Source organism: Schistocerca piceifrons, chromosome X (genome assembly GCF_021461385.2).
Source record: "Schistocerca piceifrons isolate TAMUIC-IGC-003096 chromosome X, iqSchPice1.1, whole genome shotgun sequence".
NCBI classification, from domain to species: domain Eukaryota; kingdom Metazoa; phylum Arthropoda; class Insecta; order Orthoptera; family Acrididae; genus Schistocerca; species Schistocerca piceifrons.
In genome coordinates this window covers 105,632,771-105,776,949 of record NC_060149.1, presented here as the reverse complement: position 1 = coordinate 105,776,949, position 144,179 = coordinate 105,632,771, and the positions used below count along the sequence as shown (strand labels likewise).

The following is a 144,179-nucleotide window of genomic DNA, read 5'->3' as shown; positions in this document are numbered from 1 at the left end:
GCTGATGCCAGCTGTGACGTTCATAGCATTGAGTAAAACTGGGTATGCATCTTCGTCCCGTTAAGTCACGTCTCGTACTTGAGAGTGCCCCCCGAACCGTTTCCTTATAAGAGGCCCAATTGGCTTCCTTGATTTTCCACGTACTATTAGAGTAACAGATGTGCGTAGTATCGACATTGATGTTAATGTGAAACTCTATTGGGAGATGATCGGATCCCATTGAATCCTTTTTAACGCACCAATTAGATATTTCAGTAAAGCAGGGGGTGCAAAGAGTTACATCAACTGCGGAGGGTCTACGGAGAGGTGAAGTTATCATAGTAGGAGAGCCATCGTTGAGTATCACTAAGTTATTATCTTCGATAACGCTTATCAAGGTCCTGCCGTTCCTGTCTGTCACGTCTCCTCCCCACGCTACATGGTGGGCATTCACGTCTCCAGCTACGATAAAGGGAGGACGAAGCTGACTTATTAATTGTCTCCAGTCATCTTCCACGATACTGTGGTGGGGAGCGTTATACAACGAGACAACTGTAAAGGTTTTGTGAGCAGGTCGTATCTCCACAGCAACTAATTCAAGGTTGGTGACAGTTACGTGTAACGGGTGTGGTCGATGCGGCAGCGAAGTTTTTACCAGTATAGCTACGCCGCCCCACCCATCGAGACGGTCTTCCCTTACTATAGAATAATTTTGAAAGCGAACAGTTCGTTCGAATTTGAACCAAGTTTCACATAACAGAACGATATCAGGCTGACTTACGAACAGTTCTCGTTGCAAGCTTTCTCTATTAGAATTAGCCGATCTCGCATTCCATTGCAATACTTTTAAAGCCGCCATAATTTAGGGAGAGAGAGATTGAAATATGCCAGTAACGAGATGCCGGATATCGGAATTGTTCATAGCACTATTTTGTCTCATGTTTTGCATGACAATATCAATCACATTTATTATCTTATCTATAAGTTCAGCATGACCTTGAGGCCGTCGTTGATTCGGCGCTTGTGGGGTTGCTAATCTGTGAGCAGCAGGCTGGTATGGATTTTGGCTGATAGGAGTGAATGAATGTTGCATGGGATATAACAGGCTGTGGTACTGAGACCACTCACGAACGTTACTTTGGTTGTTCACTTGCGCCTGCCGCCGGGGAGGCCGGTACGCGACGTGTGTCTGATGGGGCACAGTTGCACACTGAGTTGCGTCCCAACTTCCGCGTTGTTGACTCTGCATGCTTGAGGCGGGCAGCGGCGGGAAGAGTTGTGGGTTTTGAAAGTCCGGAGAGCTCAAATTTGTTGGAGCAGGAATGATCGGAGCCGGCAAGTGATGTTGTTGAATCCCGGTGAGGGATGCATAGGTTGGCATACGAGCAATAGACAGCGCATCCCTGAAGTCAATGTTGTTGAACGTAGCTAATTCTTGAGCTCGTCGCCGTATATGGTATTCCGGGCAGGAATGGTCCGTGGATGCGTGTTGTCCCCCGCAATGAGCGCAAATAGTGACAGGTGAGACACAGGATTCAACATTATGTGGACCACTACATTTAATGCATCTCATCTGAGATCGACATTGTTTGCTGATGTGCCCGTAACGAAGACAATTAAAGCACTGCTTGACAGTTGGTACATAAAGGTCTACGGGACATCTTGTTCCGTGAATAGACACGGCTTCCGGTAAGGTTTGAGAGTCGAAGGTTAACAAACAGGTCTGCAATTTAACGATTTGGTCATTACCATATCTCTTCGTAAACCTCCGAACGCCTACCACAGGGAAGGGAGATTGTACGACTTCCAAAATCTCCGCTTCTTCAAGGTTGGTGTCTACTTTCCTGATTACTCCCAGCTGATGGACAACAAAGGAAGGATTGTAAACTTCTATATTTTTTGACTTTATACCTCCCTGGTAACTAGGAAATTAGCCTTGTCTGGGGTCTTCAGTTCCACCTTAACTTTTGTTTTTCCTGCTGAAGAGATGTTAAGGATAGAATTCTTCACTTCTGGCAAGGAAATATGCAATAATTTCCCTAGTGCCATAGAGTGCAAGCGGCCTAAGTTTTTGTCCAAACATTCCATGTAAACTACGAATGGTCCCCTATCTGTACGTTTGTAAAAGTTGAGAGACCTCGGAGTAGGTGCAGGTCTCACAGGAGGGGTGTTAGTTGCAGCATGTTGGTTAGGAGTGAGCCCAGAAGCAGTTGCTACAGGGGGTCAGCTACATTTGAATCGTCAGTTACAGGTAAGAGTTCATTAGCGTCTGCTATGAAGGTTTTGGAATTTCTTAAATCCAGACTGACCTCACTTTGTCGCTTGTTTCTCGTAGCGGAGAAGCTGGAGGAATCCTGTTCCGATAAATCCATATGCTCTTCTGCCGGCTGTATTCCAGATTCTCCCCGAACAACTGCTAACGAGTGGCTGATCACAGCCGTCGTGTTGTCCAGTGTAGTTCCTTGAGGAGCTGGTAAGGGTGCTGTATCTGGATGTAGCCGCTGGGCAGGTGGTTGTTGTTGATGTTGTCCCATAGGGGCGTCGAAGTCACCACCCCCTTCTCCATACACCCCACCACACATGGCGGGGCTTGCCGTCACCGATAGTAATGTCAGGTGTTAATGTGCCTAACAGAAAACCGTACCAAACGAAAGCTGTTACGCGCGTGCACTAGTAGGTTAACACAAGCGTCACACGGAAGAGCGATCGCGTAGCACGTCTTAACACTTCCGCGTCTGCAAGCGAACTGATTAGGAATATGTTCACATCATATTTTGTTGTTGGCTTGGTTCAAATGGCTCTGAGCATTATGGGACTTAACTGCTGTGGTCATCAGTCCCCTAGAACTTAGAACTACTTAAACCTAACTAACCTAAGGACATCACACACATCCATGCCCGAGGCAGGATTCGAACCTGCGACCGTAGCGGTCACGCGGCTCCAGACTGTAGCGCCTAGAACCGCACGGCCACTTCGGCCAGCTTTTGTTGTTGTTTAGATTACATATGTCCTTCACCTTTTTAGGGTTCCATACCTCAACCAGTAAACACGGAACCATTATTGGTTCACTTAGTTGCCCGTCGGTGCGTCTGTCGGTTTGTTTATAACGCTTTTTCTCTGGAACGGGTAGTGGTATCAAATCGAAATTTATGTCAAATACCAAGACCCAAGGTCCCTTCAAGGTATAAAATATGTAAGTTTCCAGGCCAATGCAGCGAAAAGATACGGCCATGTGTGTCACATATTTTGATGTTCCCAAACCCTCTCATCAAAACCTTCAGGCTAATTCCCGTTGACCTAGAATCATTAAATTTGACAAGAAGCAATGTTTCACAGAAAAAGTATGCAAGTAAAGGAAAAAATCTGAAGATTGTTAATTTGTAATCATATCACATAAAACAATATTTTTTGCCGTTTGTTGTCCGTTTATTAGGACCCATTTTTCTCAGGAACTGGTGCAAATACCAAGTTGAAATCTACGTCAAATACTAAGGTCTGTGGTCCCTTTGCGGTGTAAAAAAAAAACTGAAGCTTTTAAGTCAATGCAATAAAAAGATACGGTCATATGTGTCACATATTTTGATACTTGCAAACTTACTCATGATAAACAGTATATGAACTACCCATGTATTATGTCTGTACGCATCCTCATAGAGCGAGTCCTACTCGCATTGGTCCGATTTTTTTTTGTGTCCTGTGGCTGCCAATAGATATCAGCAACAAGTAGAAATTAAAACACAGTGTTATCGGTAACACACAGTTGTTACTGTAACGTCTGGATTGAATTTTCGTATAGAATGTAAGCTTTAATCTATATATTCCGACAAAGTAGTGGCATACGCCCCTTTTTGTCGCATACCATTGCTATGTTTCACTTTTCCTGAGCTGTGTTTGGTTCTTATTTGTTTGCTAAGTATGATTTTGTTGTTGTGTTGTATTTAAAATGACCTCATGAAATTTTACCGGGTCGGCCGGGGTGGCCGAGCGCTTCTAGGCGCTACAGTCTAGAACCGCGCGATCGAGTGTCTACTTATTCGCAAATAACGAAAAGATGGCAGTTGAGTTGTATCTCCCAAGGTATCCCGACAGACGGCGTAGCTCAGCCACAGTACCCACAGCAGCTTGTATCTTAGCCTTCAGTTCGTCGAGCTCAGCCACAAGTCCAAAGTAATACAGCATGTCATCTGCAACACGGGGATGTTAGGGCAACGTCTTAATTGAATTTTTGCTTAGAATTTTGCCTTTGACCTATATTATTACGGTAAAACAGTGGCTTACGCCCCTTTGTTGACGCAATAGGGGCCCGTTTGACTTGCCCTGAACTATTCTTCGTTTTTACGTGCCTGCCAGTTTTCTTCATACATTTTAAATGACCCGCAAGAACCGGTAAAATTGGCTCTGAGCACTATGGAACTTAACTTCTAAGGTCATCAGTCCCCTAGAACTTAGAACTACTTAAACCTAACTAACGTAAGGACATCACACACAACCATGCCCGAGGCAGGATTCGAACCTGCCCATCAGTGTTCAGCGTTAATTCCGGGTTTCTTATGGACGCACCCCTCCTGACGTTAAATCAATAAAGCGATGGTATGCAAAGTTTAACGAAACCGGCAGCGTTGAAGATCGTCCTCGAAGTGGCAGGCCTCGTGTGAGAGATGCAACTGTTGATCGTGTTCGGCAATCGTTTCAACGGAGTCCGTCTAAATCAACTCGTCAGGCATCACGTGAACTTCAAATACTGCAAGCAAGTGTGGCGAAGATTCTTCATGAAAGTGCAAATCTTGCAGGCCTTGCAACAGAATGATTTGCTGCAACGTACTGAATTTGCAACTGAGATTCTTAACAGGATTGATGGCGCTAACGATTACTTAAATCGCATATGCTTTACCAATTAATTCACCTTTCATGTCAGTAGAATGGTAAATAGGCGTGATGCCCGTATAGGGGGTTCAGAGTCTCCACATGCTAATGTACGGCTACAGCGAGATAGTGAAAAAGCGAATGCTTGGTGCGGCCTCATGCATAACAAGGTTTTTGGGCCATTTTTCTTCGCGGAAAAATCCATTACCGCTAACATTAACTTAGACGTTTTGCAACAGTTCATTGCCCCACAGTTAGAAGAATATCAACCATGGATACTTTTCCAGCAAGATGGAGCACCTCCCCCCCCTCCCCCACTGAGCTTTCTCCTGCTTCGACGCCATCTCGCCAGCAACTAACGTGTTCTAACAGACCGCGTCGGTGTTGTGGAGCATTTGCGCCACCTATTGGACACAACAACTAGTAACACTAACCTATGTAACGGCATCAAATGTAACTGCCGGCCGCGGTGGTCTCGCGGTTAAGGCGCTCAGTCCGGAACCGCGCGACTGCTACGGTCGCAGGTTCGAATCCTGCCTCGGGCATGGATGTGTGTGATGTCCTTAGGTTAGTTAGGTTTAAGTAGTTCTAAGTTCTAGGGGACTGATGACCACAGATATTAAGTCCCATAGTGCTCAGAGCCATTTGAACCATTTAGCCAAATGTAACTTATTATGTCAAACGGTTATTCTGTTATAAATTTATATAATGAGGGCAAGACTTTGTGCTCACCCTGTATATATAATTATTGACAAATGCAGTTTTTCTATTGATACTGTATTTTTAAGTAACAGGCAAGGGGACAACTATTTAGAACAAAAACGTTCCGTACGTTACGTGGCCTTTTAAACCGCACAAACAATTAAATTAAACTTTCCTGGCTATTGTGTCTATCGTACCGACCGACCGGGCGACGCCGTGGCAGGTGGAACTGCAATCGTCATACACAAAGACATTGAGCACACAAACATAGAGCTCCCTGAACTGGAAAAAATCGAGGCTACGGCCGTCAGAGTCAAGTTCAACGGAGCCTATACCACACTGATATCGGTATACAACAGCCCTGTAGGCATCTCAACACGCGATATCAGCACATTACTCAACATTTCACCGCGAGTAATAGTCGCTGGAGATCTGAACGCAAAACACCCAGAATGGAATTCACGCATACGAAATCCCAACGGCAAAAAACTGTGCGAACATTCGCTAGGTAGAAACTACATTATACTAGCGCCGACTGAACCGACGCACATTCCCTATCAGAGGGGACACAGGCCAGACGTGATAGACATGGCCCTCATCAAGGGCATTACAGCGACACTCAACGTCGCCGTTGAAAACGATCTGCCCTCAAACCACCAACCTGTAATACTATACATTGAGGAAACACTGCAGCACACGGAACAACGCAAGATGTTGGACTACGGGCGTGCGAATTGGACATTGTTCAAGCAAACGCTTGATAGCCACATCCCACCTATACACAAAATTAACGAAACAGGACAAATTGACGAGACAGTAGAAACCCTCACTAACGCCGTCCGGGACGCAATGGCAGGCACCATACCCGATCGCACCTCACAACAACGCAGTGCAGACCTGTCCCAGGAAATCCTGGGCCTAATCTCTATGAGGAATCGCCTCAGGAGACAATGGCAGCGCACCAGGCGTCCGTACTTCAAACGGCACATTAACAGACTACAGGGCATCATACACGATAAAATACAAACACATAGAACACAACAGTGGAATCAAAAACTCGAAGGGCTGGACACCGCACGACCTGGCGTGTGGCAGCTAGCCCGACACTTCACCAGGGAGAAAATATACACCCCAACGCTTCAAGGGCCTGACGGACCTGCATACTCAGCGAAAGAGAAAGCAGAACTAATGGCTCGAACACTCGCAGCGTCATTCACACCGAACCTGGTACCATCAGATCCAGTGTTCATACTTGCTACTGACCAAGAGGTTACACGCATTCTAGCCCAACCATCGCGCGACGACATTCGACATGCTAGCACAGCCGAAGTCTCCTGGGCTATAATGCATTCCGCTGCTAGGAAAGCCCCTGGTCATGATGGCATTCAAAACCGTGTCCTCCAGGAGTTCACGGATAAAGCAACTGAGTACCTAACACACATAACGAATGCCATACTAAAACACCAACACTTCCCCGCCTTTTGGAAGACGGCCAAGGTCCTGATGTTCAGGAAGCCGGGGAAAGACCAAAGCCTCCCACAAAATTACCGACCCATCAGCCTTCTGAGTTCGCTCAGTAAGATTGTTGAGAAGGTGATTCTCAAACGCATCACTAGGCACTGCATAACAAATGACATCCTGAGACCGGAGCAATTCGGCTTCAGGAATCACCACTCCACAACACAACAACTCCTATGGGTCGTTGAACATATAACACATGGCTTCAACATAAACAAAGCTACAGGGGCAGTGTTCCTGGACATCGAAAAGGCTTTCGACCGTCTATGGCAGAACGGCCTCATCCGCAAACTCAGCGACGCGGGATTCCCTGACGGGCTGCTGCGTCTAATACACTGATACCTCACAGACAGGAGTTTCAACACTGACGTGCAGGGAAAACAATCAACACAACACGGTATACACGCGGGAGTACCCCAGGGAAGCATCCTAGGGCCCCTACTGTTTAACCTCTACATAAACGATCTCCCAACCACACACAACACAATGATGGCAATCTACGCGGATGACACAGCCATCCTTGCGCAAGATTGGAAACCATCAAACATTACGTCACGCCTACAGACTGCGCTCAGAGTGGCCGAGCCTTGGTTGGAGAAATGGCGTGTTAGAGTAAACGTCGACAAGTGCGAAGCCGTTCTGTTCACTAGAAGACCGAAGCAACTGCGCAAACACCGCTACTGCAGACCAATAACTCTACATGCACGTCCAATACGTTTCCGTGAGAAAGTCAAATACCTCGGTGTCTGGCTGGACCGGAAATTACTCTGGGGGGACCACATACACCACGTGACCAACCGAGCTAGCGCGAGGCTCAAACAGCTCTATCCTATGCTCAACAGGCGTAGCACACTGAACAGAAGGGTGTCGAGGTCCATGTACATGACACTTATCCGACCCCTGATGACGTACGCAGTTCCTGTCTGGGGATACGCTGCGCCTACACGCCTGCGCCGTCTGCAGCTCATACAAAACAAAGTACTCAAAATCATAAGCAATGCTCCACGATACACACTCATCGCGGACCTTCACCGGGAATACCGACTTGAGACTCTCACGGAGGTAATCCACAAACTCACCACAAGACTATACAGAAACTCCAGACATTCGCAGAACCCGTTTATTCTGAATCTGGGGAACTACGACCACAACCATAGATGGAAACATAAAAGACCAAAAGACATACTTGTAAGGACATAACATCTATGGCCAAGCATACGCAAACACAACGGCACAGGCGAGTCCCTGTTAATCAGACGCCATTACTGGATATCCCGCAGGAATACACTGCCGAATAACTGGCACCACACAGGGAAGCCGTACCGTACACTGCACGCAAGCAAGCTCCACACATCCCCCACACAGTGAGATGATTTATGGCCGATCTCCCACTACTGTATAACGATCTTGATTGTTCCAGGTATGCAACAGCAGCAGCAACTGGGACACATCGCCATCGCTTGTCATGGTAATGATGCATGATACCTATACTAACAAATCCAACCTTGCATGAACTATCGCAGCTAGTAAGCCACTACTGCTCTTACTACCCATCCCACTGTCGCAGAGGTTTTTTTTCCCACGGCACGAGCCATGGCACTTTTTTACCTCTGCTCTTCAAATCGCTACCCTCACTCGCGTTTCGTCCACTATCTATCACCTGATGGACCGTGTTAATGCGTACCCTTACCCAGACGCACGGACAACATCACAGCCCAGCATCCTGTGATCCACTTACTAGACAACTAACATGTTTACGGAGATGACAGTAGAACTTTTGGTTTGGTCACCACGTTGGTGCGGGCGTGGAGGGGCCCCATCTTTTGTTTTTTTACTGGCCATGAAAATTGCTACACCACGCAGATGACGTGCTACAGACGCGAAATTTAACCGACAAGAAGAAGATGCTGTGATATGCAAATGATTAGATTTTCAGAGCATTCACACAAGGTTGGCGCCGGTGGCGACACCTACAACGTGCTGACATGAGGAAAGTTTCCAACCGATTTCTCACACACAAACAACAGTTGACCGGCGTTGCCTGATGAAACGTTGTTGTGATGCCTCATGAGAGGAGGAGAAATGCATACCATCACGTTTTCGACTTTGATAAAGGTCGGATTGTAGCCTATCGCGATTGCGGTTTATCGTATCGCGACATTGCTGCTCGCGTTGGTCGAGATCCAATGACTGTTAAGCAGAATATGGAATTGGTGGGCTCAGGAGGGTAATACGGAACGCCGTGTTGGATCCCAACGGCCTCGTATCACTAGCAGTAGAGATGACAGGCATCTTATCCGCATGGCTGCAACGAATCGTGCAGCCACGTCTCGATCCCTGAGTCAACAGATGGGGACGTTTGCAAAACAACAACCATCTGCACGAACAGTTCGACGACGTTTGTAGCAGCATGGACTATCAGCTCGGAGACCATGGCTGCGATTACCCTTGACGCTGCATCACCTGCAGGAGCGCCTGCGATGGTGTACTCAACGACGAACGTGGGTGCACAAATGGCACAACGCCATTTTTTCGGATGAATCCAGGTCCTCTTAACGGCATCATGATGGCCGCATCCGTGTTTGGCGACATCGCGGTGAACGCACATTGGAAGCGTGTATTCGTCATCGCCATACTGGCGTTATCACCCGGAGTGACGGTATGGGGTGCCATTTGTTACACGTCTCGGTCACCTCTTGTTCGCATTGACGGCACTTTGAACAGTGGACGTTACATTTCAGATGTGTTACGACCCGTGGCTCTACCCTTCATTCGATCCCTGTGAGACCCTACATTTCAGCAAGATAATGCACGACCGCATGTTGTAGGTCCTGTACGGACCTTTCTGGATACAGAAAATGTTCGACTGCTGCCCTGGCCAGCACATTCTCCAGATCTCTCACCAATTGAAACCGTCTGGTCAAAGGTGGCCGAGCAACTGGCTCGTCACCATACGCCAGTCACTACTCTTGATGAACTGTGGTATCGTGTTGAAGCTGCATGGGTAGCTGTACCTGTGCACGCCATCCAAGCTCTGTTTGACTCAATGCCCAGGCGTATTAAGGCCGTTATTACGGCCAGAGGTGGTTGTTCTGGGTACTGATTTCTCAGGATCTATGCACCCAAATTGCGTGAAAATGTAATCACATGTCAGTTCTAGTATAATATATTTGTCCAATTAATACCCGTTTATCATCTGCATTTCTTCTTGGTGTGGCAAATTTAGTGGCCAGTAGTGTATATCCTCCCCTAGTTTCTAATCGGTTCACCGATTACGGTTAATATAGGAATCTACTAAGACATTGATCACATACGCAAACAAAGTGATCAAAATGAGGTAGTTCCAGATAGTTATGAAACATACCTAACGCACAGGTTACAATCTTAACTGACGAAGGATGTTAGGAAAACTACGCTTACTTGTAGTAGTCTACGTAGGTTACAGCAGTTTTACAATTCTAGTATTGCGTAACCTGCAACAAACGGAGGGAAGGGCTCCGTTTCCCGTAATCCACATTGCAGCTGCTTCTGGAATAAATCAGTCCAGCGTCGCTTACATTTTGCTTGTAAATGGCTTCCATCGGAATCATGCGTCACTTCACTAGAAGATTAACCAGCGAGACTGCACAAGTCATTTGGAAATCTGTCCCTCGGTTCTGAATATTTACCATTCCTCCTGGGACGTCCTGTACAAAATAAACATGTATTCTGTAAGATAAAAAAAAAAAAGACTGGCCACGAAGAAGTTGTGCAAATTGATCACAACGTAATATTGATAGAGGCATCCACGAAAGATGCACAGTTGTAAATAATGGCAGCCGATGGATCAATTTGTGACGCTGCAGCGCAGTTTCACCTCGCATCTGTGTAAACAGACGACATGATGATAACAGAGCATAAAGTATTTGCGAATTTCATTCCGCGTACTCAGTTGGACAGTAACTATGCCTTGCAGACAGGAGCGTGAACAAAATAAGCAGATGTCCGCATCGGAGAGAGGGCTCGAAGAAGCCGGTTTGATTAATTGCTCGACGTCTGAACAGGAGCGATGCAACTATTCGACGAATTTCAGAAGAGTGGGTGAACCATGGCTAAACATAGCGTCAAGATGCTAGAGGGCGACCTAGAGAGACGACAAAACATGAAGACCGAGCAATCGTCAGAGAGGCAATCAGAGCCAATCATTCATCATTATCATCGATCCAACGTGCAGCTGATGCTTCAGTGACCACAAGGACCATTAATAGGCAGCCCACAGGAAGGGGGCTGAGTCCAGTTACTAATTACCGCTGTACAATAACAAGTCTGATTGCCATGGTATCAGGCACATTCGACCTGGGATGTCATGGACTGAAGTATAATTGTCTTCAGTGATGAGTCCTGTTTCGAACTGAACCCCGATGGCCAGCGAAGAGGTGTCTTGAGATGACCTGCACAATGGTTGGAAACCAAATAGATCGTCACCCGTCATACGGACCGATAACCGTGAGTCTGGAGTGCCATCTCACTTCATCGCAGGACCCATTTCGTTGTCATCTGCGGCACCCTTAAAGCACGGCAGCACATCTACGATATTCTACGCCACATTTCGTTGCCATTCATGGCAAACCATCCTGGGATTACATTTCAGCAAGGGCTTGTCATAACCTACCTTGGCCAGCATGGTCGGCGGATATCTCACTAACTGAGAACATTTGGTCCAATATGGGCAGGGCCCTCCAATAAGCTCGGGCGTTTTCCAATCTAATGCGCCAATTGGACAGAATTTGGCACAGTATCCCTCAGGAGGTCATCCAACTCTTTCAATCAATACCAAGCCGAATTAATAACTGCTTGCATAAGGGCCATATGTGGACCAACGTGTAACTGACTTGGTCAATTTGTGAAGCTGTTTCTCTTGAATAAATCACACGACTTTTCTGAAATTTTAATCATTTGTTTGTCTGTGTGTGTACATGTACGGCTACATCAGCATGACTGTTCTGAAAATTACAGTTAAGTCCCCGGTGGGAAGTTCGTCGAACCACCTTCGCTCTAATTCTCTATTATTCCACTCTCTAGCAGCACGCGGAAGAAACGAACACCTATATTTTTCGGTGCCAGTTCTAATTTTCCTTATTTTACTATGATGATCGTCTCTCCCCATGTAGGTCGGCATTCCTTTTACCTCTCATGTGGATGACCTCACGCTTTTCATTATTTATGGTTAATTGCCAATTTTTACAACATACAGATATATTCTCTAAATCGTTTTGCGCTTTGTTTTCATCTTCTGACGACTTTACTAGACGATAAACAGCAGTATCATCTGCGAACAACTCAAGACGGCTACTTAAATTTTCTCCTAAATCGTTTATATGGATACGAAACAGCAGAGGGCCTATAACACTACGTGAGGAACACCGAAATCACTTCTATTTTACTCGATGACTTTCCGTCAGTTATTAAGAACTGTGACCTCTCTGACGGGAAATCACGAATCCAGTCACATAACTGAGACGATATGCCATAAGCACGCAATTTTACTACAAGCCGCTTGTGTGGTACAGCGTCTAAACCCTTATGGGAATCTAGTAATACGGTATCAATTTGAAATCCCGTGTCAATAGCACTCAACACTTCGTGTGAGTAAAGAGCTAGTTGTGTTTCATAAGAACGATGTTTTCTAAAGCCATGTTGACTGAATGTCAATAGGCCGTTTTTTTCGACATAATTCATAATGTTCGAACACAACATGTGTTCCAAAGTCCTGCTGCACATCGACGTTAATAATATAGGCCTGTAATTTAATGGATTACTTTTTACGTTTCTTCAATATTGCTGTGACGCGTGCAGCTGTCCAGTCTTTGGGTACGGATCTTTCACCGAGCGAGCGGTTGTATATGATTCTTAAGTACTGAGCTATTGCATCAGCATACTCTGCATGGAACCAACTCATATACAATATGGACTGAGAGGTTTGCTTTTATTAAGTGATTGAAGTTGCTGCACTACTCCAGGGATATCTACTTCTAAGTTACTCATCCTGGCAGGTGTTCTTGACTGGAATCTGAAATATTTACTGAGTCTTCTTTGGCGAAGGAATTTTGGAAGGCTGTGTTTAGTTACCATGATTTAGCAGCATTGTCGTCGATAGTATTTTCACTGCTATTGCTCAGAGAAGTCTTTGATTGTGTCTTGCCGCCAGCATACTTTACAAACGACCAGAATCTGTTTCGATTTTCTGCCAGGTTTCGAGACAAAGTTTCGTTGCAGAAACTTTTATAAGTATCTCGTATTGCAGCCAGTTCTAAATTGTGAGCTTCTGAAAAACATCACCAATCTTCGGGATTTTGCGTTCGTTTGAATTTGGCATGCTTTTCCGCTGTTTCTGCAGTAATGTTCTGACCTGTTTTGTGTACCATGGGGGTCAGCGCCGTCGCTCGTTAATTTCTTTACTATAAATCTCTAACTCCTGTTGAAACTGTTTCTTAGAATTCAAGCCACAACGGCTCCACTCTTGTATTGTTAATTTGGAAAGAGTGGAGATTGTCTCTCAGGAAGGCGTCAAACTAATAAATATATTTTTCGTTTATTTTTGGTGGATGTGGGACTTACAGTGTTCAGTCTCGCTACGACAACCCTGTGTTAACTAACTCCTGCATCCGTTTTTATGCTCGTTATTAGCTCAGGTTTATTTGCTGCTAGGAGATGAAGTGTGTTTTCTCAACCGTTTACTATTCGAGTAGGCTCATGAACGAGTAATTTTCAGAGAATGCGATTTGCACAATTTCGGATGATGTTTTATGAGTACCTCCGGATTGAAACATGTATTTTCGCTAACATACCGAAGGTAAATTGAAGTCACCACCAACTATAACTGTATGAGTCAAGTATGTGTTTCAAATTAGGCTCAAGTTTACTTTGAAACTTCCAGAAATTGTATCGTCTGAGTTGGGAGGTCGGTAAAAGCATCCAGTTTTTATTTTATTCCGGTTGCCAAGAATGACCTCAGCCCATACTAACTCACAACAATTGTCTATTTTAATTTCGTTACAGGATAAATAAATTCTAACAGCAACAAACATGCCACCACCAGATGTATTTAGCCTATCCTTTCTTAACAGCGTTAGGTCCTTCGCAAAAATTTCGGCTGAACTTATCTTGGGGTTTATCCAGCTTTCAGTGCCTGTAACTATTTGTGCGTCATTGCTTTCTATTAGCTCTTGGAGCTCTGGTGTTTCCCCAACTCAGCTACGCCTGTTTACAACTGTCATACTGATGGTTCCTAGATCTACGTCTTTTATGTGTTAAGCTGCACCCTTCGAGACTGAAGCTCTTTTTGCATTTCCCCAAGACCCTCTAACCTAAAAACCACCCAGTCCACGCCACACAGACCCTGCTACCTGTCTAGCCGGCACCTGCATGTAATAGACTCCTGACCTATTTAGCGGAACCCGAAACCCCAAAACCCTATGACGCAAGTCGAGGAATCTGCAGCCTACACGGTCGCAAAACTGTCTGAGCCTTTGATTCAGACCCTCCACTTGGCTTTGGACCAAAGGATCACAGTCGGTTCAGCGCATTGGTTAGCACACTGGACTTGCATTCGGTAGGACGACGGTTCAATCCTGCGTCCGGCCATTCTTCTTTAGGTTTTCCTTGATTTTCCTAAATCACTTCAGGCAAATACCAGGATGGTTCCCTTGAAAGGGCATGCCGGTTTTCCTTCTCGACCCTTTCCTAACCCGATTGGACCAATGACCTCGCCTCTTGGTCCCCTCCCCCAAATCAACCAACTAATCATCCAACCAATGTCTTCTGATCCAAAGCGACACCAACATCATTGGTACCGATGTGAGCCACCATCTGCACTCTGTGCTCTTCATGGCATCCAGAACGACCGTTTCACTTCTGGAATGACTCCACCTGGTATGCACATGGAGTGCACATTGGCTTTCTTCTCCTCCTTGGCAGCCATATCCTAAAGGAGCCCCATAATGCGCCTAACATTGGAGATCTTAACTATCAATACTCTCACCCTCTGTGACTGCCCAGATCTTGAAGGCTGAGAGGTTTCCTTTCAAAGAGGTCAAGCGACTGCATCTGGCTGAGGGACATTGTGAGCCACAGATGCCACCTGGAACTTGTTTGTCGGACTAGCCCCACGGAGGCTTTACGTCCGACCCCCCGCCTCCCCCCACCCCCCTCACGGGAAAGTCGTTTGCTGCCTGTCACGCCCCTAGGTGACGTCGCACTCAACCACAGTTGAGAGGTCAACCTCAGTACAGTAACAAGGCTGGCCACCAGTGCAGAGTGATCGGGGGACTCATGAGTGTCTGACCAAGGTGGCACAGTGGTTAGCACACTGGACTTGCAATCGGGAAGACGATGGTTTAAACCAGCTTCCAGCCATCCTAATTTAGGTTTTCCGTGATTTCCCTAAAGTGCTTCAGGCAAGTACCGGAATAGTTCCTTTGAAAGGGCACAGCCGACTTCCTTGCCCATCCTTTCGTAATCCAATGTGACCGATGAGCTAACTGTTTGGTCTCATCCGCCAAATCAATCAACCAACCAACTCGTGGCTGGACATATGTTAGATCCCCACAGCCAGTCCTCAACAGTGATGCCCACCCACTAGAGTCACAAGCTGTATAACTGAAGCTATCACAGCCTGAAGCAGAGAGCGAAGTGTCACCAGCTCAGATCGCATCTCCACACAGCAATGACAGTGCTATCCATACTGCCGGCAGGGTGGCCGAGCGGTTCTAGGCGCTACAGTCTGGAACCGCGCGATCGCTACGGTCGCAGGTTCGAATCCTGCCTCGAGCATGGATGTGTGCGATGTCCTTAGGTTAGCTAGGTTTAAGTAGTTCTAAGTTCTAGGGGACTGATGACCTTAGAAGCTAAGTCCCATAGTGCTCAGAGCCATTTTTTGAGCTATCCATACTAAAGAAGGTGGTAAACTACACTACACAGACAAACAAACCACTGGCGACAAGCACTACCGATCTCTACTGCAGACACTGACGAAAACGTAAGAACTGTGTCTAGTAAATTAGATTAATAAGCAGATATTCAAAAACTAAACTAGCAATGCACGCAGGTGAGACTAAATTCGCTTTTGGTTAGGAACTTGTAAAATGTCGCAAAATCTGTTAGTTCCCCGTTGTAGTGTTGCTCGGCCGGCGGCTGCTGCCTGACATCACATCTAGTGATTTCCGTTCCATTTGGATAATTTCTTCTTGATGCGTCTTTTCTTTTTAACTCAGAGTACTTAATGGGTATTAAGCACATTCGTCAAAACACATAGAGAAAGTCAATAAAGATACTCTCATCTCCACTTTCCGAAATGAATGGCAGCTCTCTTCAAAGGTTGATAAATGCAAGATGATGCCTCTACCAAAGAAAAAAGTCCTGATAGCATTTGATTACAAGATTAGCAGTGAACATGGTGTGCACATCAGGTTGTGTAAGTATTTGGGGGTAACAATAACGAGCAGTATGAAAAGCGGCGATCACGTAAAAACGGAACGCGAATGGAAGACTTAAGTACGTTGGAAGCGTTCTCGGAAAGCGCAGTGCATCTCTTCAGGAAATCACGTACAAGGCGATAGCGATACCAGTTGTAGAATATAGCTCCATGGTTAGTAGTCCTTATCAAGTAAACGCAACACAGACGAACAAATTCAGAACTGCACTGCTAGAATCGGAACAGTCTGGTAGAGCGCGAACGAAAATGTAACAGAATTTCTCAAGAAACTTGACTGGGATTTCTTGGAAGGAAGACGACGGAGTTCTCGCCAATCCGTGTGCCGCAGATTTAGAAAAGCTGTACTTGGAAAAGACTGCGCGATCTTTCTGCTGCCACGACACCATATTTTCCGTGTGAAACATTAGGACCGGTAACAGAGCTTAGGACGAGTAAGGATGCATATAGATAGCCATTTTTCCCCCGCTTAATATGGTGTGGAGGATACTCCGCTACGCACTGTTCAGTGTCTTGCGGAGTACAGATGTATGTGCATACGTAGATGAATGTCGGAGAAAGTAGAGACTTGCCTTGATGGTGCGTATTCGACAAAATAAGGTCAAATATTCTTTCAATCAAAGGATTTGATTAATGGTAAGTATCTTCGTCAGTACATATGCGTACTTGGATATTGTGGATATTGATAAATTTTTGAAATCGGAACTTGATATGATATAAATATTCGCTGTACCGTAGGCCGAGATCTTGAGGATTGAAAGCTTTCCGTCGTAGCTATTGTAGTACTAAATGTGTCACAAAAGACAAGCGATGATTAACTTTGATGTTCCTTTCAGGGAGTCGTGGAGCATAGTGCTACATGTGAGTTCACTTTTACTGTACTTCTGTTCACGTAGTTGTTTGCAACTTGAATGTCGCGGTGGTGCAGTAACCGCAGGAAGAGGAGATAAATATTGCTGCACTCTCATAATCAGAGCAGACGGCTCGAGACAAAAACTGTACAATCACACTGCTGCCAAGCCACGGCGGAGGTCGAGAAAGAGTTTTCTTAAGAGAACTACCACTTTAACAAGTGCACTTGAGACCATACGTGCAAATCTATGGCGTCAGTGCAGTGCAGTGCTCCTTCCGAACTGAAAGAGGAACATCTGGTGGCGATGGGGAGGGGTAGGGGGGCTGGCATGCACCCACATACCTGTAGTGTCTAAGATCGCTAGACAAAAAATCAAATAGTCGCATTAATGAGTTTCATTACAACGAGAAACTTACAACAAAGGGCGACAGCCGGCCGGTGTGGCCGACCAGTCTATGCGCTTCAGTCCAGAACCGCGCTGCTGCTACGGTCGCAGGTTCGAATCCTGCCTCTGGTATAGATATGTGTGATGCCCTTAGGTTTAAGTAGTTCTAAGTCTAGGGCACTGATGACCTCAGATGTTAAGTCCCATAGTGCTCTGAGCCATTTGAACCATTTGAAAGGGTGACATACAAAATAGTCGATCTTCTTCAGTACAAACAATCCCAAGTCTGTGCTCTTCATAGAAGGTACAAGCGAAATGATTAGAGTTGACGCTATTATCGATGTTGCTAATCTGGAAGCTGCTATTGAACTGGCCGTCACCAGTCGGTCGCGGCGCTTATCCTATTCACATAGGGACCGCTGCTGTGTCGTTGTCGTCCTGGAGGGAAGTTCGAACACTGTGCAATTGGCTGACTTTTTCTCACAGCCTTCTCCTCTCTTCCATTCAGCCGGCCGGGGTGGCCGCGCGGTTCTAGGCGCTACAGTCTGGAACCACACGACCGCTACGGTCGCAGGTTCGAATCCTGCCTCGGGCATGGATGTGTGTGATGTCCTTAGGTTAGTTAGGTTTAAGTAGTTCTAAGTTCTAGGGGACTGATGACCTCAGAAGTTAAGTCCCATAGTGCTCAGAGCCATTTGAACCATTACTCTTCCATTCAAAACTGGCGTGCCGCTGCTGACTTTACGCCGTAACATAACTGACCTGAGGAATACTCAATCGACTAAGATCAGGAGTCTCTAAATGCAAAAACATCCTAAAGAAAAGGGGATATGTAGTGGATGACTAACACGAATGTGCGTAAATCCAAACACAACATCATCTACTCCTCTGCACACCCTTGGACGAAGCAGTTGATGTGCAAGACTTTTAAGACAATGCTGCCGAATACTGGAGAGGGAAGATTTAGTGCACAATGGACATAGAAAGTAAAAGTGATGTAAGTATTGCACAATTTAAAAATAACCATGATATTGATATCAATAATAAATATGAGCAGGTTGCTATCCACCCATTGTTTGGATTTAGGCCAGTTTCTCAGGTTTAACACGTGATTTCTTGATCAGTGTATTCTTTTTTGCGTGGTATTTTTTACAGGCAGTGGCGCCGTCAGATTTTGTACATCGCTGCGCACAAGAGCAGTGGAAACTTTTATGGTAAAAATACAAATATCGATAATACAGGAAAGCATATGCACTTTATGATTTATTGGGCTAAGCATGCACAGAAACGAGTCATGTGTGAGAAATGTTGTTCTTCCATAGTTTGCACATACGAGATGCTCCATAGATTTTTACTTGCTTTCGATAAGTGATCTACGTTCTTCTTTGCTGTGACACAGTCAATAAATATTTGTTTCCGTCGATAACATCGGGTGCAAGATTCTGACAAATTTAATTACGCTGCATATAATAATTATGATTTGTCTCTTACGTGTACTAGTATACTTCTTGTACTTATAAGGTGAAGTTCTCGTCTGATTTTATAAGAATCTCTACGGCGCCGATCACTTGTTCCATGTTACTCGTATTTGATTACTACGGTACTTGAACAAACATGAGTATGCAAGATACATACAACGCTCTTGTCTACGTTCTCAACAGGAATGTAATGCTGTGCTCGAGTGCTTTATGTCCTAAATGTGAGTCTTCGCTTATGGCTGCCTTGGGAACAACAATTTTTATCTTTTTAAGCAGTGTGCTGGTAAGCAGTTGGCTGCTGAAGTGGCCCAGAGGCATGATGCCATCTGAATGATGGAAGGGGGAGAGGGGCGAGGCATTTTTTTGCCATTTGCATGCCCTGTAGAAACGGCGTGTTTTTTTAACTGAAATTGCTACATTACATACTACCTATCTCATGGTTTAAATAATCGACGTAACACTCATGTGCAGTGATATATATCCCATCATTCAGAAGCACGTTCATAGTATACGAAGTAATTTTTTGGTTTATGAATCACGCTAGTGGGTGTTGATGGTGTTAAAAATACTTACATGTAACTGATCGCCACACTTCCTTGCTATAAGAAAACAAATCCTCATGAAACTCCAAACCATCTGGTGTCCAACATACAGAAATTTTATTTTATAATACCATTATTTCATCCAAACTATATCAGATTTGGGAGACTGGTAGACCGTTAATTCGTCTCTCTTTCAAACGGAGCATGCGAGGAGAAATACTGCTATACCTTCATTCGTAAAAACTAAAGAAAAATGAAATTAATTAAATTATGAACAAGAGAACATTCCCAGGTGTAAGTAAATAATTTTGACGGAACTTGGCGGATGTGTAGAGGGAAAAAATAATTTAATACATATTTTTTGCTTGCGTTCAATTTCATTTTCAAGTTGTAAAACACGCCCCAAAAGGTAATCTGGCATATTGGGTTTAGAGGGAATATTTTCGAAACGATGATACATAAAAAATGCTTTTCATATAAAAGTTTATATGTAATGGACGTTCTTGAAAACTGTATACTCAACATTCGTAATAAGTTAAAATTTTGCCGAATACCCCACAACCATCAATTAATTCTGATCAATAAAAACTTCTCTTATAACATAAATCAAAGAAGCTTTCAAGCATCCATGTGTAATAAAGCTGGTTTCTGAAATAACATTTCTGGAAAATAAGTGGTATACAACATGACGTCTGAGTATTTTCAACACACCTAATTAAAATATCTGGACATTCGTATTATTTTAATTATTTATTTCGCTTGCTTTATGTTTCAAATTTATATTTTACGTTTTAAATTCATTTTTTCTTTTTTGATTTTACTTTATCGTTTCTCATATGCATATTTTGTTAAGAGAAAATAACGAATAATCGTTATTATGATACAAAGTCATTACAATAACGATAACCTTCAAAAAATTCTTAAAACATACCGTTTTTTCAACCGTGCACATAAAATGAACAAAATTTCTTCACATAATATACACGACAAAGAACACGATATAAAACACAGTTCAGCAGGGTTTCAAATTGTCGTTGGTCCTCTAAAATTCGTGATTTGTATCAGGCATATTTGAGTATATTGGTAAGCCTTGAAGCCTTGGCAAAGGCAGTTGATTACGTACTAGTGACTGCAGCTTGATTATTTTGTTTCTCAACTGGAGATTTACATCATAATCATTCAGCAGAACTAGATCTGAAAAACCTTCTCACAAATATTTTCCAACAACGAAAGCCGTATACGTCCCATGGCTGTACCTGTGCCGTCGAGCCCTTTGGGAGCACCAAATGAACGAGTTCCTTGTCCCCACTACGATGCTCGAAAAGTCTAAACGGTTCTTTCACACTGACCACCTCAAGAATCTAACAATAATACAATTTTTTCTCCTCACTGGGAAAGAAAACATCTTTCAATTGTCTTTTGATTTGATCATAAGATTCTTAACAGATTTTGATGCTGGAGCTTCAGAAAGAGATTCTCGAATTATCAGCCAAAACTCGCCATTAATTTCTTTAAAAACCATGAAGAGGTGGATGGTCAGTGTGGAAAAACCATTTTGAGCATCGTGTTCACCGTCATGCATATTATGTGAACAAATTTCCTTCATTTTATGTGAATGGTGTGAAAAACATTATGTTTTAAGCATTTATTTACAGATTATCATTATTGTAATGGTTTTGTATTATAATGAGTTACTATTTTCTCTTAACAAAATACACATATGTGAAATGGTAAACTAAAAAACGAAAAAAGCATGTAAAACGTAAATTAACAATCTGAAACATTAAACAAATATAAGTACAATAAATATTTAGGATAGTAATGAATGTTTGGATATTTTCATGAGGTATGTGGAAAATACTCCGACAGCTCATTGTGTACAGCTTATTTCCCAAAAATTTTACTTCAGAAATCAGCTTCACTACACGTGAATGCATGTGACATGAAAGCTTCTTTAATTTATATTGTAACAAAAGTTTAAATTTTTCAGAGAATTAATGGTAGTGGGATATTTGCAACATTTGAAATTACTAAAACAGTTTATTATACAGTTGTCAAAGTAGTTAACTTTTATATGAAAAACAGTTGTTTGATGTGGCGCCCTTCTTGCCTGTTGCACAATGTAGCGGTGATGTGCTGCTGTAATTGACCATGGTCAATCACCAACTCTTCTTTGGGGCAACAATACCTGCGTTTTGGAACGCTCCCCATGCACGTGGAACAATGCTGTGAGCAACATCTAAGTCCTGGGCTACTCTCGCCACGCTTCGTCCATCTTCCAGTTTCCAGATAATTCTCCCCATGTGAAGTCATCCAAATGTTGTCTCCGGACCATTTTGTAACGAAAAACTCCAGCACAGAGCACCGTAACAGCTCACTGATTGACACACACTGTCTTTTCCTGTTCCTTCAGCTGCTTTGTGTGGCGGGGCCAGCCCCATTTGGCGTTCTAGTCTCGCTGACCTCACGCCATGTGACGTCCAACTTTCTGTGCAACGCTTGGAGGCCACTGGAAACATGCTCCCGCACTTCCATTCACTTCCACATAGTAGTTAACACGTTATGATACCCAGCAGGGTACCCAACAGCGCTAACGCGCTGCTTCCTGGACTCGAGTAGGCGCGCCAGCCCCCGATCGAATCCACCCGGTGGACTAACGACGAAGGCTAGTGTGCCGGTGTGGTTTTTAGGCGGTTTTCCACATCCTTCTAGGTGAATACCGGGCTGGTCCCCATGTTCCACCTCAGTTACAAGACTCGCAGACATTTGAAACACGTTCACACTATTCCATGGCTTACACTAGATGCAGACAGCTGGGGTACACTGATTCCATCCTGGGGCGTACGAGGTGGCGACAGGAAGGGCATCCGGCCACTCCTTCAAATTAACATGCCACGTCCATTTAACCTTAACAGCCAACCCCGCAAGTCGGGATTAATGCTTGGAAAGAGAGAGAGTTAACACGGTATGGTACTTTATCTACCTCATCCTTAAATTTTGAAGGACAGTGTATTCTACATCTACAGCTACATACATAATCCGCAAGCCACCATATGGTACATGGCGAATGATTCCCTGTATCACTACTAGTCATTTCGTTTCCTCTTCCACTCGCAAATTGACCGAGGGAAAAACGACTATTTGTATGCCTCCGTACGAGCCCTAATCCCTCTAATCATATCTTCATGGTCCTTACACGAAATGTACGTTGTGGCAGTAGAATCGTTCTGCAGTCATCCTCAAATGCCAGTTCTCTAATTGCTCTCAACACTGCTCCTCGAAAAGAATGTCGCCTTCTCTCCATTGATTCCCACTTGAGTTCCCAAAGCAGCTCCCTAATGCTTTCGTGTTGTTCGAACCTATTGGTAACAAATTTAGCATCCCGCCTCTGAATTACTTCTGTGTCTTTATTCAATCTGACCTTGTGCAATCGTAAAATGCGTTTTAGACTGGTACGTGCCGAGTAAAACTGTGAGGGACGGGAAAAACCCACCGTGGTACAACAACAAAGTTAGGAAACTACTGCGAAAGCAAAGAGAGCTTCACTCCAAGTTTAAACGCAGCCATAACCTCTCAGGCAAACAGAAGCTAAACGATGTCAGAGTTAGCGTACGGAGGGCTATGCGTGAAGCGTTCAGTGAATTCGAAAGTAAAATTCTATGCACCGACTTGACAGAAAATCCTAGGAAGTTCTGGTCTTACGTTAAATCAGTAAGTGGCTCGAAACAGCATATCCAGACACTCCGGGATGATGATGGCATTGAAACAGAGGATGACACGCGTAAAGCTGAAATACTAAACACCTTTTTCCAAAGCTGTTTCACAGAGGAAGACCGCACTGCAGTTCCTTCTCTAAATCCTCGCACAAACGAAAAAATGGCTGACATCGAAATAAGTGTCCAAGGAATAGAAAAGCAACTGGAATCACTCAACAGAGGAAAGTCCACTGGACCTGACGGGATACCAATTCGATTCTACACAGAGTACGCGAAAGAACTTGCCCCCCTTCTAACAGCCGTGTACCGCAAGTCTCTAGAGGAACGGAAGGTTCCAAATGATTGGAAAAGAGCACAGGTAGTCCCAGTCTTCAAGAAGGGTCGTCGAGCAGATGCGCAAAACTATAGACCTATATCTCTGACGTCGATCTGTTGTAGAATTTTAGAACAAGTTTTTTGCTCGAGTATCATGTCGTTTTTGGAAACCCAGAATCTACTATGTAGGAATCAGCATGGATTCCGGAAACAGCGATCGTGTGAAACCCAACTCGCTTTATTTGTTCATGAGACCCAGAAAATATTAGATACAGACTCCCAGGTAGATGCTATTTTTCTTGACTTCCGGAAGGCGTTCGATATAGTTCCGCACTGTCGCCTGATAAACAAAGTAAGAGCCTACGGAATATCAGACCAGCTGTGTGGCTGGATTGAAGAGTTTTTAGCAAACAGAACACAGCATGTTGTTATCAATGGAGAGACGTCTACAGACGTTAAAGTAACCTCTGGCGTGCCACAGGGGAGTGTTATGGGACCATTGCTTTTCACAATATATATAAATGACCTAGTAGATAGTGTCGGAAGTTCCATGCGGCTTTTCGCGGATGATGCTGTAGTATACAGAGAAGTTGCAGCATTAGAAAATTGTAGCGAAATGCAGGAAGATCTGCAGCGGATAGGCACTTGGTGCAGGGAGTGGCAACTGACCCTTAACATAGGCAAATGTAATGTATTGCGAATACATAGAAAGAAGGATCCTTTATTGTATGATTATATGATAGCGGAACAAACACTGGTAGCAGTTACTTCTGTAAAATATCTGGGAGTATGCGTGCGGAACGATTTGAAGTGGAATGATCATATAAAATTAATTGTTGGTAAGGTGGGTACCAGGTTGAGATTCATTGGGAGAGTCCTTAGAAAATGTAGTCCATCAACAAAGGAGATGGCTTATAAAACACTCGTTCGACCTATACTTGAGTATTGCTCATCAGTGTGGGATCCGTACCAGATCGGGTTGACGGAGGAGATAGAGAAGATCCAAAGAAGAGCGGCGCGTTTCGTCACAGGGTTATTTGGTAACCGTGATAGCGTTACGGAGATGTTTAACAAACTCAAGTGGCAGACTCTGCAAGAGAGGCGCTCTGCATCGCGGTGTAGGTTGCTCGCCAGGTTTCGAGAGGGTGCGTTTCTGGATGAGGTATCGAATATATTGCTTCCCCCTACTTATACCTCCCGAGGAGATCACGAATGTAAAATTAGAGAGATTAGAGCGCGCACGGAGGCTTTCAGGCAGTCGTTCTTCCCGCGAACCATACGCGACTGGAACAAGAAAGGGAGGTAATGACAGTGGCACGTAAAGTGCCCTCCGCCACACACCGTTGGGTGGCTTGCGGAGTATAAATGTAGATGTAGATGTAGATCCCAACCACTCGAACAGCACTCAACGATGGGTCGCATTAGTGTCCTACATGCGGCTTCCTTTACAGATGAACCATACTTTCCTAAAATTCTCCCAATAAACCAAATTCAACCACTTGCTTTCAATACTATAATCTTCACTTGCTCATTCAATTTCATACTACTTTGCAACTCTACGCCTAGATATTTAATCGCCGTGACTGTGTCAAGCAGCACTTGAACTTCATGGATTTTTTCCCTAGTTATCTGCACTGACTTATTTTTCTACATTTAGAGCTAGCTGCCATTCATCACAGCAACTAGAGATTTTGTCGAAGTCATATTGTATCCTCCTACAGTCACTCATCGACGACACCAGCAAATCATTTATTTATCTAGAAAGTTAGAGCAGTTCTATCATATTTCCCTGGGGCACTCTTGACAATAATCTTGTCTCTGATGATTTAAGTGATGTATAGTATATTCAAGCTTTTTTGACGATGTTGTTTATTCTTCAGTTACACAGTTTTTTGGTGAGTAAACTTCTACATATTTTTAAAACTAGTTACATATCGTGTGGACAGTTAAACCATACGTCCTCATATGTGCACCATCATGTATCTTGAAACAGAAGTCTTCTACCATAGAATACCTGATATTTGCAAATGAACTGAATATCTATAATGTCTTAAAAATTTTACCTGCCTTGAAATGGAAATTTGTATGAGTTGTCAATAGCTTCTATTTCAAAATGTTTTTAACTTCTAGCTAGCTTTTGTTAATACTTCTTCTTAATTTGATTACACTTGCTGATTGTCAGTGTTTAGTAGAGTAATTATGTAATACATAGATTATTAAAGAAGTACTGACAATATTTCTTTTGGACTGTAACGCTTTTAAATTTGAGTAGAATATTTGTTCCTAGGCACATGACCATGTTGTATCTTAGAACAGTTCTTGACATTTGGAAAAGTCTTACATTTCAGAAGTAATTTCCGTACTTTGGTGAAAAGACTGCAACACATATATAATGAATGCTTACATGAAAAATGGAATAAGAAAATGTATTAAACTTCTATTATAGTGCTGGGTAGACGTGAAAGTCTGAAAAATGTCCCCTCCTCTCACTGTTTCGAACGCTAGATGGAGCATATGAGTAACCGGAAAAGAGTATCAGTGTTTGCTTGCAGATATATGAGCCTATAATAGATTTGATAGTTATACGCCATGAAGAAAAGCGCTTAACGCTGTAATCGATTGCGCTGTTTTGTTTGACAACCGGAAATAGGGACCAACCAAGGACATCAAGTCTTTGTTGATTAGAGGAAACTTGGATCGAAAAATATACGCATGGAAAATAAAGGCGTTGATGATTGTTAGAATCTCCTTCCCGGTTTGTGAATAGCTCATTTGTGTCGCTGACAGTGTGTTCGATGCGTAGCTTTTGGTTGCTCTGTAACACCAGGAATTGTATTTGCGACATATATTCGCCGGCTTCTAATTTCGTCAGTAGATTTTCCAGCCAAGAAATGGCATAGTATGTATTTTTAGCTTGAGATTCACGATGAATTAGAAATTATTGCACAATATGAGGATGCTCTTTCACTAAATGTTACATTCTCACTGCAGTTTATCACATCCTTTTTTACTGATGTTTGCTTTTCAGATGTAATATGTCTTTCCCACCACAAATAAGATATTGTGTTATGTGCGATTTCAAAATATTCCGACAGTCTCATGTAGAAGAAATGTGTGTACGTTGATTCTTACAAAGAAGAAGACAACAACCAGCCACTATTAATACTGCTATTTATTTAAGTAATTTACTTAAATAAATAGCAGTATTAATTTACTTAAATAAATAGCAGTATTAATAGTGGCTGGTTGCTGTCTTCTTCTTTGTAAGAATCAACCTACATTAATTGTACACAGCCACGGTCTCACCATGTCAGTTTTAGACAAAATAGCATAGAGGAAATGTATATACGCAGCAGTGGTAAGCACCTCTTTGACAATAACTTCGTCTTAATTAGAAACTCAAAAAAGAGCCAGAGCGTCTACATCTAAAATATTCTCAGGCGATGGGCTGTCTACGACATAGAGGTGACAGTTTGACAACTTGTTCTGAAGAGCATTCTATTTCAAAGGAACCTTCTATGGAAATTTACAGGTTGTCTCAAGTGTGCTGCTGACAACAGCAAAGAATTAAGGTGATCAAAAATAGAGAAACTGATACGAAAGTGCCGAATTTCTGGTTAAATTCATTCTTCTGTTGCGTTTGTACCAGTTTAAATAGCTTCTGCGGAAACAGACTATATGTTGGAATCAACCACGGAAGCTTCTTTACCGTAAATAAACGAAAATGCACAGGTTTCATCGGTCGATTTTCCGGCTTTGGGAGAAAAAAAAATGGCTCTGAGCACTATGGGACTTAACATCTTAGGTCATCAGTCCCCTAGAACTTAGAACTAATTAAACCTAACGAACCTAAGGACATCACACACATCCATGCCCGAGGCAGATTCGAACCTGCGACCGTAGCAGTCCCGCGGTTCCGGACTGCAGCGCCTATAACTGCACGGCCACCGCGTCCGGCTTTTGGGCGAAATGTTGAAATGTGTTCCTGTATATGGAAAGATGTACAGGTATCCGAACGATGAGGCCAATCGGCCCTTGTGCCCTCTGTGCTTACTGAAACATGTCTGTCACGAAAGTAACACGTTTCTTATCTGCTGTGTTTAACCGTCTGAGCCGAAAGGTTTTAGTAACGGCTCGAATTACAGATATTTAATGCTAATGGCTTAGATTTCTAGTGCGGCCTAAGCTGAAGTGAGCTGAAGTGGCAAATTAACTATTGTCACCTGTAGAGTTCCTTGTAAACACAGGTTGGCTTCCTGAGCCATTTCAAATGAACGCGTAATGCAGATTATCCCGTCTATATCTACATCTCTACTCCGCAAGCAACATTACGGAGTGTGGCGGAGGGTTCTTCTAGTGGGACCCTCATGTTTACCCTTCCCTGTTCCAGTCGCTAATGTTGCGTAGGAAGAACGACTGCCGGTAAGCCTCTATGTAAGCCTTAATGTCTCTGATTTTCTCGTCGCGAGAGGTATGTGGGAGGAAGCAATATGTTGCCTGTCTCCTCTTGGAATGTACACGCTCGGAATTTTATCAATAAACCTCTGCGAGAGTGACAATGGCATTCTCGTAGCGCCTGTCACAGGAGTGTGTTGAGCATCTCCGTAATGCTGTCGCGCTTTCTAAACAATTTCTTCTGTTAAATTACCAAGCGATGTGGTCTCTCGCATCTGGGAGGATGGCGATTCAAGTCCTCCTCTGGCATTCTAGATTTATAATTTCCGTGATTTCCCTAAATCCTTAAGATGAATTCTGGTATGGTTCCTTAGAAAGGGCGCAAGCGATTTCCTTCCCCACTCTTTCTCAGTCTGTCTCTAATGACCACGTTGTCGACGGTATGTTAATCTCTAATCTTCCTCTCTACTTATGTTAATTCAACCTGGTGACAGTCTTAGAATAATTAGTAGTACTCAGGAATCTTACGAACGAGTTTTGTAAGCAACTCTCCTCGTGGATTAATTACATTTCTTTAGGATTCTTGCAACGAATCTCAGCTCGGCATCCGATTTTCCTAGAAGTCTTTCAATGTGCTCACTCAACTTTAAGTCGCTTCGGAAATGGGCCTACACATTTGGAGTTGTACTTGATATGGAGTCCATGCAAATTCATGATCCACGAGCGATAAAATAGGCTTGGTGACTTATGGCACTGATGAAATTTTCACCTGAACAGCTGCAAGATTGCACTCCTGCAAACAAGATGGCAATAAAAATTCACGAATTTCCAAAAAGAAAAAAAACCTTTCGGATCTGAAAAGGGGGAGGTGATAGTTAACGTTAAATCAAAAAGGGTTTTGGCACTGAACTCGAGAGCAAAAGGGAATTGTGTGAACTGCCGCCCTTTACTGGGGAATTTGTGAATGATTGTCGCAGCTGGTGGAGACGTGAGTGGTTTGTGTCGCTAAAGGCGGCGGGGAGGGGGGGGGGGGATGAAGGAGGTAGTAGTGGGTTTGTTGCCAGACGCTTCCCTTGCGACCAACGGCCTTGCTAGTGTGGCAGCATCAGTTGCTGCCGATGTCACTTTAACAGAGCTAACTGTTGCCGATGGTGTTTGTTTTGGACTCCAGAAACTGCAGTGCTGATGGGGCGGTAAAACCCTTTCGTAACTGACCCAAAAGTTTCATTTATTTCTTCACACCTCAAACAAGTGGGAAATGTGTCGTCTTCAGAACTGCACTTGGTTCAGTTCTGGCAAGAAGCTTGTCTCTGTACATAAGGATCGTCTTCGCAAGCTGAGATTTGTAGGAAGATTAAGAGAAAAAGATGCTTTTACTGGAATTAATATGAGAACAGTAACGGTCTTGGTTACTAGATTTAAAAATAAAAATAAAAAGTAAAATCATTTAATTCATTTTAACGATGGTTGTTAGCAATAACATCAAATAAGAGCGAAAACTAAAAAATATTATAACTACATATTGAAATGGAAATGAGTGTTTGGCGTCATTGGCCGGGAGACCCCTTGCGGGGCAGGTCCGGCCGCCTTGGTGCAGGTCTTATTACATTCGACGCCACATTGGGCGACCTGCGCGCCGTATAGGGATGAAATGATGATGAAAACAGCACAACACCCAGTTCCTAAGCGGAGAAAATCCCCGACCCAGCCAGGTATCGAAACCGGGGCGACGGCAATCCGTCACGCTGACCACTTTTTTTTTTGTTTTTTTAATCTTATTTTGTTCGATATTGTTCGTTGCATTTGTTCAGGGTGGACGTCCCATGACATCCGTTCAAGTTCATCGTTGATGCATTCACTCAGTTTTGTATTACAGAGTGCAGCTAACTCTTTGACCGATCACGCTGCCCTAAGGTATCACCAAAAACAAAACAGACGATGTGGCGTCGGGGATGTAAGTGATAACAGTACCACAGCTAAACAACGGTAGATTGTATGACATATGTTGGATCGATTGGTAAGTTTTAGGTTTAGCGCCCAAGAAATTGGGTCACTGCAGTATCACAACGGCCACAACGGGGCATCAGTCTATCCCTTTGGTGTTTGCAGTTATAAACTTCCTTTTATTTATTGCTGTCGTTCATATCTGCCGTTTGTGAGTAAAGAAGCAGCTGCAAGCAGAGATATGTTGGGGACTCCTAGCGTTCATCGCTCACTAACCTAGGTACCACTTTGCACAGGTATTACACTCCTGGAAATTGAAATAAGAACACCGTGAATTCATTGTCCCAGGAAGGGGAAACTTTATTGACACATTCCTGGGGTCAGATACATCACATGATCACACTGACAGAACCACAGGCACATAGACACAGGCAACAGAGCATGCACAATGTCGGCACTAGTACAGTGTATATCCACCTTTCGCAGCAATGCAGGCTGCTATTCTCCCATGGAGACGATCGTAGAGATGCTGGATGTAGTCCTGTGGAACGGCTTGCCATGCCATTTCCACCTGGCGCCTCAGTTGGACCAGCGTTCGTGCTGGACGTGCAGACCGCGTGAGACGACGCTTCATCCAGTCCCAAACATGCTCAATGGGGGACAGATCCGGAGATCTTGCTGGCCAGGGTAGTTGACTTACACCTTCCAGAGCACGTTGGGTGGCACGGGATACATGCGGACGTGCATTGTCCTGTTGGAACAGCAAGTTCCCTTGCCGGTCTAGGAATGGTAGAACGATGGGTTCGATGACGGTTTGGATGTACCGTGCACTATTCAGTGTCCCCTCGACGATCACCAGTGGTGTACGGCCAGTGTAGGAGATCGCTCCCCACACCATGATGCCGGGTGTTGGCCCTGTGTGCCTCGGTCGTATGCAGTCCTGATTGTGGCGCTCACCTGCACGGCGCCAAACACGTATACGACCATCATTGGCACCAAGGCAGAAGCGACTCTCATCGCTGAAGACGACACGTCTCCATTCGTCCCTCCATTCACGCCTGTCGCGACACCACTGGAGGCGGGCTGCACGATGTTGGGGCGTGAGCGGAAGACGGCCTAACGGTGTGCGGGACCGTAGCCCAGCTTCATGGAGACGGTTGCGAATGGTCCTCGCCGATACCCCAGGAGCAACAGTGTCCCTAATTTGCTGGGAAGTGGCGGTGCGGTCCCCTACGGCACTGCGTAGGATCCTACGGTCTTGGCGTGCATCCGTGCGTCGCTGCGGTCCGGTCCCAGGTCGACGGGCACGTGCACCTTCCGCCGACCACTGGCGACAACATCGATGTACTGTGGAGACCTCACGCCACACGTGTTGAGCAATTCGGCGGTACGTCCACCCGGCCTCCCGCATGCCCACTATACGCCCTCGCTCAAAGTCCGTCAACTGCACATACGGTTCACGTCCACGCTGTCGCGGCATGCCACCAGTGTTAAAGACTGCGATGGAGCTCCGTATGCCACGGCAAACTGGCTGACACTGACGGCGGCGGTGCACAAATGCTGCGCAGCTAGCGCCATTCGACGGCCAACACCGCGGTTCCTGGTGTGTCCGCTGTGCCGTGCATGTGATCATTGCTTGTACAGCCCTCTCGCAGTGTCCGGAGCAAGTATGGTGGGTCTGACACACCGGTGTCAATGTGTTCTTTTTTCCATTTCCAGGAGTGTATTTTTAAATAATTTCTTTATCTGTCGGCATTATTTTTGTGTTTCATTTGTTAACAGTGTGAACCCTGTTCGGGTGGAGGCCTCCCAAAGGACAACGTTTACTTCACCTATGCACTGGGTACAGGTTGTAATCTGGGTGCGTATAATGATATGCAGCTTGGTACGTACCTATGGGACTAAACTGCTGAGGTCATCAATTCCTAGGCTTACGCACTACTTAATCAAACTTAAAATAACTTACGCTAAGGACAACACACACACCTATGCCCAAGAGAGGACTCGAACCTCCGAGAGGGGGAACCGCGGTAACCGTGGCAAGGCGCCTCAGACCGTACGACTAAACCGCACGGCTGCATAATGATATATAGTGTCTCGAAACAGACTGCCGACTGTCCTCCCATATCTGCAGCAGTTGTCTGCTTAATTCCTGTATAATGTTTGATCACTGCTTTACGTTTTCCAGGTGTGTATGAAGATACATCCCTGCCTCTCTACCCATAACACATTCCGTATGTGACATCATCTCCCTCGATAGAGCAAAGTGGTGCACAGGTAAGAGACTAGAATCATATTCGGGAGGCCAGCGGCCGTCATCCAGATTTAGCTTTTATGCAGTTTCCCTAATTCGCTTGCCCGCATCTCGTGGTCGTGCGGTAGCGTTCGCGCTTCCCACGCCCGGGTTCCCGGGTTCGATTCCCGGCGGGGTCAGGGATTTTCTCTGCCTCGTGATGGTTGGGTGTTGTGTGCTGTCCTTAGGTTAGTTAGGTTTAAGTAGTTCTAAGTTCTAGGGGACTGATGACCATAGATGTTAAGTCCCATAGTGCTCAGAGCCATTTTTTGAACCCTAATTCGCTTAAGGTGGATACTGGATGGTTCCTACTAAAGGTGTGGCCGATTCCCTTCCTGATCCTTCCCCAATCCCAGCTTGTGTTCTGTCTCCAATCACTTTGTCGGCAATGGGACGTTTAAATCTAATCTTCCTCCCTGCCATCGGTCTCCTTCAGAAACATTTCTTATCTGGCATGACGCTGCATTAGATTTTATGGTGACAGGCCTTTGTAGGAGAACTGACGTGTCTTCTGCTGGCTGTTGTGCAAAGAAGTTATAGATTGGTTCTGTGGCGTGGTGGGGAGGCGATGACGCTCCTGCCCCATGGGAATGGGCCGGTAGCCACTCAGACGGCGGTTAGCATCCATCTATCTAGCTGCAGCACATGCTGGCGCCCCGCTTTGCTGACGTCTGCATTCCCCGCCGTGCTCACGGCTATGTTACGTGAGCCACAGAACCAACTTCAGTGGAGCATAATGGAATCTTGCAGAGGTAGTCTATTTTAGATGAATGACCCCACTCAGGCGGCCAAGGCGAGAGGAAAGAGACATCTCCAACGAATTGTTAGAAGGCAGCTGCTGAGCCCGAGGTGTGGCCCGCAGTCTCCTAGCAGGCGTCAAGCTCCTGCTGGAGGGGCCCAGCAGGCCCGCTGCGTTGTGATGGACGGACGTAGTGCAGGAAGACACGTGCCGTAGGGTAGTCACTAACTTCAGTGTTCGTTTGAAGGAAGTTAGGAAACGAAATGGTGGAAATATTGAGCATGTGCTGAGTTAGAACAAATCTCCATGGGCGGCTCTTCATTGTAGTATATGTTCCTTTAAGATTGTATTGACAATAAAGTTTATATTCAAAAACAAAATGGTAACACATTTTGTGCACCACCCTGTAGGTAGCCCGGCAGGCCTGTTGGGCCAGCCGCTGTGGACAAGCGGTTCTAGGCGCTTCAGTCAGGAACCGCGGTGCTGCTAAGGTTGCAGGTTCGAATCCTGCCTCAGGCATGGATGTTAGTTAGGTTTAAGTATTTCTAAGTCTAGGGGACTGATGACCTCAGATGTTAAGTCCCATAGTGCTTAGAGCACCATTTTCAAACATGTTGGTGTGGCAGGCGACTCCATTTTGTCTTCTTATCTGTCGTAAATCCTGGTGGTACTGCTATACTGCAAATGAATCTGCTAAAAAATCAACAGTTATTTATATCCGATAGCAGCGCACTTGTTTTACTAATGCACCACTTCTGGTCACGTTCTTGGCAACACCACTGGAACCCTGATGATGGAGACGTCGCGTTGCCTGCACTGTGTATTAACGATCTGCTGGCAAGTAACGCCCGTCTCACAACAATTTCACATGCTTGTTGATTTAACCCAAATGTCGACACGATGCGCTCGCCAGTCACTGGTGGCTAATGGAATGTTTCACTGCACCCGTTTCACAAATTTTCCTCTTAAACTCTTGCCAACACAGTTCAGAAATGAAGGAATAGTGCGTTATGTGGGAGAATCAGTTCACAGTGTACTTGCTTCAAACTGGATAAAAGAGAAGAAGATGTATTTTATCTGCGTTTATCTAGATGAATATTGGTTCAAGATGGTTCAAATGGCTCTGAGCAGTATGGGACTTAACATCTGAGGTCATCAGTCCCCTAGAACTTAGAACTGCTTAAACCTAACTAACCTAAGGACATCACACACATCCATGCCCGAGGCAGGATTCGAACCTGCGACCATAGTGGTCGCGCGGTTCCAGACTGAAGCGCCTAGGACCGTTCGGTCACACAGGCCGGCATGAATATAGGAAGCCCCACACAATTCTGATGACTCAAAATTGCCAAACTGCTCCCAGAGTTATCAGTTTAAGGAGAGTGCTGAAATCTTCAACGTAATACTTGGATGATGGTAAGTATAAAACCATAACTGAATTTTTAACTGTTATTATCAGAAGAATTTACTCTTGTCACAATCACTACACCTCCAAGATTTAATTTGTATATTGATCCCAAAGCCTGTGCGGCTGGTCGAGGCGGAGGTTAAAGTCCTCCCTCGGGCATGGGTGTGTGTGTTTGTCCTTAGGATAATTAGGTTAAGTAGTGTGTAAGCTTAGGGACTGATGACCTTGGCAGCTAAGTTCCATAAGATTTCACTCAAATTTTTTTGATCCCAAAGCGACATCACGCAAACGCCATTGCTAACACAGTAGAACAAGCAATATGGAACAGTTTATCTCTTCATGGCAGGATTTGGATAATCATTGTCGAATTGGTGACAATTACAATGATAACAGAGAACGTTTCCAGCCAGAAATACGTTCTGAACAGCTGCTAAGGGATTTCCAACCGTGGACTAATAGATGGAACAGATTTTATAGAAACTGGACGAGAAACGGAAACGAGTTTAGAGGAGACAATCTTTATCTCAACAACAGGCCCCAACAGTAGACAAGAGAGAGAGAGCTAGGACACCAGGAATGACGGGTGGTAGCGTGAAAGACGACGAATAGTGTGGATGTGCATGTAGAGATATTGAGGAAATTAACAATTTTGAGACATAATACTGAGGGCACAACATAGAAGTGACTATTGCATATGAAAAATAATCTAAAAGCTTTATATAACAAAGTCTTGAACATCGTGAAACAACGTGACGCAATCGATGTTCATCTTGTATGTTAACAATAGATACCGCCAAACGAAGTGTAAATAGTAAGTCATAAATCAAAAGGAAATAAACATAGGAATCTTCTTTCATTTAATTATTTTCTTATGAATCACCTTCTACAAAATGTCAACGCACTCAAACAGAGCTTGTGCTCTAGCCTACCGATTGCAACGTGTGACCGATTAGTATAAATTACTGAAGTGCATGAATTGCGTGTAATCGAACTTCTTGAAATTTTTCGTAGCAGGGAAAATATTTCTTTTAACTTCAGAAATCGCAGTTTTTACCTAATATGAAAGCCCTTTTTGCTCTTGAAATGTTTGACACGTGCAGGATAATAGTTTGTCACTGGAGGAAGCATGATTCGCGTAGTTACGGCGTTCCGAGAATTTCTGGAGAAGGCCGCTTTCTGCGACGACTGAGCTGCTAGCGGGCCGATGTCCTCCACCACAGTAGCAAAAAACGGCTTCCTTATCCCAGTCAAACCGAAAGCTTCTAAGCACAGTTAAGCATCGTGATTTACTATGCATATCATATCTATTACTATGCATATCATATCTATGAAGATTTCTGAATTTATTTTATTTCAGTTCATAATGAATTTACTAAAAATTTGATTGGATTTTCTTACTTGGAATCAAAATGGATGCAAGCTGTGAGATTATGACGTAGCACAGTGGCTACCATCTTGAAAAATGACTTATTGAGAAATGAGAATATTATAACTTGAAATAAGTGACATTAATATCAATAAAATTCTTAGCGAATACTTTATCAAAGAGTCCTTTGTTTTTATGTTTAATACTCTTATAACTTTGAAGCTGTTTTTACTGGCTTCGCTAACTTTCAGTGAAATTACGACAATATTGTATTGTCGAGATTCTGAAACGTTTGCTAACGGCCTTTTGGTCGTTTGAATTTACACGAAGTCAGTTAACCCCATTGACAAGGAAATGAGAATATAGTTTTTTGGGAATATCAGTGAAACATCCTGGATCAGAATTTTTAAATCCACGGTTTCCATTCAGAAGATGAACACATGAGAAACTGATCGTAACATCCATTTACAATCCTATCTACTCAGATTTAATACAAAAGTTCTTGCCTTAGTGAACGTAGCAACGGTAGTGTTGTAGCTGTAGATTGCAGTATGAGAAATGACTGGGCTCTTCACTTCTCCAATAAGATGGAATTAATGTATTGCTACCACGCCACTTACGGTAGCCATTTTCTTGATGTACCAAAATTGCTTCGTAGATTAACTTTGGATAATCTTGCTTTCCATTAGTTGTAATTTCCAGAGAGGACTTCAGTGCACCAGTGCCGCTGCTATACAAACTTTCTCAGCAATAACCACACTGTTAGCACTTTTTACACTCAACATCACCTGACATGACAAGCTCTACAGGAAGACAGGCTTCCTCGCCTGCGACTGTCTTCCACCTCCCTCTTTTCTGTTCTGCCCTCACGCCCTGTGCCCCAAGTAGTCTAGTAGGGTTTAACCTAAAATTAGACAAATCCGAAATAATTGCTACAAAAGGTTTTATTGTTTTAATGGCTTCGTTTGTGTCCCAGTATGACTATCCTAGGTTTTCCCCCTCGGAGGATTTGTGGAAAAGTAGTGGGGGCAAAAATGTACCCGAAAAACGGGTATTTTTTTCGGTTTTGTGATTATATCTCGTAAATCACTCACAATATCGAAAACATAGTTCAATTAAAAATTGTAGGGCATAAAATTCTCCATTTAATGAGACCATCCGCATATTTTTTGGACCACCCGTTTCCATACTAGTGCTCTTCAAAATTGGACCAATTTTACATGTTTATGAAAAATTTTCTTTTTAACCTCTGTTTTTTGGTAATAACGTTTAAACGAACCCATCTATCAATAAAGTGGTTCATACAAACCATATAGAGTAATAAATTCTGCGTTTGATGAGACCAAAAGTGAAATGGACCACCGTTTCTGTACGGCTAAGTTTGCACTTTCATTGCTATTCATGTAAGGTACTTCACATTTACAAATCTAGGTCTCTAGATCAGTTTTACGCAGAGAAATCAAAAATATCATTATCATGAGTAAAGATTGAAAAAAATTAAAAAACTGTTCAAAGTCAGGAGTAAATTCCGTGAGCACAAATTTAAGGTCAACTTTGGCAATCCCTTATTAAACGGCAAAGCCTTTTTGCACCTCGTAATTCTGTCTTTGTGTACATGTTTTGCCTGGCAAGCCAGTGTAATAATGAAAAAACTGTATCTTTTGTACTTCTTGAGTCCGCAGCTCGTGGTCGTGCGCTAGCGTTCTCGCTTTCCGCGCCCGAGTTCCCGGGTTCGATTCCCGGCGGGGTCAGGGATTTTCTCTGCCTCGTGATGACTGGGTGTTGTGTGATGTCCTTAGGTTAGTTAGGTTTAAGTAGTTCTAAGTTCTAGGGGACTGATGACCATAGATGTTAAGCCCCATAGTGCTCAGTGCCATTTGAACCGTTTTTTGTACTTCCCGAGATAATGGACCAGAAAGTTACTTTCAGAAAATCAGAACCCTACATTTGACCAAATTTGAAGGCAAATATATTTATATAGGTCACCTCTGATTTTAATCAAAAATGCACCATTTGGAAGAGCAGCTTTTGCTTTACTAGAATATTGTGCATAATGTGAGTGTGCAGTTACCAGGCGGCAGCACCCTGCCTCCGTCCACTAAGCGACACGGTTTATTGCTCTCTACTGGCGCCTGGCGCCACCCGCGGACAAAAGGAGCGGTGTGTCCCAGGTAAAAGCTTTTTCTGGCCGGGTCTCGCCAGTTCTCACGTTTCTTCCGGGGTGGACGCACGCCAAACGACGCAGTTATTTACCTATAGAGAAAGACACGCCACGCAGCGATAAGTGCCGGTGTTTCGCGAGACGGCAACGTGCGACTAGCAGCATGCCGCGACGCCAACGTGCCTCCGAGCCTCACACCCGCGCCGCGACGCGCTTTCCTCGGGCCGCCTCCGACGCATTTAGGCATCACGCATCACACATCACCTCGCCGCCCTTGTGCATCGTCATTGCTACCGTAAGTAAGATCACCATGTTTTTGCATATCAATACATACATTGCATATGACGAGTTGCGTCATCTTTCAAGTTCTATAACCGTTCAATCCATAGAGGAGCAAGGATAAACGAACATCATTCTAGTAGAGAATAAGCTGCTCTTTCTAATGGTGCAGTTTAAATTAATATCTGAGTTAACCTCTGTAAAGATATTTGCCTGCAAACTGGGTCAAGTGTAGTGTTCTGATTTTTTGGAGGCAACTTACTGGTCCATTATCTCAGGAAGTACAAAAGATACAATTTTTTCATTATTGCACTGGCTTGCCAGGCAGAACATATACACAAAGGCAGAATAACAAGGTGCAAAAAGGCTTTGCCGTTTAATAAAGTATTGCCAAAGTTGACGTTAAATTTCTTGTCATGGAATTTACCCCTGACTTTGAACAGTTTTTTAATCTTTTTTTCAGTCTTTACTCATGATAATGTTATTTTTTAGTTCTCTGGATAAAACTGATCTAGAGACCTAGATTTGTAAATGTGAAGTACCTTACATGCATAGCAATGAAAGTACAAACTTAGCGATACAGAAACGGGTGGCCCATTTCACTTTTGGTCTCATCAAACACAGAATTTATTCCTCTATATGGTTTGTATGAACCACTTTATTGATAGATGTGTTAGTTTCAACGATATTACCAAAAAACAGAGGTTAAAAAGAAAATTTTTCATGAACATGTAAAATTGGTCCAGTTTTTGAAGAACACTAGTATGGAAACAGGTGGTCCAAAAAATATGCGTATGGTCTCATTCAATGTAGAATTTCGTGCCCTACTATTTTTAATTCCACTATGTTTTCAATATTGTGAGTCATTTACGAGACATAATCACAAATCCGAAAAAAATACCGCTTTTTCGGGTACAGTTTTGCCCCCCACCACCACTTTTCCACAACTCCGCCGAGGGACTAAACCTAGGTTAGTCATACTGGGACACAAACGAAGCCATTAAAACAATAAAACGTTTTGTAGCAATTATTTCCGATTTGAATGCTAATTCTACTGGACTAAAGGTCATTCACACAACTGCGGTTTGAAATACCGTAGAGGATCCTCTTGCTTTCTATTTACATTAATAAATATTTTTATATTTTTAAATTAAGTCATGAATATTACAGTCTTTACATTCATAATAAACATTCATTATTTCACACTTAGTTTAATAAACAAATGTTATATTGTGCTCCTTATAACTTTTAGGCACATACTTCCAGCATCGGATACAACTGATACCTAGCGTATCGACTTTCAAAGTGTTTGTGTAATATAAAAATTTTAGAAATCTTTTGTCATATTTACATTGTATCGTTACAAGCTCACGCCCAGTTTTGAGGTAAGAAAGAGAATATTATACGAATGTTTAGAAGAATAATTAATCAAACGTAGATGATACATCCGAACACTCTTTCAAGATAAAAGACTATGCAATTCATTGTGCGAGATTAAATATTGAACTTCACACATTATGTCATTAACATATCATTGCAGTCAGATTACGTGATAATAACAGATATAAATGCCGTTGCGCAGACAAGCAGTGACATTGACATTTAACAGAAATAAATAGTTTAATAACTCAACTATAGTCGTATTACACTCATGAACAAGCACATGGTTAAAAATTTTTGTTGGGGATCCATCCCATAAACGGTAAGTCAATTGCAGCCCACTACTCGGGGTGACTGGTAAGAGTTGTATTCAAGCCATGTATGTCTCGCTCTGTGACGCCCGATATGTACTCAGTAGGACTGAGGTCAAGTGAACTGGAAGCCACACAAGCAGAGCTATGCCTGTGAACTGTTTCTCAAACAATTCTGACACAATTCAGAAGTGAACAGGTAGTGTTATTTGTCGGCAGGTACAGTTGGTCTGAATGGTACTGTGGGAGAAAAAATGGATACACGTGATTGGAGAGTAGACGGCGTAAAGCGATGTATCAAGAGTCCCAGTTCACTGCATGTAAACATCCCCAACAAGAAAATAACACCAACACCTGTGTCGTTGATGCGCCATTGCCAAGTGGACTGCATGGTGTCATGTGGTATTCTACGTACTCGATGTCTTGTCTCTGGTGTGAACCAGCCTGTACCGCTACTCTCTAGACCAGGTGATTTTTCTCCATGCTTCGACCGTCCAATCGCCGCCCGTGAGCCGTGGTTTAAGTGTGGCCCGGTGACCTCTGTTCCCAACAGCGATAAGGTGGATCTTGGTGATAGGGTTGCAAACTGGCTGTTTTTGTCCGCCATTGAACAGGCGAGTGATCTACTGCGTGGCATCTCCATCCTCAATTAGAATCCTCTATGATTAACGGTGACAACTGTTATCAACATGGTAGTTAAATCTGGCGGCTCCGACATTCTAATGGCACACCGCTGAAGTTGCGGCATTTGAACAACGCGTTCTTGTGCCACCTCTCGCACAGAGCGTCAGAATGAAATGCGCTTGTACCACGCGGACGGCTCGTACACTGTCTGGCAACATCCCAGCCAACTGGTACGTCAAACTGTTGCATTCGATGTGTTGGCAGGAGTGTTCCAATATTTAACGGAATAACATAAGGCACATAATACAGAAACAAGTGTCAAGTAGATTAGATATTCCCTTTTGCAAGTGGTGACCTTGTAGCCAACATTAACACTCAAAAGCCACTGATCCGAACTCATAATTTTAAAACAATCGTTTTTCGATGTTCGTCCAACAGTTTCTGAAATGTTGTTAAGTAATAAGTCTGCAGTTGAGAATTCCTATAATCCAGTAGAAGAATCTATGTATATGTTGTGAAAATGGTTGTATGTACGTACAATCCACATCTCCTCCCAAACTACCGGATCGATTTCAGTCAAACGTAGTGTACGTACCACTTACTGCTTGAAGAGAAGTACTGTGACCGTAAGAACTACCTCCCATAGTAGCGTGTGTGGGGTTCAAAACGAATTGACATAGGAGATGGACAGAGAGAGGGAGAGGAGGAAATGGACGGAAAGAGGGCGGAGGAGGAAGTATACAACGGGCAACACAATTAAAGGATCACTTTTATGAAACCGCGTCATTACCTCCCAATAGGCTCAGAGGTATGTGCAGCCGAGCTCGGCGACGTTACGAACAGCAAGGTGTGGACACATGCGAGCGAAAGAAGTTCACGTGAAGTGTAAGGTCGGTTAATGATGTCGCATTGGCACCAAATTTCACCAAAACTCTTCGCCATGCCACCGTGGACGCATCATGCGCTGGGAATGTCGTCATACGCGCTCCTGCTCAGGATTCAGTCTTCCTTTTGAAGCCTCCGCGATGGAGATGAGAACCGCGACGCCCAGCGTTGAAATCGCTGTTTTCTTATGGGTGGCCGAGGAAAACATTTCACACACACACTGCGGCTCAGAATCGACACGAAAAGGTCCAAGAGGTGGCATGAAGGGCGTCAATGAAACCACCCCTTCCCTTGAGGCGTTGATTTCCGCTCACTTCGCGGTCAAAAACGACAGCTCGTGGTGCCATGAGCAACAGGATGATGTTCTTGACAACATTCAACACTGCTGACACCCTCTGGACGATTCAACCCTCCTCTAACATCATGGTGCTGCAACCCCATCCAACGTAATCTGACCCCTTTGTAGTGTACTGAAACCGAACCTTTTGCTCTGGGGTATGCAGGGTGAACCGCTAGGGACCAATCCAAACCGTTAGACGATATCCGAAGTTACAAAGGGTGTGTGATCACTGGTGGAGTGGGAGGGGCGGGAGGTTGCGGTGGTGCGGCGTGGGGGGGGGGGGGGAGGGGAAGGTTGTAAGATTTACAAGTGCGTGAATAAACCGGCAAAGTGCTCCTCTAAACCTCCCAAGGCAAAATCCTTGCTGCCGGCCAACACCTTTGTTGAGCACTTTGAAGATGTACCCGTACAGAAAATCAGACATCCATTCAGCTGAGTGGCACTCCGCCGCTAGTCTGTCTCCTCATGGCAGGCATGGAGGATCTAAGGGGTGGTGTGTGTGTGTGACATGGACGGTGTTGCCGAACTAGGGGAGTCTTAGAGGGACACTTTTCGGTTTTATTCACTCATGGGTCAATCTTGCACACACCTGTGATCATGCCACTAGACCGTTGAAAGAGCATAAACACCCTTTGCTGCCTCGGGCCACGTTCAGATTTCGTCGGATGGTTTTTGAGCAGTCCCTAGTGGTTCAACGCCGTATACGAGAGCAAACATTATGGTCTCAGTACACTCCAAATAGGTCAATTCACGCTCAGTGGGGTTCCAGCCCCACAATGTACTTAGAGATCGGGTGAGTCACTCAGAGATGCTAGCAGCTTCGAATGTTGGCAACAACATCGTTCTGTTGGTCATCACATTCCAAACTGTCGTTTTTGACCGCAAAATGTGCGGGGATCAACGTCTCAAGGGAAGTAGAGATTACATTGACACACTTTATGCCACCTCCTGAGATCTTTTAGTGTCGATTCTTAGCTGTGGTACGTCTGAAATGATTTCCCGGCCACCCACAAGAAAATATCGTAATTTAAATGCTGGACGTCTGACCTCCATAGCATAGGCGTCAAAATAAGGGCTGAAATATGGGTAAGACAAACTTCGTATCGTGAGATACGTCCGTGGTGGCGTTGGGCGGAATCGTGATGACATTTGGTGCTTGCGTGACATCATTAACTCACTTTACACCTCTCATGAACTTCTGAGCTCTGGCCCCTTATCGCATGTCTCTAAATCTTGCTGTTTGAAACGTCAACGAGTTCTTGGGTGACGTCACAGGCGCCAAGCTTACGGAGGCACCTTTGAGCCAAATATCAAACTTTTGCACCGCAATGGGAGACACCTATAGGGCTTCAAAGAAATGACCATTTAATTGTGTTGGGCAGTGTATGTGCATTGGCAGCAAATAAAAGGAAGGGAGGTATGTAAAAATTCGACAAACTGCAGCCAGTATTTTGTTTACCTGACGTGAAAAATGTCACTGACTGGATTAATTAATCAGTGGTAAGGTCTTACGGGACCAAAATGTTGATGTCATCGGTCCCTAAACTTACACACTACCTAATCTAACTCAAAATAACTTAACGCTAAGGACGACACACACACCCATGCCCGAGGGAGGACTCGACCCTCCGACGGGGGAAGCCACGCGGATCGTGTCAAGACGCCTTAAACCGCTCGGCTATCCCGCGCGGCGCTGACTAGATTGATAAAGTCCTTCGCTGGATTGGTGTCCAGGCTGTCTGTCACAGCAGCCGCAAGATCCTGAATGTGTTAGGCTCCACGAAGTACAAGACAGATGTTTTACACAATACAGGTGTGTACAAAGTGGAATTTCATCGTGGAGAAGTGTACACTGAGGGTATAAGAGTCATGGGATAGCAATATTCACACGTACAGACGGCGGTAGAACCGCGTACACAAGGTAGAAAAAGGCGGAGCTTTCATTTTTACTTAGGAGCTACATATGAAAAAGATTTCGGATGTGATTCTGGCGGCACGACGAGAATTAACAGACTTTGATCGCGGATTAGTAGTTGGAGCTAGACACATGGGACATTTCATTTCAGAAATCGTTATGGAATTCCATACTCCGAAATCCGGAGTGCCAAGAGTGTGCCAAGAACATCAAATTTCAGTCATTACCTCTCACACGGACAATGCATTGGTCGACGGCCTTCACTTAACGATCGAGAGCAGCGGCGTTTTCATAGTGTTATCATTGCTAATAGACAAACAACACTGCATGAAATAACCACATAAATCAATGTGGGACGTACGACGAACGTATCCGTTCGGACAATGCGGCGAAATATGGCTCAAAATGGCTCTGAGCACTATGGGACTCAACTGTTGAGGTCATTAGTCCCCTAGAACTTAGAACTAGTTAAACCTAACTAACCTAAGGACATCACAAACATCCATGCCCGAGGCAGGATTCGAACCTGCAACCGTAGTGGTCTTGCGGTTCCAGACTGCAGCGCCTTTAACCGCACGGCAACTTCGGCCGGCGGCGAAATATGGTGTTAATGGGCTATGTCACCAGATGACCGACGTGTGTGCCTTTGCTAACAGCACGAGATCGCCTACAACGACTCTCCTGGCCTCGTGACCATATCGGTTGGACCCTAGACGACTAGAAAAACGTGGCATAGTCAGGTGAGCACTGATTTCAGTGTCCGCCCCCGGTAGCTGAGTGGTCAGCGCAACAGAATGTTAATGCCATGTGCCCGGGTTCGATTTCCGGCTGGGTCGGAGATTTTTCTCCGCTCAGGGACTGGGTGTTTTGTTGTCCTAATCATTATTATTTCATCCCCATCTACATCTACACCCATACTCTGCAAGCCACCTGCCGGTGTGTGGCGGACGGTACCTTGAGTACCTCTATCGGTTCTCCCTTCTATTCCAGTCTCGTATTGTTCGTGGAAAGAATGATTGTCGGTATGCCTCTGTGTGGGCTCTAATCTCTCTGATTTTATCTTCATGGTCTCTTCGCGAGATATATGTAGGAGGGAGCAATATACTGCTAGACTCCTCGGTGAAGGTATGTTCTCGAAACTTCAACAAAAGCTCGTACCGAGCTACTGAGCGTCTCTCTTGCAGAGTCTTTCACTGGAGTTTACCTGTCTTCTCCGTAACGTTTCCGTGATTACTAAATGATCCTGTAACGAAGAGCGCTGCTCTCCGTTCGACCTCCTCTCTCTCTTCTATCAACCCTATCTGGTACGGATCCCACACCGGTGAGCAGTATTCAAGCAGTGGGTGAACAAGTGTACTGTAACCTCCTTGCTTTGTTTTCGGACTGCATTTTCTTAGGATTCTTCCAATGAATCTGATTGTGACATCTGCTTTATCGACGATTAATTTTATATGGTCATTCCATTTTAAATCACTCCTAATGCCTACTCCAGATAATTTATGGAATTAACTGCTTCCAGTTGCTGACCTGCTATATCGTAGCTAAATTAAAAAGGATCTTTCTTTCTATGTATTCGCGCAAGTCGCCAAAGTGGCGTCAAATCGAAAGACTTGCACCCCGACCGGCGGTGTGGCCGTGCGGTTCTAGGCTCTCCAGTCTGGAACCACGTGACCGCTACGGTCGCAGGTTCGAATCCTGCCTCGGGCATCGATGTGTGTGATGTCCTTAGGTTAGTTAGGTTTAAGTAGTTCTAAGTTCTAGGGGACTGATGACCACAGATGTTAAGTCCCATAGTGCTCAGAGTTATTTGAACTTGCACCCGGAGAACGGTCTACCCGACGGGAGGCCCTAGTCACACGATATTTATTTACCGATTTCAGCTAGTAAGTGCTGTTGGTAGGTTCAAAATGGCTCTGAGCACTATGGGACTTAACATCTTAGGTCATCAGTCCCCTAGAACTTAGAACTACTTAAACCTAACTAACCTAAGGACATCAGACACAACCATACCCGAGGCAGGATTCGAACCTGCGACCGTAGAAGTCCCACGGTTCCGGACTGCAGCGCCTAGAACCGCACGGCCACCGCGGCCGGCGCTGTTGGTAGGGTTCGAGTGCGGTGCTGACGCCACGAAGCCGTGGACCCAAGTTGTCAACAAGACACTAAGCAAGTTTCTGGTGGCTCCGTAATATTGTATGCTGTTCAAATGGTTCAAATGGCTTTGAGCACTATGGGACTTAACATCTGAGGTCATCAGTCCCCTAGACTTTGAACTACTTAAACCTAACTAACCTAAGGACATCACACACATCCATGCCCGAGGCAGGATTCGAACCTGCGACCGTAGCAGCAGCGCGGTCCGGACTGAAGCGCCTAGAGCCGCTCTGCCACAGCGGCCGGTTTGTATGCTGTGTTAACATGGAATGGACTGGATCCTCTGGTCCAACTAAACCGATCACTGACTGGAAGTGGTTATGTTTGGCTACTTGGACCATTTGCAGCAATTCATGCACGTCATATCCCCAAAAAACGATGGAATTTTTATGGATGACAGTGCGCCTTGTCTCCGGGCTACATTTCTCGCGATTCATTTTAAGAACATTCTGGACAATTCGCAGATCGCCCGACATGAATCCCATTGAACATTTATGGGATATAACCGAGAGGTCAGTTTGTGCACAAAATCCTGCAACGTCAATACTTTCGCAATTGTGGGCGGCTATAGAGGCAGCATGGCTCAATACTTCTGCAGGGGACTTCCAACGACCAGTTGAGGCCATGCCAGGTCGAGTTGCTGCATTACACTGGGAAAAAGGAGGTCCAACACGATATTAGGAGATATCGTATGACCTTTGTCACCTCAGTGGATATTTGAGAGACCAGCAGACCGATAACAGCCTACATTCATCTGAGGTAGCACAGCAAGTCCACAGTGGCGAAACACCGGCAGGACTGTGGCAAGGAAATCTAATTTAACGAAACCTGCTTACTGACTAAGCAGGCGGGTTTGATGAACCACTAAATCAGAGAAGCCACAGAAATAATAAAGCATGCTATCAAAATGAACAGAGAGGATGGATATAGGCTTGCCTCATCCTGGCTGACAGCCCTGGGAGTCCAGCAGGCCGCCACAACAAGACGTGACATGAGCCGTATAGGCGGGTAATTAGCTAAGTCAACGAAGACCGAACGAGGGAGAATAGGGAAAAAATCTTATAGTCGCAATTTTTTGTACATTTGTAAGGAGGAGGGGGGGGGGGGGGGGAGTGTCATGAACAATGTACTAAAAATCCGCACCTGTGTGGTGTGAGTGTTGGTGTAGAAAGGGGGGGGGGAGGCTTTAAGGGTCACTTCGTAACGTTTTTCTTGAATAACTCGAAAACTGCGGCTTATAGCGAAAATATTTCCCACCACAAAATTAAAGTACATTAAATTTCCTACCATAATGCCGTATTCATTTTTTCTCTAGAACTAATACTTTCTGCGTTACAGTGGGCGCAAAAATCATGAATTATTAAAATAGTGTTTTAATGGTATAATATTAACCTCTATTGTCAAATAATGTCGGTTAAGACCAAATATTAAATGAATATACGATATCTAAGTGCGGTAGAGTCGTACGGGGGCATAAATTGTGTTCTGGGGATGTGACTGGTAGCAGTAGGAAGGAGTGGGGGTGGAGGCAAGTCGCCAGAATGAGGCCAGTTACTTCCCTCATTTTTGCGTCTCCAAAACGAAGAGCGAGCAATTGAGTCTCCACTCTCTCTACACCATTACGTCCCGCCTTGTAAATCACTGGCAACACAGTGCGTCGACACATCTGGTAGCGTTTATTTTCGGCAAAATGCGTTAATACTACATGGAGCACAGATACTAGTTTGTAATAAAACTAGACATACGAGGAGACTCTACGTAAATCTTCGCACACCGCCTTGCGTTCCTAATGGAGAAATTGATTGTTAGTCGTCCTGTACGAAAGTCAGTTCATCCACCACCAGAACTGCTTGCTCTCACAATAGACACAGAATAATCGACTACACCCCCTCCAGCATTTTCCGTAAGGTTCTCTCATCTGAATAGACAAAATAACTTCACTATGCTCATGTTGAATAGTGGAACTTTCAGCTTATTAAGTGAGTACCTATTTGCCATAATTAAGAGAGTTCTTGTATAAAATATGTTCCTATAAACAATGGCCGAGAAGTGTTTAATCTGAAGAGTGATATTGTCAGTGACCTATGCAATGTTGGTGTGAAAGGAATACATGGATAGGTATACGCCAGTTATTTGAGAAAATATGGGAAAGCTTATAGTTTCAGGAACAAAAAAACACCGTTGTTCATGCATCTTGGCAAAATGAATATAGCTAACTCAATTAAAAGAGGCTGTTTCAGAGGAACAGCGCCGGCCGTACTGGCCGAGCGATTCTAGGCGCTTAAGTCTGGAACCGCGCGACCGCTAAGGCCGCAGGTTCGAATCCTGCCTCGGGCATGGATGTGTGTGATGTCCTTAGGTTAGTTAGGTTTAAGTAGTTCTAGGTTCTATGGGACTGATGACCTCAGACGATAAGTCCCATAGTCCTCAGAGCCATTTGAACCATTTTAGAGGAACAGCCTTCAAACACTTGTAATCAGCTGAAGCAAAACTTCATTTAAAACTAGCTGAGTTGTGTGGAAACTGTTGATAATGAATATCTGTCAAACAGCAGGAAAAGTAAAAAAACGGCGACGAAAAGTTTCCAGTGTTCGATCCCTGAGTTACCATGACGCAATTACAGCTCGTACAGAGGTGAGGATGGATGAATGTAGAGACACCATCCGAAGACGTATCTGATCTGTTGGGGGTCTAAACGCTGCAGAAGCAAGGTATCACGAGGACTCCTATGTAAATATCTTTATGGGCTCAGTTCCTAAATACAGAAAAAATGGACGCCCTGAGGATGAAGGAATTAATGCCTCAATGGAGGAAATAGTCAGTCACATACAGGGGAATGACAGCTGCCAGCTGACCTTAGACGAGTTGTTGGAGCAAGTTTCGGGTACATTATCTCATACGAAGACAGTCAAAGACAGATTCCGAGAAAAATATAGAGATGCGTTGTTTTCAGCAAAATTCCCACCAGAAAAATTTACGAAGCGTCTGAATATCAGCAGGGTTTGAGTAAACTCTGGTATACTGCATTCTTAAAAGCACTAACAAAACCAAATCCAGACCTCGCCTCACTGCCCTCAACCACACGAGTTACGCACCAGTGCTATTTTAGAGCTTAGTTAGAAGTACAGTAGAGTCACGCTATTCCGAACTCCACTATTCCGAAAATCCACCTGTTCCTAACAAAGTTCAGAAAAAATACTGATTTTTTTAAACTTAAAAATAGGAGAAATTAAAAAGACGTTCGTGATAAAACGTACATTTATTATTATCACAAGAAGTTAAATAGAGACATTCATAGAGCCTAAACTTGATGAAAACGCCTGAAACCCTACTAGAATGAAAGCTGTATATTTACAGTACATTACATACAGTACATGTCGGCTCCATTTATATACATCTGTACAATCATTTTTAGCCACTGCTAAACACAAAAATAACCAAATTGCACATATATACAGGTAAGAAGTAAAGTCAGTCACTTATTTATGACGGAGAGCAGTGAATAGACTTGAAGATACAAAGTGCCGCCAGCGCCGCATGAACATAACATCATCATTTAGTGTTGATGAAGCGTGCTGTTCGACGTAGCATAAAGCATTTGCCGCATCTGTGTGTGATATGAATTCAGTTCGAGCTTTCACTTTCACCTCGCTTTCAACGGAGTCGATATGGACTGCATCATTTCTACGACGTCCTCATCTCCGTACTCCTGAGGGCCTATGTCATCAACAGGAGTCCCCTCCTCAACACAGCTTTCTTCTGTGTCTTCACAGCCAGGGATTTTTTAACTAGTCGAAGAAGGTCCACAGTTTTTCACTGGTGTAAAAGTTGTTTCAACGAATTCCAATGCAGGCCAGAGATGTTTCCATGATTTTTGTAATGCATCTTTAGTGGTGTTATCCCATGCTTCAGCCAATCAGTAAATCACTTCTTTTGTTGTAACTTTCTTAAGTTTTTGCAGGATTGTGAGTTCATTTTTATTCTCTTCAAGTAAGGCGTGAAGCAGCATTTTTCTGTATTTTTGTTCAATCGCCTGAAACACACCCTGGTCCATAATCTGAAGAAATGAACTTACATCTGGTGAACTGCTTTGATGTCTCCAAAAACAAATTTCGTTTCTTCTGGGTGTGATGGAGCACTGTCTATAGACAGCAGAGCACGATTAGGCAATTCATTTTCTCTACTGATCGCAGTCACTTTAGGGAAAGATTGGCGCTCGAACCATTCCTTGAACAAGTAGCGCTCCATCCAAGCATTTTTTTGATTCTTATAACACACAGGAAGTGAGTTGATGTTAGTGTTTTTGAACGCTCGTGGTTTCGCAAAGAAGTTTGTTTGTTGCCGAAGCGTTGCTGCAAGCTAAGACAGTGAAACGTTGTTTGTCCATTTTAAACCTTGGGCAGGTTTCTCTTCTAACGAAGCAAGAATTTTGGTAGGCAATGCCTTAAAATTCAGTCCGATTACGTCCGCGTTGCAAACTTGCTGCGGTGAGCAGTTTTGAGAACAACCAAGGTCTTTAAATTCTTTTAGGTCATTGGCAGCTGCTTCGTGTTAGCTGACAGCTCCTCCACAGCAATATTGAGCTGCCTAATTCAGTGTCTTTTATTCCAACGATCCAAAAAACCACTGCTAGCTGAAAATGATGCAGCACCATCCATGAGCTCATTGAGTTGAAGCGCCTTCTCTTTTAAAAGACCAGAAATGGGGACTCCTTTCTGTCTTTCTTGAGTGAACCACAAGAATCAGACCTCGTCAAGTTTTTCATATGAAGGCACAGACGTTTTATTTGACGCTTTTCAAGAGTCGTTTCACTTAAAGCAAAGCAAAACTGCTCACTTTTAAAACAATTTTTTTATAGTCACTAATAGTTGCTTTCCCGACAACATTTTCCAGTGATAATTTAGTAGCACCTTCTCCCTTGTCCAGTCTTTTTAACACTTCACGTTTTGGTTTTAAGGTGCACGAAGAACGACTTCGTTTACTTGCCATGTTTAATGTTTCATAGTTGACTCCAAGTGCCACGAACATAAATGAAAAAGATACAGTGACTCGGTAAAGTAACTCAAGTAACTCAACACTCACAGAACAAGACCTAACAATAAATTTGTAATAACGTGTCTGGATCGCAGGAGGGAGAGGAATATGTAGGGTGTCTGCGCCATGTGTCATCGAAGGCCACTAGCAGATGTCCCGCACTTAATTTACGGCTTAACAGGTCAATACGTTGGTATTATTCATGAAATCCGCCTATTCCGAATCCCGCTAAAACGAACAGTATTCGGTCCCATTAAGTTCGAAATAGAAGGACTCCACTGTATGTTAATTGTATTAATTATCTGTTTCTACATAACGCTTTTTACAACACGATGTTTTGTTACTTATAGTTGTTTGGTTCATTATTTACATTTAAAACAATGGCTCAATAACCCCGTACCACAGATCGAATGGGAATGGAAATGAGGGAAGGATGGACTGCTCTACTCAGTGACAACCAAACACCCAATAGCACGTGAAGCTATAATGAACAACATCTTTTACCTATGTTACATGTCCCATGGTTGTGGCACATGCCATGGTACGTCTACGAATGATGCACCGTTACTCTGTCTGCAAGATGAGGGCTATGACAATACAACTGTTGATTTTTGATATCTACTCACTCAAGTTAAGGCGTTATTTTATAATAAATAATATATATTATATGTTATTTCTAAGCTCAATGGATATTAAACGTTAATTTAATAACATTAAAGCACTATTTTTAAATAATATGCTGTTCATACATCCCATGCAACGTAGAAAATATTACTACTAGAGAAAAAAATGAATAGGACAATTTTGTGCTGGAAAAAGTTTTCGATAGAAGCCGCGGTTTTGAGATTTTCAAGAAAAACATACAAAAAGTGACATTTAAACCCCCCCCCCCCCCCCCTAGCACCCAACGCCGACACCCCCCAGGCGCGCCGGCCGTGGTGGCCGAGCTGTTCTAGGCGCTACAGTCTGGAACCGCACGACCGCTACGGTCGCAGGTTCGAATCCTGCCTAGGGCATGGATATGTGTGATGTCCTTAGGTTAGTTAGTTCTAAGTTCTAGGGGACTGATGACCTTAGACGTTAAGTCCCATACTGCTCAGAGCCATTTGAACCATTTGAACCCCAAAGGCGGGGATTTTCAGTATGAGTTCCTGACACTCTCCCCTACCTCTGCACAAAAATTTGCGACTACACGAATTTTTCCCTTCATTTTCCTTTGTTGACAACTAAACTGCCGCTGCACGGCCTGTGACCAGCAGTAGGAAAACAGGAGCCCACGTCTCATTCGCCGAAGAGCACCAATCACAAGAAACAATGCAAGAAAAAGTAGGCAACAGCAGATCCGCACGCACTCCCTCCACCATACCAACCTAGTATAATGTAGTTCCCGCTCCTTCCACCTTAAGTAACCAATCATAACAACAACCTCTTTAAAAAATGGTTCAAATGGCTCTGAGCATTATGGGACTTAACATCTGTGGTTATCAGTCCCTAGAACTTAGAACTACTTAAACCTAACCAACCTAAGGACAGCACACACATCCATGCCAGAGGCAGAATTCGAACCTGCGACCGTAGCGGTCAAACGGTTCCAGACTGAAGCGCCTAGAACCGCACGGCCACACCGGTCGCCCAACAACCTCTTCAAATTGCGACGTAACGTCATGCTCAGTGAGCAGCAATGACAAAATATTAGCGACTTCACACAGCGAAAGAACATCAGTTTTTTTCACATTATGACGCGGTATAACAATTAGAAAACTTTTATGTCAACTGGCTCTGGCAGAGAAAACCTACGAAATTATATAAAATCATTTTCCAGACATTAAGATGCCGTACGATACTCAGATCACGTATATGTCAACTGATTCTGACCGCGGAATCCTACGCAATTACATAAAATGTAAAATAGAACGTATATCGAAAAGACAGATTAGAGGCCATAGGAGGGGTAGTATTCATTGCAGTTGACTATAATATTGTCTCTATTGAGGTCGAAGCAGTGAAGTCATCTGGTCGCTTATGACAGGTATAGGTGAAACCAAGTTAACTGTTGGATGTTTTTACCGGCCACCCGATTCTGCTGTGACAGTTCTAGAGTCATTCTAAGAAAGTCTACCGTCAATAGCGCTTAAATACTTATATCATCCAAAATTGGTTAGAGACAACTTTAACCTGCCGAGTGTAGAGTGGGATGTCTATGGATTCATTGCGGGAAGGGGGCAGGGGATGTTTATAGAGAAGACAGTCATGCGAAATACTTTCGAACACGTTTCCTGAAAATTGTTTTGCGCAGCTAGCACTACAGCCCACACGCAATGGAAATATCTTATACCTTGTAGTTACAAATAGGCCGGACCTTATCGAGAATGTCGGTATAGAAACGGGGATTAGCGATTATGATGTCATTATAGCAAGGATGAGTACAAAAGTTAATAAATCAGTCAAGAAGACTAGGAGAGTGCTTCTGCTATATAGAGCTGATAATCAGTTACTAACATCTCACTTAGACAGTGAACTGGCATCACTTAGTTCCAGTAATGTGGATATAGACGAATTGTCGACAAAGTTCAAGCAGATTGTAAATCGTCATATGGAGAGTTATGCGCCTAGAAAGTGCATAAACGATGGAAAAGACCCACCATGGTTTAATTAGGTAATTCGGATTATTCATTTCTTCATATGAGGCCTCTTTCAGCCTGTGATGGTATGGGAACTCATAGAACATGTGCCCTTATCCATAAAAATGTAGCCAACTAAAATTTAAAGAGCCGTTGTATAATCTCCAGATTCGTGTTTGGTCCTCAATGTCTGGTGTCCGCATCGTAACACGATTCTTTCACCAAACTGATGATGCTAACTGGTTTTTCCCGAAACTGGCTAATCCATATGTGGATCAGCTCACAAAAGATGAACAACCGTATGGATATCTTCAGCAAGACAAAACAACACTACACTCCGCCTTGACAACCTTGTCGCGAGTGCATGAGGTGTTCAATGAGGAGAGGACAATCAGGAGAGGCAGTGCAATCTCCTGGCCATCTCAATCGCCTGATTTCTCTCCCTATGAGGTCTACCCGTAGGGCTAGCTGAAGGGAACAAATGTACTCAAAGAATCCTCACACAACGGAAGACCTACAGCAGAACACTGAAAACACTATTGCTGTCCTTCAGCCAGAGCTTCCACGTGGGCCTCACAGTTTGAAAAATTTCGGGTGCGGTGTTACATCGATGTCAACAGTGGCCATTTCCAAGATATTTTTTGATGATTATTAACAATGGTCAATCTATCACCTCCTAACAAAAACAACAACATAAAACCTGTGCACTAGTCTGTGACGTCACTGCGCGTGGTCCGAGCCGGTCGTAGCGCCGTCGGTTCGGAAACGGGAGCCGGAAATCAAAAATTCGTGAAGAAATCGATTTAAGCACTTTAATGATTTATGAGACAGCAACATTTTCTCTTTGAGCCGGTCGCTGTGGCCGAGCGGTTCTAGGCGCTTCAGCCTGGAACCACGCGACCACTACAGTCGCAGTTTCGAATCCTGCCTCGGGCATGGATGTGTGTGATGTCCTTAGGTTAGTTAGGTTTAAGTAATTCAAAGTTCTAGGGGACTGATGACCTCAGATGTTACGTCCCATAGTGCTCAGAGCCATTTGAACCATTTTCTCTTTGAAATGACACAACCGTTTTATCTGTAAGTAATTACTGATTACTTTTAAATGATTTCGAAACAAAATTATGAATGTTTATTTGCATAGCCATCTTCCGCAGCAGATGTTATGTAGCAGTTATTATTGTTTTTTCCCACCATACAACTACTGGAATTTAAGAGAAGGTTTTCACCAGACGCGTTTTGCATTTATTTACAAATTTATATTTATTGTTTTTTCTCTTCTTAAGCTTACTGCAGTTGAAAGAAGTTTTTCACCAGAAGCGTTCCGCATATTCTCCCATTTATAAATTATCTTCCGTGTGGCCATTGGTGCCTCTTCCACTGGTTTACATGTTTTAAAGTCCACTGTTTTTTCCTTCGTTGTTAGCGGAAGTTGGAGTCTGAAAAAACATGTTTACTCAAAGGCTGAGCGGGGAACAGATGAAACTATAGTTACATTTCTATGAAAACAGCTTTTGTGAGGTTTCTTAAAGTGAAGTAAGTGCAAAGATTCGCAAAGGTCACAAAAGAAATAACGAATTTCTAAATGCCGAGAAATCATGAAAGGTAAATTGCATCCCTGTTTTTCTCGACTTCAACCTCCGCTAACACCGCAGGAAAAAGCAGTCTACCTCAAAACACGTAAACAAATGGAACTGATGCCAGTAAACACAAAAGATGTTTTGTTAACATAAGTGACACGTGTCTGGCGAAAAACTTCTTTTCAGTCGAAGTAAGAGTAAAACGGGAAAAGACAATTATAATTGCAAATGCTGAAGTGAATGTTTTTCACACTTCGTATAGCCTCCCCCATTCAAATGTCCCACTTCTTCAAGGAGAGTATGTTCGTTGTTGCCGGAAAATTACAACAGACCCACTTTAAATTTTCCGTGTAATTTGCTTTCTTCTCCAAATTAACTGTATTTCAGTCGGTATCTTCAAATGTTATCATGCGCCAAATTACGGCGGTACCTTCAAATGTTATCATGCATCAAATTACGGCTTATCAATAAAAATTTCACTACTCTATCTCGAATAGTTAGGAAGGGAGAATGTTTTCTCTTTCTTAATGCTCACATTGTGAAAAATAAGATAAACAATAAGTAGACGTATCTAATTTTAATGTATGGTTTGTTTACAAATATTATTTAAAGTAAAAAATGTTCATTAAGTAGCTTCTCCATTATTGAAACACCTTTCACATTGGGGGTGGGCAAGAAATTACGTATTTGTTGCAAGTCAGTGACTGAGAAATTGTAGATTTCACAAAAACACCTGGCTGCGATTTCAGTCATAACTAGGTCAAAAGTAAGAACTATAAGTAGCATACAAGCATTATAATAATAAAGTCCTGGACACACTCTCTGATCAATCAATGGGCTGGCCCTGTCTCTGCTGAAACGCTACCGGTAACCGTAGGTAGTGGTCAAACTGGTGGTGTTGGTAACCAACAATAGAGACAAACTGTGCGTTTTCTTTACCCGACTGACACACAATGATGAGCCAAAACATAATGACTGCCTGCTTAACAGCGTTTTGATCCCACTTTGGAACGCAAAACAGGAGAGGTATAGAGCGTGATTTGAATTCAACAAGTCCTTGATACGATTCCGGATATATAAGCCATCAGATGTCTACATACACGTTGTAAGACGTGTATATTTCTATTATCTATTGTCAAATCACAATTTATGAAAGATGTTTATATTTTATTAATAGGATTAAGTAGGAATAATTAATATTTGTCATATTGGAAATAATTGTGGTAGCAGGGAATGTCTGCACCCAAGTATTGTTGACAAGAGAGACCGCAAATTGATATAATTTTAAAAAGGGCGGGAGAGACCGCGTATGGATACATTTTAAGAAAAGAGCGGGAAAGACCGTGCATTGATACATTTTGTAATGGTAGTAGGGATTGTCTGCACCAGAAAGCATTGTTGGCAGGAGAGACCGCACTTTAGCGTTCGTAGGAAGTCAGTAGTAAGCGAGATATGAAGCGAGTTGGTTGCAGGTCTGAAGCGAGAGGTTGAGAGGAGCGGTGTGCCTGCCAGCCACTAGCGATTTACAAGAGGTTATAAACGGATCTACAGACACATCAGGTAACTATTATAATAAGAGGAACTAATATTATTGAATTAATTTTTTGAGAAACTCAAGACTACTGAAGGTATGTTTGCGGATTGCTAGTTGTAAGATTATTGTAAGAAGTAAGTCCCATTTGAACGTTTGTAAAATCATTTCATTCAGAATATAATTAACTTTTGCCAGCAATGTTGCATTACTGATTATAATCCATCCCAAAAACCATCAACGTAAAACTTTGCAAAAATTTTATTGTTGTCAAGAAAAGTTTAACTATGAATTACATAACTTCAGTCAAATTAATTAAAGAATAACGTCAGCTTTTCTATTAAAGAATAATGTCAGATTTGGTAATAAATACAGCCACTTATTATGAAAGTCCACCAGCAGCTAATAGAGTATAGTAAAACAAAGTAAGTATATTCATGTCGCAGTTCGATGTAGCAGTCAGATGGCGATCCAGTAACAGTAAAAAAAAGGTAAGGAACAGTTTTGGGTTATTGCAGGTAACGAATGAGGGACATGACGACGACACATTCTATGTTTCGTCGAAATAATCAGAAAATCACTTTTAATAAGCAGTAATTAAATTTGTATGCGAAGATTGAGAAAGAGAATAAATTTCAAAGGGAAGATTTCATTTGTTATTATTAAGCAAGAGAGAGAAATCCTATGGGAAGGTTACATAGGTTAGTGTAAAAGGGAAGGTTGCGTAATAAAAGAAGTATAGAGGAGACGGGAAGGTTTCAACGTCACTAAATTTCAATAAACTACGGGCCGGTGCATTGTGAGCGGGGACCTGGCGCCCTATAGAGTCTCAGATGTGCTCCTTTGGGTTCATATCAGAAGAATTGGTGACTAATACATCTGATAGTTTTCAATATCATGTTCCTCGTACAACTAACCGTAGCACGATTCTGGCCCTGTGATCCGGATTTTCATGCAGATGGAAGGTGCCATCGTTATCGGTGAAGATATTAGTCCACAGTTGTCATGGGGTCTTCAATTACTACCACGGGTCCCATGAAAACGTAGGTTAATGTTCCCCATAGGATCTTAGTGCCCCTCACTGGCTTGCAAAAGTGACACGGTGCATGTATCGTGCAGCCACCCACCTGGATGACGGCGTATCCGGACACGTTCATCAATGCAGTGCAATAAAAAACGTGATTCATCCGACCAGATCACACTGTTCCAGTGATCCGCGGTTCAACCTCGATGAAATGGGAACAATCAGGTTTCGTCTGCTGTAGAATTCCATGTTTAGCATTTTGCGCTGAATTTTGTGCTCTGAGCCACACATGCATGCACGAGAATTGTATTATGTCGTCAAATATGCCACAAACCGCCGCTTATACAGCTTTAGATAGCGCACAAGCCTCAAACTTTCACCTACTGATGGTTTCACTGTCCCCCAACCACCTTCCATAGATTTGCATCACTGCAGCATGCGAACAACCAACCAGCTTCGCCGTTTCCAAGAAGCTCGTTCCAAGATGCCGGGCCATAATCTGCCCCTTGTCAAAATCGCTTATGTCAGTGGATTTCCCTATATTCGGCCAGTATTGTTGCTAGAATAATTCTCATTCGCCTCTTCTCCGCTTATATACTTTCCTTAACAGGTCAGGAGCCCGAAACGCCACCAGCCGGCATTCAACCCCGTGGTGGGCCATGGTCCTAATGTTTTGACTCAAAGTGTGAGTCCACGAAAATATGCGCGAAGCATATAAGACATGCAGTAGCAGGAACATAATAAGCTGACGGCCTTTAGGCATTGCAATTGTAGGTGTTGTCTAGTTGCTATTTCGTGCGCCATGACTTCGTCTGGTGCAGCAGCGGACTCCTGAGACCGGTAAGCAGGAGACGTCGTAGCAATGGTGACACAAGTAACCTCATCACCGAGGGGCGAATAGGTGTTCTTGTGAACGAAGTCGTAATCAGATTATGGCGACACTGCAAAAGTACCGCCCAGAGTTTCAGAAAGAAATTACTACACGATTACAACACATTCAGGACTCTGAAGCTGCCAATACAACGGAAAAGTTGGAGTAATGATATCACGGTTGCTCGACGCTCATACCTTGCGCCTCGAACCTGCTGTGACTTCGAGGCCAAAAGCGCTACCGATCTAGAAACAATAACAGGCAAGGCCTGCGTATATTCCGCCAATTTTGGACAAGCATCATCAGTTGCCCCCAGCAGCCAGCAACGAGGAGAGATTATTACCTCGTGAGCGAATCCCCGATAATGTTACTAATATGATAGGACTTACAGACTGACCTTCATCGTGTGCTAATGAAAATTTATAGTGCAAAGTTTCATGACATTAAGGATTATTTATTCATATATATAGTAGCAGATATATTAATAGGGATTGATCCAATGATACTCAACTGGCAAAGCAACGCGGTTTTCATGTAAATGAAAGACTGCCACCAGCCTAATTAGGCAAACTTATCCTGAGTAAACATAAGTTTGATCAAGGAAAACAACTGTAGTGTGTGACTTTACATGGGACTGAAATCTGTATTAAAACTGGACACGAAATAGTACTACAATCTAGCAAGTACTGGGAAAATAACTTGCCGTGAGCAACACGGATAAATGCTTAAACTGCTTTGGCAGCAAACTGTTTCCCACTAGCATATACTGCCTGTTTTAAATCAGATAAGTTAATGTTCGTTACAAAGTACCACTTAATAAAGGAAAAGCACAGTTAAGTTGGACATGAAGTTACTTTAGAACTTTACTCTCGAAAGACAGTAACATAAACATGATCAACAAGCTGTTTTGTTAAATAATGTGATCACTATTAGTTTACTAATACAGGATTCAAGTCTTTGCACTACGCAGAACCTATGTGAAACATGGATCCCTGTATCTGTTATGACCTTGATAAGTTGTAGTTACACCGACGAAAAAAAAACGCAGCACAAATAAGGAGATGTGCGACATAAAGGAAATTGGAAGGTGTGCTTCTGCATCGGAAATATGATGTGTATTCAAATTTCGCGCCAGTCGCATAAGAGTGGCGTTAGTACCTCCACTATGAGGATACAAATCAGGTTTGCTTTAAATACACTACTGGCCATTAAAACTGTTACACCAAGAAGAAATACAGATAATAAACGGGTATTCATTGGACAAATATATTATACTAGAACTGACATGTGATTACATTTTCACGCAGTTTGGGTGCATAGATCCTGAGAAATCAATACCCAGAACAACCACCTCTGGCTGTAATAAGGGCCTTGATACGCCTGGGCATTGAGTCAAACAGAGCTTGGATGGCGTGTACAGGTACAGCTCCCCATGCAGCTTCAACACGATACCACAGTTCATCAAGAGTAGTGGCTGGCGTATTGTGACGAGCCAGTTGCTCGGCCACCATTGACCAGACGTTTTGAGTTGGTGAGAGATCTGGAGGATGTGCTGGACAGGGCAGCAGTCGAACATTTTCTGTATCCAGAAACGCCCGTACAGGACCTGCAACATGCAGTCGTGTATTATCCTACTGAAATGTAGGGTTTCGCAGGGATAGAATAAAGGGTTGAGCCACGGGTCGTAACACATCTGAAATGTAACGTCCACTGTTCAAAGTGCCGTCAATGCGAACAAGAAGTCACCGAGTCTTGTAACCAGTAGCACCCCATACCATCACGCCGGGTATACGCCAGAATGATGATGACGAATATACGCTTTCAATGTGCGTTCTCCGCGATGTCGCCAAACACGGATGCGACTATCATGATGCTGTAAACAGAACCTGGATTCATCCGAAAAAATGACGTTTTGCCATCCGTGCACCCAGGTTCGTCGTTCAGTACACCATCGCAGGAGCTCCTGTCTGTGGTGCAGCGTCAAGGGTAACAGCAGCCAGCTGATAGTCCATGCTGCTGCAAATGTCATCAAACTGTTGGTGCAGATGGTTGTTGTCTTGCAAACGTCCCCATCTGTTGACTCAGGGATCGAGATGTGGCTGCACGTTCCGTTACAGCCATGCGGATAAGATGCCTGTCATCTCGACTGCTAGTGATACGAGGCCGTTGGGATCCAGCATGGCATTCCCTATTACCCTCCTGAACCCACCGATTCAATATTCTGCTAAGAGTCATTGGATATCGACCAACGCGAGCAGCAATGTCGCGGTACGATGAACCGCAATCGCGATAGGCTACAATCCGACCTTTATCAAAGTGGGAAACGTGATGGTACGCATTTCTCCTCCTTTCACGAGGCATCACAACAACGTTTTACCAGGCAACGCCGGTCAACTGCTGTTTGTGTATGAGAAATCGGTTGGAAGCTTTCCTCATATCAGCACGTTGTAGGTGTTGCCACCGGCGCCAACCTTGTGTGAATGCTCTGAAAAGCTAATCATTTGCATATCACAGCATCTTCTTCCTGTCGGTTAAATTTCGTGTCTGTAGCACGTCATCTTCGTGGTGTAGCAATTTTAATGGCCAGTAGTGTACACGTTGTAACGGACGCGATCGTTCGTTATCTTTGAAATTGGACATGGTGAGTTTACGTTAGTCAACAATGGCTTTAAGACAACAAAGACGCCATTATCTACACTTCACTAAGTTTGAACGAGGTCGTGTAACAGGGCTACGAGGAGTGGGATGTTCCTTCTGTGATATTGCCGAAAGACCAGGCAGGAACGCAGTCACTGTACACGATCCTCGATAGCGTCAGTCACGAGAATGTACGGACGCAAGAAGACGGGGCTCCGGACAGCCACCTGACACTACCGAGAGCGAAGACCATTGTGTTCGGCGTATGACTCTGGCGCATCGTACTGCGTCTGCAACAGCAACCTGAGCACCAGTTGGCACCCCAGTGATCTGTAGCAAATTTCTTACTTCAAGGACAGCTCCGAGCCAGACGCCCTCTAACGTGCATTCCACTGGCCCAAAACCACCTCATTTGCGACTTCAGTGATAACAAGCAAGAACTCACTGCAGGGCAGGGCGGAGATCTGTTGTGTTTTCTGATGAAAGCTGAATCTACATCGCTGCCAGTGGGGGCGTGTGTTGGTTAGAAGCAGGCCAGCTGAGCTCCTGCAACTAACCTGCCTGCGTGCTACACACATTTTACTTAAAGCTGGAATTATGGTCGGGGGTGCGGTTTCGTATGACAGCGGGAGCACTTCCGTGGTTGCCCTACACACCCTGACTGCAAAACTGTACATCAGTCCGGTGACTCGACATGTTATGCTGCCATTCATGAACAACATCCGCGGGGGGTGTTTCTCAACAGGCTAACGCTCGCCCACGTACTGCTCTTATAGCCCAACATGCTCTACCGAGTGTGGAAATGTCACTTGGCCTGCTCAGTCACTGCGACTGGCACGGAACTCCATCCCACAAACTGACAACCGGAACTTGTACAACACAATGCAAGCACGTTTGCATGATTGCATTCAACATTCAGGTGCATACACCGGGTACTAATCTACCAGCATTTCACATTTGCCATGGCTTATCTCGCACTTACATTAACCTGTGATACTACAATGCCAATCACTTAAATATGTAACCTAAACAAATGTATTCCAGAAATTTCAGTACTCTATATGAATTTCTTTTGGTGTTGTGATTTTTTCCCGTCAGAGTATTAATAAAAATATACATGTCTCTAAAATGACTAATACCCTTCGTAAGATCTCTCACTGTGAGAATTAATAAACTACTCGCACAACTTAAATTGGGGAGGACCGTGAAAATGTTCTACTAAACCAGACGCAATAATGATATTTACACAAATTAAACATAAGGATGGAAGCACTATTACATACCTGCAAAGAATAATTGAGTAGGGATTTCAGATGTAATTGTCTGCAAATATGAGACATGTCGCCCTGAAAGGCAGCATAACAGTTCGGATCTCAAGACTGATGTACAGTTTTGCAGTCAAGGTGCGTAGGTGGTTGAAAGCCTAGCTATCCGCTTTTCGAACCTGTATCATCGAAAGTGCTTCCATCATCATCCAGATGTTATTTTCTGCCACCGTTACGAATAACCGACATCCAGTGCTTACCATAAGCATACAAAGAACGCAAGTGAGCGAGAGAGCGAGAGAGAGAGAGAGAGAGAGAGAGAGAGAGAGAGAGAAGTGACAATTACTTAGACAGGCGGATGTGACATCTAAAACACTACATTCTTCGTAATTAAAGTAGATGTGGACGCCTCATGAAGAGTCACAGATATTCCTGGCAGTCAGGTTCAATAGTTAGCTATAGAACTGTAGTACAACAGTATTCACGAATGCTAAGCAAATCTTTTGGTAGCAATGAAAATTAAATATCGTAATTAGGCTTTTGTCTTTACACTCATTCTATTGAAATACTTTAACTCCGAGGTTTCCAAACATTTTTGACTTGACTGTGACCACTATGATTTCCTTGATGGTAGCACAGACCACAAGAAGAATAAGCTGTGTCCGTCTAAAAATTAACTCTAACCAAAAAGTTTAACAGATTACTTAAACTCAAAAGTTGCCTGCCTTAATAGTATTGTTATAATAGAAAATATAACATTTTTAGTAGAAAGTTAAATTCGGTTTCCATCAATGTGGTTTTTGGGCGTACATCTCCTGTGTAAGTCCGGTAATCCTGGGGCTAGCATTATTGCTTAAATCTATACGCATGTCATCACTTTTAATCGATTCGAGGACTTGTGTTTAGTTTTCAGTAAAGCAGAAATCGCTTGGTCGTCTAAATAAGTTGTGAAGAAAGGTATTAGATAGCGTAGTGCAATTGTTTTCGAACTTTCGTGTATGAAATTCGTTTTTTACACTAAAACTGTACAAGAGAATCAAATTCAAATGAGTCCTTACTGTTTCTATCATTTTGGAATTCAGTGAATTATTCCTGGATCTATTCTGCAAATTCTCCAGCGTTACTGCTGAAAGGTTTGCTAGTTAAGTCTAGCACTTCTTTTTTATACAGAATGGTCCATTGATCGTGACCGGGCCAAATATCTCACAAAATAAGCGTCAAACGAAAAAACTACAATGAACGAAACTCGTCTAGCTTGAAGGGGGAAACCAGATAGCGCTATGATTGGTCCGCTAGATAGCGCTGCCATAGGTCAAACGGATATCAACTGCGTTTTTTTAAATAGGAACCCCCATTTTTATTACATATTCGTGTAGTACGTAAAGAAATATGAATGTTTTAGTTGGACCACTTTTTTCGCTTAGTGATAGATGGCGCTGTAATAGTCACAAACATAAGGCTCACAATTTTAGACGAACAGTTGGTAACAGGTAGGTTTTTTAAATTAAAATACAGAACGTAGGTACGTTTTAACATTTTATTCCGGTTGTTCCAATGTGATACATGTACCTTTGTGAACTTATCATTTGTGAGCACGCATGCTGTTACAGCGTTATTACCTGTAAATACCACATTAATGCAATAAATGCTCAAAATGATGTCCGTCAACCTCAATGCATTTGGCAATACGTGTAATGACATTCCTCTCAACAGCGAGTAGTTCGCCTTCCGTAATGTTCGCACATGCATTGACAATGCGCTGACGCATGTTGTCAGGCGTTGTCGGTGGATCACGATAGCAAATATCCTTCAACTTTCCCCACAGAAAGAAATCCGGGGACGTCAGATCCGGTGAACGTGCAGGCCACGGTATGGTGCTTCGACGACCAATACACCTGTCATGACATATGCTGTTCAATACCGCTTCAGCCGCACACGAACTATGTGCCGGACATCCATCATGTTGGAAGTACATCGCCATTCTGTCATGCAGTGAAACATCTTGTAGTAACATCGGTAGCACATTACGTAGAAAATCAGCTTGCATTGCACCATTTAGATTGCCATCGATAAAATGGGGGCCAATTATCCATCCTCCCATAATGCCGCACCATACATTAACCCGCCAAGGTCACTGATGTTCCACTTGTCGCAGCCATCGTGGATTTCCGGTTGCCCAATAGTGCATATTATGTCGGTATACGTTACCGCTGTTGGTGAATGACGCTTCGTCGCTAAATAGAACGCGTGCAAAAAATCTGTCATCGTCCCGTAATTTCTCTTGTACCCAGTGGGAGAACTCTACACGACGTTCAAAGTCGTCGCCATGCAATTCCTGGTGCATAGAAATATGGTACGGGTGCAATCGATGTTGATGTAGCATTCTCAACACCGACGTTTTTGAGATTCCCTATTCTCGCGCAATTTGTCTGCTGCTTATGTGCGGATTAGCCGCGACAGCAGCTAAAACACCTACTTGGGCATCATCATTTGTTGCAGGTCGTGGTTGACGTTTCACATGTGGCTAAACACTTCCTGTTTCCTTAAATAACGTAACTATCCGGTGAACGGTCCGGACACTTGGATGATGTCGTCCAGGATACCGAGCAGCATACATAGCACACGCCCGTTGGGCATTTTGATCACAATAGCCATACATCAACACGATGTCGACCTATTCTGCAATTTTTTTTTTCCTTTATTGAATTTCAATTCCGCCCGAAGGGGGCGGGCTGGCAGCAGCTTAGTACGCTGCTCTACAGCCTACAGACTTTTATTCTGCAATTGGTAAACGGTCCATTTTAACACGGGTAATATATCACGAAGCAAATACCGTCCGCACTGGCGGAATGTTACGTGATACCACGTACTTATACGTTTGTGACTATTACAGCGCCATCTATCACAAAGCGAAAAAAGTGGTCCAACTAAAACATTCATATTTCTTTACGTACTACACGAATATGTAATAAAAAATGGAGGTTCCTATTTAGAAAAACGTAGTTGATATCCGTTTGACCTATGGCAGCGCCATCTAGCGGGCCAACCATAGCACCATCTGGTTTCCTCCTTCAAGCTAGACGAGTTTCGTTCTTTGTAGTTTTTTCGTTTGATGCTTATTTCGTGAGATATTTGGTCCGGTCACTATCAATGGACCACCCTGTATATGTGGTGTCTGTTCTTTCGTACTTGTCCGAAAGAAGAGACACAATTTTGATGGCGTAGTCACTGTGATGAAGGCGAAATGAATTAATGACGTTAGCTGCCTGTGGGCACAGATATAATTCAGTGAAAAAAGCTGAAAATTTGTGCCAGACCAGTAAACAGGAGACTCGGGCTCAAATACCAAAAAACTTCAAAAGTGTGTGAAATCTTATGGGACGTAACTGCTAAGGTCATCAGTCCCTAACCTTACACACTACTTAAGCTAAATCATCCCAAGGACAAACACACACACCCATGCCCGAGGGAGGACTCGAACCTCCGCCGCGACCAGCCGTACAGTCCATGACTGCAGCGCCTGAGACCACTCGGCTAATCCCGCGCGGCGCTCGAGAACCGGTCCGGCAAAAATTTTCAACTTTCCCCGTTGCTGACGGTTGCAACAGTTGTTTTATGGAATTGAACGAAGAGTCCGGAGAGACTTTACATATTACTGCAAAATACGTTGCTTAAGTCAATGGGGTATGCGTGGAACGAGTTTTAGATTTAGAACTCGTTATTGTCGAATTTATGAAGGAAAAATGTGTGCAGAATATCTGGAATGGTTTTCTGATCTCGCATTTTAAGTGGACTTCATTGCACACTGCCCACAGTAAGACATTGCAAAGTGAGAAATAACTGATTTCTGATTTTATGGGATACATTTAAAAGGAAAATCACATTGTGGAAGGGACAAATTCTGGCAAAGAACACCGTCCATTCCCCTAAGCTCTCTGACGTTAAAGAAAACGCAAGGTCTGAAGAAGTCATTCTTGCTTTGAAAGAATTACAAGGATAACTTCCTACACGTTTTGCGGACGCTGCCAATCCTATATCCGTTTTAAAGGTGTTTTCGAGACCGTTTGCCGTCTCAGTTGAAAGCGTTCTTGTGCTTGTGCAGATGTAACAGTCTAACCTGCAAGGTATGTCCCATTTTAATGACAAACGCTTCTTCGCTGAAACTATCTAAGATTTCTACGTTGCTTTCCTCAGGTAGAGCTGCTATGTCTTCGTAATAAGGTTGCAAGAGTGCTAAAATACTTCGACCGATATACTCGTGTGAAAGACCTCTTTCCCATTATGAAACTAAATAAGTCACGATGACGTGGCAACCTGTTTACGAGAAACCTGTGATGTTGTCTGCGTCACTCCGTATGGCGGCGCCTTTCGGTACCTTTCATTTGTAAGTTCAACTTATTCAAGTGTGGAAAATATCCACGATGTAAGCCGAATGCGTCCGAGATGTAGATCAGAAAATTGCTCTACTAAATCTTTCTTTTTGTCTTACCTAGAAATAACTCAACTCTCCTCTGAATTCGTATAGTTTTCCCAGCATATTACATATCTATCGACAGCCAACGAACGCCTGTGTGAAAGAGAAGGTTGGCGTTCATTTCAGTGGGCAGGTTTCTTTTCTTTTTTTTTTTTTTTGTTTGTTAAAAAAGGCGTGTATTTAAGGTGCTGCTTTTGATAAAATATACCACATTTATGGCCGATTGCTTTGTATTATAAGGCATTAAGGAAGAGTCTTGGAAGCTAACAAGTGGAAATAGATGAGACAATGCGTTTTTAAATGTCAAAGAATGCCTCTGTTTTAGTAACGTCGCTAGACGGGAGCGTGATCCTAACACAGCTGGAGCGTCATCCGCACAGAAACCGAAGAGTTTTTCCCACATAATGTTATGTCTCAATAAAGATACCGTTACTGTTTTCATGACGTCCATACCTTCTGATGTCGTTTCCAAATCCTATGAAATAATAATCCCTCTTTGTTAATGTTATCGTCGACTAAAAGCGGGACAAACACAAGTAACTGACAACAATTACAAATGCCAATCGATTCATTATACTGCAAAGCGAAGCATGCCGATTTTGTAATTCTTGAAACAAGTTGGTCCTCAGTATCGTTTGACTTTAGTACAGTTCAAGCTGTTACCGTGTTGTTGGATAGAGGTAATTCTTATAATTTTTGTTTTTTATTTCCGACCATAAAAAGTATTCGACAGCTTCGATCACTCAAAGTTTCGCGAGTATTGTATTAGACTTTTCTGATTGTGATATCGATTTCGATATGTAAGACCACGCTACTAATGTTTTCTCCGATGACGCAAATCTGGTACTGCTGGACCCGAGTTCCATTTTCTTCAGATTTTCTAATTTTCCTTCAGAGAATTCTGGTGGTGATTACATGATAGGTTGCACTTATAAAGCAATGTGGTTTAATTCTCCATTACTTTCTGTCAAAGTAAATCCGAATTTAGTGTATAAGGGGCGTCAAATGAAAACGATACAAATGTATATGCAATAAGTAAACTATTTATTATTTCAAAAGTAATCGCCATAACTTTTAATACATGCATCCCACAGTGAGACAAGATTGTCAACGCCTTCAGAAAAAAAAAAATGTTTGTAATTGCCTACGGAACGATGATTGTACCCAAGCGTGCACCTCATCGACCGAATTACTTGGAGGCCACGAATGTCTTTCTTCAGGGCGCACAAGTGAGCGCACCCACATGTTGCCAAGGTTGTTCCGACTGGGCTGCAGAAGTCACACTGGGAAGCCGTTATACCTTCTCAATACAGTTCCGAACTCTCCCCATATGATTTCCATATATTTAGAGCCCTGAAGAAATACATTCGTAGTCGTAGATTTGCTTCGGCCGAAGAGGCGCACACCTGGGTACAATCATGGTTTCATAGGCAATCGTCAATATTTTTCCAAAAAGGCGTTGACCGTTTTGTCTCACAGTGTGATAAATGTATTAACTGTTATGGTGATAACGTTTGAAATAATATACCGTTTACTTACTTTTTTCGATCTGATAATTAATTGAAACCCTCAGCTGCCGACAGGTGTTGTTGATATACCTCGATGGGGACAGCTGGAAATGTGTGCCCCGACCGGGACTCGAACTTGGGATCTCCTGCTTACATGGCAGACGCTCTATCCATCTTTTTTTTCGATATAATTCATTGCGTTTGGTTTAGGCGGACGTCACAAGACATCCGTGCAAGTTGATCGTTGATTCCATGACTCAGTTTTTTTATTACAGAGAGCACGCAGCCCTCTGACCGAGCACGCTGAGCTTCAGTGCCGGCGAGCCACCGAGGACACAGATGAATAGCGCTACTGCAGGGACTTATCCCTTGCACGCTCCCCGTGAGACCCACATTCCGAACTGTCCACAATCTACATATGTAACGTACCTAATAGATATTTTCCCATCCACTCATTATTCGCGCACACTAAGGTGACGATTCCCGTAAGAGTTCGGGCAACCTGTGCGCATTCGCACAGACGAAGATCAATGGCTGGGTAGCCTGTAATTATATATGAAGAAAAGCTGTACGGTCATCAACAGTATCTGTTCCTTCGAGAGCAGTTACTATCTTCATATATTTTTCGATCTGTTTCATTTCAATTGATTGCCGCTAATAATTATTGTCGTATTTTCTTTCAGTTCCTATTTTCTCGCTCCTGGCAGTACCACTGATATCGTCGAGTTATTGAGGTCATACAGCACAACACTGACCGGCTCGTGCCACGCTGTGACGTCGATCACTTGCCCTGCCCCCGGTCACCCATGCCAATTTAAAACGAGTAAAAGTTCGAAATATTAAATCTTTCGCGGAACGTATTTTAGCTCTTACCGACCGCTGGTGATCCGCAGAACATTTGTCGGGGACGAATGCTTTAACTACTCTCTTTTATTGATTACGTGGAGCACTTCATATCACAGAGTTAGAGAAATTATTGTTCCACGAAAGTTAATAAAGACTTTTAACACAGCAATGATTCTGTAGTTCATTAGAAATTGGATACTCAGAGACATTGCATAACTAAGAATAAGAAACTTTCTGGTCCATGCGGATAAATACAGTATTAAACTTCACTTGCAGTGAAGGTGGTTGCAGTGCTGATCTTCTGTGGTACAAGTATTACGTCTCACACATGGTCATGACGCCTGATGTGAAATTGGTCTATAAATTATCATCTAGGCGCCGAAATTTTATGATTTAGAGCTCAACAATAAATACCATAATCTAATTAACCAATATACAGCCGCATCCGAGGAATAATTAATTCAATATTGTTGCTATACGTGCCACCTTAGCACTCATTATGTTCGGAAGCTAACCACCGACTATCTTCTCTAACAAGGACTTCCTACAGTACTTCGGCCCAAACCACCTTTTTATCTTAGCGCTTACTGAGTTTCGTTGCAGAGCGGTTCCCTCCATGTTATTCATCATATGTATTCGGAGTTGAAAATATAGACAACCATCAGTTGTTTTATGTGATGAGGACATTGAAAATTTGTGCGGGACTCAGAATCGAACTCGATTTCTCGCTTGTCGCGACTGTCGCCTAACCAATAGAATCTCAGAGCACGCTTCACAGCTTGTAAGGTGCCTCGTACGTTAGGAAGACATTTTAACCAGTTTTAATAAATTATTGTCTCCCATTGATGTATTCACGATAGTTAGGAAGTACTGTAGTCTGTAGCCGACCATGAGTCGGAGAGCATTTCCCACGCTGGCTGACTAGGTGACGAAGCGACCATAGAGCTCGGCGCTGGACCGTAGCAACAAGCGTCAGCCTGGGAAATATACATGACGAGAAGTACAGCCATCTTGGCGCCAAAGTCACCGATTTTATTTATTTATATTTAATAATTAAAGTCATTTATGACAACATGAATACTAGGAGGAGCCTCTGGATGTTTAAAGCTATTTATCATAATTTTGTCTCGTTAAAATTCACACCCGTTCATTAACAAATGCATATCTTAGTAAGTACGAACGTGATCGGAAAGCCACGAACTGTGACGAAACTAGTAAGAGATACGGACTGCGCGCCAACGTCGGCAGTCGGCGTTAAGAGCTCTTCCTGTCTTGTTCGATGGTATCCGTGCTCTCGGTTGCCAGTAGTTTGTGACATGAGAGTTTCATTATTGATCTAATATGAATAAAAGTGATATTACGGCATTCTGAATGTTAATTTCGAGTAAGTAGATACCCCAAAGTTGATCGACAGCAATTTCAGATAATTAGCTTCCACCGACAGAGACATCCAATGCGCCAATGAAGAATCTGCGCGGGACGACATCTAAAGAAAATAAATCCCGAAACGTTATTAGTTTTGCGGCAATCGTAAATCCAGTCCTGCAAGGACACTGACGGTTGACGAGATCCACCAATTTTTGCAGTCATGTAACTCACAGAGTTTTCATGCGCGGCGTCACTATAAAACTCGTTAAGAGATGCGGAAATAATCAGAAGTATTTACGTCTTCACCATACGCATCTCAGACTGAGCAATGGCCACAGTGGTGGAAAAACAAAATCTTGCTACATACAAAGTCAACGAATTACAGAAGGCATGATACATACATAGCAATACAATAAAATATGCGACTTTAGAGGTCTAATACCGTCTGTCGATAGGGATATTCTCGAGAGAGCAATTAAATTTTCATCGACGTAATTCAAATTGCGACCAACCGACGCATAATGACTGCTGGAGAAAACGGGCAGCACATACACGGTAACAGCACATACCTGGTAACCTTATTTATGACGAAATGATGAACGTCTCTGTCGGTGCTGTCGCATTAGCGGAGCATGGGACGGACCACCACCAGCGAAGACGCAAGGCCGCCACCTACGCCAGCAATGCAGCTGCCGCTGCCGCCGCCTCCACCGACGACACGGACGTCCGCCGGCCGTCTCCGCCCCTGGCTCTGCCGGCCAGCCCCCCCCCCCTTCTCCCCCGCCAAACGAATACGCGCCGTTTCGACTAGCCTTGGGAAAAATTGGCCGTGTCCGCGACTGCCCAACACATATATTCACTCGCCAGTATCGGGGAGCCGTGCCGGCCGCGGTGGCCGAGCGGTTCTTGGCGGTTCAGTCCGGAACCGCGAGACTGCTATGGTCGCAGGTTTGAATCCTGCCTAGGGCATGGATGTGTGTGCTGTCCTTAGGTTAGTTAGGTTTAAGTCGTTCCAAGTTCTAGGGGAGACCTCAGATGTTAAGTCCCATAGTGCTCAGAGCCATTTTTGAGTATCGGGGAAGAGCCATCTCATTGGCTCCAGATAACCGAGGGAAACACCCAAGGTAAAATCACCGACCTGTGTGTGTCGCTAAAAGGAACGGTTAGCAGCTCGTGCGAACGCCCTCATCTGATAACTCGAGCTGCTTCTTATGACGGTTTCCCCCGCGACCGTTAAAAGAAAGAGGAGCCGAAGAGAACCAATGCGCTGCCGATATCAGAGGAAGCCGGCTTGATAAGCTACCAGTGTGTATCTGTCGAACGCGCGCGGAGCAGGCAGTGGAGGCTGTTTGAACTGAAACGTTCTAATATTATTTTTATTCCACGTCTGTGAGCTGCTGGATATACACATACAGTCTTTTCCTCTTTCTTTTTCTTTTTTACTTTTTTTTAAAAAGAAAACATTATCTCGTTGCAAAATCGCACACTACTTGTACAATTATAATAATATCATTCGATGTTGGGTGTAAAGATGTTACCACGAATCCATCTCCCATATATCGTTAGACCTCCAACACCATCCCGTCAATGACATTGTCGTCGGTGACGAATCGCAAATCAGGTAATATCGGAGTCAAGTTCAGTGTCAGATGCTTCTGAGAGAGGAGGAGGCTGTAGAAAGGATATTAATAAATCTTCTTATCGTTCTCTTCTAAGATGGTAAACGCGACATCTCGTCTGGAAAAAAAACCATGCTCGTAATCCTTGCATGTATGGGACTCTGCTGGATACTTATTCAGAAATCATACGTTAAAGATACACTTCGCAGCAGTGAATTTCTTATATCCAGGGGTCGTTCACACATCAGTTCTTCACATTTATATGTGTACTTCGTAGAGCCACGCCTCTGATTTAGAAAAAAGGATAAAGACATCCGCAATAAAATCTGATATATAGTGGTATTGTATCCCGCCTGGAAGGCGGCGCCTTGGTCTGCTCCTGTAGGAAGTGAGCAGGAGCAGGAAAAGGTAAAACACGTCGGTACTGCAAATACAGTTAAAGCACCTTTACTAGTGTATAAACATATGCAAACATATTACATAACTTTAGATGACGAGCACGCAGGTGCGACGTCGTAGACCCATCGTAACTCATGCAAAGTCTCAACAGCAAACAGCTGAAGCGATGTTTCCTGGCTGTCTGCACTTGATGAAATGGGCTGAATCTGCAGCAGCGCTCGTAGACCTCAACAGCGCCTGCTAGAGGGCGCAGTCGTCGGTGTCCGTCGTAGTGCCAGCTTAACTTGCACCTACGCTGTGGCATCGTAGCTATCGATACCACAAGTGGAATCGGTATATGCCTCTGATCGGTACTTAAATCAATGTACTCCTTCAGTCAGGGACGCTGCTTGGAGGAACTGCCGTGGTTGATTGTAACACGCTCCATCCCCCAACCTGAGACTCTGATGGATGTTTCTGTAATGCAGAATATAGCGTTATTTGTTTCCGAGCATTATCAGCAGCTTCGGCATGGAACTATTTCAAAAGATTGGCTGCTCTGGACACAGCAGCAGGTCACTGTGCATTTTAATGCAAATGGAAATGATACGTGCACAACTAACCTGATGCTCGATAACTGGATGGGTCATGAGGATGGTGCCGCTGCAGCCAGATCCTGGACTAGGTGAAAGAACATCGCCCAGCTGTGATTGTGGTGTGACAAAGCCACCTCTGGCTTCTACAATGGAGGGGAAGAACCAACATTAATAATATCCTATGTTGTTGTAAATGAGTTGAAATTTTATCATCAAAATGCGGATTTATACACAAACGGGAAAATGTTCTACGTAGATACCTGGAGTATCCTCGATGTGCTTGCCTGCCTTAATAGATGCATCAGAATGGCTCTTCATTTCAGCTGCTCTCGGTGCTGTTGTTGCTAAGTAATAAGTCTCATGCTGCGAATGAATCTCCACGTCGAGACACCCCTATATGTTGTAGGTGATAATTGCTACCATCTGCATTATTTGGTTGACGTCAAACACTAGCAGAGAAGAACGAGTCTTCACTGCCACGTGATTGTAGGAGACACATTCATACCCCGCTTCCCGCCAGTGTTCTCAGGAAAATAACACTTTTTTTTTTTTTTTTTTTTTTTGCTGACTGAATCAGGACTACGTTACATGATTATATGAGGTGATGTATTTTGCTAATTGAGAGATGGCGTACAAAACTTTACAGGTGTGCTGTAAAGTATGTTACACACATAGACATTTGATTACGTTGCCTTGCTGGTTATTCCTTGTAAGCAAATTAGTATGTTGGAGAAACATTTTTTTTCTCTCTCTCTCTCTCTCAATGCGAAAGGGATGGAATGACTGTTAGTTTGTCAGCCACGTTACAGTTGCGGTTCTGGTGTAGTCTATACAATCAAGACTGGGAGAGATGTTTGTTATTTATGGTTACTAAACTGTCAAAAGGATCACCTTTCTCAGAGATTTTTGCCAGTGTGTTAAGAATATGGAAAACAAAATCTTGTGAGAGTAAGTATGATAATGCAACGAAGAGGCTTAGCTGTCATTTTGGTGGTGATGTAGATGCCTGAAGGAAGCATTGTATCGAGCAGATATATATTAGGTGATTGAAAGCATAGCGATACGCTTTTAGAAACTACGTCACCGAAAGTTCTTCCATCATTACCCACGTGTTATTTTCTGGCACCGTTACGAAAAATCGACATCCAGTGCTTACCATAAGCATACAAAGAAGGCACGTGAGAGAGAGAGAGAGAGAGAAGTGACAAATACTAAGGCAGGTGGATGTGAGATCTAAAACACTACATTCCTGGTAATTAAAGTATATACGGATGACTAGCGAAGAATCACGCGTATTCCTGGCCGTCAGGTCCAATAGTCAATTATAGAACTGTAGTGCAATACTTTTACGAGTAATTATTTAATATGTAAATATGCATTGCAGTGGTTGGCTTACACAGTAATAGCGAAGCGACAGATATACAAAATTACTAAGATAGACTGACGTGCGGTCAACTCACCGCCATCCGGAGAATTAATGTAATTATAACTGACTTGGGTTGAAGTACGTCCTCCCCAACCGATCCGCGCCGATAAAGGGTTACGCAAAACACCAAAACAGGGATATTGACAGTAGTAGTATTATGGTGTTGGTAGTCTTCTGTGTTGTACATCCGGATGACTGTCTATTCGTCGCAACCAAATCAGTGGGAGTATGTTTGAGAATACGAAGAATAAACTACGCATCTCTAGAGGATCGGGCTGTCTTGCTGCTAACAATGTATACAGAATTACATCTTTCTGGTACGTAAAGGGCGAATTGTTTGTTGAGGAGACTTAGGTTGTTACCTATAAACACTGTAAACAAATTCATTTAGTGGGAAGTATATTCCCCACGGCCCGCGAAAGGGTTAGTTTTCGTATATGTATCCCTAATGCCTTTCCGCAACTTGTCTACTGGAAAAGCAGTACTGGATTACATATTGTTGATCATGATGTCTTTTTACTGTTGTGAATCCTAAAATCTGAATACATCTTATACTTTAAGCTGGATGTGTACATATTGTAGAAGACTGCAGTTTTAATGGATCATTCGGTAATGCCAGGATTTAATAATGCTTTATAAAACTACGTGATGTATGCCTGTAGTTTTGGCGTGCAAATCGGTCACACGAAAACAGTGATAACGGCAGCCATTCTGATGGTTAAATTCAGAGTTACGTTACCGGATGATTGAAATCATCTTGTCTGCCCACGTTATTTCCTGTAGAACTAAGACTGGGGAACTAACTTTCACAGCTATGGCTGGTAGCAACATCGTCTTCTCAGATGTGTCGCGCTTCCACTACGCAATGCTAGTGCCACTATGGTGTTACCTTCGATTGGTCTTCGAATCAATAATTATTTGTCAGTTACATAACATGATTAGGATTTTTGTGGTGTGTTACAACAAAATACGAGATTTGATCAGAAGTCTGAGACACGTATGCCGCGCGGGATTAGCCGAGTGGTCTTAGGCGCTGCAGTCATGGACTGTGCGGTTGGTCCCGGCGGAGGTTCGAATCCTCCCTCGGGCATGGGTGTGTGTGTTTGTCCTTAGGATAATTTAGGTTAAGTAGTGTGTAAGCTTAGGGACTGATGACCTTAGCAGCTAAGTCCCATAAGATTTCACACACATTTTTAAGACACCTATGAGTTTGGATTAATGGATGTGGGCTATAATTATCGCATGAGCTACTTCCATAGAAGACTATTTTACTAACAGTCCAGTGCTTAGATGCGTATAATACCGAACAAACATTAGACCCAGGTTCGTTTGGCTTTCTTTAATGTTCGTTCGAACTCTAGGTATCTTCTGAGAGGACCACTCTAACATGACATCTCTCTTCCCCAAGATATACACACAGAATACGGTATCTTGCATCTCTCACAAATGTACGGTGGCTACAAATTTCTCTCTTCAGTAGAGTTTTTAGCGAAAAAAGCGTAGTGCGATATGAGTTCACGCAATACTGAGGTGTTGATTGAAATTACTGGTGCCAACTCCAGCATTACGTCAATGTTTTCTTGGGAAAATTCTCCTACTTAGTAAACTGTGTGTTACAGCAACGAAAGATTCACTGCTACGAAGTACATCTCCAACATATGACTCTTAAACAAATTATCCAGCGGAGTCCTGTATCAGGAATGCATTATATGCAATGATTACGAGCATTTTTTTTTCCCAAAAGAGACGTCGCATTTACTGTCTTAGAACAGAAAAATAGAAAGATGTAGTAATAAATTTTACAGCATCACTCTCTCTTAGAAGCATCTGACACTGAACTTGGCTCAGATATTACTTGATTTGCGAGTCGTTATAGCAGACAAGGTGGTGTCGAAGCTCTAACGATATATGAGAGGTGAATTCGTGGTAAAATCTTTACATCCAACACTGATATTACTGTAATCAGCACACGAGGAGACTGTTTTTGCTACTAATAATGCTGTTTTTGTTAAAAAGATTGTATGGGTATATCCAGCAGCTCACAGATGTTTAATAAAAGTAGTATTAGAACGTTTTTATTCAAACAGCCTCCGCTGCCTGCTCCGCGGCCGACAGGTGCACGCCGGAAAATATATCTGTCGACAGAGAGTGCTCGATCCCTAAGATCGCATTTTTATCGTATGGCGGGATATGTATCGTGATTTATGTAAGTCGTTGAATCTGTATGCGGGAATAGTATATTTCTGCAGCGCCGTGGCCTTCGTTCAGTCTCTTGAGTGTGGTGAGGACGCATACACTTAGAATTATTTCCGCATCCATTTACGAGTCATATAGTGATGTCGCACATTAATATTCCGTGAGTTAGATGTCTGGGAACACTTGCGGGTCTCGTCAACCATCGGTGTTTTTGCAGGATTGTATTTATGAGTCTTGTAGCATCGCCGCAAAACTAACACAATTGCAGTGTTTATTTTCTTTAGATATCGTAATTATAATTGCGTGTATTCATTTCACCTGGGGGTGCTGCTTGACTGAAACTGTAATTGTCCACACTGCTTTAAAAAGCGTGGTGATTGGGGGAGGAGGAGGATGTTGTTTCTGACTGGTCCAGAGAAAAAGGCGTGGGTGTCGAAGAATGTGCTTGTCCCTTTAACTGTTAGCTGCGATTATCTGCAAAGGAGCCTACAGATTTACTATGATGAGCCTGGAGGTATCTGCGAGGTATGACTAGTTCTCCTAGGCGGTCCAGAGAGAAAGTGTCGAGGGGAGAGGGGAGTATTTAGCGCTTAAACTGTTAGCAACATTGATCTGCCAAGACGTCGGGGAGTTACGACAGGCATGTCTACGTAGTATGCTATGTCCCTGAATGACTGAGTGCCATTTGTGCTAGCCTCCAGACTTGAGATGATTCACATACATGGTGCAAATTTTTCTAACACGTTCGAGAGATGGTCTGGCTTTGTGTTGGGAAGACATGAGGAGTTCTCTTGTTCGCAACGTGGTGGCCACGATCGCACGAGGAGTTACATATCCTACCAGCATCTCACTTGACTCTTTCGACATGCGAATGCTGGGGGGGGGGAGTACTTCGTTGTCTACGTGTGTAGCAGTCTTTGATATTTCCACCGACGCATCAGGATCCGTTTGCTGTTATTACCGTAGGCTCGAGATACTGCGGCCGGAAGTGATATAGCAGCAATGTCAGCCAACAGTCCGTGAAGTATTACACGCAACTTTATCGGGCATTGCTGGGTATTAGTACAATGAGGAAGGTGGTCAAGTTAAGTATATGGCTATACAGCATCCTCGCCCCACCATCTCGCACCTAGCCCATCCAAGCAAGAAAATCCTCCTCTCCTCAGTACCAACCACAGTTGGCTGAATAGCTCGCCTAAGCACGTGTAACATTACAAACAGACCCACAGTAAATTTTCAGAAAACTATTATCTTCAGTTAATTCCAAAATGTCTTCTCTCAGCTGGATTTCCGAAATAGTCCCAAGGTTCTGGGTCGTCCCAGTAGCTTCCCGTCTTGCTTTACACAATGCAGTCTTGGACTCCACATAATTTCTAGTATTTGTAACGAAACCTAAACCTTTAGCGTAAAAATCGTATCTGGGAAATAGGCACAGTAAGTGTTAAAAAGACTGGACAAGGGAGAAAGTGCTACTAAATTATCACTGGAACATGTTATCGGGAAAGCAACTATTAGTGACTGGAAAAAAATCGCTTTAAAACTGAGCAGTTTTGTCCTGCTTCAAGTGAAATGACTCTTTCTATTGTCTCTTTGCCTGCAGTGATGCATTCGTCTTTTAATAAGCACATCTACTTCTTCAGATGGGTAAGATTGTTGCTGCTCAGCCATTATTCTGCCGGATATGGGTAACCCCAGAGTAGTGGGACTTTAACGGCAGTTGCTCGCATAGTTTGAGTGCAGAAGATATACCAGTAATGGTGGTACTTAAGGCAGTGTAAAATATAAACTATATATATCGTGAATCAAGCACTGGGTGCACCAGACTGCAAATTGTTGCTCATGTCGGCACCAATGACTCCTGCCGTCTGGGTTCAGAGGTGGCGGAGTTGGTGAAGGCGGAAAGCCTCGCTCGCGGGGTGGAATCTGAGCTATTTGTAGAGATGGGCAAACTCGTTCATCCTTGGGAACTAGTTCACCGCTTATCGTTCTTTTTTGGGAACCGTTCATTTTTACTCGTTCACCGTTCATTTGTGCTTGGTATATGGTTCTTTTATACACTTTTAGAAGTAATTTCTGTGATTCTGCAGAGCCTCTCGTTTAGCCAACCGTAGCCTTGTGTGGCTGATCGCAGGGAAATAATATAGGGTGGCGCACGGAAAACCGGCCCCGAGTACAGACTGCTCGCCAGTTACGGACGAGCAGATACAACAAACAAACAAACATGTAATAATTAGGCAGTGAAGAAATAACAAGCTAATGCAAGCAACAATTGCGAAACAATCGATGACGATGTATAGACAGCTGGAGAAGAGAACATGAAAATCTCACGCGACGCGCATGGGCTATAGCTCATGTAGTCTTGTAAACCTGTTGGTGGCTGTTTCCCAACTTAATAGACCACAAGTGTCTTGTATAAGATTCTTCGTTTCGACTTCCACTACATAGCTATGCTACGTTGTAAACAATAATCGTTTACACCCTATATATACTTCATGTTGTCCCTGAGTTCGTAGACGAAGTAGAGACTTTATGGAAGCATAAAATAAAAGGTGGTTTTCTCATACTTGCGTCACACGCTTAGTAAAAATTAGGTTTTTATGTTGCATTATTCATCTCCGGCGGTACACCGAAAGGTTGCCGCCCTTCGATAGTGCGATTCCAGCACTCATCGAAGTGCTAGGTGTTACAGGTGCCAGCCAGCCAGCCAGCCAGCCATCCAGCCCAGCGGAGCCGCCGCGGTCCTGCAGCAGCAGCAGCAGCAGCAGCGGTCCCGTTCCCGGTCCCGGCCTGCAGCAGCGGTCCCACCGGCAGCAGCCAGCCACTCCTCCTCCTGTGGCAGCAGCAGCAGCAGCAGCGGTCCAGCCAGCAGCAGCAGCAGCAGCCTCGGCCCCGTCCGCGGCAGCAGCAGCTGCGGCGTTCCTGCCACCCGCCGTCGCCGTCGCCGTCGCCGTCGCCGTCCGACCCTGGTCGTCCGACCCTGGTCTTCGTTCGTCTGCGTCTTCGTCTGTTCCCAGTTTGTGTCCTTTCCTTTTCGTGCTGTGCGTTTTTTCTCCCTGTCGTCATGTCCGCCCCCACCACCACCGCCACCACTACCACCACCGCCATCGTCTATACATCCCCTTCCGCCGCCTCCACCACTATAACTTGGTGTGCCCTAGTCACACCCCCCTCCTTCCATCCCACCTCTCCTCACTCTCCCTTCGCCCTCGCTCTTTGTCGTCCCCTCTCCCCCTTCTTCCTCTCGCTCCTCTCGTTCTGATCCTTTCCCCCCACTCCCCCAGCCTGTCACTGCAGCTCCGGCTAGGGTGGTGGCCCGTCGGGCCACTGTCCACGCCCAGCTCTCCCCGTCGCCTTCGCCATCACCGCCACCACCGTCATCATCGTCGCCGTCGCCGTCGCCGTCACCGTCACCGTCGCCTTCGCCTTCACCGTCACCGTCACCATCTCCGGCGCCGACTGCTGCGTCCACGCCGGAACCTGTCCCTTCCCACCACCTCCCCATCGCTCCCGTCCCTCATGTCACCACCCGCCCTTCTGCCGCCGTCAAACGCCCTAGTGGCACCCCCACCTCCTCCGCTCCCAAAAAGGCCCCGCCCCGACCTCCATCCCCCCTCCAGGGTGCCATGGATGTCTCCCCGCCTGGCCCTGCTCCCACCTCCACCTCCTCCTCCTCCTCCCCCCCTCCCAGTTTATACAAATATCTCCTATCCCATCCCGATCCTTCCCTTCTCGAGGCCCGGAACCTCTCCCTCCTCCTCCGCCAACATTTCCCTGGTGCCCCCATCTCTCTCCTTACTCCCAGACGGGATTCTGTTCTCATCTCCTCCCCCAGCCCAACCCTCCATACTGACATCCTCTCCCGTCTCCCCATCACCCGTTTTGGTCCTAACGCCTCCCTTACCCCTGCTCCTTCTCCATCTCCTACCCGCCAACCCCAACCCCCACGTCGCCCGCCGACCCTCACCGCCGTGATCACGCGGCTCAGTCCGTCGATCACGGAGGAGGAGGTGTTGGCGGAGCTCAAGGCCCATCCCATGCTGGAGGTGCGGGCGGTCCGCCGCATTTTCAACTCGGCCGGCCCCACCCGCCTTATGCGGGTTTTCTCTGAGGACGCCCCCTCCATTGACCGTCTCCTGAAGGAGGGTGCCCTCCTCTTCCACCAGCAGTACAAGGTCGACCCCTCCTGTTCCCCTCCTCAGTCCCTGCGCTGCCAGAGGTGTCTGCGCTATAATGCACACCCAACAGCTGAGTGCCGCGAGGCCCCCACCTGCCCGCATTGTCGGCAAGCGCACTTCCTCCGGCAGTGCCCTAACCTCCAATCCCCTCCCTCCTGTAATACCTGCAATCTCCCCCATCCCACCTACTCCCAAAAATGTAAAGCCCGACCCCCTCCAACCACTGCTGAACTCACCGTACCTGTCCGTCCTCTCGACGCCCCCACCCCCCCCTGGCAATTCCCTTCGTCCCCCCCCCCACCACTGAGGACATCATCAGGTTCCTCACCATCGTCCTCCAGAATGTTCATCCCTTTCAGCGCCCCCACACCCTCCAACAGATCTCCCTCGCCGCCCGTTCCATTTTTCACCTTAAAATGTACGCCACCTATTCCAACAACCAGGCCCATTTCACCTTCTCCCGTCTTGACACCCTCGTCTAAATCCCTGTCATGGCGCGACAGCACCATATCCTTTTCAACAATATCCGCTCCCCTCCCGCCAACAAGAACCTCTTCCTGCACACCCTTGCTACCCACCGTGTGGATGCCTTCCTCCTCAATGAAACCTTCCTCCAACCCCACCACTCCATCCACACCTCCCCTTATCTCCTCCACCGCTCCGATAATCCCCTCCCAGTTGTGCATGGCGGAGTTGCCATTGGTCACCACCGCCAGATCCCCGTTCGGCTCCAACCTCTCCTTCCTGACCCCACCGAACACCTGATCCTTAGTCTCTTCTTCCCCGGCCTTACCATTACCTGTGCCACCATCTATGTCCGCCCCAACGCCCCTCTTCCTTTCGACTTCCTCTCCCACATCGACCGTACCTTCTCCTCCTACGTGATCGCCGCCGACCTCAACATCCATAGTCGCTCCGCTGCCCAGTTACGGCGGTGGCATCGGTTCCTCTCCTCCCTTCAAGGCGACCTCATCCCCATCCCCCAGCACACCCGTCCCGAATCCAACTCCACTCCCGATGTTATTCTCTCCTCCCCCAACCTCCTTGGTCACATTACGGTGGATGTCCTGGAGCCTATTGGTAGCGACCATCTCCCTGTCCTCCTCACCGTTTCAGACGGTCGTCGCCCCCGCCCTGACCCTCGTAATGACCCTCCCCCTAAATACATCAATGACTATTCTCGTGCCAACTGGAATGCCTACCGGGATACCCTCTCCACCCAGGTCGATAGCCACCCTCTAACCTATCGCCTTCCCGATGATGTCACCCATGCCGCCTCCTTTCTCCAGCAGACCTTGTCTGAGGCTGTGGAGGCCCACGTCCCTACTGTTGCCATCCACCCCCACCGTCCAACTTTACCCCCACAGGCCGTCCTCCTCCTCTGTGAATTCCGTCGTCTCTACCGTTCCTTCCTCCGCGCGCGTGACCTGGACACACTACAATGCCACCGGCAACTCCAGCGACACATTCGTAATTTGCTCGCAGCTAAGAAACGCCGGGACTGGCGACAGACATGCACCCATTTAAATGCTACCCTCCCTATACACTCGTCCAAGTTCTGGTCCGCCTTCCGTCGCCTTACCGGAACTAAGCCCTCCCCCTACTATCCTCTTCTCCATGATGATCACCCCTTCCCTGACGCCCTTAGTAAGGCCAATCACTTTGCCTCCTACCTGTCCGATGTGTTTTCCATCCCCGATGATCCCCAGTTCGATTACTCCCTCTTCCCGGATATCCGCGATCGAACTGACACCTCTGTCCCTCCCCTCGCTCCTGGTTTCCAGTACTTGGACAGCATTGCACACGTGGACCTCAATACTCCTATCACTACACAGGATCTCATTGCTACACTCCGCACAAAACGCAACACCACTCCTGGTCACGATCGTGTCACCTACCGTCACCTTCGTGAAGCTCCTGTCTCTTTTCTCTCCACCCTGGCCAGGCTCTACAATGTAGTCCTGTCCACCGGTTACTACCCCGACCTGTGGAAAACCTCCCGTATCCTCATGTTCCTTAAACCCGGCAAACCGCCGTCCGCCGTCTCCTCCTACCATCCCATCAGCCTTACCTTGGTCTTCAGCAAGGTCCTGGAATCTATCCTCACCCAACGCATCCACCAGCATCTCCGCCAGCACCGCCTCCTTCCCGTTACCCAGTGTGGCTTTCGGCCGTCCTTCTCTTCCGACGATCTTCTCCTTCACCTCACTCATCTCCTTTCCGAACAGCTCAATTCCCGTCGCTCCGCAATCTTCCTCTCTCTTGACCTCGAACGCGCTTATGGCCGCGTATGGCATTCCGGTCTCCTCTTCAAGCTCCAAACCTTCGCCCTTCCCATTAACTACGTCCGTCTGATCGGTTCCTTCCTCTCCCGCCGTCCTTCCTATGTCACCATCCATAACACCGATTCCTACACCTTTTTCCCCTCCGCCGGTGTGCCCCAAGGCTCCGTCCTCTCCCCCCTTCTGTACCTGTTGTACACGGCGGACATGCCACCGCCGTCACCCCCCGTCCACCTTCTCCAGTTTGCCGATGACACCGCCTTCCTTGCCCTTGCCCCCACCCTGCAACGCTCCCAATGCCTTCTCCAATCCCATCTTGACCGGTTCACCGCTTGGTGCAACCAGTGGTTGCTCAAGGTCAATCCTTCCAAAACCCAGGCGATCATTGTAGGTAAAACCACCCCTTCCTTCCGCCTCCTTGATTTCTATCTCACCGTCTATGGCCGTCCCATCGCCCTCACTCCCACCCTTAAGTACCTTGGCGTCACCCTCGACCGTCGCCTCTCCTGGACTCCCCATCTCCAGACAATCCAAGCCAAGGCACGTTCCTGACTCCGTCTCCTCAAGCTCCTTTCCGGCCGTACGTGGGGTCTGGACCCCTCCACCATCCTCCACACCTATAAATCCCTCATCCGCCCTATCCTTTGTTATGCCCATCCAGCATGGATCTCCACTCCCCCTACCTTTTATAAATCCCTCCAAGTCCTTAAACGCCATGCTCTCCGCCTCGCCTATCGCATCCGTCTCCTCTCCACCACGCGGATCCTGTATGATCTCATCCCCTTCCCCCACCTCCTTTTCCTTGAAAGGATACGGATCCTGTACACCCCCCGTAAACTTGACCCTCCTCACCCGCTCGTATCCCCGATCCTCTCCCATCCCCGCCCGCTGCCGCGCCTGTATTCCCACGTCCCGCCCGGTCTCCATCTCTCCACCTTCCTTACCCTCTCCCAAGGTGGCTTCCGCCAGCTCCCTCTCCCTGATGATGCCCTCCTCCCCTCCATCTACCCCTCCTACCAACTTTGATCCTCCCGCCCTCCTCCTGTACTTACTCCTCTAGGCACCCTCCCTCCCTTCTCTCCCTTTTCCCTCCCTCCTCCTTATCTCCCCCCTCGTCCCCCGGGCCTCCCCTCCCCTGTCCCTCTCCTCCTGCCCCCGTCTCCTAAGCCATTGGCATCCTCTTTTCCTCCCCTCTCCCCCACCTCCCCCCTGCTCCCCTCTTGGCAGGTCCCCGGACTCGCACATGCTCAGTGGACATTCGCGCGCCGGAGATCACCGCCATCAGTGTATCGTGTGTGCCGTCATGTTTAGTGTTCAGTTTCGCCGTCACACTCCATTGTTCACCAGTGCCATCGTCTTCTTCGGTGTTTGTGCGTCGTGTCAACAGTTCGTAGTGTGGATTGTCATCGAGTGTGAACGGCTTCTTGTGCTTTTATGTTCATGTATCTCCTGTTTTTTTCCGCCGTTTTTCTAAGTGATGTCTCTTCTCTGTTTATCTCCTTGTACTCTCTTCGGCTGAAGAGCGGCGTATTGTGCTGCTGCCAGCCTACCTGATTGTTCAGGTGTCAAAATAACAATAAAGTAAAAAAAAAAGTTGCATTATTAAAGTTAATGCAGCAATAATAATAATTATTATTATTAAGTTCGCAGTAATAAAGTTTTGGGTTTGAAAGCTCCTTCTGAACAAATGTTTTTGAGATAATAAGAAAATACGATTTTATGGCAATCTATGTCTTTTCAAATGGAGAGGAAACACTTTTCCTACTGAGCAAAAATGACCCACAACCCACTTTTTTCCAATGAAACCAAACTAGCAGATAATGCAAACTGGAAACAACCAAACTTAAAAGTAATTAGAGCCTTCCTAAATGTAATGTTTTGTACATGAAAGATACACAAAAATCATTTTATATGAGTTTTCTTACAATAAAAATTAAGCAAATTATTTAAAGTTAGCTGCTAAATCAAGTCGATGAAACCAAAAAAATTATGAATAACAAAAAAAAACTTGCCTTGTTATAAGTATGTCTTCTGCTGTTCATCGATATAATGAAGTGAGCTGATATGCCCTTTTGTTACCTGAAAAGACGAGCCTATTACATACAACGTAATTTTTATGTAATTTACGTAACTATAAAATACTTTTTGATTACCGGTCGTGGACGCTGAATAGCAAGAACCAAGTGCAAGAACAGATTGGAACACATGTAAAATAGGCGAGCGCAGTGAACGAAACGAACAACTGGATACTGAACTAACTAGGAGCAGTCGGCAGTGGAACTGAGACAGGTGGTCATGCGAAGAACGACGGGTGTGGCGGAGGGAAACCGAAACTGAGACGAGCACGCGACCGAGGCTGGAACGAGAACTGCCGAAGTGACCGCCGCGACGGAAGTGAACTAGTGAACTATGAACCGATCGTTCCTCGTTCCCGGGAACTATAAGTAGACCGCCGCGACCGAAGTGAACTATGAACCGATCGTTCCTCGTTCCCGGGAACTGTAAGTAGACCGCCGCACCCGAAGTGAACTATGAACGGATCGTTCCTTGGAATTCGTTCCTCGGTCCTTTCGTTCATCTTGGCGAACCGTTCCTTTGCACCCGTTCGATCGCGAACTACCTATCTCTAATTATTTGTAGTATCGTTCCCAGAACCGATCGCGGTCCTCTGGTTTGGACCCGAGTGGAAGGCTTAAACCAGAAGCTCAGACAATTAGCTCAGACAATTCTGCGGAGATCTGGGGTGCAAATTTCTCGACCTCCGCTATCGGGTGGAGAAATGTAGGGTCCCCCTGAATAGGTCAGGCGTGCACGACACGCAGGAAGCGCCTACAATGGTAGAGGAGTACGTGTGGAGTGCACATGTGGTTTTTTAGGTTAGAGAATTCCCTCCCTAGGCCCGACAAGACGCCTCCTGAGACGCGACAAGGCAGTAGTAGGCAAAACGCAACAGTGAATAACAATATTAATGTGGTAATAGTAAACTGCAGGAGCGTCTATAGAAAGGTCCCAGAACTGCTCTCATTAATAGACGGTCACAATGCCCACATAGTACTTGGGACAGAAAGTTGGCTGAAACCAGATGTAAACAGTAATGAAATTCTAAACTCAGATTGGAATGTATACCGCAGAGACAGGCTGGACAGTGAAGGGGGAGGCGTGTTTATAGCGGTAAAAATGTGCAATAGTATCAAAGGAATTGACGGAGATCCGAAATGTGAAATAATTTGGGTGAAGGTCACGGTTAAAGCAGGCTCAAACATGGTAATTGGATGTCTCTATAGGCCCCCTGGCTCAGCAGCTGTTGTGGCAGAGCACCTGAAGGAAAATTTGGTAAATATTTCGAGTAGATTTCCCCACCATGTTATAGTTCTGGGTGGAGATTTTAATTTGCCGGATAAAGACTGGGAGACTCAAACGCTTATAACGGGTGGCAGGGACAAAGAATCCAGTGAAATTTTTTTAAGTGCATTATCTGAAAACTACGTTGAGCAGTTAAACAGAGAACCGACTCGTGGCGACAACATATCGGACCTTCTGGTGACGAACAGACCCGAACTATTTGAAACAGTTAACACAGAACAGGGAATCAGCGATCATAAAGCGGTTACTGCATCGGTGATTTCAGTCGTAAATAGAAATATTAAAAAAGGAAGGAAGATTTTTCTGTTTATCAAAAGTGACAAAAAGCAGATTTCAGAGTACTTGACGGCTCAACACAAAATTTTTGTCTCAAGTACAGATAGTGTTGAGAATCAGTGGATAAAGTTCAAAACCATCGTACAATATGCATTAGATGAGTATGTGCCAAGCAAGATTGTAAGAGATGGAAAAGAGCCACCGTGGTACAACAGGCGAGTTAGAACACTGCTGCGGAAGCATAGGGAACTTCACAGCAAACATAAATATAGCCAAAGCCTTGCAGACAAACAAAAATTACGCGAAGCGAAATGTAGTGAGGAGGGCTATGCGAAAGGCGCTCAATGAATTTGAAAGTAAAGTTCTATGTACTGACTTTGCAGAAAATCCTAAGAAATTTTGGTCTTATGTCAAAGCGGTAGGTGGATAAAAAGAAAATGTCCAGTCACTCTGTGACCAAAATGGTACTGAAACAGAGGATAACAGACTAAAGGCCGAAATACTAAATGTCTTTATCCAAAACTGTTTCACAGAGGAAGACTGCATTGTAGTTCCTTCTCTAGATTGTCGCACAGATGACAAAATGGTAGAGATCGAAATAGGCGACAGAGGGATAGAAAAACAATTAAAATCACTCAAAAGAGGAAAGGCCGCTGGACCTGATGGGATACCAGTTCGATTTTACACAGAGTGCGCGGAGGAACTTGCCCCCCTCCTTGCAGGGGTGTACCGTAGATCTCTAGAAGAGCATAGCGTTCCAAAGGATTGGAAAAGGTCACAGGTCATCCCCGTCTTCAAGAAGGGACGTCGAACAGATGTGCAGAACTATAGACCCATATCTCTAACGTCGATCAGTTGTAGAATTTTGGAACACGTATTATGTTCGAGTATAATGACTTTTCTGGAGACTAGAAATCTACTCTGTAGGAATCAGCATGGGTTTCGAAAAAGACGATCGTGTGAAACCCAGCACGCGCTATTCGTCCACGAGAGTCAGAGGGCCATGGACACGGGTTCCCAGGTAGATGCCGTGTTTCTTTACTTCCGCAAGGCGTTCGGTACAGTTCCCCACAGTCGTTTAATGAACAAAGTAAGAGATATGGCCTATCAGACCAATAGTGTGATTGGATTGAAGAGTGCCTACATAACAGAACGCAGCATGTCATTCTCAATGGAGAAAAGTCTTCCGAAGTAAGAGTGATTTCAGGTGTGCCGCAGGGGAGTGTCGTAAGACCGTTGCTATTCACAATATACATAAATGACATTGTGGATAACATCGGAAGTTCACTGAGGCTTTTTGCGGATGATGCTGTGGTATATCAAGAGGTTGTAACAATGGAAAATTGTACTGAAATGCAGGAGGATCTGCAGCGAATTGACGCATGGTGCAGGAAATGGCAATTGAATCCCAATGTAGACAAGTGTAATGTGCTGCGAATACATAGAAAGAAAGATCCCTTATCATTTAGCTACAATATAGCAGGTCAGCAACTGGAAGCAGTTAATTCCATAAATTATCTGGGAGTACGCATTAGGAATGATTTAAAATGGAATGATCATATAAAATTGATCGTCGGTAAAGCAGATGCCAGACTGAGATTCATTGGAAGAATCCTAAGGAAATGCAATCCGAAAACAAAGGAAGTAGGTTACAGCACACTTGTTCGCCCACTGCTTGAATACTACTCACCGGTGTGGGACCCGTAAAAGATAGGGTTGATAGAAGAGATAGAGAAGATCCAACGGAGAGCAGCACGCTTCGTTACAGGATCATTTAGTAATCGCGAAAGCGTTACGGAGATGATAGATAAACTCCAGTGGAAGACTCTGCAGGAGAGACGCTCAGTAGCTCGGTATGGGCTTTTGTTTATGTTTCGAGAACATACCTTCACCGAGGAGTCAAGTAGTATCTTGCTCCCTCCTATGTATACCTCGCGATGAGGCCACGAGGATAAAATCAGAGAGATTAAAGCCCACACAGTGGCATACCGACAATCTTTCTTTCCACGTACAATACAAGACTGGAATAAAAGGGAGAACCGATAGGTACTCAAAGTACCCTCTGCCACACACCGTCAGGTGGCTTGCGGAGTATGGATGTAGACGTAGATGTAGAAGTATTGGTAGGACGATTCTGGAATGCAGGAGAGGGTGCGGGAGATGGACACTTACAAGGGAACCTCCCCATCGCATCTCCCCCAGATTTAGTGGTAAAATTGTCCAGTGGATAGCCCGTAAAGAAGCTGAACACAGATCAAGCACGAAAACACTAACTGTGAAAAAAAGCAAAATAGAAACAGTGAACGGTACAAGCTCACGATGTGCAAGAACCATGGTGTCGTGGTTGTGTGCTCACGGTGTTGGACTGCAAAGCGGGAGATCAGTGTTCAAATCTGTCAAGAGTCTCTTTTTTTTCCACAAAATTGTGAATTTTCCGTCCAGTCATTGACATGCCTATTTTCCTTCTGTAGTCTTGGCAATTCTCATATTACACATTGGTTATAGAATATGAGTTATGTGGTAAGAATATATTACCGTCGCAAATAATTATGATAATATTGAGAGCAAGCGAGATGCTGCATAGACCTCTCAAAGAGATGAAAACAGCAAATAAATGGGTGTAAACTGTGTTCTATGTTACGACAAAGGAATTCAACAGTTAAAACTCCAAAACAGAACGCAGGAGTCATAATAAATAGTAATTGTGTAGAACAAATAGGAGGTATGTATGTCTGGTTTCATTTTTCGCTGTTACGAAACGGACGTTACAACACGACACAGGCACAAATTTGAAAATAACACGAATAGGACCCAAGTAGCTTAGGCCTAAGAAACTGTATGAAAATTAACCCCGTTGTCAAGGGCACTGCCTGACTGATGGTGAGACATTTTCTGCTGGTGAATGATTTGCATAAATCAGAAGACTCTTGTTGGAAAATGTGCAGTGCAAAACTGCTTGGCCAGAAGGCCAAGCATTTAGCCCGCGTTTGCTACTGTCTGCGAATGCTCTGCTTTCACAATGAATTTATCATTATGTGCCTTCTTCAATCATTATTGTTTTGAGTTGACAATCAATCTGAGGCCACCATTCGAACATAGATTTATGTGTGATAATTAGAATAAACATATAGTCAAAGTTAAACTATCTGTTGTAGCTGACATTATTGCTTTTCTTCAGTGAACTTTATTTGTTTGTTACTTATTTAATTATTTCATAATTGCCTTTGTTAATCAGTGTGCTTCATGAGTGATCAATGCTTCTATGAAGGTTTAAAAGAATAGTGTGTGATCGAATTCGTTTTGAATACATGAGCCACACTAAGAAATCTAAGGCAGTATACTTGCTCTATACTGATTAGTTAGCAACTAGTTGGGACTGACAGGGATCAATTTACTTTTTATTGCTGCCAGAGCTCCAGTGAAGTTACATGCGTTTTACCAGCCTCAACAGGCGACGCCGATTATTTGTTCGACAAAACAGATAATATTTTTTTCTTAAAAATCTATGGCCCACGAACTGGACTAGATCACCCTCGCAGTATACAGGGTGAGTTACATAAGACGAAACACCCCTTTCATTTCATGAACGGTTACATATATTGAAATGAAGTATTCGGTAAGAGCATCGAGGGGCACGTATAACTTCGCTTCGTTAATGTTTTCAGCACTGGTATCAACTGAGACATTGAAGTAAGTACTAAGTACGTCTTTCTTTTTAATGGAACCGCATACTTTTTATAGTTGCATTCGATAGCTCTTGAGAAGAAAAAGTGATATAGCGATTGTAATGTTGACGTTGAAACCTGTCGTAAAAAAATCGAGAACTGTACTAGAGTGTGAGAGCACGGCGGCCGGAAACGGCATTTGCAGTACAACCACTGCCAAGCTGGCGTCTCGGACCGGGCTACGCAATTGTATACCGTAAGGTAGGCCTGTGCTACGAGAATAACACTTTATTTCCCCCTGAACCAACTTACGACCTAGAAGCAAGTTCACCTACAAATGATGTAAATGAAAATACGACATAGGCTAGAATCTAGCGTCTCACAAAGGATTTAGGAAACCTATTTCACGTTTATGTATCCTCTTAGATTTACGTAACTTGAAACGGAGAAATCATCTGCTCTTCTTCAAAAATAGAGAGATCTTATACGCTGCAAAAAGCAACAACTGTATTAAATATCTTAACTGTTAGAAGAAAGATGTGACATTTTTTGCTGCGCTTGGCTGTGTACTTCTTATAAGGGCAACTCCCCATCGCATATCCCTCAAACTTAGTGGTAAAATGGCCCAGTGGATAACCCGTCAACAACTGAACCCAGATCAAGTATGAAAACAGGAAGGAGGTGTACTGAACTGTGAAAAAAGAAGCAAAATAGAAACAGCGAACAGTCCAAGCTCAACAAGTGCAACATCGAGCGAACTATTATAATTAAGGCGTCGTTGTTGGGTGCTCATGGTGCTGGACTGCAAAACGGAAGAACAGTACTCTAATCTTCCTCGTGCCCGATTTATTTTCACAAAATTTTGAACTTTCCGTACGTTCATTGAAGTGTCTGCTCCCTTCTGTACTCATAGCAACTGTCATACTATACATAGGTTATAGAATATGAGTCATGTGGCAGTAACATACAGGGTTATTCTAAATGATGGACTCATTTTTAAAACTTTGTATTTATTCAAGAACAAATCCAAAATTAACAAGCTTTATACCAACAAAAAGAGGAAGTTTCAAAGCTTTTTACATAATTTTTTATATCAGTTTCATAAATTTAATAATTTGTAATAATTTCTAATTAATTAGCAATGGTGAATACGGATTTTCCAAACCCCATATGCAAACATTGTGTCTGTTGACATTTCCGCTAAGGTGGAACGTCGTTTCATTGCTAAAAAGTACATGCTGTAGCAATGCGTCATCCTTCATCTTTGCTAGCACATAACCACAAAATGCGAGACGCTTCTCTTTGTCATTGGGGTTGAGAGCCTGCACAAGTTGTAATCGGTAGGGCTTGTACAGCAAGCGCTGTCTGAGAACTTTCCATACAGTTGATTGGGGTTCCCAAGTTGTGGACTGCACATAATACTTTCTTGAATACGTCGGACATCATCCTCTGACACGCGGTTGGCCTGTGCTATTTCCTTTGCACACACTCCCAGTCTGTTCAAATTACTAACAGCTAATGCTTTTGCGAGTTAATGGTTGTATACCGAATTTGGTATGAAATGCCCGCTGCACTGCTATTTGCGACTCACTTATCGCGAACTCAAGAACGCAGAAAGCCTTTTGCTCCACAGTCGCCATCTCACGCAGAAGTTGCAACTGACAGTGAAGCGGAATACGGCCCTTAATGCCGCGCGAACTCTACCGGCCGCTTCTGAAACCATCATTGCCTGCCCGCCGCCGCCCGCCAAAAACTTTGAAAGCTAAAGCTCCCCTTTTCATTCCTATAAAGGTTGCTCATTTTGGATTTGTGCTTGAATACATACGAATTTTTGAAAATGCATCCATCATTTAGAATAACCCTGTATTACCGTCGCAAGTAAATGCGATGGATAGTGAGAGCAGGCGAGATGCCGCATAGATCACTCCCAGAAATGAAAACAGAAAATAAACGGGTGTGAACTACGTTACAACAAAGGAATTCATGAGTCAAAACTTCCAATACGGAGCGCAGGAGTTATGTGGTACTTGTGTAGGAAAAATAGCAGGTACATACGTCTGGGGGTCCCTCCCTTACACCTCGCTGCTGTAAACGGATGTTGCACCACGATACAGATCCTAAATTGAATGCAGCGAACAGACACGTCAATGACTGGAAGTACAGTTCTTAATTTTGTTAAAATAAAATGGGGCCGAGGGAGATTTGAACAAGATCTCCCTCTACGCATCCTCACACGGTGTCCACAGAACCATGACGCCTTGATTATCACAATTCAAAAATGGTTCAAATGGCTCTGAGCACTATGGGACTCAACTGCTGAGGTCATTTGTCCCCTAGAACTTAGAACTAGTTAAACCGAACTAACCTAAGGACATCACAAACATCCATGCCCGAGGCAGGATTCGAACCTGCGACCGTAGCGGTCTTGCGGTTCCAGACTGCAGCGCCTTTAACCGCACGGCCACTTCGGCCGGCTATCACAATTCGCTCGGTGTCGCAAACGTTGAGCTTGGACCGTTCACTGTTTCTATTTTGCTTTTTTCCCACAGTTCAATACACCTTATTCCTGTTTTCATGCTTGATCTGTGATCAGTTTTTGACAGGCTATCCATCGGGCCACCTTACCACTAAATCTGAGGGGGTGCGATGGGGAGTTTCCCTCATTGGAGGTAAGGTACATGCTGTCAGACAACTGTCTCTGCCTACACTCCTCTAAATTATATCATATGGGATACATTCGTTGAACTAAGCATTTTTTTAAAAAATACTTTGGAGACCACCTGTACACCGTAAAATAAATATCTTTTCTTAACGAAAGCGCGTAATGATAGTGTTACCAGATACGTGCAATACACGCTGTCGACTTATTTGACATCGCAATGCAATTTCGTACACACGTAAATGAAATATACAATTTACTAACAATGATTTGGTAACTACCCAAATCACATAACATAAATTTTGTCTTCCAAAACAATAATTTTATCCTTTATTTACCGAGCGAGATGGCGCAGTTCTTAGTACACAGGACTCGCATTCGGGAGGACGACGGTTCAAATCCGCGTCCAGCCATCCAGATTTTGGTTTCCTGTGGTTTCCCTAAATCGCTGCAAGCACATTCCAAGATGGTTCCTTTGAAGCGGCACGGTCGATTTCCCTCTCCATCCTTGACACATTCCGAGCTTCTGCTCCGTCTCTAATGACCCTGATGTTGACGTCATGTTAAACCCAGTCCTCATTCCTTCCTTGCTTTATTTAAGTATGTGTTCAAAGTGTTGAGCGTGGACTGTTCACAAGAACGATGAACACATGTAATTACAGTGGATGTTATGGTAGAGTATGCACTGGCGATTCGACGACACATATCGTCTGGCGTAGTTGGGGCTTCGTCATAGACTGCTTCTTTGAGTGCTCCACAAAGCAAGAAATCAAGAGGAGTCAAATCGCGGGACGTCGCAGGCCATTTGACAACAGAATTTCGTCCTATCCAGCGTCGAGGAAAGTTCTCATTCAGTATTTGCGTTGCAACACGGGACGAGTGAGCTGGACAATCGTCGTGCTGACGCCACATGCAATGTCGAATATCCAGTGGTACCTCGTCTAGAAGAACCGGCAGAATGTTCGTCAGAAAGTGTGCGTACGAATGCCCATTTAGAAAGCCTGAGATGAGGTAAGGTCCCTCAATGCAATTTCCTATGATGCCACACCATATGTTTACGCTCCGCAGCCGTTGATGTTGCACCAGACGAACCCAGTGTGGATTTTCGGTTGCCCAGTAATGCATGTTATGCAAAGTTAGAGTAGCGTGGTTGGCAAACTTTGCTTCATTGGTAAAAAGCACACGTTGGGAAAACGTAGGTTCCGTCTCTCAGTTGCTGAAGAACAAACAGACAAAATTCTGTACGACGTTCTAAATCGCGGTCGTCAAATGCCTGATGTAGTGACAGATGATAGGGATGGAAATTCCGTCGATGCAGGATGCGAACGACACTCGTCTGACTGATTCCACATTCCTTGGCAGTATGTCTCGTACCACTGTGCGGATTCATTGACGTCGTAGCCAGAATAGCTTCTTCGTGTTCTCTGTAAGTTCAAGTCTTATTTCTCGACCTCTTTTTGATGTGCAAGCAGCCATTCCGCACTTGCGTCTTAATAATTCGTGCAACTGCCTGCCGAGTCGGATATTGGCGATCCGGATAGTACCGGTGTACTCTCTTCTTCATGACATTTCTTTTACGTTCACCATATAAAAGTAGTATATCCAACTTCTCCTCATCGGTGTATATATCTGAACGCAACAAATGCTGAAGCAGAAATGAGCGGCCTGCAACGCAGACAAGTAAATAGGCAAATGTGTTGATATTCTTACACAGCGTACAGCGAGAGTTCTGCTGGACAGTGTTTACACCGCTAAAGCCGATTCCGGCCACCGTACTCTTAAATTCTAGACACTTCTCGAATTTTTACGTCAAAATTAGCAACGCTATATCACTAAATCACTATAAATTTTTTCTAAACAGCTATCGAATGCAGTAAAAAAAAGTGCTTGCTTCGATATCTCCGTTGATACCAGCGCTAAAAACGTTAACCAAACAAAAAACTACGTGCGCCTCGACGCTCTAAAATCTGCCGAAAACCACGTTTCGATATGTGTAACCGTTCATGAAATAAAAGGTGTGTCACGTCTTACGTGACTCACCCTGCATATATGTGTAAATATATTTATGGTAGTAATAAAATGTCTGAAACGCTTGTAGAGATGTTGCAGGGCAGGCTGTACTGAGACATTAATGCTACGAAACAAAAGTCGATACGTTGCTCGATTTCCGAATTGTTTAGCATGGAAATTAGCCAGTCGGGGTGTCGCGAGCTCACATTCAAAATGCGTGCTAGGAGCCATGTTGCACAACAAGAGCTTTGTTTGGTCGATTGAAACTTGTAGACCTGATTGGCTAACTTTAATGTTAAATAACTCAGAAATGGCCCAACGTATCGATTTTTTTCCTTGACATTTATGTCTCAGTACAACGTCCGTCACATTACACAGAATGCATTATTGTACTACATATAAACTTTCCACTAAGAGACAAAGTCATTACAAACAAACAGTACATAGCAAATAAAGAACAAAATATATTAAGAAAATAAAGGAAATATGAGTAATTGCAAATGGTAGTTCTTTCGTTTGCTACATAAATACAAAGGTTTGTATATAAACATGTGTCAAGAAAAGGTTTAATGAAGAGAGTGACAGAAATACAAGTTGCTTCAAAATGGAAGACTGACTAGTGAGAAAAGCGATACTGCTGATATTATTTCAAATACAAAACTAAAGACATAGGAACCGTAGGAACCTGCATTAAGATACAAAAAATAATTAAAAACTCTGCTTTTGGAAGACTAAATTAAATCACAGAGTCCAAATGCAATATGCCTGAAACCTGTAATACAGAATCGTTGTGAAAACAGACTGCTACAAAACGTTAGACCCATTTTACTTGGGTGCTGCATAAAACTAGATGTGGGAGCAAAACCCAAATTTCTGTAATAGCAAAACTGTTGTAGGGAGAGCTGAACTGATCATTACTGCAATTTTACAAAACACTTCTAGTTCAGTCACATCGTCACTTGGGATGTAAATACTGATGGATTATATATGTAATTTCAATAGTTTATATAATATATATACTTTCTTACAAAACCTGTGAATACCACAGCACCTGTACTTGACATCATCCACTTTCCCATCCCATGCTAACCCTTTCCAATTCTCCAAACAGAAGGAAAGAATTCCTGAGTCCTTTAAATACCATTAACATACACTGCAGCAAAAAATCCTATGATCGTGCAGTAATGTGCGTGCAAAATAGCACCAAAATGTATTAACATTTGTCATCAGACACACAAACAAATGCTATACATAAATAAATTATCTCTTCCCGAACACACAAGAACAAAGAAAAACTAACTTAACTTGGAATGTCTGTGAATTCCTCTGCACTGGTCACCAATTAAAAAAAAAAATCACTGTTCTGACGTTTCCACTTTAAGTTTTTTTCTTTTCAATATTGCTTTCCTGATCACCAGTTTCTGTATCATCACCTGCACTCTTCCTTTTTAGTGAGTCTGGACTTTGTAAACTCTGGGTATAGGGTGAACATTAATAAAAAAAACCTGCAGGGACGGAGTTTTGACTGGACATGCAGGAAAGAGGGTCCTATGATCCTGTGTCCAGAAATGCATCGCTGTAGATGGCGCCGACGAATGGCAATTCCTCTGACCACATGGTTCAAATGGCTCTGAGCACTATGCGACTTAACTTCTGAGGTCATCAGTCGCCTAGAACTTAGAACTAATTAAACCTAACTAACCTAAGGACATCACACACATCCATGCCCGAGGCAGGATTCGAACCTGCGACCGTAGCGGTCGCTCGGTTCCAGACTGTAGCGCCTAGTACCGCACGGCCACTCCGGCCGGCTTCTGACCACATGCTATGTGTTACTTGTATATTTCGATTTCTGTGTTGTGTGGCCACACAGTAAGTGTATCCAAAGATAGTAAACCTTTCTTAAGGAAATGACTCGTTTAATTCTTTGTTTTTAAGAAATATTTGTGAGCCTGTGCGTTACCTATATCCTTTCTCTATAACTGAATCCGGTATGTGTAATTAAGATAAGCGGATGCGGGTTTGATAAGAGTAGCCGGTTGCTGCAGTCTGCTACTGCAGTTTTGCCAAACAGTAGTAACGTAGGAAGAAAAGCATGATTATTGTTAGGCCAGGTGTTTTGGTCAGATGAATCCAGTTAAGTAGTCAGAGGTACCCTGGTTCTCTCTGGTCCCTACCCCCTCCACATCTTAAAAGCAAGAGCTGTTGTGGTATGTCCGGCCTGGGACACACTGCGAGCGAGAGTATGTGAGAACAGGTGTGTCCTTCGGACACTCTGTGACCTGAGATATTTGAATGTACTTATTGTGATATTTCTTTTAAGTAATCTATATTTCGATATTTTGGATATTGAAGGAAATCATGTATGTTCAAATGGCTCTGAGCACTATGCGGCTTAACTTCTGAGGTCATCAGTCGCCTAGAACTTAGAACTAATTAAACCTAACTAACCTATGGACGACACACACATCCATACCAGAGGCTCATGTTTGTTACTGAATGGATAATTCCGTGAGCGTACTGACTGTTAGTATGTTTTTGTCATGAAGTAATTAGTGTATGAGTTGATTTGAAACCACGTGAAGTATAGTACAAAGGAACTTTGTTCTCATATACAACTACTAAAATGGAATCGATTTCGCTGTGTAAATACAATTGTGGAAAATGTTGGGTTGATTTTTTTTTTATTATTATTTATGTGAAGCTGAAGATTGACAGCTATGTTCAGTCACTGCTCCACATGACAGGTGATGGGAATCAAATCTATTCTGTCACTAATCTTCAATAAACACGTGCGTCTTTAGCGCCTGTGTATCATGCACAGTGTTTTCCAAACATAGGTTGATATTTCGTAGAACAAGTGAGTTCTTTCTTTGTGTGTAGAACTGGTACTTCCAGTCATCTGTTACTCAGAGTCCGTAGAAATTTAGTCCTTGTTAACCACTGAGTAATCTGATGTTGCAGAACAGAAGGACTGCCTTCACGTGTGGATTATTTTGCCTGATGTTTGTAATGTAAAGTTTAAAGTGATTATCGCTGGTCTGTACGTCCTCAGGGCTAAGCCAAGGCTTCGCTACGGAGGGTGCAGTAGGCTCGGTAATGGTTGTTAGTAATGTGGAATTACTTTCATTCATATTTCTTTGACGAATGAGCGGACGTATCATTGTGTAATTTTCTGTCCTAAACCTCATGTTCTTACGTGTATATCGATACCTTCTCCACCCACGTGGCACTGTGCAATAGCATGTATTGCCCATACATGGTTAACTACTCTGTGTGATACATTGGTATATTTATTATTTTGTGTTGAGAGTGGGGACCACGCATTTACATTGTGTTCCAGGGGGTAATTTCTTTGTACATGGTTCAGTGAGATCAACCATACTTTGGCAATAAAAGATCTAGATGGAATATTTAAGAGAGAACAAGGTCTTTGTTATGATCCTGTGCAGTCCTTATGCATTAATAAAATAACAAGACACATTTTCTGGATAAAAGTTGATGTCGTAGTCTATTTCTATTTCGTTCGAGTAAGATCAAATTTTCCGCTGCGCGTTATGAGAAATTCGTCAGGGTCATATTACGATAGCTTTTACATCGCCTCCCACATGTACATATAACACAGGAAAATTTTATATAGCTCACGGAGCCAGAATTTGGCTTTTGCTTTCGCCTCCCCATTCAAAATTATGTTTTTCTGTTACCTAGACGTGTTTTATACTGCAAATCCTGTCAGAATGTGTATCTTTTTGTCAGCATAGACATCTTTTACTTAGCTCATCCTGCAAGGATATATACCCTTTTTTATGATGATAGACATGTCCGCCCCCGGTAGCTGAGTGATACCGGCACGGTAGCTCAGCGTGTTCAGTCAGAGGGTTAGCGGCCCTCTGTAATAAAAAAAAAAAACTGAGGTAATGGATCAACGGCGAACTTAAACGGATGTCTTACGACGTCCGCCCCGAGTAGATACAACGAACGAAAACGAACGAAATGAGATAACAAAAGTGGTTAGCGCGACAGAATGTCAATCCTAAGGGCCCTGGTTCCATTCCCGGCTGGGTCGGAGATTTTCTCCGCTCAGGGAGTGGGTGTTGTGTTGTCCTAATCATCATTATTTCATCCCCATCGATGCGCAAATCGCCGAAGTAGCGTCAAATCGAAAGACTTGCACCGGGCGAACGGTCTATCCGACGGGAAGCCCTAGTCACACGACATTTCCATTTATGATAGACATCATTTAACTGGGCCAGAGATATGTTCTGTGTTTTAAACGAGGATTATGATAATGAAGCCAGGATTTTTAATTTGATGGTTCGCAATTCCTTCCTAAGTTGTCAGGGAGCACATTTTAAGGTTTGAGTGGTGACTGGCTCCTTCTCGCTTTCTGTAGTGGTGGTCAGCCAACCAAAAGTACCTGAGAAAAGTTTTAGGCCCTTTTGTCTAAATAATCTTAATTTGTAGATAGCGTTGACCACTACAGAAGGATAGCAAATCACAAATTTTTACTTATTGTGAATATACGCTTAGTATGAAGCCTACACGATAAAATATATAGGTGATTTGAGGCTGTAAAGGATGAGAAATTAAATACAAGGGATGATAAAAAAAAGTTCTCATTTGAGGGCGTTACTGCATCGTATATGCAACGTAGCGCGACTCCGATGCTGGTGTATGAGCCCGAAATGTAGGCAAGGCATTAGTGTGACATTCGTGTCTTTCCGACATGCATGCGGTATATATCGAGACGAGCTGTTGGGACGTTATTACAAAATGCACCCAAGCAGGACAAACGTGCTGTTATTCTTTTCTTAATAGCCGAAAGACAAACACCGGTAGACATCCAACGGAGAATGAAGAATGCGTATGGGGCAGCATGTCTGTGGAATACCGCATCCGGGAAAACTGCGACAAGAGATGCTGCTACTTTGTAATAACGCACTCTCTCATATCACAAGTGTCGTAACACAGAAGCTACGCCAACTCAAATGGGAGACACTCGGATACCCGCCCTATTGTCCTGATCTCTCCCCATGAGCTTATCATGTCCAGACACTCTGTGACCAAAATGGTACTGAAACAGAGGATGAAAGACTAAAGGCCGAAATACTAAATGTCTTTATCCAAAGCTGTTTCACAGAGGAAGACTGTAGTTCCTTCTCTAGATTGTCGCACAGATGACAAAATTGTAGAAATCGAAATAGATGTCAGAGGGATGGAAAAACAATTAAAATCGTTCAAAAGAGGAAAGGCCGCTGGACCTGATGGGATACCAGTTCGATTTCACACAGAGTACGCGAAAGAACTTGCCCCCCTCCTTGCAGGGGTGTACCATAGGTCTCTAGAAGAGCATAGCGTTCCAAAAGATTGGAAAAGGGCACAAGTCATCCCCGTTTTCAAGAAGGGACGTCGAACAGATGTGCAGAATATAGACGTACATCCCTAACGTCGATCAGTTGTAGAATTTTGGAACACGTATTATGTTCGAGTATAATGACTTTTCTGGAGACTAGAAATCTACTCTGTAGGAATCAGCATGGGTTTCGAAACAGACGATCGTGTGAAACCCTGCTTGCGCTATTCGTCCACGAGGCTCAGAGGGCCATGGACACGGGTTCCCAGGTAGATGCCGTGTTTCTTGACTTCCGCAAGGCGTTTGATACGGTTCCCCATCGGGCGCTGATAACCTCGCTGTTGTGCGCCCTAAAACACTAATCATCATCATCATCATCGGTTCCCCATAGTCGTTTAATGAACAAAGTAGGAGCATATGGGCTGTCAGCCCAATAGTGTGATTGTATTGAAGAGTTCCTAGATAACAGAACGCAGCATGTCATTCTCAATGGAGAGAAGTCTTCCGAAGTGATTTCAGGTGTGCAGCAGGGGAGTGTCGTAGGACCGTTGCTATTCACAATATATAGAAATGACTTTGTGGATAACATCAGAAGTTTACTGAGGCTTTTTGCGGATGATGCTGTAGTATATCGAGAGGTTGTAACAATGGAAAATTGTACTGAAATGCAGCAGGATCTGCAACGAATTGACGCATGGTGCAGGGAATGGCAATTGAATCTCAATGTAGACAAGTGTAATGTGCTGCGAATACATAGAAAGAAAGATCCCTTATCATTCAGCTACAATATAGCAGGTCAGCAACTGGAAGCAGTTAATTCCATAATTTATCTGGGAATAGGCATTCGGAATGGTCTAAAATGGAATGACCATATAAAATTGATCGTCGGTTAAGCAGATGCCAGACTGAGATTCATTGGAAGAATCCTAAGGAAATGCAGTCCGAAAACAAAGGAAGTAGGCTACAGTACATTTGTTCTGCCACTGCTTGAATACTGCTCACCGGTATGGGATCCGTACCAGATAGGGTTGATGGAAGAGATAGAGAAGATCCAATGGAGAGCTTAGTAATCGCGAAAGCGTAACGGAGATGATAGATAGACTCTAGTGGAAGACTCTGCAAGAGAGACGCTCAGTAGTTCGATACGGACTTTTGTTGAACTTTCGAGAACATACCTTCACCGAGAAGTCAAGCATTATATTGCTCCCTCCTACGTATATCTCGCGAAGAGACCATGAGGATAAAATCAGAGAGATTAGAGCCCACACAGAGGCATACCGACAATCTTTCTTTCCAGAAACAATACGAGACTGAAGTAGAAGGGAGAACCCATAGCGGTACTCAAGGTACCCTCCGCCACACACCGTCAGGTGGCTTGTGGAGTATAATGTAGATGTAGATGCCTTCGATCGCTTAAAAAAAGTGCCTTGAAGTGTCGAAGAGTCCTGTCGGACGAGGAAGTGCAGCGGGCACTTATGGACTTCTTCATGTGGCAGAACGTAGTGTTTCCCAAACGGGTATCTTCAACCAGGTGCGTCGGTGGGACGATTGCCTCAACGCCGATTTTGCCTGATTCGCATACAGATTCTGGACTGTATGGGCTTCGAACGGAAACTTTTTGATCGCCCCTTATACTTTGAGCTGCCAAATCTGGCAACAACCACGACCCAACCCCGTCTTATCATCGAGTCGGGCTGAACGTGGATGATAGATACAGACACGTCTTTTCATGCTGCTTCCAGTCTCTCGGCACCCATGACCAGATGTTTTCAGTAGGTGAGAGATCTGAAGAACCTACTGGCCGCAATAGCAGTCGAACGCTCGTTGTATCGTAGTAGGTCAGGACAGCACTGAAAACCTGCGATCTTGCGTTTCCTTGTTGAAAGGTAACGTCAGGGATCTCTTGGAGATGGGGCGCAACCACGGAGATCAGCACGACAGAAACATAACGGCTATGCTAACTTTAGATAATAACGTTGTTTAGCTACTGGCACCCCATACCGTCATACGAAGTGCTGCTACCATATAACGATTTCGAATCCAGTCTGCCACGCTCGTTCTCTTCAGCCTCTCCACACATGGATACGGCCATTCTGAGGTTGTATACAGAAACCACCGACGGGTTGCCTCTGCTGCCGCGTCAAGGGGAGCCGCAATAATGGTCGCTGTGCTGACAGTCTGTAACGCTCCAGACGTTGTCGCACTGTCTGAGTGGATACTTGTCTTGCTGCAGACGAGTCCATTTCATCACTCAAGGCCGAGGGAAGAATATGGCTCTTCCCGGGAGCTAGTCGCGTGGGGCCGTTGTGATCTTGCATGATGTGACCCCCCTGATCCCATCGATTCCATATTGGCATGCCAGTCATGGGATCCAGATCAACGAAAGTGGCAATATCGCGCAACGATTAAACGCCGTTTCGACCCAACCAGGGAACGCATCATACCAATCTGATGTTTGTTGCATGCCGCATAAATGGTGCTACAATTTAATTAGCCAGTAGTATACTTATTATTGTAAATTATTATTTTCATTGCAAAAAAATTAACTATTTTATTCATGGCTGTATTTTTCAGCAACTATAATATATATTTTTCAGAATAAAATTCAGTGGTCAATTGCTAGCACAACAGATACATATATGTGATTCAGTTAGTGTGAATTGTCAATCTATGTTTACAATAATCGCATGTAATATGTACATTTCTGGACGTACCGTGTTGACAGATGTGAAAATTACCGAACTATCAGCTTAATAAGTCACAGCTGCAAAATACTAACACGAATTCTTTACAGACGAATGGAAAAACTAGTAGAAGCCAACCTCGGGGAAGATCAGTTTGGATTCCGTAGAAACACTGGAACACGTGAGGCAATACTGACCTTACGACTTATCTTAGAAGAAAGATTAAGGAAAGGCAAACCTACGTTTCTAGCATTTGTAGACTTAGAGAAAGCTTTTGACAATGTTGACTGGAATACTCTCTTTCAAATTCTGAAGGTGGCAGGGGTAAAATACAGGGAGCGAAAGGCTATTTACAATTTGTACAGAAACCAGATGGCAGTTATAAGAATCGAGGGACATGAAAGGGAAGCAGTGGTTGGGAAGGGAGTAAGACAGGGTTGTAGCCTCTCCCCGATGTTGTTCAATCTGTATATTGAGCAAGCAGTAAAGGAAACAAAAGAAAAATTCGGGGTAGGTATTAAAATTCATGGAGAAGAAATAAAAACTTTGAGGTTCGCCGATGACATTGTAATTCTGTCAGAGACAGCAAAGGACTTGGAAGAGCAGTTGAATGGAATGGACAGTGTCTTGAAAGGAGGATATAAGATGAACATCAACAAAAGCAAAACAAGGATAATGCAATGTAGTCTAATTAAGTCGGGTGATGCTGAGGGAATTAGATTAGGAAATGAGGCACTTAAAGTAGTAAAGGAGTTTTGCTATTTGGGGAGCAAAATAACTGATGATGGTCAAAGTAGAGAGGATATAAAATGTAGGCTGGCAATGGCAAGGAAAGCGTTTCTGAAGAAGAGAAATTTGTTAACATCCAGTATTGATTTAAGTGTCAGGAAGTCATTTCTGAAAGTATTCGTATGGAGTGTAGCCATGTATGGAAGTGAAACATGGACGATAAATAGTTTGGACAAGAAGAGAATAGAAGCTTTCGAAATGTGGTGCTACAGAAGAATGCTGAAGATTAGATGGGTAGATCACATAACTAATGAGGAAGTATTGAATAGGATTGGGGAGAAGAGAAGTTTGTGGCAAAACTTGACCAGAAGAAGGGATCGGTTGGTAGGACATGTTCTGAGGCATCAAGGGATCACCAATTTAGTATTGGAGGGCAGCGTGGAGGGTAAAAATCGTAGAGGGAGACCAAGAGATGAATACACTAAGCAGATTCAGAAGGATGTAGGTTGCAGTAGGTACTGGGAGATGAAAAAGCTTGCACAGGATAGAGTGGCATAGAGAGCTGCATCAAACCAGTCTCAGGACTGAAGACCACAACAACAACACCGTGGCATTATGCTTCTATAAAAAAGATCTGCTAAACTAATACTAAGCTTCTAGAGATAACAAATTAATTTTTTGAAACCGGTAAGGCATAATGAAAATATATTTGCAACTGGTGACTGAATTTTATTCTGAAAAAAATTAACTCTTAAACGTTAGGCTCAGGGCGGGAAGGGGGGCAAGAAGGCAATTATTGTATTCCCACATAAATGTGCCACGAAAGGAAGACTTACGCGTCTTCTCCCATTCTCAAAAAGACAGTTAATTTATTTTCATTTTACAACATCCCAGTAACATTTTTCTAACAGAGACCTCCTTGATAAGTTAACGTGCAAATCAGAGCCCTAAAACTTACATCGTAACCTTCATCATATTGTCGAGCCTCCTGATCTAGTAGTAACACGCGTGCCTGGAAACCGAAAGGTAGCGGAAAAGAATTCCGACAATGATCCGATGATTCTCCAGGAACCAGTCGTGCTTCGGAATCCACGCTAAACTGAAAGTACTATTTTCGCAGAATGATGACTGGTGTCGGTCAGAGATACAAAAGATGATGAAATGGTGTCCAACTGAACGACTTGCACCAAGCCTTTGAGCCGCACGAAATTATTATCATCGTATTCAACTTCGGCTGATTGTTTGTCGTATGTACTGTCAGTTCATTGTTCGTATCTTCAGATGAGGCACCATTTGGAAGAGATGGAATAGTAAATTTTCACAACCGATAGTTGTCGGTGAAGATCGTCATTGTGCCGCTCTGCCTAGACATCGGGCGCAATTTAAGATTCATGTGTAGGCTGAAATTGTAGATCGCCTTCCAGGAGTTTTATATGTCCCGTTAGTGCGTCGTACAGATTCTGTCTACAGGGACTTCATTTAGAACGCTCTCTCTAGCACCTTTAAGTGACATTGCGATGAACTGGATGGAATCTACAATGGCAGGTGGACAGGCATGGAAGGACCAGTTTCGTGGCCTGCACGATCCGCCGTTCTCAGTCACGGTATCATCTGAACCAGTTGGGTTAGTTGGCAGACATTCCTAATGCAGAGACACATCATCTACGTCTCCTGAAAGTCTGGAAACCATTCGGCACTGTCCAAGGTTGTCTGAAAGGATACGACAGTCCATTATCTGCTGAGTTCAAATGGTTCAAATGGCTCTGAGCACTATGGGACTTAACATCTATGGTCATCAGTCCCCTAGAACTTAGAACCACTTAAACCTAACTAACCTAAGGACATCACACACATCCATGCCCGAGGCAGGATTCGAACCTGCGACCGTAGCAGTCGCGCTGTGCCGGACTGAGCGCCTAGAACCGCTACACCACCGCGGCCGGCATCTGATGAGTAAATACGCGTTCATAGAAGTGGATAAACAAACAGATTTCGTTTTGAATATTCTTAACGAGATTCTGAACGGAAAACTTTGTAAAACAGACATTCATTAATGATTAAAAACTGAAGGATTTCTACACATTTGTTTGTACAGAGTGTTTGGTGGTTTGGAGTTAACAATCCGCCCCTAACGTTTCTAAAAATGTTTCTGATTGTTGTTGTTGTCGTTGTGGTCTTCAGTCCTGATGCAGCTCTCCCTGCTATTCTATCCTGTGCAAGCTTCTTCATCTCCCAGTACCTACTGCAGCCGACATCCTTCTGAATCTGCTTAGTGTATTCAACTCTTGGTCTCCCTCTATGATTTTTACCCTCCACGCTGCCATCCATGCCTCCCTTCATGCCTCAGAACATGTCCTACCAACCGATCCCTTCCTCTAGTCAAGTTGTGCCACAAACTCCTCTTCTCCCCAATTCTATTCAATACCTCCTCATTAGTTATGTGATCTACCCATCTAATCTTCAGCATTCCTCTGTAGCACCACATTTCGAAAGCTTCTATTCTCTTCTTGTCTAAACTATTTATCGTTCATGTTTCACTTCCATACATGGCCACACTCCATACAAATACTTTCAGATGTTTTCAGACGTTTCTGATACACCCCGTATAAAAAGAATGTTTTGTGGCTTGCGACTCCGTACAAGCTGTATGTTTGTTGCCTTAGAGTTAACTGTTCAGAGTACGTTACTGTGATCAATGTGTAAACAGCTTAGGGTCGACTTTGTGTTTTTGACGATTGTGGCAGAGGAAGGAGAAAGTGGAAGAAAGTGGAACTCAGTACCAGTTAACAGCCTATATTTATCGAAAATCTCTGACTGGCGTGACTATCGTCCACGTCCGGCGGATAGATCACCAGCAGCGATGTCACATATTCAATATTCACACTGCAGAGAGGCTTGACACGTAACCCAATTTGGTGGTGGAATAGTCTCGTGTTTGGAAACGGTGCCACCCCCCCCCCCCTTTCTACCAAACAAAGACTGGTCTTGAGAATTTATGCCTCCACTAGGATTCAAACGGGCTGTGTCCAAGTAGAGCGCCGCACCACTAGCGTGCGTTAGCTTCTTCGACTGCTGAGGCATTTATTATGTGACTGAAGCAGACGTCTTTTCTGAGCTCCATTGACGACGTATATATCACATGGTTTACCTTTTTCATTACCTGAAAAGGCCATCTTCTAGGTTAAAAGTAGCAGACGATAATTTCTGGAGAAAAATATCTAGAATTCATCAGTTATGTTCCCATGCACACGGGCAAAACAATTTAAACTTTGAGAACTATTATTTTTTTATTCATCGCTGATACGTGCATTTCTTCGGTTTCTATTAGCGGCACTGGAGAATCCAACTTATTGCTCTGGAGCCCTACTGGACAGCCAGTGTTTCAGTCCCAGTGTGTTCATTGGCTCACTGCGTTACGCGACCGACACTAAGTGACGAAGAAGGTAAGCGCATAGTGAAAGTTTGGCGCTGGAGAGAATTGCGCGCGAGCGGTGGCATCGCTGAAGGTGGTGTGGCCGCGCAGAGCTGAGCGCAGCAAGCACCGCCTGCCGTATTGATTTCTGGCGTCCCCGCGGTGACTGGAGAATTCCGTGGAACCCTCCCGTGACTAACACTGCTAATTATCCCCCTCTCTCCACTCTCGCTCGTGTGCAAAGGCGCATGAATACTCTATTCCTGGCGCACATCTCACTTTCCAAAAAGGACCATTATTGCAACGTTCTCAATTCTCTACTTTATAAAGTTTCTTCATTTTCGTTCCACGAACACGAAGAGGTACAGCATTTTACGCCACAGTCAGTAGCACATAATTAGATGAACCTAATCCTTAACATACTGGTGGCATCTCAGACGACGCACTTGAGACTAAAATTTTACACTAGCATTCGATACCGTTCTTATTCATCGTGTGCACTAAAAGTCAATGCCTCCTGTATTTCCTCCAGACCCCGACGTAAGCTTCATACAGGATTTGCGGTTCGCATTACTATTTATGGATACAAATGAAGGAAGGTAAGATTGTAATACAATGACGGAAAAATTCGCAACACCAAAAATAATTAACGTAGAGTAATCAAATTTCGGCGTTACATTTATCTAGGTAAGATATTTAAGTGATCAACATTGCAAGATCACAGGTTAATATTGGTGCGAGATATTGCAAATATGAAATGCTGACGCATTAATAATCGGCGTAACCGTCAGAATGATGAATGCAAGTATGCAGACGAGCATGTATTGTGTTGTACAGGTGCCGGATGTCAGTTGGTGGGATGGAGCTCCATCCCTACTGTACTGGTCGGTCAGTACAGGGACAGTTAATGCTGTTTGTGAATGACACTGGAGTTGTCGTCCGACGATGTCCCATTGTGCTGGATAGGAGACAGATCTCGTAATTGAGCAGGCCAGAGCAACATGTCGACACTAGCAGTGCATGTTGGGCTGCAACAGCGATATGTGGTCGAGCGTTATCCTGTTGGAAAACATCCCGTGGCATGCTGTTCATGAATGTCAGCACAACAGGTCGAATAACCGCATTGACGTACAGATCTGCAGATCAGGTGTAGGTCTAGTATGTCTATCAAGTAGCCAGGTTGGTCGCAGGCCTCCTTCTAAGCAACACACGACCATCAGTGGTGTCGTGGCAGAACCAGTTTTCATCAGAAAGGACAACAGGCTCCACCCTGCCATCCAAAGAGCTCTCGCTTGACACTTCTGACATCGCACAAGGCAGTGGTTTGGGGTCAGTGGAACACCTACTACAGGGCGTCTGGCTTAACCGATTTTTAACAGTTCGTTGTGTCACTGTGGTGCCATATGCTGCTCAAATTGTTGCTGCAGATGCAGTTCCATGCACCAGAACCGTATGACGAACACGATGGTCTTCCTTCCCGGTTGCACCACGTGGCCGTCCGGAGCCTGATCTTCTTGGGACTGTACATTTTGATGACCACCGCTGCCAGCAATGATGTACAGTAGTTTTGTTCCTGCCAAGTATCGGAGAAGGAAAGTACAACCCTATTACGTGACTCGTTGAAACTCAATGAGGTATTGATAATGGCGTCTTTGTTGTTCATTGGGAGAGTGGTTGAGATTCATTGGGAGAGTCCTCAGAAAATGTAGTCCATCAACAAAGGAGGTGGCTTACAAAACTCTCGTTCGACCTATAATTGAGTATTGCTCATTAGTGTGGGATCCGTACCAGGTCGGGTTGACAGAGGAGATAGAAAAGATCCAAAGAAGAGTGGCGCGTTTCGTCACAGGGTTATTTGGTAACCGTGATAGCGTTACGGAGATGTTTAGCAAACTCAAGTGGCAGACTGTGCAAGAGAGGCGCTCTGCATCGCGGTGTAGCTTGCTGTTCATGTTTCGAGAGACTGCGTTTCTGGATGAGGTATCGAAAATATTGCTTCCCCCTACTTATACCTCCCGAGGAGATCACGAATGTAAAAAGTTAGAGAGATTCGAGCGCGCACGGAGGCTTTCCGGCAGTCATTCTTACCGCGAACCATACGCGACTGGAACAGGAAAGGGAGGTAATGACAGTGGCACGTAAAGTGCCCTCCGCCACACACCGTTGGGTGGCTTGGGGAGTATAAATGTAGATGTTAAAAGCATTCTTCACTAATATCGACACATCACGTCCAGTGTCAAAGGTAACTAACGCTCACCACATTACAGCGTATATTTAAAACAAACCTGATTCGTATACTCATAGTGGCGCTTATTGGCGCCATTCTTACCCGAAATTTGCGAAATTTGAATAGGCATCATTTTTCAGCTTTAGTAACATCCTTACCAACTTTCGTTTATGTCGCACAACTCCTTCTTGGTGTTGTGATCCTTTGTCTGTCAGTGTATTTCGCGTACCCTACATGGAAGGCGTTAGAAGAAAACCTACATTCAACATATCGCAGACGTGAGAGTCATTAAAGCAATAGAAGAGCTCTGCTGTGAAATGAATGATAAATGTAAATGCCTTGAACATGTTTAAGGAACAATTTTGGCATTAGTTTCAACGTATTTGGGAAAGACAGCGAAAACCTAAACGAGGAGATATGAGTCACATTCGTACACTTCACACGCTCAGAAATTGTTAGAGACTGAGTTCTAGTTGAATTACTGAAGGACGAGGAAGGGAATCGACCGTGCTCTCGTTGAAACAACGATCCTAAAATTATAAGAAGATGGGATAAGTTTAATGTTCCGATGACATAGCAGCCATAGAGACTTACCACAAACACAGCAAAAGAGAAAGCTCAAAAAACACACATATGAATGGTTGGACTAGCATTTGACTCCACATTTTCCGAATAAGAATCCAATGTCTTCACACTACACCACCTTGCACGGTTCTGCTTTCTGCTATGACAATAAGAACTGATAACAACATGGTCGAAGGATGAAACGCTGCAAGTAAAGCTTTAATTTCTTCGTAATACGTAAAGTAGATTTAAATGAATCCTCTGGAGACTCCTAACTTCAAACACTCTCCATACTTTTATAAACAATGGAAGTCCACATGAAAATGGGTTAGATTTATTATTTTTCTCTTTAACAGCTTAAAATTCTATCTCTCAATGTTATCAAAGAAAATAGTTGCAGTTTTCGTGTAGAAATTTTTCAGAACAATTAGTGTCGAAAACATCATTGAGATGCGAGAATGAACAACAACTGAACAAAAATTGTGGACAACAATCCTATGGTTAAGAAATCTGTGACTGACTTTGTAATCCCTGAGGATAAAAGACACGATGATGACTTCAAATATGAAGAGGGGATTTCCAAACAAAAAGAGGCAAGAATTTTGGAGAACATTATTATCTGCAAATGAATGTAAAAAAATTTGTTCTTATTTGTAAAGTACATTGGACATTCCTCACAAAGTCGATAAAATATTCCGTATGACTGAGTAGTGAAGAAAATTCTATTAAATTCATAAAAATAGCATATCAATAATATTCTTACGATAAACCAAAGCTGAGTGACGAGTTTGGCTCCTCATTCAAATTCTTTTTTAAAAAATCAGTGTTCAAAAAAGTTATAGTTCTTCGTAGTTATACTTAAATTATAAATAAGATTTCAGGTTTTTTTCCTCTTTATTAGCAATAAGAAGTTGATCGACACCAAAGAATTTTGGCATTAAATAACTTCGTTGCTTAAGGTTGTGGGTGTGGAGCTGTTTCCTTTAGTTGTTACCTCAGCATAACATGAACACAGATATTAAGAAGTATCGGAGATGAACTCTGCCTATCTTAATCCTGGGTCAACACACGGTCCCAAGCAGAATCGTAATAAACGAACAGGAAACGGGGCACATGAGTTTGTGAAAAACCCTGTCTCCTAGACAACGGAAAAGACATACTGAGGAAAACAGAAATATCCTATTATATCTGTGGAATCAGGTTAAAGACCGCGGAATAAAAGGAAATCCTAATAAAATTCCATTAAGCAGCAGCAATACCACTCACGCAATACGGGAGCACGAAGGGATAATAACACCTGGAAACGAACGCAGATTACGAGAAGAGGATTTTAAGAAGGCTGTTCGAATTAGGACAATAATCACAAGTATAGCAACAAACGAAGAGACAATTTCAGAAGAATGGCGTTTTTTATTCTACATTTTTGTACGACTTGCAAAAAACAATGGAAAAATATAAAAGCAACGTAGAAAGCTGTATTAAACAATACCGAGTTAGTGTATTTAAAATCAGTATTAATTTTATGCGTCATCGGTTCACTTATTCATTCGTAAGATCGCAAGATTTTCTTCCTACACAACTTGTGTGCAGCGCCGTCGCGAGACAAGTTTGGCTGAGAAGTGAGTACGGTGCTGGGGCACACCTGTGGCTCTACCGCAACCTTATCATTGAGAAAGTTCCTCCTCCGCGTTTGTTGAAACTGTTAGGGTTTCGCCATCTCGTTACCCGAGATCAGAGAATGATGTAAACCCTAAAGGAACTGATTAAGGTAACCACAAGCGATACGATGATCCGTAACAACGAGTAAATCGACTGAGCCTTTGGCGGCTATTATGAGTTATTGTCAGTGACACGGCTGGTGCGTTCGTTGATGTTGGAAACCTTTAAAAACCATTGATAATAAAATCTACAGTCGAATGATTCTTAAATATTTACTATTTACGTAGCACCATCGAAAAATCTGACTTAATAAAATCTGGATGCTCTCTACAAAAAATGTATGAACTGAGGCAACGATATAGTACAGTATCAACCAGAATAGTAATTTTCTCCGAATCTTTTAATCAAAAGGCAATGTTACTGAATTTTTCATGGTTCCTGAGTTACAAAATACTTAGCGTTATCTGTCGAAATTAGAAAGGAACGTAAAAAATATGAGCTAGCTGAGTATCACGTCAGAATTGTGTTTGGATACAGAACTTCCTTGCGTATAGAGTTCAACATGTTGCTCTCAAGGGAGTATACCAGAGTAGAAATTTTTTGTGCCTTTTTTTGCTTAGATATCCCTTAGAGATCCTGTTTTTGAGAGTCATTCATATAAAGTATTTCATAAATGTTAAACTATTAAAGTATGTTCAAAAATATAAACGTTAAAATACTTACTGCATGGGGGTCTGGAGCATCCGAGTGCTCGAATGAAAACGATGTATTACTGTAATAGTTGCCGAGGGAATAGTGTTCTACGTAGTTTGGAATAGTATAACAGGGGGCATCACTATCAACTAAAATACTGTTCTCAACAGGATTTCTCTTCGTAACATGATTCGTTTATGGTAAACAGTCTGAAAGCACGTGCTTAGCTCACATCTGCTTAACTTGACATTTCGCTTGTTTTTTATACGAAGTAAAACGTGAGTGTTTGAAAATGACTAACAAACGTGTTTATACCGACAGAAAAGATTCTAAACGCAATACCACTCGTGCAAACAACGTTTCTATTGGCAAGCAGAGGCTAGTTAATCATATGCCTATAATTTCGTCAGAATGAGAGTGTTTCGACATCGACAGAAAAACGCCCAAGTGCACGGTACTGGCATTACCGATTGAAGGTTTGTTCAATTTCAATATTAAAAACACAAGTTAATACTTTAAACTCTTCTTTTTACAAATGAACATTTTTCAAGTTGGCGAAAGCTGTAAATCATGGAATATACATGCAGTTACACTGTACCTTTCTGTGGCTTGCGGTTCGGCGTTTTTTCTACCATAGTACGTAGTATCTTTGTGATATATTTTAATCTAATTTTTGTGCTCTATTTTGTAACGACTTTTTTGTCGGAAAAATCGCTTTTACTTCAAATTTCCGTCATTTGGTTAAAAAGCATTTTTCAAAAATATTCATTCGTACTGCGTTACACATTATCATCAGTTTTTGAAATTTTGTTCTAAGTTGGAAATTGTGGCGTTCAGAGCTCCCATGAACCGCCGTCGGACTCTTCGCAGACCTTTCGTCGATGTTGTATAGTGTCCTCAGAGTACGTTTCTTTTGCTTAAGAAAAATACATAATACAATCTTAAGAATGTACAATAAAGAGCTAAAATCAGTTTTGTAATTAGTTTGTTATTTTATTGAAAAAAATCACGAATATCGATTCCAAAATCGAACGTCACCCTGGTTACCTTCTTAACTGAACAAAATGGTCGGCGAATGAAAGCTTTCAATACTACCAGGTCTAAGTACATAAGAGAGCATATTAGTTTCGATTCCGATATTAGTGCCCAGAAAGTATTCACCATTTAATAAAATATGACCCACGAATGAACAAAAAGGCGATCTGACTACTGTTAACGAAATGCACTGACGGAAAAAATCACAAGACCAAAAAATAGATAATGTAGTGTAATGAAATTTCGGGGATACATTTGTCTAGGTTTATTTAAGTGATTAACATTGCAATATCACAGGTTAATGTAAGTACAAAACAAGCCATTACAAATGTGAAATGCTGGCGGACTAATAATCGTTGTAACGGCCAGAATGTTGAATGCAAGCATGCAAACGAGAATGCATTGTGTTGCACAGGTGCCAGATGTCGATTTGTGGGGTGCAGCCCCATGTCTGTAACACTTCGTCAGTCAATATAGGGACGGTTTGCGAGGTGTCGGGGCTAGCAGTGTATTTAAAATTCTTCTAGAATCTTCATATGGAAATGATGCTCTAAGCCCCCCCCCCCCTTTCTAACTCCGACTTTTGCTGTTGCACATGGATTAAGAAGAAACGCGAACTGCCTGTAATCGACCCTGCAAGTGGAGTAGAAAAGAGTTTGGCACCTGCAACAATTTAATTTGATAGAAATTAATTTGATAAAGGAAATTTTCATTAACGTAGTGAGAAATGAGAGGGTTGCTCTACCGATCAACAGAATGATAGTTCTGTCCAAAATAACAATTTGATTTATTATGACTAAACTCAAAATAATAAACAAACCACATGAAACATTTACAATACGTCAAATTGGATACCCAAATAAATGCTGTGAAGGTGAAGGTGCCCATAAACTAGATTGTGACATTTATGACCAAGTGGTATGGGGAGCCAATTCCTTGCAACGCAAATCTTAAGAGAAACACCCAGCCAAGCCAACATTAATTGCTGCTACAGTAGTGAGAACTCAGACAATGAACACCCAAGAAAGAACCACGTTAGAAAAGACGGGAGCAGGCGCGCTTTGCTGAGCTCTGATTGTCACGTAGCAAAATTAGCTAATCTGCCGGTGCTGCGGACGTACATTACCAAGCTGTCTTCTTAACTGCAAGGACACGATCTGGCATACCGGAGGCGATGGCTGGTTGTTTCGATGTCCCGTCGTGGTGATGATAATGTCGCGATTATAGCCCGAAACAAACTATCCTGGTCTGGTTGTTCCAGACTAAAGATTTCCTAGCAACACAAATGCGCCTCTGAGGGAGACGAAGAAGGCTTGCTACACAATCACTGACGGTACAGTGATTGATTTTAACAAGCGAAGTCACACAGTAACTCCGATACAGTCAACTTCAGCCAAAACTGCTCAATACAGACAACATTGGCCGCTTATACGCAGAACGCTCAATTGCCAACTGTTCCGCGTGTGAAGCAATAGCAACTTTTCACCACATGCAAATAGAGAGAAAAATATTCATATCTTCTGAGTTCTCCATACTAGCCTTGTAATGACAATACTCGGCCATATTCCCTAAATCGAATTACTCAGAGTAAGATATAAACATGAGTGGGGGGAAGTCACTGTGCGCATCTAAAGGCATGCCACCTCTCAGGTTAATGCTGGTGTTGTCGTCTGATAATGCCCCATATGTGCTCGACTGGAGGCGGATCTGGTAACTGAGCAGGCCGAGACAACATTTCGACTCTCTGTGAAGCATGTTGGGCTACAGCAGCGCTATGTGGACGAGCGTTAGCCTTTGGAAAACATCCCTTGCTATGCTGTTCGTTAATGTCAGCAAAACAGATCAAATCACCAGGCTGACGCACAAATTTGCAGTCAGGTTGCGTGGAATAACCACGAGAGTACTGCTGTCATACGAAATCGCACCCCAGACCATAATTCCAGGTGTAGTTCCAGTGTGTCCAGCACGCAGGCGGGTTGGTTGCCGGCCCTCAACTAGCCTCCTTCTAACCATCACATGGTCATCACTAACACACAGGAAGAACCAGCTTTAATCAACTACCACAACAGTTCTCCACGATTATTTATTTATCTAGTTAGCGTATGGCAGTGCACATCATTTTACGCTTCTTAAAAAATGTTTAAACAAAGATATACATTAAAAACGCAATAAAACGTACAGATAATGGGCAATACAATTAAATAGAGACATCAGGATTATATATGGTCAATACAATTAAATACAAGCATCAAGATTATACGTTAAGTCTTTTCCGGCCTCTGTTGCCATCAGAAAATCACTGAACTTGTCCGTATTCTGTTAAGGGATGACCATATTTTGCGTGGCAGTTCATATCCGGGTGGTCTCTCAGTGATGCAGGGGAGGGCTTGACAATGCTCAGGGCACACCTCTCGCCAATGTTCCCTCCAGGTCCTTATTGCATCAAAGTTTATACTTTGCAATTCCTTGGCTGTTATCATTGTTGGATGTCTAGACCTAAGTCTGTTTCTTTCCAGGTCAGGCATGTCGCAGTGTATAGGGAGCTGGGCGTTGTCGAGTATCTTCCTGTATTCCCGGAGCATTCTCCCGCTTAGGTTCGCAGGTGGTTTGTGGCTTAGAATTGGCAGCCAATGTGTTGGGGTTGATCTCATGGTTCCGCTGACAACTTGCATCGTGCTATTCAGCTGCACGTCGATTTTTTTGTGTGAACACTGTTCATCCAGACCGGAGTGCAGAACTCTGCTGCCGAAGAGACCAGTCCGAGTGCCGACGTGTGTAGCGTGTCAGCCGAGGAGCCCCAAGTAGTGCCGCAGAGCTTCTGGGGAATATTATTCCTCGTCTTTAGTTTGGCTGCAGTATTTTCCAGATGTCGTTTATAAGTGAGTGCTCCGCCCAAAGTGACTCCAAGGTACTTTGGATGCTCATTAGATCGGCGCCAATTTCCCTCGAGACAAACGTCAAGTTGTTTGCTTACTAATTTATTACTAAGATGAAAACATGTAGTTTCGGTTTTTGTAGGATTTGCCTCCCATTTAAGAAAGTTTGTACTTAATGTCCCCACATCAGATGTCAAGGTTGTTTCCATGACCTGAAAGTTATTGTGTTGTGTTACCAAGACCCAATCGTTTGTGTACCCAAACTTCCTAGAAGACGTGGATGGCATATCGGCAATATATAAGCTGAAAAGTAGTGGACCCAACACGGAGCCCTGCGGTAGACCGTTGTTCAGGGTTCTTTGGACGCTTATCTGTTTTCTTGTTACTACTTGGAATGTTGTGGCAGCAAGCATGGCATCTATAAGTCTGCTAGTTCTCAAGCAAGGGATTGTTCGCATGAATTTGTACAATAGGCCATGTCTCCAGACAGTGTCATAGGCAGCAGACAAATCAATGAAAACAGCTGATGTTTTTAATTTCCTTTGGTACCCAGCCTCTATGTATGTAGTTAGTGACATCACCTGGTCTGTACAGCTGCACGCAGGGCGGAACCCGGCTTGCTCCACGGAAACTGTCTCCAGAATTTTGGTGGCAATGCGGTTATAGAGAAGTCTTTCCAGGAACTCATACACAGGGCTCAATAATGCGACTGGGTGATAGATAGCTCTTTGGTTCGTTACTCGGCTTCCCTGACTTTAGGAGAGCAACGATTTTTGATCGTTTCATTTGCTGAGGGACTCCATGATAGCTCTCGCTTGACACCACTGAAATCGGAAATGGCGGTGGTTTGGGATCAGTGGGACGCACGCTACAGGGCGTCTGGCTCAAAGCTGCCTTTGATATAACCGATTTGTAACAGTTCCTTGTATCACTGTGGTGCGATTGCTGCTGCAGATGCAGTGCTATGCACCAGAACCATACGCCGAGCAGGATGGTCCTTCCCTCTCGGTAGTGCCATGTAGCAGATTGGAGTCCGGTGTTCTAGTGATCGTACGTTCTCGTGACCACAGCTGCTAGCAATCATGTACAGTTGCTACATTCCAACCAAGTCTTTCTGCAATATCGCAAAAGCAACTTCCATCTTGACGTAGCTTTATTATACGACCTCGTTGAAACTCAGTGAGATGCTAATAATCGCGTCTTTGAAACTTCCTGGTAGTTTAAAACTGTGTGCCAGACCGAGACTCCAACTCGGGACCTTTGCCTCTCGCGGGCACGTGCTCTACCATCTGAGCTACCCAAGCACGACTCACGCACCGTCCTCACAGCTTTACTTCTGCCAGTGTCTCGTCTCCTACCTTCCAAACTTTACAGAAGCTCTCCTGCGAACCTTGCAGAACTAGCACTCCTGAAAGAAAGGATATTGCGGAGACATGGCTTAGCCACAGCCTTGGGGATGTTTCCAGAATGAGATTTTCACTCTGCAGCGGAGTGTGTGCTCATATGAAACTTCCTGGCAGATTAAAACTGTGTGAGGGCGGGTCGTGCTTGGGTAGCTCAGATAGTAGAGCACTTGCCCGCGAAAGGCAAAGGTCCTAAATTTGAGTCTCGGTCCGGCACACAGTTTTAATCTGCCAGGAAGTTTCATATCAGCGCACACTCCGCTGCAGAGTGAAAATCTCATTCTGAAATGGCGTCTTTGTCGCATTAAAGGTATTCTTGACTAAAATCAACTCATCACGTCCAATCTCAAACGTAACAAACGCTCATGACCAGTAAGGCGTGTCTTTGAAGCACGCCTGATTTGTATGCTCATAATAGCGCTAATAGCGCTAGTCTTGTGTAACTGACACGAAATTTGAATAGATGTCATCTTTCAGATGTAGAAATATGCCTACCAGCTTTCGTTTATGTTGAAACGCTTCAGGCTGTAGTTAGTCTAGTGTTTCATTCTCCTTTTTACTTTACACACTTAATACAGCGATAAGACAGGTCTCATTAATCAATAAATTTCGATGTATTTGCAAAGGAGCGTAGTATCTGTGAGAGTGTGTGATGATGATGGAGGATTTCCTTCAATTTCTCTAAATTTGAATGTGCATGTTTAATTCATTACGATAGTCATCGGAAAGTGAAAACTTGTCTCTTACAATTTCTGCTCGCCTTGGCCTGCCTTCAGCAGAAGAGGCGGCTTGCTGGACGTGTGCTGGGGAGTAGTGCCGGCCACCTGAGCCCTGCGTGCGGCTGCCTGCTGTCACATTCACTACGGCGCAGGCAGCCTACGTCTTTCACGGAATTAGCCACGCTCCGGAAAGAATACATTTGTCTGCTGAGTTCGTGGAACTTGCCTGTCCTCGCCAGTTGGCGATTACGAATGCAGACGTTTTCCCAACTGACTACCCACGCAAATGCGCAAATGGCGTTTCCCGTGTGATAACGTAGCAGTATTGTGTAGTAACCACGGGGCGCCTCCTCAGGCAAATCCTTTGTCTACTGCTGACAGGCCACTGACGCCTTGAGCATTAACATTGAGAAGATAAATTTATATAAAGTTTTTGGTGGGACGCCGGTTGACAGACGGGAACCTGGAATCTTTGGGACGGCTATGTTCCATAGGGCGACATTGACAAGTTGCCGGAAGAGAAGTTCAGATTGATCGGCGTTCGGAATCTTCCGAAGGAATCGACACCCAATCTTCCAGAACTCAATTGTTAGGAGGTTTTGTATTTGCTAAATAAAGTACACAGTTTCAGATTGATCAAAATGGCAATTTTGGAGGGCTCACATCGAGAAGGAGCAGGGGAGTAAAGTATCAGATATTACCTCGCTAGGAGCATTAGTAGAGGCTTCCTCGGCGAGAGCCATAGTAATCACTTCCTCGACGGGAGTCACAGTATACGGACTTGGTCGTCGAGAGGCACAGAGAAGGGATTCTTCAGCGCGAGACGAGAAGGCAATTCACGTGCAAATGGGCTGCGCAATGCTAGCGTCCTATCTTCCCTGCCATCTCCTTGCTAGCGTCCGATCTTGCATGCCAGCTCACCGCACCTCGTCTTGCGTAAATCATGTGAGTGTTGCACCCATGGCGTCCGAAATTCGTATGGGATGATAGGCGCATTGGCTCAGATTGATCGAGCAGTCACTGCGAGGTAACTTTTCAGCCAAGATTTGACTCTTAGGGGTGAAACCTTCCCGTCTCCTCTATATCTCTTTTCTTTTATTTTGTTACGCAACTTTCCCTTCTACAATAACCTATGAAACCTTTCCTTAGGATTTCTATCTCTTGCTTAATAATGACAAATGAAATCTTCCCTTTGAAATTTATTCTCTTTCTCAATCTTCGCATACAAATTTAATTGCTACGTATTAAAAGTGATTTTCTGATTATTTCGACGAAACATAGAATGTGTCGTCGTCGTGACCCTCAGTCGTTATCTTCAATAACGCAAAACTGTTCCTTACCTTTTTTACTGTTACTGGATCGCCATATGACTGCTACATCGAACTGCGACATGAATATACTTACTCTGGTTTACTATACTCTATTAACTGCTGGTGGGCTGTCATAATAAGTGGCTGTATTTATTACCAAAGCTAACATTATTCTTTAATAGCAAAGCTGACGTTATTCTTTAATTAATTTGACTGAAATTACGTAATTCATAGTTACACTTTTTCTTGACAACAACAAAATTTTTGCAAAGTTTTACGTTGATGGTTTTTGGGATGGATTATAATCAGTAATGCAACATTGCTGGCAAAAATTAATTATATTCTGGAAACGTTTCTTCAAATATTTACTGCTGGTAATGAAATGATTTTACAAACGTTCAAATGGGACTTAGTTTTTACAATAATCTTACAACTAGCATTGCGCAAACATACCTTCAGTAGTCTTGAGTTTCACAAAGAAAATAATTCAATAATATTAGTTCCTCTAATGATAATAGTTAGTTGATGTCTCTGTACATCCGTTTATAATCTCTTGTAAATCATAGCTGGTGGCTGGCAGGCACACCGCTCCTCTCAACCTCTCGCTTCAGACCTATTACCAACTCGCTTCACTTCTCGCTTACTACTGACTTCCTACGAACGCTAAAGTGCGGTCTCTCCCGCCAACAATGCTTTCTGGTGCAGACAATCCCTGCTACCATTACAAAATGTATCAATGCGCGGTCTTTCCCGCTCTTTTCTTAAAATGTATCCATACGCGGTCTCTCCCGCCCTTTTCAAAATTATATCAATGTGCGGTCTCTCTTGCCAACAATACTTTGATGCAGACATTCCCTGCTACCACAATTATTTCCAACATGACAAATATTAATTATTCCTACTTAATCCTATTAATAAAATATAAACATCTTTCATAAATTGTGGTTTGACAATAGACAATAGAAATATACACGTCTTACAGGGGTTCTACTTCTTTTTACTCACTAAGCTTCCGATGCAATCGTCAAGACATCAATTCAGCGATTAGATGTCAGTTATTACGATTTCTTATTCGTTCGGACTATTTTACGAAAAGTTTTTCAGTTCTTTCCCTCTGAAGATCCACAGCTTTCATACGCTCATATGTGTACATGCACTCATTCTGCCGTGATTAGTATTTGACCCTTGTTTGTTCTGAGCAATCATTGATATCATAACAATAAATGCATGTAATTTGTATCCCTTGTTTCATTACAATATCTGACAATTCCCATCACTACTTAGTAATTGTTGTTGTTGTTGTGGCCTTCAGTCCTGAGACTGGTTTGATGCAGCTCTCCATGCTACTCTATCCTGTGCAAGCTTCTTCATCTCCCAGTACGTACTGCAGCCCACATCCTTCTGAATCTGTTTAGTGTATTCATCTCTTGGTCTCCCTCTACGATTTTTACCCTCCACGCTGCCCTCCAATACTAAATTGGTGACCCCTTGATGCCCCAAAACATGTCCTACCAACCGGTCGCTTCTTCTTTCAAGTTGTGCCACAAACTCCTCTTCTCCCCAACCCTATTCAATACCTCCTCATTAGTTATATGATGTACCCATCTAATCTTCAGCATTCTTCTGTAGCACCACATTTCGAACGCTTCTATTCTCTTCTTGTCCAAACTATTTATCGTCCATGTTTCACTTCCATACATGGCTACACGCCATACAAATACTTTCAGAAACGACTTCCTGACACTTAAATCTATACTCGATGTTAACAAATTTCTCTTCTTCAGGAACGCTTTCCTTGCCATTGCCAGTCTACATTTTATATTTTCTCTACTTCGACCATCATCAGTTATTTTGCTCCCCAAATAGCAAAACTCCTTTACTACTTTAAGTGTCTCATTTCCTAATCTAATTCCCTCAGCAGCACCCGACTTAATTCGACTACATTCCATTATCCTCGTTTTGCTTTTGTTGATGTTCATCTTACATCCTCCTTTCAAGACACTGTCTATTCCGTTCAACTGCTCTTCCAAGTCCTTTGCTATCTCTGTTACAATGTCATCGGCGAACCTTAAAGTTTTTATTTCTTCTCCATGGATTTTAATACCTACTCCGAATTTTTCTTTTGCTCCCTGAGTAGTTATTAATGTTTAATGAGGGCACACAGCTACAGTCCACGTGCTAGGGCCAACCGTTCCCTTTCGTTTCCGTGTGCACAATTCCTTTGCGTACAGCTGTACTGTAGTGGAAGACTTGGACCTTGAGAGAGATTTTCTTCCGTCAGTGTATGTGGTAGTGTGTGAACTTTCATAGCGCAACAGAACATACGCTGGTGTGTAAGACTTAAGGACGAAAGCAACTTTCGCATGATGAGTCACTGCAGGTAACATAACTCGGTGAAACTTGGACCATACATATAAAGAACTGCTACAGTATGCTAACTGAAAGAAATACACAATGAGACGAACAGAAATGATACTTTTATTCAAGGACAAGTAAACTGAAGTAACCGCGATTTATGATGGTCTCCTGGACATTACAAACGGTGGGACATAGGCAGCTGACAAGGTGGGTAATAACAACGCACGGCAGTCCACGCTCTGCAACATGCCTCTATGCTGGTCACAAGGTTAGTAAAAAGTTCGTGTGGCAGGGCGTTTCATCTCTACATCAGCGCGGTTAGCAACTGTTGGATGCTCGTTGGTGCAAGTAGGCGTGTTGCAGTGCGTCTCCCCAACGCACCCCACACGTGTTCGATGGGATTTAAGTTGGGGGAAAGAACAGACCCGTTCATTCGCAAAACATCCTGTCTTTCCAAGAACTCATCCACCTGCCCATCCACAAAAATGAAGTGAGGGCCGAATGCACCACTGAAAAAGCCCACATGGAGGAAGAACATCAGTGTGCCCATGCAATATTATCTCTTCCTACACAATAACACCTCGACCATCAAAACGATCATGTTCCAAGATGCTATTCCTGGCGGGTGAATGTGCGCAATGGAGAATAATAATCGCTATAATGAAGATCTGGCCCTGTCTGACTACCCCCTGAAGCAGATCTTAGGATCTCTTAATTCTATAAATCAAAATCTAAACATAAATGAATGATGAAGGTAACTAATCCTACTAAATGATAAACGTTGTTCCTGATTATATATTTATTGTAGATTACAAAAAAAAAAACCTTACATTATGAAGTTTACATTTCCTAAGTAAAATTACTAATCAATTATTGAACGCAGTTTTCCGAAACTCCTTCACCAGGGAAGACGAATGGAATACTCCAGAATTTGAAACACGAACAGCTGCTAGCATGAGTTTCTTAGAAGTAGATACCTTTGGGGTTGCGAAGCAACTCAAATCGCTTGATACGGGCAAGTCTCCAGGTCCAGATTGTATACCGATTAGGTTCCTTTCAGATTACGCTGATACAATAGCTCCCTACTTAGCAATCATATACAACCGCTCGCTCACCGATAGATCTGTACCTACAGCTTGGAAAATTGCGCAGGTCGCACCAGTGTTTAAGAAGAGTAGTAGGAGTAATCCATCGGACTACAGACCTATATCATTGACGTCGGTTTGCAGTAGGGTTTTGGAGCATATACTGTATTCAAACATTATGAATCACCTCGAAGGGAAAGATTTATTGATACGTAATCAGCATGGTTTCAGAAAACATCGTTCTTGTGCAACGCAGCTAGCTCTTTATTCGCACGAAGTAATGGCCGCTATCGACAGGGGATTTCAAGTTGATTCCGTATTTCTAGATTTCCGGAAAGCTTTTGACACCGTTCCTCCCAAGCGACTTCTAATCAAGCTGCGGGCCTACGGGATATCGTCTCAGTTGTGCGACTGGATTCGTGATTTCCTGTCAGGAAGGTCGCAGTTTTTAGTAATAGACGGCAAATCATTGAGTAAAACTGAAGTGATATCAGGTGTGCCCCAGGGAAGCGTCCTGGGACCTCTGCTGTTCCTGATCTATATAAATGACCTGGGTGACAATCTGAGCAGTTCTCTTAGGTTGTTCGCAGATGATGTTGTAATTTACCGTTTAGTAAGGTTATCCAAAGATTAGTATCAGTTGCAAAGCGATTCAGAAAAGATGGCTGTATGGTGTGGCAGGTGGCAGATGACGCTAAATAACGAAAAGTGTGAGGTGATCCACATGAGTTCCAAAAGAAATCCGTTGGAATTCGATTACTCGATAAATAGTACAATTCTCAAGGCTGTCAATTCAACTAAGTACCTGGGTGTTAAAATTACGAACAACTTCAGTTGGAAAGACCACATAGAAAATATTGTGGGGAAGGCGAGCCAAAGGTTGCGTTTCATTGGCAGGACACTTAGAAGATGCAACAAGTCCACTAAAGAGACAGCTTACACTACACTCGTTCGTCCTCTTTTAGAATATTGCTGCGCTGTGTGGGATCCATGCCAGGTGGGATTGACGGAGGACATCGAAAGGGTGCAAAAAAGGGCAGCTCGTTTTGTATTATCACGTAAGAGGGGAGAGAGTGTGGCAGATATGATACGCGAGTTGGAATGGAAGTCATTAAAGCAAAGACGTTTTTCGTCGCGGCGAGATCTACACTCCTGGAAATTGAAATAAGAACACCGTAAATTCATTGTCCCAGGAAGGGGAAACTTTATTGACACATTCCTGGGGTCAGACACATCACATGATAACACTGACAGAACCACAGGCACATAGACACAGGCAACAGAGCATGCACAATGTCGGCACTAGTACAGTGTATATCCACCTTTCGCAGCAACGCAGGCTGCTATTCTCCCATGGAGACGATCGTAGGGATGCTGGATGTAGTCCTGTGGAACGGCTTGCCATGCCATTTCCACCTGGCGCCTCAGTTGGACCAGCGTTCGTGCTGGACGTGCAGACCGCGTGAGACGACGCTTCATCCAGTCCCAAACATGCTCAATGGGGGACAGATCCGGAGATCTTGCTGGCCAGGGTAGTTGACTTACACCTTCTAGAGCACGTTGGGTGGCACGGGATACATGCGGACGTGCATTGTCCTGTTGGAACAGCAAGTTCCCTTGCCGGTCTAGGAATGGTAGAACGATGGGTTCGATGACGGTTTGGATGTACCGTGCACTATTCAGTGTCCCCTCGACGATCACCAGTGGTGTACGGCCAGTGTAGGAGATCGCTCCCCACACCATGATGCCGGGTGTTGGCCCTGTGTGCCTCGGTCGTATGCAGTCCTGATTGTGGCGCTCACCTGCACGGCGCCAAACACGCATACGACCATCATTGGCACCAAGGCAGAAGCGACTCTCATCGCTGAAGACGACACGTCTCCATTCGTCCCTCCATTCACGCCTGTCGCGACACCACTGAAGGCGGGCTGCACGATGTTGGGGCGTGAGCGGAAGACGGCCTAACGGTGTGCGGGACCGTAGCCCAGCTTCATGGAGACGGTTGCGAACGGTCCTCGCCGATACCCCAGGAGCAACAGTGTCCCTAATTTGCTGGGAAGTGGCGGTGCGGTCCCCTACGGCACTGCGTAGGATCCTACGGTCTTGGCGTGCATCCGTGCGTCGCTGCGGTCCGGTCCCAGGTCGACGGGCACGTGCACCTTCCGCCGACCACTGGCGACAACATCGATGTACTGTGGAGACCTCACGCCCCACGTGTTGAGCAATTCGGCGGTACGTCCACCCGGCCTCCCGCATGCCTACTATACGCCCTCGCTCAAAGTCCGTCAACTGCACATACGGTTCACGTCCACGCTGTCGCGGCATGCTACCAGTGTTCCAGTGTTAAAGACTGCGATGGAGCTCCGTATGCCACGGCAAACTGGCTGACACTGACGGCGGCGGTGCACAAATGCTGCGCAGCTAGCGCCATTCGACGGCCAACACCGCGGTTCCTGGTGTGTCCGCTGTGCCGTGCGTGTGATCATTGCTTGTACAGCCCTCTCTCAGTGTCCGGAGCAAGTATGGTGGGTCTGACACACCGGTGTCAATGTGTTCTTTTTTCCATTTCCAGGAGTGTATTTACGAAATTCCAGTCACCAACCTTCTCTTCCGAATGCGAAAATATTTTGTTGAGCCCAACCCACATAGGTAGGAATGATCATCAAAATAAAATAAGAGAAATCAGAGCTCGAACAGAAAGGTTTAGGTGTTGGTTTTTCCCGAGCGCTGTTCGGGAGTGGAATGGTAGAGAGATAGTATGATTGTTGTTCGATGAATCCTCTGCCAAGCACTTAAATGTGAATTGCAGAGTAATCATGTAGATGTAGATGTAGATGAATTCTGCCCCTTATTATGACTGCGCGATCTAGTACCAATAACGCAAAGTGACTGACATCACCTACGTACCAAACACTAGAAGATACTACTTTCAAAGATGATCTATGGTGGTGTTGAACCTCAGTGGAAATAAACTAACGTGATCACAGCTGTTTAGCTTTATAGCCCTAACAAGACGAAGCAATTTGCGATATCACCGTATGTACTGCGTCTGGTGAGTCGGCGTGCTGATTCTCGTACACGTCTGCGTCGATGGAAGAACTCCAGCCACAAAAATAAAAACTCTTTCAAACACTGAGACAGCAGAAGGCGGTCTTCTGACTAATATACTCTAATACTGTCTTCTCCTCTCTGTGTTCTACAGACGAGAAACGCGAACTCCCAGCCACAAGGATGGAGTTCAGATACCGTCTCAACGTATAGGCAGAGGAAGTGCTCTCAATTACTCAACGCTGCGTACTCAACGATGGCTTCCAACACGGATATGAAGTCCAGAATCGTATATGTTCGCAATAGTACAATGCCTAACTGTTCTAACTATAAACTCTCCTGAGAGCAGAGACAGCAAGTCCGTCTGTTACAACAAGGAAGACCACAACAGAAGACCTCATCTCTCCAGCGCTGGCTTCCCAGCAAGGCTTGGCTCCCCACCATCGTAATTCTGAAAACGAATCATATTCTCGAAACCATGGAATATTCTCCCTCTCTACAGATTCTTACGAACGCCGACCAACCATATTAGACTTTTGTCGTCCAGCGCGGAAAGTTTACGAGGAAAAGTCTATACTCGTACAATGGTACGCTTCTGAGTAAAAATCCTTGGAAATAACCCAGCCTGCGTGGTTTCCGAGGTGTTGCTTCTTCGTTCCTCTCACCTGCGTCCAAGAGTTTCAGCTTTCGTAAGTATTATCCGGTTATCCTTCTGATCCGTACTACAATAGCGGCCGGCCGTCACCCTATTGTGCTCCAGAGCTTACGTGCCACGGCGTCTGTCTAGCTACTTCCTGTGTTTAAGCAGGACCAACACCTGTGCAGGCCTTCCACCCAGAGCTCGAGTTCTACCTGCCGTTTCATCTCTACTGGCGTTCCAACCTCTACTAGTATAGGCAATCGGAGTGGCCGTGCGGTTCTAGGGACTACAGTCCGGAACCGAGCGACCGCTACGGTCGCAGGTTCGAATCCTGCCTCGGCCATGGATGTGTGTGATACCCTCAGGTTAGTTAGGTTTAATTAGTTCTAAGTTCTAGGCGACTGATGACCTCAGAAGTTAAGTAGCATAGTGCTCAGAGCCAGTATAGGCAATCATTCATTACGCCATTTTTATAATAAAGACACCCCGTCACCTTTCATGCAATAAGCGTTAACAACTATTTGTAAAACATACGTGACAATGTCAGTCTCCTTTATATATTCATATATACGATTTACAACCTATCACATGATACCTAATTGTGTTTGTAGATGACAGCAAAGTATGTGGATGAGTCCTTGTAAGGTGCGAAATTTTAGCCACCTTACAATGTTCGACAACGTTTGTGAGTGGATTACGTGTTCCCCTCTCTCGCACTATGAGGGTACGTTCAGTATCACTACCCAGACGGTATTTAAACTCATCCGAGAAGATCAGGCTACCTAACTCCTCATTAGTCCAGTCCCTATGCTATTGGCACCAAGGCAAACGATGCCGCCGATGTGTGAGTGTCAACAGAATACAATGCACTGGACTTCGGGCAAGAGCAAAACCCAAACGCAGTCATCGTGCCACTGTGTAGAGCGAGATTGCGTGCCTTACAGTCCTGTGTATTGTAGGTGCAGGTTCCCTTACTGTTTGATATGGGTCACTTATTGTCTGTTGCACAATGTAGGGGTCATTCGCTGCTGTTGTTCACCATGGTTGACCACATCCTCTCCTTCGAGCACCAGTGCCTGTAGTTCAGAACGCTAGTTACGCGCATGGTTCAAAAATGGTTCAAATGGCTCTGAGCACTATGGGACTTAACTTCTGAGGTCATCAGTCCCCTAGAACTTAGAACTACTTAAACCTAACTAACCTAAGGACATCACACACATCCATACCCGAGGCAGGATTCGAACCTACGACCGTAGCGGTCCCGCGGTTCCAGACTGTAGCGCCCAGAACCGCTTGGCCACTCCGGCCGGTTACGCGCATGAAACAATGCTATGAGCAATACCAAACTTTCGGCCTACATGCATCACACTTAGATCTCTTCCAGTTTCTCGAAGATTCTTGCCGATATAAAGTCATCCACGTATTGTCTCTGGGACGTGTTGTAATGGCTCTGAGCACTATGGGACTTAACATCTTAGGTCATCAGTCCCCTAGAACTTAGAACTACTTAAACCTAACTAACCTAAGGACATCACACAACACCCAGCCATCACGAGGCAGAGAAAATCCCTGACCCCGCCGGGAATCGAACCCGGGAACCCGGGTGTGGGAAGCGAGAACGCTACCGCACGACCACGAGATGCGGGCTGTTGTAATGGAGAACACTACCACAGTGCACCGTAACTGCTAGATGATTGACGTACACCGTCTTTTCCTATTCCTCCACCTACCTCGTGTTGCAGGGCCTGCCACCTTTGGCGTTATAGTCAAGCTGACCTCATGCCATGTGACGTCCTGCTTTCTGTGTACGACTAGACCTCTGTCAACACGCTCCCGCACTTCCACTCATTTCCATTTAGTAGTTAATATGTTACGGTACTTTGTCTATATCGTCTATAAGATGTGCAGACCAGTGTAGACTGACCCGGCCCTTAACAAGACTGTGCTGAAGTACGACAAAATTATATTCAAGTTCATCGACCATTCCAGTAAAGCCTGTAAATGTGAATGCGTATAACCTCATAGAATTTCTTATGGAAAAGATGCGTGAAATACAAATGGGGCTGAATTTTTGTTTGGCCTAATAACAATGGGATGAAGAATGAGAGTTTCACTCTGCAGCGGAGTGTGTGCTGATATGAAACTTCTTGACAGATTAAGACTGTTTGCCAGACCGAGACTCGAACTCAGGACCTATGCTATTCGAGAGCAAGTACTCAAATCTCATTCTGGAATAATCCCCTAGGCTGTGGATAAGCATGTCTCTGGAATATCCTTTCTCCCTGGAGTGCTAGTCTTGCAAGTTTCGCAGGAGAGCTTCCGTGAAGTTTCGAAGATAGGAGGTTCCTTACTGGCGGAAACAAAAGTTGCGAAGATGGCTCGTCAGTCGTGTTTGGGTAACTGAGTCGGCAGAGCACTTCCCCGCGAAAGGTGACAGTACCAAGGTCGAGTCTCAGGCCGGCCTACACTTTTAATCTGCCAAGACGGTTCAACAAAAGGATAATTTGCTGAAACGTAATGTCTCGAAATCTTCATGGTTGCAACACGAAGCTGCAACTTACTTTCATGAGGCTGAAAATCGTCTAGAAAACTAGTAAATATTTCATTTGCTGAAGGTAGTTTATAATGGTATGGATTGTGCTGAAAGCAGATCGTTTTTAGGAAGCTACTCTCGTACCTGCTACTACTCAGGGCAAAGGCTGAACGAGCACATGTGTCACTGACTGATATTTCCTAAACGTAAAGAATGATTTCATGGGAAAGTGACGCATTAGCCATTTCAAGTTAATTTCAGTTATTATTCAAAATCAACTTCGAAATTCCTGAACTAAGGATATAAATATCCACGAGGAGATCACGTGGCTGTACAAATACCACTCATTTACAAAAGCGTAAAAGAACCCAATATACTTCCAGATTCCCGTAATTATTAAATGACTGGGAAAATAGCGTAAAATTCGACTTGTATCCATGGATAACTTAATGAAAAACCGATATTGCTTCTTGGATATTCAGACAAAGCGTCGATCGGAACAAAGAAATCTAACTTTACGCTCATGGATACACAACTGTATCTGAAACCAAATAAAATGTAATCAAGCCAGTGCAGTGCAAACATGCAACATTCTCACTAAAATTCCTGGAAGCTGCAGATGAATAATCCCCATTTCAAATCAATGACAATGTGAAATGTCTGAACTTTTGCCAGGTAGTCGGAACAGCCCTGCATCCCCGTGGCGATACAGCGTGAGCAGCACTCGATACACATCACTCGCTATGCAAGCGCACACTGAGGCACATGGCTGGCAGTCGCCTCATGCGCCAACATGCGGCGCTCACTCACGCAGCGCGGGGCAAGCGGCACATGGCCTTTCCACGGGGATAACACAAACGGAATGACAAGCGAGCGATGTGACACATGGCTTGTCAGATACATGACACTGGCACTGTCACTCGACCCTGACAGAAGTGAGACTACTTATTAACGTGGTACTACGCCTTCTTAGGACGATGAAGCTTTCCTGGCTTTAGTCAACTTAATTAACATTAATCAACATATGTCTAAAGTAGGTTGTTGGGTACATCCTTGTATTGATGTGACGAGTATGGCTGCAAGAGTGGTGGGTGAGTATTAAATGGAATCTCTTGTGAGGCCACAGTAGATCTATATTACGGTATCAGTTCAGAAAATACGATCCACCAGTTGTCCAAGTGTGTGCTTTATTTAATTTAAAGACAAAAAAAAAATGGTTCAAATCGCTCTGAGTACTATGGGACTTAACTTTTGAGGTCATCGGTCCCCTAGAACTTAGAACTACTTAAACCTAACTAACCTAAGGACATCACACACATCCATACCCGAGGCAGGATTCGAACCTGCGACCGCAGTGATCGTGCGGTTCCAGACTGTAGCGCCTAGAACCGCTCGGCCACCCCGGCCGGCAGTTTAAAGACACAACGTGTTTTGGAAAGACATGGCCGTATTATCAAGTTCTTAAACATATTATACCATAGTCTACATGCAGTGGAATTATGTCTTTCCAAATCATGTTGTGTTTTAAATTAAATACAGCACACATCTGGACAACTAGTGCATCACATTCTCCACACAGATAAATTTCTTTCAATAAAATGTTCCTTACAGACGAGCTCCCGCTTCCGCATGCTACACCCTTGCCGCAAGAAGCCTGCAAATTTCCTTGTTATTGTACTATGTAAAAAGCTTTTCGTGTCACAAAACACATAATGAGGTCATATCCTCATAGACAATTAATGGATGAAAGGTGTAACTAGGGGGAAGAGGTATGCAGAAAGTTCTTTCAGTATGTTAGTACCGAAGATCTAGCTGATGCTTCATAGGTAATCACAGTACATATTTCTGCTTAGTTCTGCAGCTTCCTCTCTTTTCCAGGAATTCCTTAAATTAAATTCGATTACTGATATTACTGATATTTCACTTCCAATCATTTCTCACTCTTTATTTTCTTTGTTCCTCTTGTTCTGTTCAGCACTGCTGTGAACATAAATAAATGGAAGTTCCTCCAAAAGACCACAGAATGAATATTTGAACTCAGAGTAGTTTCTTACTCTTCTGGGTACAACAAAAGGAGTGAGTTTCGTAAACTGCCATTTAGTAGCACAAATGTGTAGTGTAACAAAATGCAGGGTACCATATTCATTTGACAGCGATGTGGAATGCCGGACGACGCGCTTACGTCACTTCAGTCTGGTATACGCTGCCCTACTAGACTGTATGTGTTCCAGCTGAAGTTTCATGGTGGGTGAAAGCTACATGCCACACATGCCGCCGCAGCAGTTTCATATTTTTTATGTGGTTGCTGTTGTGAGTGGCACGATAGCTCCAGTCATTTCATTCCTTTCCCATTCCCCAACACAGTCCTCTTGGAATGGAGCGTGTACAAATGCTTACGTGAGTTTCAACTTAGCGTCGTTTGAAAAGAAGGAGAATATAGTGGATTCACCGATTTTCTATAGGTTATGTAAAGGCCTGTGTTGTTTTGCATAATTTTATGCTTGAGAGACATGGCTATGGAAATATTCAGCAAGACACATAAATTCATACTATATTACACAATACACAGACAACAATTTATGATTTCATAATTATTAATGAGAACAAAAGTAATGTCCTTTTTCTAACAATAATGCTACTAGACATAAACATGTCAACAGAAGTCGTGGCATCTGTATCCTGTCAGTCTAAAATGTTTCAAGACTGGATTAATAAAAAATAGAAGAAAGTTAAGAAGGTAATTTTAATCTTTTAGCTGCTGTGTATCGTCTCATCCCACGTGAGCACAACGCACAGAACAATCACATGAACTTGTGAGAAAAGCCCTTCTTTGGAATGTTGTCCAGCTCACACATCTCGTTGGCTTGGATGTTGGTTATGTCATCAACATGTTGACACTTCATATAAATTTCTACACTTTGTCGATCTGTGGTAGTTTCGTGCTGGTAACAGCAAGTCTTGTCACCCCTGATGATTATTTTTAGGAAAGAACAATCCGCGGTTTGCATTTTAATCTAATCGCGGCAGGCCTCCACGCATCGTTGTTTCTGTTCAGGAGTGAAGGGGTGCGCGATAAACTTAGCACAAACTTTTCTCCAAAACATCCTGGAGAACGTCTTGACGCTTCCTTTAGAAATGTTACTTCACTGCGATTTGTTACACAACAGATCTGACCCACTATGGCCGCATGTCCACTACTTAACACTGCCTGCTCGCAACTCGCTGATTATTATTCTTGAGAATATTCTAAATTCGAATATAATAAATTTCCTGGAGACAGAGAAGCTTCTGCCCACAACGCAGCAAGGATTTAGAAAGCAGTGCTTGTTCGAAACACAATTTACCCTTTCCTCACAAGGTATCCTGCAAACATGTAACAAGCAGATTCCACACACCTAGATATCTGGAGTGCGTTAGGCACGGTGTTTCACTGCAGACTGTTAACGAAGGTCAAAGCCTCCGGTAAAGGTTCGACGATATGTGAGTGGCTCGAAGATTCCTTTGAAAATAGAACCCAATACTTTGTACTGAACAGCGAGTGTTCAGACAAATGGTTCAAATGGCTCTGAGCACTATGGGATTTAACATCTGAGGTCATCAGTCCCCTAGAACTTAGAACTACTTAAACCTAACTTACATAAGAACAACACACACCGTAGCGGTCGCGCGGTTCCAGACTGAAACGCCTATAACCGCTCGGCCACACCGGCCGGCTAGTGTTCAGACGCAAACGCACCGTCGGGAGTGCTCCAGAAAAGTGTGATAGGACCGCTCTTGTTTCTTATATACAGGAAGGACCTGACGGGTAGGTTAAGTAGTAAACTGCGACTGTTTCCTGATGACGCTCTAGTACACGGGAAAGTATTGCCGTTAAATGAGTGTAGAAGGCTGCAGGATGACTTAGAATTTTTATTTGGTGTGATGAATGACAGCCTACTGTAAGTGTAGATAAATGTAACTTAACGCAGGTGAGTAGGAAAAACAATCCTGTAACGTTAGAATATAACATTATTGGTGTGCTGCTTGGCACTGTCAGGTCAATTAACATCTAGAACTAACGATGCAAAGTCATATCAAATGGAACGAGCACGAAAGGACGGGAGTACATGGAGAGAATGGTCGACGTCGGATTATTGAGAGTATTTTAGGAAAGTCCTGCTCATCTATAAAGGAGGTCGTGTATAGTTCACTTGTATGACCCATTACTCACTACTGCTTGAGTGTTTTAAAAAATGGTTCAAATGGCTCTGAGCACTATGGGACATAACTTCTGAGGTCATCAGTCACCTAGAACTTAAAATTACTTAAACCTAACTAACCTAAGGACATCATACACATCCATGCCCGAGGCAGGATTCGAACCTGCGACCGTAGCGGTCGCGAGGTTCCAGACTGTAGCGCCTAGAAGCGCTCTTCCACACCGGCCGGCTGAGTGTTTTAGATCACGAGCAGGTCGGATTAAGGAAAATAATCGAAGCAATTCAAAGGTATGTTGCTAGATTTTCTACCGGCATGTTCGATCAACACGCGAATGTTACGGAGATGCTTCGTGAACTCGGCGTACGTGCAGATCTTTTGAACATACCTAGAGTCTTAGACTAGTAAACACGACACCATACTGATATCATCATATGCTTTTGTATTGTGTCCCGTTTGGGCATGTCCAGTAACATCATCTGAAACACTACCAAGGCAAACTATCCAACACCCAGCAATTCCTGTGTTACTCATGTCACATCTTTGACACAGAACACGAAATTGTGCCATCTGACGCAGGCTAAAGTTCACAAATTATTTCCTTAGCCTGTTAAAAAGAACATTTGTGCATCTTACATCAACAAAAGCATCATTTTAGTGACATAAGATTCAACTCAGCAAGCGTATTTCTATAATGTATTTCATGGATATGCATTTGATTACCACAAAAGTGTGTATGTCGTGGTGGTCTTGAGGAGAATTCCATGCTGTCTTATAAAATTTACGTTTATACATAGCCTGTCGCATAAATGTAATCACCGCCTACGTTCAGAGGTCGACGTGCAAGAACCACTCGCAGACGACAGGTGGCAGCACTAGCACGGAAAACAGTGCAGTCGTTGTCGTGATGCAGAAAAAGAGCGATTTATATGACGTCCAAAGGGCATGTTTCGGGCGAAGACTGAAAGCATTTCCCGAACGCCTACGTTTGTAAACTCTTCCGAAGCCGCCGTGGTTAAAATATACTGTGCATGGCATAACGGTGCTAACCAAAACCGGCGCCAAGGCATATGGTGCACCATAGACCGTAGATGACTGGGGGGAATGAGGGCTACGGGGATGTATATGGGCGAATAGACGTGCGACTGTTGAACACCTGATAGCCCAGATGAACCAAGGCGCTGCCGACTGTGTCTCCTCTACGACCGTTGAGCGATCGTAGCTGCGTATGGACCTCTGCTGCGAGGGCCTGCTTCATCCACCCATGCTGACTGCTGTCACGGAGACGAAGGCTGGAATTTGCACGTAAATACCAGCACTGCACGTCCACTGAGTGGTGATTTGTGTCCTTTTCAGGTGAAAGATGGACGCTGTCGAGTACGGCGTGAAACATCTGAGAGCAAACACCCTGCAACAATCGTCTGAAGTGTCCATGCCGGAGGAGGCAGCGTTATGGTCTGGGGAATGTTTTCGTGGCATTCCCTGGGTGATCTCGTCTTCCTGGAAGGCACAATGGATCAACAAAGGTATGTATCTGTCCTTTGGGACCATGTTCAACCCTACATACACTTTGTTTTTTCTCGGCACGATGCGATGGGATCCACCAGCAGTACAATGAAACGTGTCACTCAGGTAGCGGTGTACTTGCCTGGTTCGAAGAGCACCAGGATAAGTTTGCCGTATTCCCCTGGCCACAAAACTCACTGAACTTAAACCCGATCTACACAACCTGTCAGATCACCTCGACCGGGCTGTTCGCGCTATGGAACCTCAACCGAGAAACATAGCGCAGCAGACCACGGCAGTGCAGTCGGCATAGCTCCACACATCTGTCGGTACTTGCCTGAACTTCATTGACTGTTTCTACATGTCTCGCAGCGGTCGGCGATGTAAAATGTGATTATTCGTGCATCTGAAAGGTAATCACATTAATGTGACTAGGCAATGTATATGAGTATTCATGCTACTATTAATGTGTTATTTCTTGTTTTTCTTGAGCTTTTATATTGTGAAGTCATAAATTATGACGTTATGCACTAGTTAGAGAGGTGGAGAGTGTGTGCTCCTGTACAGTGTGATGAAGATAGTATCATGGAAACTAGGTTAGTGTATAACGACCCTATACACCTCTGCTCTATTTGTAATTGCTGTGTACTTTTATTGTCTTTTATTATCAGTGGCTCGTCGTGAGTGCAAAATTGCCTCATCTTGCTACAACCTTGACTGGCTTTCGTAGCGTCTAAGTATGGACTCGCAAGAATAGTAAAATTTACGCTTTGAGAACTATTTATATTTCAGCTGATCTCTCTTACACTTACTAACCGCATGTAAATCTGTTTCAACATTAGTTAGTCTTTCGTACATATTCTAGAACTTTAGGTGAAAATCTAGTGAATCGTTCTATCCAGACACAAAGTTAACACTTCACGTTACTCCTTAGCTTTAAATATCGTTTTGGTAATTAATGTTTTCCACTAAAACACAGTACCATTATTTACCACTGAGCCAGGAGTTAATAACAACTCACCTCGATAACTTTCCTCCTCAAAATAAATAATTGTACCGTCTAATACTGGTCTCTAATCCTGAAGGGACGAATTTTGAAAATAATTCTGTTCATCAAACTTGAAACAGTTAATGAATTTATCTTTCAATAAATGAAATTTTACCTTTTAGTACGTGATTGTAACTCACAAGATGTTTAGAAACTTCTTTTTACAAAAATTACCTTGATAAGCGTTTCGAATAAAAATGAAGTTGGTTATTCGTTCCAGATTGAATTTACTTTAGTTTTGAGGAACTAAGTAAATGAATTTAATCAAGTACTGTTACAATGCGACTGATCAAAATTGTGTGTCTCCACTTTATTACATTAATGTACCACACGAATATAGAATTAAATACAATTACATTTCCACTTAATAAATAACGATTTAACGAACGTAAATATAAGGTACTTAAATTAAGAAAGCAATACTTTTGACAGCTAACGATTACTGTATGAACCCAAAAGCACAATCGCTATAGCTTCTGTTAACAAAAAGTCTAGCTTTCCACTTACATTAATAATTACGAAATAGACTGTCAGTAGCTTGCCTTGTCAGAAGCAAAGCAGTTGAGAATATGGTGAAAAATTAATTTCCACAGTATTTTCACATCTCATATTATTTATATAGACCAAAAACGCCATATTATCTACTTATTGGAACCATTTTTGAAGTAGGATGGTGCAGTTCTTGCAGTGCCATAATTTTTCCTGGAAATAAGTTTCGTCCACGACTAAAATTTACACAAGACGACTAAGTACTGGGAAACTACTAGTTTATCAATTGAAGACAAAGTCTGAAAATTAGTCCGTGATCATATTTTTGGCACTTTATTTTACAAGTCCGTCTTGATCACATAATTTTTTTCATCTTCAGATCACAAACTACTAGTTATCGCGTTCCTCGATAAGCCTCACGAACGTTACCACAAAATGTTAATATCTTGAAGAGCACGCTATTACATGACCTCACTCAACAACTGCTAGTTGGTAACTTCTCCCACTTCAGTTTGTCCACCGTACTCCTCGTTTCAAACAAAAGCTACCCGAAAACGAAAACGACAAGGCCATCTGCGTACCTTATACCGATGCCGTCATCTGGATCTGTCTGCTGGGTATTTCTCCCCTAGAAAAGTCGTCCAAGAAACGGAAACGACAAGGGAAAAGCTTGTCACTACCAGTCTTTTCAACATAATAAATCATTGTTTCCTAAAGAAGAGACCAGACTTCACATCTGTGACTGTTTTAAATACATAAGTAGGTAACAATAAAGTAAAGTGTTTTGTTGATAATAACAATATACTTTTATAGTTTGAACATCTCTCTCCCAATTTTCAGATTGAAATAATCACTAACGACTTATATCAGATATTGCCAACACACTATATAAATGTAAACGTAACGGTGTCCCTTTACAAGTTCATCTGTCTCCGGTACGTCTTTACTAATTTTTCCCATTGTTCTAAGATTTGAAGGCGTCATTCTTGGTGTTGAACAGATGACTGAAAGTAATATACGATGATTAATGTTATTTACTTTTCTACAGCTGAAGCTGTCTACTCTATAACTGTTTACTTTTTAAAGAAATTTCCTCCATTTGACTATTAATTGTTCATTTATTTTACACAATCATGATTTCGGTCTTATAGCCATTCTCAAGTGTATATGAAAGGATAATTAATAAAGCATACGTATCATACAGTGCAAGGCGTAAGAACAAGATGTCATTACGTGTTTGGAAACATTACTTACATGTTAAAATATATCTGACCTGTCTGTGACGTCATTGTCGAAAAAACTTATTTCTGTTCTTACAGACCAGTTGTCGTATTACAGGATATGAGTACATATCGGAGATACAGAAGGTTGTCCATTGATAGTGACCGGGCCAATTAGCGTCAAACGAAAAAATAAGGAGAACAAATTTGTTCGAGCGTGACGGGGGAAAACAGATGGCGCTATGGATGGCCCACTAGATGACGCTGCCATAGGTCAAACTGATAGAAACTGCATTTTTAAAAAATAGGTACCCCATTTTTATTACATATTAGTATAGTACGTAAATAAATACGAATGTTTGATTAGGAACACTTGTTTCTCTTTGTGATGGCTGGGGCTGTAATACTCTCACAAATGTAGCAACGCACCCGATAGCACTGTGTGCAATTCATTACTTAAATTAGGTATGATAATACGCTTATCCAGTTATAATAATTACGCAGAACATATAATTTGGTTAAAATGGAACGTTTAACAGTAGCAGAAGAGGTAGATATGGTGTTTATTTACGGCTATTGTGATCAAAATACCCAACAAGCCTGTGCTATGTATGTTGATCGTTATCTGACAGACTGAATACAACCGTCCGGATCTTTCGTCAGATAGTTAATATATTTAAAGAAACCGGAAGTGTTCAGCCAAAGAAGAAGACGCAGCCAAGAAGTGCAACAAATGAAGATGCCCAAATAAATGTTTTAGTTGCAGTTGAGGCTAATTTGCACATCAGTAGCAGACAAATTGAACGGGTGTAGGGAATTTCAAAAACGCTGGTTTTGAGAATTCTGCATCATCACACATTTCACCCTCACCATATTTCTATGCACCAGGAAATGCGTGGCGATGATTTTGAAAATTATGTAAATTTTTACCACTGGGCACAAAATAAATTACGAGACGATAACAGGTTTTCTTCAAGAGTTCTATTTAACGACTAAGTGTCATTCATAAACAGAGGTAACGTAAACCGGCATAATATGCACTATTCGGCAACGGAAAATCCACGATGACTGTGACAAGTGGAACTCAGCGACCCTTGCGGGTTAATGTATGGTGTGGAATTATGGGAGGACACCTAACTGGCCCTTATTTTATCGTGGGTATCTGAATGGTGCAATATACGCCGATTTCTTATTTACTGTTTTACTGATTCTACTACAAGATGTTTGACTTCATGACAGAATGGCATTTTAACATGATGGATGTATGGCACATAGCACGCCTGCCGTTGAAGCGGTATTAAATAGAATACATAATGACAGGTCGATTGGTTGTAGAAGCAGCACGTTCACTGGACCTTACATCTCTGGACTTCTGTCTTTGGGGAAAATTGAAAGATATTTGTTATCGTGATGCACCACAACGCCCGAAAACATGTGTCAGCGCATTGTCAATGCTTGTGCGACAGTTACTGAAGGCGATCTACTCGCTGTTGAGAAGAGTTTCGTTACGCGTATTGCCAAATGCATTGAAGTTGAAGGACATCATTTTGAGCATTTATTACATTAATGAGGTTATTAATGTTGCTCACTCAGTAATAGCATGTGTTCCCATAATTTATGATAAGATCACAAAAGTGAATGTATCACATTGGAACAACAGAAATAAAGTCCAAACGTAGCTACTTTTTGTGTTTTAATTTAAAAAACCACATTGTTACCAACCGTTCATCTAAATGGGTGAGTGTTGGAATACTACAGCGCCATCCATCACAAAGCGAAAAAAATGTCCCAAACCAAACATTCATGTTTATTTACGTACTATACGAATATGCAATAAAACTGGGGTACCTATTTAAAAAATGCACTTTCTATCTATTTCATCTATGGCAGCGGATCTAGTGGGCCATCCATAGATGCCACCTGTTTTCCCCCGTCACGCTCGAACAGATTTGTTCTTCTTATTTTTTCGTTTGATGCTAATTCCGAGAGATATTTGGCCCGATCACTATCAATGGACCACCCTATATAATATGGTTGACATTGCGCACAGTGAAAAAATAATATATTCCTGTGACCCGCATTCGTCAATTCTGTTCATCAACTGACATTAACGTATGTCAAAACTATGGCAGAGATCATAACAAGGCAGAACCACAATAGAACACGACGGTTCAGTACAGGGAGAATTAATTAATGAGAGGGGGGGGGAAGGGCCCAATGACAGAGTGTGAGGATTTATGGGGAGAGGAGAGCTGAGGCCGAGTAGGAAGTGTTTGGAGTAGCTGAGGGCTGGAATAGATTTGGAGCTGGGCATGGGAGAAGGGAGGTAGATGGGGAGGGGGGGATAGGCAGAACATGGTACATCCGTATGCTATATTATATACCTCATCGATATTACATGAGTGTCCATTAAATTCATATTAATGTAATCGCACTGTGTATAGTATAAGAAGGCGTGAACCAAGCATAATAGGTCCTATATAAATTTCCAAGATGGTACAACAGTATGCTACATTTTGTTACTGCACCATATACTGCAATATTACGTGAATATAATTATTTACATATTAATACAGTCTTCCTGCTTAAAGTATGTGAAGATCTAAACCAAACATAATGGGTTCTACATACATTTTCAAGGTGACATGCCTATATATTCTTTTACAGATAATGAAATATGAGGTCTATCAAAGATTATTAGGAGTTATTAAAATTCGTAACTTAACATAAATTGTTGAAACGTCATAGGTGTTCTGCTGTGGAGACCGTCGAATTTTCGGAACGCGTAGAGAATATCATTGAGCAGTTCTGGCTCAGGATGTTTTAGCTTCTGAGTTTGTGGCTATCCAGCCAATTAATGAGGGTCGTGCAAATTGCTGCGGAAGTACGACATCTTTTGTGTGTCTCCATGAGTCTTTTGATTTCTTTCTTTATTGTTATTTCATCCCCCCTCACCCCGCGTGGGCAGGGGTGGGCTAGTAGCGGTATAAATAACTCGCTCTTCAGCCGGTAGAACTTAACACTAACTTAGATGTGAAAAGAAAAAAGAAGGAAGCATACGTAATAAGAATTTAAAATTATTTGGAAAGGTGACATGAATGGGAGAAATATAAATAATATAATACTGTCTTCATGAACTGTCTAAAAACTGCGATAAAAATGTGAACAGACAGCCCAGTGAAACACACTTGAGAAACCCTTGCAGAACTCTAAATAGTTGAAAAAACACTTGAAAAACACTGAACACGACAGAAGATACAAGGACCTTAAAAACGGAGCACCGTGCACTTCCACTAAAAGTGGACAAGTACTTGCCCTGGGGCGATAGATTGCAGAGGAAAAGAAGGGTGGGTATGGAGGGAGATAGTGAGTGGACTGAGAACTGATCAAAGGTGGTGACGACACATGGGTGGTTGTGGGGGACAAGGATAGAGCTGTAACTGGTATCGGGATCTATAGACGGGCGAGGAAATTTCTTTGGGAGAGGACGTGGAGAGTGTGCAAGTGAAGGGTTGATGGAATGTGTAGACAGAGGAGAGGCGGCACACTAGGATTGGAAAAGAGAGGTGACAAAATAGGATTGTTGTAGTCGAGTTCATGGAAGGTGTAGGTTATTCGGGAGTGTTCAATGTGAGTGAGGAGCTCCATGAATCAGTAAATTGCGAGTTTGTAATATTGCAGCCACGTGATCGTTTAGAAATCAAAAATTTTATTGTGCACATAAAATGGGTATATTTACACTCTGATTATAGTGTATCTCTATAAGAGGCTGTTACAAACATGTATTACAAGGTCATTTTAAGCGTTTGGCTAAATAAAAATCCACCTTCCCTTACCTGGTAATACCTCTAGTAATACAAGGATCATATCGCTAACGCAATGGCGATGCTTTGTTAAGATCTGTGCCACTATTTTGACATACACTCCTGGAAATGGAAAAAAGAACACATTGACACCGGTGTGTCAGACCCACCATACTTGCTCCGGACACTGCGAGAGGGCTGTACAAGCAATGATCACACGCACGGCAAGGCGGACACACCAGGAACCGCGGTGTTGGCCGTCGAATGGCGCTAGCTGCGCAGCATTTGTGAACCGCCGCCGTCAGTGTCAGCCAGTTTGCCGTGGCATACGGAGCTCCATCGCAGTCTTTAACACTGTTAGCATGCCGCGACAGCGTGGACGTGAACCGTATGTGCAGTTCACGGACTTTGAGCGAGGGCGTATAGTGGGCATGCGGGAGGCCGGGTGGACGTACCGCCGAATTGCTCAACACGTGGGGCGTGAGGTCCCCACAGTACATCGATGTTGTCGCCAGTGGTCGGCGGAAGGTGCACGTGCCCGTCGACCTGGGACCGGACCGCAGCGACGCACGGATGCACGCCAAGACCGTAGGATCCTACGCAGTGCCGTAGGGGACCGCACTGCCACTTCCCAGCAAATTAGGGACACTGTTGCTCCTGGGGTATCGCCGAGGACCATTCGCAACCGTCTCCATGAAGCTGGGCTACGGTCCCGCACACCGTTAGGCCGTCTTCCGCTCACGCCCCAACATCGTGCAGCCCGCCTCCAGTGGTGTCGCGACAGGCGTGAATGGAGGGACGAATGGGGACGTGTCGTCTTCAGCGATGAGAGTCGCTTCTGCCTTGGTGCCAATGATGGTCGTATGCGTGTTTGGCGCCGTGCAGGTTAGCGCCACAATCAGGACTGCATACGACCGAGGCACACAGGGCCAACACCCGGCATTATGGTGTGGGGAGCGATCTCCTACACTGGCCGTACACCACTGGTGATCGTCGAGGGGACACTGAATAGTGCACGGTACATCCAAACCGTCATCGAACCCATCGTTCTACCATTCCTAGACCGGCAAGGGAACTTGCTGTTCCAACAGGACAATGCACGTCCGCATGTATCCCGTGCCACCCAACGTGCTCTAGAAGGTGTAAGTCAACTACCCTGGCCAGCAAGATCTCCGGATCTGTCCCCCATTGAGCATGTTTGGGACTGGATGAAGCGTCGTCTCACGCGGTCTGCACGTCCAGCACGAACGCTGGTCCAACTGAGGCGCCTGGTGGAAGTGGCATGGCAAGCCGTTCCACAGGACTACATCCAGCATCTCTACGATCGTCTCCACGGGAGGATAGCAGCCTGCATTGCTGCGAAAGGTGGATATACACTGTACTAGTGCCGACATTGTGCATGCTCTGTTGCCTGTGTCTATGTGCCTGTGGTTCTGTCAGTGTGATCATGTGATGTATCCGACCCCAGGAATGTGTCAATAAAGTTTCCCCTTCCTGGGACAATGAATTCACGGTGTTCTTATTTCAATTTCCAGGAGTGTACATTAACGTCAGTTGATGAACAGATGTGACGAATGAAGGTCATACGAATATATTGGCTGTTAAATACGTCATACTGCATGTTAATGGTTTTTCACTGTGTACGACGTCAGCCATATTATGTATCTTTGACATGTACGTATATCCTGTAATAGAACAAGAAGTCTGCAAGAACAGAACTATATTTTTTCAACGATGATATGTCAAAGGTCAGATAGTTTTAAGACTTAAGTAAGTTTTAAATTACATAATAACTCCTTGTACCTATGCCCTGCAATATATGATATGTACAGTTTAATAATTTTCAGTTCAACATGCACTTGAGAATGGCTATAAATTCAAAATAGTGACTGTATAAAATAAACGAACAATTAACAGTGAAATGGCGTCCCCTACGAAAGAAAAGTATTTGCTTACATATTTCTTTCTCAGATTAGAGGACTGTTACAATATACTTGCCTTCTTAAGAAGTGATAATATTTACAAATCGCTGTGTTGAGCCAAATGTCATGGTAAATGTTTCATGATCCTACTGACATCTTAGCTCATCATCTTATAACACATCTTTCTTTATTAAATATATAATGAAAATTCCTCTAATTGCTGCTCTTCATTTCACACAAAAGCATGCTAT

The 144,179-nt window shown here is 43.8% G+C and overlaps 1 protein-coding gene across 1 annotated transcript; it reads left to right on the top strand.

Moving 5' to 3' along the window:
• Positions 1-38,289: 38,289 nt before the first annotated feature.
• Positions 38,290-90,328, top strand: LOC124722201 (probable serine/threonine-protein kinase DDB_G0281745). The gene is made up of 3 exons (XM_047247398.1): positions 38,290-38,421; positions 79,675-79,971; positions 90,317-90,328. The coding sequence occupies exons 1-3, from the start codon at positions 38,290-38,292 to the stop codon at positions 90,326-90,328; spliced, it is 441 nt and encodes a 146-aa protein (XP_047103354.1).
• The last annotated feature ends 53,851 nt before the right edge of the window (positions 90,329-144,179 follow it).

Excerpts from the sequence above, each read along its gene's own strand:
- LOC124722201 (XM_047247398.1), top strand. The coding sequence starts at position 38,290 with ATGCCGCGACGCCAACGTGCCTCCGAGCCTCACACCCGCGCCGCGACG. Across the intron at positions 38,422-79,674 it reads TGTGCATCGTCATTGCTACC|GTGCCAGCCAGCCAGCCAGC; the intron begins GTAAGTAAGATC and ends TAGGTGTTACAG.